The sequence below is a fragment of the Phaseolus vulgaris genome, chromosome 9 (genome assembly GCF_051622355.1).
Source record: "Phaseolus vulgaris cultivar YP4 chromosome 9, ASM5162235v1, whole genome shotgun sequence".
NCBI lineage: Eukaryota > Viridiplantae > Streptophyta > Magnoliopsida > Fabales > Fabaceae > Phaseolus > Phaseolus vulgaris.
In genome coordinates this window covers 25,291,809-25,410,955 of record NC_143506.1, presented here as the reverse complement: position 1 = coordinate 25,410,955, position 119,147 = coordinate 25,291,809, and the positions used below count along the sequence as shown (strand labels likewise).

Genomic DNA, 119,147 nt, shown 5'->3' with positions numbered 1-119,147 from the left:
CAATTCAACCAATACAAATATTCCATATCACAATGAATTAAACATCAAATCAAGATAATCTCATTTAAATCAAAATTAATCAAAATATTAATTTATGAAAAGCTTGTTTAAATTTATGTGAACAAGTCACCATCACATCCAGATTGTTTAACCTAAAGTTCTATTGAAAACTAAACTAGTTTCCCGTATTTGTTTATATTACTCAACATCAAACCAAAATTCTAAACTCAAGGATAAATCTTTGTTTGGAGCTGACCCAAACATTGACATAGTCTATAAGGAGTTCAATGAAAAAAATATTTTGTCTGGAACTGAATCGGACTTTGTTCAAATAACTTGTGAAGACTTGCAATAAAACAAGAAGATCAAAAGTTTAAACAACTTCATGAGGTAGAAAAATTGAAAATAAAAATAACAGTACTCCTTAGGTTTATTTTGTCAAAATATCATGTAAGGGGTACATTGACCTTAACACAAATGTCCTTTCTTCCATTTTTCTTCATATATTTTGTTGTACGTGTTTCATTCATTTTATTTTTTGATTTTTTTTTCATAGGATAGCTCAAAAGGATATTAGTATATTAAAAACATAAATTTTTGAAGAAAACCTTAATCTTTAAAAACATAATAAAATGACCATATTACATCGACAAAGAAAATATTTTGCATGCTTATATCACTTGATCGAGGTAATTTGTCTTCCTATTCCTATTCCTGTTCTATTTCTTCTACATTGTGTTCTCCATTTTATGTGGTGTCTAACTTACCTACATTAGGTAATAAGATCCACCATAATGGTACCACACAACCCAATTCTTTTGTTTTTTCACCATGTTTACATATCCTTTAGATTTTATTCTTTTGCATTGTCCTTATGTTTTGTACTTTTTACAAGTGGATACATGACCCAGGTGGAACATGCTCACCTTGTTCCATTCATAAGGTGGCACCCTATTTTGGATTTGAGGTCATATCCTTTTGAATAGGGGGAACCTGATGGAGGATCATCCCCACTCCCCAAGCCATCATACACTAAGTTAAGAGTGGATAACAACCTCGAGATATATAGAATATATATTTGTCTTCGCTTGTATTAAACTTGTAAAAAGTATAGTAGATAATTCTCTAAATCCTGTATTTTTAAACCATTTTTTGAGTAGGTTGTTAAATAATTTCACTTGTCATACAAGCAAGGCTTTCTAAGAGCATCTTAAGAAGTTCGGGCGACATCTTATTAGACTATTATAACTGACTGTGGTTAAGCTTGCTTAACTAGAGTTATGGTATATTAAGTAGCAAGCTACCTCCATCTTCTTTTCACCTTTTGTATTTAAATTTGCAATTAATTGAATGAAGTGTTATGAATTTCAAACTCCTTCTCTTCCAAATCTCCATTTGTTAGAGAGCCTCCAAAGCCTAGTGAATCCCTAAAAAGTTGATCAAACCTCTTTCTAGTCCTAAGCACCAAGAATACTCCAACTCCTTAGTAAACCCTCTCACCTTTGTTGCATGATTCATTCATTTCGCTACCATTCCAATCATCTTCCATAATTCATAGTCTTGGACTCCATCACACTGTAATTTTTTGTTTTCAATTACACGAATTGAGTTCATGTTCAATTCCATCCCTCTTTTATAACCAATTGTCGCTACATCTATCTTTTCCTAATCATATTTGTTCAAATTAAGTATTGCAAATATCCTTTGAATATATTGTGAATATATCTAAATCTTTTCTAAATATAAACAATTTGAAAAAAAATAAAAATCTCAAATACTTTTGTTTTAGGTATCACATATTATTTGAAATAAACAAATTTTCTGATTATGTTTTGATTTGATTTTATTGACACATATTGAACATACTTTTGAATTAGTTTCTTAAACAAATTTGAAGCAAAGACAAATTGAAAGATTACAAATTTAAGCTTTCTATTTTTGAGCGTTCAGCACAAAAAGATGAAGATATGAATATATTGCAATATCCAAACTTAACCAATTTAAGTGTCAAAGGACAATTTCAAAAAGTTATATAAGGGGATTGAAGGTGAAGAATGATAAGTGCCAATGTGTAGTTTTTATGATTGAGAAAATTGAACACTTTGGAACTTAATTGTTGCTTAATGTAAGAAAATTACCCTAATCTAAGAATTATTGAATCTGATTATATATTTTGAACCAAGAAACAAATGAAGAAATTTAATCTCAATTTTTGTGTAAATTGCAGATGAATATGAAGCATTGAAAGTATGTATTCAAACTGGCATTGAAAGAAAAAAAAACTGAATTGGATCACAAGAAGATTTAGCTCAAGCTAAAATTGTCCAGAGTTGATTAAAAGTGCAGTACAATTTTAGCCCAGGCTAGAATTGTTAACTCAAGCTAAAATTGTCCAGAGTTGATTAAAGGTGCAGTACTGATCTAGCTCAGGCTAGAATCGCTAGCTCAAGCTAAAAATGCACCGAAAGATCTAGCTTAAGCTAAAACAGGCTAGCTTGAGCTAAAGTTGATTATATAAATTCTGAAACATAACTCAAAACCAGCAATGGAAAACAGATTGGGTTTTTTAGAGAGAGACTAGTGAGAGAAAGAGAAGAAACCTCTGTTCTTAGGAGAAGAACTTGCTCAAATCAGCCCTTCTTATGCAATCCAGATCAAGAATGAAGATCGGAGGAGCTGTCATGAGTGGCTAAGTTCTTTCTAACTTGGGATTGAATGTAATTTATCTTGATCAAATGTATTCTTGGTGATATATATATAAAATTCTCTTTTCTACTTGTTCTTGGTATTTTCGTTTTATGCTTATTGCTTGATTCTGTCTGATCAATAGAGTCTTTTTTATCCTTAAATTTAACTGGAAAGTACCTTTAAGGATCTGAAATAAACGAAAATACTTGATAACTTGTAATGTTAGGAATAGATTTCAGGTTATTGATTGCATTGTAATTTTGTTCCTAAAGCTGGATGATTTGTTAAATATCTGAGGAATCAGTGTTTGAGAAATTATCTTATGAATTTCATATGTGAGGAATCAAGATGAATGACTTTAAATTAAGCATAAAGAATAAGTAGTTTTGAGTATTATATATTGTATTATTCAAAATACAGATGATTGAGATAAACGCAATTCAATCCCAAGTATCTTTCTCTACATTTGATAAGTTGGTTTTGTTACGCCTTAAATCAAACCCTAACTCTCCGAGTTATTTGTGAAATCTTTAATTTGGTTATGAACAAAGTCTCAAAATTATTTTTTATATTCAATGAGTTTTAAAACAGAACATCTTAATTAGAATTGTTCCTTGTGGGTTCGGCATTCGTACTTTAAAGAGTACTATATTACAGTTGATTCGGTACACTTGCCGAGAAAAATCAACAAAGAACAAAAGCAAGGCAAGTTGAGCAATTTAAATTATTAAAGCAATCTTATTGAAAATACAAGAGTTATAATGATCGTCTAATCTAACTATTAAAGTGTCTAGTCTTTTGGGTTGTGTGGAAAACCATTGTAATTCTTCACTTTGTGAAGTTATACCTATGTGAGCTTCTTTATGCTATATCTGAAATTGTTCTTTATTTTCTTGAGAGTGATATTTATTTTATTTTGAGATTTCTTAATCTTAGGAGAAGGTTAAGAAGGTATAATCTAGAAATGTATAAATAGTCATTGTAACTTAAGATATATGAATACTTGTTGTAATCTAAAGATGTGAGAATACTTATTATTACTAAGTGTGTTCGTAGTGGAAACTCTTAAGCAGTTTCTTAAAGGGACCAAATGCAACATGAGTTTAGGTCAACCAAAATAAGTTTTTGTGTGCTGATTTCTCATTATTTTTGTTGTTGTTTATCGTCTTATTCTTTATTAGACAACTAGTTAGAAGATGGAAGAAAATATTTTTCTAGACAATCTAATTTGTTTATCTGTTGTGAAAAAAAATCTAAATCTCCATTCAACATTTCTTTTTGAAACCAACCACACCTAAAAACGTGCTTCCAAGTATGAATTACCTATTTTCAAAAAAAGTAAATAGTTCATTATGATGAAAGCGAAACAAAATTGCACAATTTACTTAAAAAAAGAAAGAACGTAAACAACACTCCTTTCAAATCATTAAATCTGCAATACCTTTTTTAAAATTAATCATAAAATCTTATAAACTAATTGTTTCAATTAAACAATAGAGGTTTTCATAAAAATATACTTTTAAATAATAATAATAATAATTATTCATATTTTAGATTATTATAAATAATTTATTATTTTAAATAATTCGTTATATTAAAATGAACATAATTTTGTTTAGTAATGGCTTGTGTTATGAGGAAACCAGCTTATACACGGCATAACAGTTGACACTTAAGTTTGCATCATCAATTAAAAATAAATAAAAAACACTTTCTCTCTCTGTTTCTCCCTCCTCCCAAAATGCGTTCAAAATCAAAACCACCCGTCAATTCCACCTCATTGACCAAAGAGGACAGTAAAATAACACAGCGCGTCCCGCCAGAAAACCAAAACGCGAATTTCATCTTCTCTCACTCTCGTTCTTGCATTCTTGTAATTTAAACTCTTATCTAGGGTTTCAAATCACTGTTCATTTTGTTGTCATTTCAATGCACAGAAACCATGTTCTCCACTAATCTCACTGGTTTCGTCTTAGCTATCGTTTCCAGCGCTTTCATCGGCTCCAGCTTCATCATCAAGAAGAAAGGCCTCCAACGTGCCACTCTCAACGGCTCACGTGCCAGTTACCTCTCTCTCTCTCTCACGCACTCGTTTATTGCGCTTTCAGTGCCATTTTCCTCTTCCTAATTCCTCATTTTCAGGTGGCGGCGGCTACGGTTACTTGCTACAACCTCTTTGGTGGCTCGGAATGGTTACCAGTCAGTACCTAGCTAATTTTGTTTACGCTTAATTACATTTTTAGTCACCTAATTGCCTAAATCGTGTGAGTTTGGTATCTCAGGTTTTAATTGTGTCAATCGAGTTCTTCGACATTTTTATCGTTTACAGTTCCATTGGATATTTAACGAAATTAGCTAACGTCACTAATTGGATGAAAAAAGGATGAAGAGAATTGAGAAAACTGGAAGGAGCAATTGACACAGTTAGAAAATTGAGACCGAAATTGTTTGTGATGGACACAAATGTAATTAAGGCTTTTATTTATTTATTTATTTATTTTTTCACTTTCTTTTCTATTCTTCCTGGTTTCAGCTTCGTTTTTGTTTTTTAGTGATTGTAGGAGAGATAGCGAACTTTGTGGCATACGTGTATGCCCCTGCTGTGCTTGTCACACCGCTTGGTGCTTTGAGTATTATTGTTAGGTAAGATAAAATTCTTGCAGATTTTTTATTCTTTTTCTAAATAAACTGGTTAATTTTATTGTTTTGTGTGGGAATGTGTAGTGCTGTCTTGGCGCATTGCATGTTGAACGAGAAGCTGCAGAAAATGGGCATGCTTGGATGTCTTCTGTGCATTGTGGGGTCCACTGAGATTGTGCTCCATGCGCCTCAAGAGAAGTCCCTTACTTCTGTAGATGAAATATGGCAGTTGGCACTTCAACCCGGTATGCAGTTGCCTGTCCAGGTTTTATTGTTTGTATCTGCGATGAAATGCAGATTGTGTGAGGTATAGCGACAGCTAACAATATCATAGCTGGATTTGTTTTCTTACTTGAATAAATGAGGTGGAGAAAGTACCGTGTATTCAACTTACTCTGTTTTTACCTTTTATTGATGTATGTATGTGTGTGTGACACTTACTTGAAACCCTAACCTTAAAGCTTGGTACATACAAAAGAAATAATAATAAAATAACATTACATTTCAATACTCCCTCCAGCTGAAGCATATAGATGATATACACCAAGCTTGGAACATATAAACTGAATCTTAGGTTCTCCTATAGATTTAACTAGAATGTGTGCGAGTTGTTCATTAGAGCTGACAAACTTAGTAATAAGACAATTAATCTCTATATGTTTAGTTCTCTCATGAAACACCGGATTACAGGCAATATGAAGAACTGCCTAATTGAGATAATATAACTTCATATGCTCATTTTCACAAAATTTGAACTCTTGAAGGAGTTGTTTAATCCACACAAGTTTACATATACCTAGGGCCATAGATCTATATTCAGCATATGCACTAATTCAAGCAACAACACTTTGCTTCTTACTTTTCCAAGATATAACTTTCCCTCGAAGGAATACACAATATCTTGTGCTAGATCTCCTCTCAATGGGACAACCAGCCCAATTGGCATCACAATACCCTAAGACTTGAGTATTTACCTTGTTCTCATACAACAATCCTAGTCCTGGATTCCATTTTACTTATTTGAGAACGCGAATCACAACATTTCAATGACCAATATGTGGGTTCTGCATAAATTGACTCACAACTCCCATTGGACAAGAAAGATCATGTCTTTTATAGTGAGATAAATGAGTTTTCCCACCAACTTTCTATATTTCTCAGGGTTTGAGAAAAATTCACCTTGGTCTCATTAACTTTTTGATTTGAGTCCATAAGACTATCGATGAGCTTGCAATTTGTCAGGCCTATCTCCTCCAAAATATCAAGAACATATTTTCTTTGTGAAATAATGACACTTTTTGATTGCGCCACTTCAATACCAAGAAAAAGTTTTTAGATAACTTAGATCGTTGGTCTACAGGCGGTTGAATAAATACTTTTTTTATTGAGCAATTCCAGTGATATCATTTTTTGTAATAACAATATCATCAACATAGACTATAAGAAAAACACACTTCCCAAAAGAAGTATGACAATTAAACATTGAATGATATCTTAAAAAATTTTATAAACAAAATATGGATTATGAATGGATCAAATACCTTTTCCAAGAGCAATAGGTCAAGCATAATTAGAGTCAGGAGAAGGTGAGGAGGATGAAAGATCCATGGTATGAAAATCTGGTGGTGGAGGAATTGTGTCATGAGGATCTTCAGGCAATGGTGAAGGAGTTATTTGTGCCCGATGCTGATAAGTGAGAAGAGGTGGTGGAATAATGTCATCTCATATGCACTTTGAGTTTGAGTTTGAGAGGAAGTAGGAATAATCAACGGATCATAGCATTGTACATGAAGGACATGTTGAATAGATGAACAATGTTCCATGGAGGACAAGAAAAAAGTGTATTCTCAAAGAAGGTAACATCAATAGACATATAATACCTTTTTGTTAAGGGAGAATAACATTTATACTTGAAGATGAGAGTATCCCAAAAAGACACACTTAATATCCTTTGCAGAAAGCTTGTCAAAACCTGGAGAGACATTATGAACAAAACAAGTACACCCAAACACACGAGGAGAGACATGATATAGAGGGTCATTTGGAAAAATTATAGAGTGAGGAACTTTATTTTCAAGAGAGGAAGAAGACATCCTATTGATTAGGAAACAAACAATGAGAAATGTATCTCCCTAATGATGAACAAGAACATTAGTATTCAACATTAGAGAGCGCGCAGTTTCAATAAAATGTCTATTCTTCCTCTATGCTATACCATTTTGTTGTGGAGTGTGAGGACATGTTGACTTATGTAAAGCTCCCTAGGAAGATAAGAATGAAGAAGAATGAAAAAAACGCAATAGAAAAATATTCCTTAGCATTATCACTTATGAGAATTTTAATCATCTTTCAAAATTGGTTCTTAATTTCATTGAAGAAAGACATAAATAAGGATAAAAGTTCATATCTATCTTTCATTAAATAAATTGAAGTACATCGATATAATTAAGGTTACACAATAATTAAAGCTAAAAGAAGTGACACAAATTGGTCCTCAAATATCATAATGAATATTAGAAAGATAGAATTACACCGTGTTTTAGACTTTTTAGGAAAAGAATATCTAATATGTTTTTCTAATTGACAAGATTCACAATTTAAAACTTGAATGTGTTTAAGACTAGGAACCTTCGTCTTCAACTTAGATAAACTTGGGTGGCCCAAATGACCATGCAAAATTTTTAGGGTTGAAGGTGCAAAACTAGATATTGAGGGGCATGGTTTTAGATAATAAAGACCTCGTGACTCGTGTCCTTCTCCAATCAGACGATGGTACCATGTTCCTTTATAGCAAAGGAATTAGCAGTAAATGTTACAATAGTTTAAAGAATGAGTCAATTGACTTAGAGAGATTAAATTGTAAGGATAATGAGGAATGAACAAGACAAAATTTAAATTTAGTAGATGGGTTAAAGAAACTTGGCCAACTCCTTGAGATGCCACTGTGGATCCATTGGCAACAATAACAAGATGAGGAATTTTTGGGGAAGAAATTGAGCTATTAAGAAGTGGACTTTAAGCTTAACTTAACCTTATAAAATCGGCTTATAAGGTGAGGTTTGCACTCACTTATATCCTAAGAAATGATCTTATCTTTAGTTAATGTGAGATTTTCAACACCCTCTCTCACGTCGAGGCTACCAACTCGTGCGTGAGATTATATATTATGGGTGATCTAATAGCGGTCCGATATCAGGTGACCTGACTTTGATATTATATTAAAAAGTGGACTTTAAGTCTAACTCAACCTTATAAAAATCGACTTATAAGATGAGATTTGCAACCACTTATATCCAAAGAAATGTCCTTATCTCTAGTTGACGTGGAATCTCCAACAGGAGGAGAATGAAGTAATATTACTAAAGATATGGTTTAGGGCACCTGAATCAAGAATCTGTTGACTTTGACCTTCCACATATTGAAAAATTGCATGCTGTTGACACACTTGACATTAAGAGGATTGACCAAGATTGATGGATTTCCCAGACTTGTACTTCAAAAATTCTTGGACTCTTCAACAAACGTTTGGATTCTAAATTTTCATATTTAGACATATGAACAACTTTTTTTTGGAGAACAATGCAAGGAATAATAGTTCTCTTGGGTATGACCCATTTTCTTGCAATATGAGCATTGAGGATGCCCATTCTGGCCACCACGTCCTCATTGGTTGTCACGACCTACTCCTCTTCCTTGTGGTTCTACCATTGTTGTTGCTTCAATAACATCAGCTGAGTTTTCATCTTTTAACAAGGTAGGCACTCGAAGAAGTCTAGCAACTAAGTTGTCTGTCGAAGGAATCTGATCACCAACTAAAATTTGGTTATGTATATGATCAAAATCCAAGTGTAGGCTTCTCAGAATTAAGACCATGTAGCTTATCGAGTATTTTTTGTTGATATCCTCCACTGAATCAACCAAAACAAATCTCTTCAATTCTTCTACTGCAGCTACGGGTGACAATGGTCGGGGTGGGTTTGAGTTTGACTATTCCATCTCCATCCCCAAAGAAAAATTTTATTCCCATCCCCATCCTCATCCTCATACCCAACGCGTATGATTTTTTTGTCCCATCCCTTCCATTTGGGAACAGATATACCTGTACCCAACCCCTGACTATTCCAAATATTAATTAAATATTTTTTTATAAAAAATAAAAATCACAACAAATGAAACATGTTATTATCAAATATTCAATATTAAAAAGATACCCATTTTCTTTTCCGCAATGTCAAATATCAAGAAAGAAATTATAATTGTTTAAATATCAAATGAGAGTATCAAATAATAATTAGATAAAGGTCAAACAAGTATAAAAAAAAAGTAAAAATATCAAATGTATAACCTAAAAATAAGTTATGAAACTAAGGACCAAAGAAAAGTTAACACAAGTTTTAGGTTACGTAATAAATTAAAGTTGTATTAGTAATTTAAAACGGAGATGAGTATGAGGACGAAAATGGGTATTGGAACAGGGTGAATATGTACATACCCATACCCATACTCAGTCAATGCTGGGATTTCTCATCAAATTCGGGACGAGTTCAGACAATACCCACGGAACAAGTTCATTTGCCATCTCTAACTACAACTCGAGCCTTTTCTACATGTGAGATAATGTCATGATTGGTCTGTCTGAGAGAAACTACTCTTTGAGTTGCATCAAAGAGACGTTGAATGTCATTAGCAAAAATACTTGCGCTTTTTCCTAAAAGGAAGAACATGTATGAAATGATCTCAGAATTTCTAAGATATTATGTTCAACTGATTGCCTTAAAACTGTGCATAATTGGAAGTCCAGTTTCTGCCACTGAGGTTTTTCTTCATCCGAAATAGCGGTGACATCCTTCTCCAAATGGTCATGGTATCTTTGACCAAGGAACCATAACTCTACGGATGCAGACCAAGATAAATAGTTTTTTCAGTTGAACTTTGTTGTGGTAATAGTAGGAGAGATACTTACTTGAAACCTTAACCCTAACGCTGGGTATATACAAAAGAAATAATGACAAAATAACATTACATTTCAACAGTTATGTATGGCTGATGTTTCTGTTTTCTGTTTTTTCAAAAGAAATAATAATAAAATAACATTACATTACATTTCAACAGTTATGTGTGGATGATGTTTCTGCTTTCTTTTTTTCATCCAGAATTCCTGATGTACACAGCTTCGGTGATTGCTGTTGCGTTCTTTTTGATTTTGTATTGTGCTCCCCGCTATGGCCAGACTAATATCTTAGTTTATGTTGGAATATGCTCCATAATTGGATCCTTAACTGTAAGTCACTCTTTGCACCCTTATCTTTGAAGTTCTAATATAACAGTCGAAAAAATTCAATGCAAGGGTTCACCTTTTCTTTTGCACTTCTGATAGAATGTATTGTTTCTCAGGTCATGAGCATAAAAGCTATTGGCATTGCTATAAGACTTACGATTGAGGGTGCAGACCAGTTTGCTCACGTTCAAACATGGATATTTACGATGGTTGCTATTTCCTGCATCGTTACTCAGTTAAATTATCTTAATATGGTATGTGTCGCTCTTAACATTTGTGTGAACATAATTTTGGAACTTGAACTATAAAGTTAAAGCCTAAGTTTATCCTTTCTCTAGAAGAAATTACATTAATCTCCTGTGTTGGATTTCTCTAGAAGAAATTTATGTTAGAAAGCATTTTAGTTTGTACAAGAAAGGGAATCATACTTTTAAAGGCTTTGTGGCATCTGTTTTCTTCTTCAGCTGCTGCCTATTGTCAACATTCTTGTTTTAAAGTTTTCATCCAAAATATTTGCATATTATTATATCAATTAAAGAAGCATTTTGTTAGTTATGAGCTGATTTAGAAGTTTAAGAAACTTGAACTAGGTCACCATAACTGATAGTATTAAATTCCTGATTCCTAGTTACAAGATTGTTGTTTCCGTGGCATTCAGTGACCATTTTCTTGCTGGTCAGTCTTCAAACTGGGCTTTTGTGTTCACGAACTCTTGCATGACTGCAGGCATTAGATACTTTTAACACAGCAGTTGTTTCTCCGATCTACTATGCCTTGTTCACATCTTTTACAATATTAGCTAGTGCAATCATGTTTAAGGTAGGTATTTCGTTGAAACAAAATGAAAAATGCATTTAAAGAGACATCGTAATGATCAAGTTATTAATTATCTCTTGTATCCTGCTTCTTCTGCTTTTATAATTTAGGACTATTCTGGTCAAAGTGTAAGCAGTATCGCATCAGAGCTATGTGGTTTCATTACTGTTTTATCTGGAACAACTGTATTACACAGCACAAGAGAGCCAGATCCTCCAGTTAACACAGGTAAATCATTGTATTGAGCTGCAATAAAAGATTTTATCAATATTTGGTAGCTGGGCCCGTAATAAAGTCTGATCTGAGGCTAAATTTTATATCATATAAAAAAATGCTCATATGTCATGTTGACTTCTTACTCTATTCTGCCATGAGTAGTTGTTGCCACGGAATAGATACTTTAGTTTTTGTATAAATTATTAGAGTAACTAGCAAGGTTGCCAAATGAAGCTCTTATTTGGGATTGGAAAGGGAGGTGAAAGACATAAATTGCCGGGTAGTAAGATCTTACCTAAAATACAAATCTGTTTCATGAAAAAAATAGTATTTAATGAATATTGATATTGTATTTAAGAAAAACTTTATTTCCACCTTTCTCTCTCTCTCTCTTTTCTTTAGTATTACTTAAATGTAAGAATATATTTGAAATCTTAATTTGAAATCAATAAAAAAGGAGAAAAGTGGAAATGAAAAAGGGAGCACAATATTACATGTCAAAAGGGAAAAGAAAATAGAGAAGAAGAAAAAAAGTTGTAACCCAAAAGAACCCTTTTGAGAAGAAGAACTTGTTTCATTATTTTGAGCATTAAGTAGAGTTGCTCAAATGGAAATTGAGCTAGTTCAATAGAAGTGAAAAAGTGGAGCGAAGAACAAATCTGTTAAGGAACACCTAGAGGGGAAATACTAGTGTAGTAGATGTGAAGCTCACTAAAGTCTCAACAGAGACTGATCCTACGGGAGTCAAAATATGTTTTGTTAAAGAACAAAGAACTCAAAGAACAAGTTGCAAGTCTTGAGGTGAATTCAAAGAGTTCGAGCAGAGGTGGTCGAAAAATGTCACTTAGTGCAAATGGGAGAGAAGAAGGGTTAAGGGGAAAAGCCTAATAAAATGTATTCCCTTCCAAGTTACACAACTTGACTTGTGAATTCACCGACCTAAAACACAAAGAAGCTCAACAATCCTGCTATCGAGCAACTTGGTGATTTTGCTTTGATCCTACGTAGAACAATGATGTATAGAGTTTTTGTTACAGTCATGTAAATTTAGTAGCGGTGGATGTTAGGTTTAATTAGATTGATTATATATGTATGTTATTAGCCTAAAATATGGTAACTTAATTTTTAATTATGTCCTCAATATTTGTAATTATGTTTTGTGCCTTATAGCTTCGCTATAGTCTAAACACACGAAATTCATCTAATGCTCTCTTGTTTCTTGCTCTCTCTCAACATGGTATTAGAGCCTAACAAGAGGTTGATTTTGGGATATCCCAATGATTACACTATTCATCGGAATCTATTTTTTTCCTGTCACTGTTTCTTTACCAGCTGAGAAGTCAATTGTTGGTTGTCGATGGGTGTATATGGTCAAGGTTGGTCCAGACAACAATGTTAATTGACTTAAGGCTTGTCTTGTCGCAAGCTATACTTAAACCTTTGTTAGATTATGGGAGTAATTTTTCTCTTGTTGCCAAAATGTCTTTTATGTGATTATTCCTACCTATTGTTGCCATTCATCATGGCCTCTCACCAATTGGATATCAAGAATATATTTTTACTTAGTGATTAACTCGAGCAAGTCTACATGCAACAACCTTCTTTCTTTGTTGTTTAGGAGGAGTTTTCTAGTCTTGTATATCAATTGTTTATACAACCTCAAACAACAACCTAAAACATGATTCAATTGATTTAGTACTATATTCAACAATTTGGTGTGATTCAGAGCGAGACTACCATGTTATCTTCTATTGCCACCAAGGTTGTCAAACTCGAAAGTCTATATAAACTTGTGGGAGCTCTGTAAACTCGTAAACTCGTAAGAGTTTATTTCATATGAAAAAAAAATCAATAATATAATTAATCAAAATAATTGAAACAAATAAGTGTTTTAAGTGAAGTCCTAATAATAGTAGCAATATTTGTTATTTCATGCTTAAGATGCTCAAGTTTGAATTTAGTTGCCTTAAAATGAACTAAAAGTCTGTTATTTTCTGGGATAAAAGTATACTCTTAGTATTGATATTTAGTGTTGAATGCTTTTATGTACATCTGATTCCATTATTTCCCAATTAAAGACTTTTTTTTTTCATTCTATGATTCACTTTCAGCCTTAGATTAAACTAAGGTCGACCATCAACTGAACGGGTCTAGTTCGGCTAGATTCCAACCTTAGAATAAACTAAGGTTGACTGTTGAATGAACGGGTCTAGCTCGGCTAGATTTCAGCCTTAGATTAAACTAAGGTTGACCATCGACTGAATAGGTTTAGCTCGGCTAGATTCCAGCCTTAGATTAATTGACTAAATGGGTCTAGCTCAACTAGATTCCAACCTTAGAATAAACTAAGATTGACCATCGACTGATCGGGTCTAGCTCGATTAGATTCCAGCCTTATATTAAACTAAGGTTGACCGTCAATGGAGTAAATCAGTTAATATCTGACCATGGAAGCAACAAAACAACGAACATCAAGCAATTGAATGATTAAAATGAACTACATGAGAGTTGAAGGTTGATCTGTTAAGGTATTTAATATTTTCCTACACTTGATATTTTTATGCCTCAAAAATCAATATTTTCGTACGCTCATAGAATGCTTAGGATTTTTCAGACTTTATTTAATGTTTTTTCAAATATTCTGCCTTTAGACGTGCATACTTAATGTTTTCATCTTCTAAGTAAAGATATTGTGATACTTTAAATGATAGAACAAAAACATGGTAATAACACAACATAGAGTATAAGCTTGAAACAAATACTATTAAGCTAAAGACTTAGAAGCTCAGAATGTAACTTGCGGAAAGAAGAAAAGAACACTATTCTTCTTCCACCAGTTGTCCATTTACAACAACCTTACAAGGGTCCATGGCAGAAAGATCCAAATCAGGGCAAAACGATAATAAAGAATATGACCTTAAATTGATCAACACAACTTACATCGTAATTTATTTCTTGTTTTTTTGCTAAATAAACCTCTTTGCCTCGTCTCGACTTGAGGCTGGGGGTTGTGTACCGGTAGTTGGTATGATCTCCTATTAATAAGGAATGTAACTTATCTAAAGTCGGTTATAGGGCCTATTAATTATTAACAAAAGAGATTCAATAAAACTACCCAAAATCTTAGCCAAGAATAAAAGAATATCTACTAGTGGTACTTGAAATAAGTTGAGAAAACACAAACTTTAAAAATTACATAATGTAAGTTAAGATTCAGAAGATAACAGACAACTAACTAGGGCCTATGAAATGCATCTCTCACTATGAGGGGACTCAACTTGAATGCTTTGGTTTGAAGCCATTTAAACTTTGAACCTGGACAGTAGTAAATCAGTTCCTCAAATCTCCATGTAAGGAACATTAGGACATAATGACTTGCATTGTTCAATACATCGAAGGAGTTCCAAGAAAAGGTCTTTTGTACGAAGACAAAGGACACATTTGAGTTGTGGGATATTCTGATTCAAATTGGACAAACTCCCCCATTGATAGAAGGTCCACTTTTGGCTTTTTTATATTTGGCAAAGATAACATTTGCCTCCGGGAAAAATAGAAAGTGAGTGTTGTAGCCTGAGGTTCAAACACTCCTCTTAAATGGCGTGTCCGTGTCGGACACGTATCTGTGAAATGTCTAATTCAAAAAATATTTGTTAGATTTTTTATAATTCTTATACGGTTCTAACACAATTTTAAAAAAGAGAAATACATTCATTTTCTAAAAACTCAAACTTATTGTATAAATTTTTATTACGATTATAAAAATAAGGAACAAATCTTTCGAACCAGCCATGAAAAACATTTTTCTGCTCAAAAAAAAATCTGAAGTATACTTGTGTAGATAAATCCTTATTGTCAATTTATATAATTCATAATTATATAAAATATAGATCTATGTTCTCGTGTCCTACATTTTAGAAATTATACATATCTTCGTGTTCGTGTCCATGTTGTATCAGTGTCTTACTACATAGGTTGTAACTAGGTAGGCAAAGTATCAAGTTATGGCTATATAGCCACTTAGAAGCTTATATGGCTCAAAAATGGAAAGAAAAAGAAATAGATGGAATATATTTCTGAGTTCACTTACAAATGTGATTACAGTCTCTATTTATAGACTGTTTTACAACCTAATTAAAGAAAGAAATAATAGGCAATGAAAGCCAGAAATAATGAGTGTTTAAAGCTTTACAAATCAAATAAAATCAAATCACTAACAAATCTGTCCTAATAAATATAAAATGGAATCTGCACTTAATTATAACATAATTCTCCTGATTATGCAACACTCCCCCTCAAGTTGGTGAATGTATATCTATCATTCCCAACTTGCAAGTAAGATCTTCGAATTGTTTTGTGGGAAGTCCCTTAGTAAACATATCTGCCAATTGGAGTCTTGAAGGGATGTACTCAGTGGCTATAAGACCATCATCCAACTTCTCTTTAATAAAATGTCGGTCTATCTCTACGTGCTTTGTTCGATCATGTTGAACCGGATTGTGTGCAATACTGATAGCGGACTTATTATCACATGCCAAACCCATAGGAGCTTCATATTTTATTTTTAGGTCATCAAGTATGATCTTCATCCATAAGAGTTCACACACCCCTTGAGCCATGGCTCTAAATTCTGCCTCTGCACTTGATCTTGCAACTACATTTTGCTTCTTGCTCCTCCATGTCACCAGATTTCCACCCAAGAACATGCAGTAGCCTGTGGTGGATCTCCTATCAACAATCGATCCTGCATAGTCAGCATCAGTATATACTTTCATGGATAAGTTTTCCCCCTTTTTGAATAGCAATCCTTTTCCTGGAGAGGCTTTTAAGTATTGAATAATTTTATCTACTGCCTGCAAGTGTCTTTCTCTTGGATCATGCATAAATTGACTAACCACACTAACTGCATAGGCTATATCTGGCCTAGTGTGTGAAAGATAAATGAGTTTTCCCACAAGTCTTTGATATTGTGTCTTCTCCACTTTTGGGTTTTCCTCATCATTCCCAATCCTATGATTTTGCTCTATTGGCACTCCAGTGGGCTTACAACCCAACTTACCAATCTCTTTGAGAAGATCAAGGATGTATTTCCTTTGAGAAATAAAGATGCCCTGTCTCGAGTAAGCAACCTCTATCCCAAGGAAGTACTTCAACTTCCCAAGATCCTTCATTTCAAATTGAGCAGCTAGTCTCTCCCTCAAATTTTGTTTTTCAATCTCATCATCACCTGTAATAATCATATCATCTACATAGACCAAAAGTAGAGTGAGTTTACCATTCTGAGAATGTTTTATAAACAGAGTATGGTCACCTTGGCTTTGTCGGTACCCTAAAGATACCATAGCTTGAGTAAACCTTCCAAACCAAGCACGAGGTGATTGTTTAAGACCATATAGGGCCTTCTTAAGTCTGCACGCCTTATTCCCTTCATTAACAATACCATAACCAGGTGGAATCTCCATGTATACTTCTTCCTCCAAGCTTCCATGCAAGAAGGCATTTTTAACATCAAATTGATGCATTGCCCAACCAAAGTGTGCTGCCAGGGAGAGAATAATCCTGACGGTATTCATTTTTGCCACTGGAGCAAAAGTCTCCTCATAATCGATCCCATAGGTTTGAGTGTACCCTTTTGCAACCAACCTTGCTTTATACCGATCCAGTGTGCCATCAGACTTATACTTAATTGTGTATATCCACCTACAACCCACTGCTTTCTTATCTTTTGGTCTCTCTACAATCTCCCAAGTCTCATTCCTTTCTAACGCGCTCATTTCTTCATTCATGGCTCGAATCCAGTTCTCATCTTTTAAGGCTTCTTGTACCGATGAAGGGATTTTGATAGAATCAATAGCTGAAAGAAAACTCTGGTGCTGCATAGAAAGTTTTTCTGTAGACACAAATTGGGATATAGGATATTTGGCACAAGATCTTTTTTCTTTTCTCAAGGCAATAGGTAAATCATTTAGGTTAGGTTCAAAAGCAGTATGTTCGACCAGGACGGGTTCTTGTTGCCTTCGCTGATATTGTTTTCCAAAATATTTGTCTTCATTATTCTTCTCTGGTAATGATGTTGGTGCAGGGTCTTTGTCATCCTCCCTAAGAACGAAATCCTGCAACAAAGGAAAAGGTGGCAACTCAAGGTCCTCAACTTCTTGAATACTCTCCCCCTGACGCTGAGAACTAGGAAAGAAAGACTCTGTTTCATGGAAGGTGACATCTTTAGAAATATACACTTTACGACTTTGAGGATGATAACATTTGTATCCCTTTTTGTTAGGGGCATAACCTAGGAAGACACATTTGATGGCACAAGGATCTAACTTACCCCGATAAGGACTATGAACATGGACAAAAGCAGGACAACCAAAGACACGATTCTGAAGACTATTCAACATGGGAATAGAAGGATAGAATGTGGTCATAACCTGAATAGGAGTAACACCCTCTAGAACCCGAGAGGGTAATCTATTAATCAAATAAGTGGCAGTCAAGACTGCTTCCCCCCAGTAAGATCTAGGAACAGATGTTTGGAAAAGTAAAGCTCGAGTAACCTCAAGGAGATGACGATTTTTCCTTTCAGCAACCCCATTTTGTTGAGGAGTGTCCACACAGGTTAATTCATGAACAACTCCATTTTCCTCAAGGAACTTGGAAAGGTTTTGGTTCACATATTCTCTTCCATTATCAGAACGCAATCTCTTAATTGGACTTTCAAATTGTGTTTGAATCATTCTGTAAAACTTTACAAACAAGTGAAAAACTTCAGACTTATCTTTCATGAGGAATATCCAAGTAACCCGAGTACAATCATCAATAAATGAAACAAACCATTTTGCACCTGAGATATTAGGAATAGATGAAGGTCCCCATACATCTGAATGAATAAGATCAAAAGGTTTAGAACTTTTATTACCATTGGGAGGAAAAGTTGTCTGATGGTGTTTAGCAAACTGACAAACATCACAATGAAATGACTCAGCAGACACTTTTGTAAATAAAACAGGAAATAAGGACTTTAGGGTACTAAATGGAGGATGACCAAGACGTCTGTGTTGAAGCCATATCTGAGAGGATGACCAAGATTCACGACCTTGCTGAAGATTAGAAGTGTGTGCCTGTAGTCTAACACCCTTTTTACTTTCTTCATGCTGTAAATAATATAACCCGCCCTGTTCTTTAGCAATTCCAATAGTCTTCCCCGTGGCAAGATCCTGAAAAACACAATGGGAAGGGAAAAATACCACTGCACAATTTAAATCTTGGGTAATTTTTTGAATAGACAAGAGGTTATTGGATAGTTTGGGAACATGAAGCACATTTTTTAAAGGAAATGAAGGTTGAAGGTGAATGTTACCACGACCATTAATGGGGGTAGTGGAACCATTAGCAACAGTAATATATGGCTTACCGGATAAAGTAGTGTAGGATGAAAAAAAAGAGGAATGAGGTGTCATATGATCAGTAGCACCAGAGTCTATAATCCAGATATTTTCAGTACTAGAAGCATTAAAGGATAAAAAACTAGAACTCTTACCACTCATAGTAAAGGAACAATAGCTAGATGGCTTACTAAGGGAGTCCATGAGAGTTCAAAACCAACTTTTTTCAGATTGGCAAAATTTGATCCTGTTCACGCACAAAAAAAAAAAAATCCGCCGGAAAAATTTTCCGGTGGCGGTTTCCGGCGGTCGGCGGCGGTTTCCGGCGAGCAGTGGCAGTTCCGGCGAGCGGTGCAGTTTCCGGCGAGCGACGGCAGTGGTGGTCGGTGGTGGTGGTCAGCGGTGGCCAATGGCGGTGGCAGTAACGGTCAATGGTGCAAGGTGGTGGTGGTGGTCAATGGAGAAAGGATAAGGAAAATAGAAAGTTGCAGCAATGAAGGCTGTCCAAAAAAAATAAAAAAAATAATTACAGCAATAAAGGCTGTCAAGGAAAATGATTACAGCAATGACGGCTGTCAAGGAAAATGATTACAGCAATGAAGGCTAAAAAAATTGCGGAAGCAGAGTCTCCTAGATCAGGAGCTCTGATACCAAGTGGAAAGAAAAAGAAATAGATGAAATATATTTCTGAGTTCACTTACAAATGTGATTACAGTCTCTATTTATAGACTGTTTTACAACCTAATTAAAGAAAGAAATAATAGGCAATGAAAGCCAGAAATAATGAGTGTTTAAAGCTTTACAAATCAAATAAAATCAAAAATCACTAACAAATCTGTCCTAATAAATATAAAATGGAATCTGCACTTAATTATAACATAATTCTCCTGATTATGCAACAAAGTTGTTTCAAGAACTAAAGTTTGGGAGTTTTACACAATTGTAACTTATATGTGAAACATTGAAGTTGATTGTCATTGAGAAAGTGATATTCAAGGAAATATCTACTAGTTTTGTCAATTCTCATGATCAACTAGTATATATATTCACTAAGTCACTAGGAGTCGGCTGATCAATCATATGTGTAACAAACATGGTCCATATAACCTATATCTCTAGCTTGAGGGGAGTGTTGCAATCTAATTAACAGGGGAGATAACATAATTATAAAAGAGTCAATAGTCACTTTACTACAACAAATATTGACATATTTCATTTTTAGTACAATAAGAAAAAAAAACTACAATCTTAGTACAATAACTCTAATTCTGTTAGTTTTTGTATACTAAGACTATAAATTTTTTTTATTGTATTAAAAATGAAATTTGATAATACCTGTTGTACTGAAAGGACCATTTACCATTATAAAATATTCAGTTACCCTTATTTTGGACTTATAATATAAATATAGAATCAATCTAATTAATCCTAATATCATTAGTTATTATATCTATAAGATTCTAATAGCAAGTATCAAGTGGGGTGGCCGCATAAATTATGTATACACATGCAATGACAAACAAGTTCTGCTTTGAAAATAAAGGTGCATTCAAAGGAGGTTAAACCAGAAAATGTTTGTGTCGAGGGCACATAGACAGCATTGACAAACTAAGATTTGTTTACATTACTTTAACATGTTTTGACTATGAGATTGGAATTTGTTTACTAGTTTATAGGTTTATTTAAAGTTGAGTTTAGAAGCTAATGTTGTTTTTCAGAAATCCATATTCTATTAATTTCCCTCTCCCTTCTGAGCAACCTGGGAGATACTGCCTAATTATTCTACAACATGCAGATTTATATAGTCCCTTATCTCCGAAAGTATCGTGGTATTCCCAAGGCAATGGTGAACCTTGGAAACAGAAGGAGGAAGAGGAATCACCCTTTAATTTAATTACAGTTATCCGGCAAGATCATTTCAAGTAATGCAGAATTCTTAGACTGTTAGAAAGATGTTAGATCTGTCTGTCGTTATATTGCCATTAAGACAGGGACTCGCATTTTTCTCGTTCAGAGCTCTTGGGACTTACTCAGCAAACTTATGTAAATTAAGCAATTGAAATGTGGCAAAGTGTGCGGTTTGGCTCTAACCCCATCTATTTCATTTAGCAAGATTCAAAGACAATCACATTGTGCAGGCGAGACGGTATAGTGCTCTCTTCTTGAGTGTTGTTCATTAGTTAGTATCATATGAAATGAAATCTTGATTCCTATCTTATAGGACATGTATATTTGAGTTTGCCGCAGCGGCGACACCATGATTATCTAGTTTTGCATTGTTCCCCCCTCTTCTATTTATTTCCCCAATTCTATTACTTCTGGTCCCCTCCATTAATTTATCTTTACAATGTGAAACATAGTTATGTATATAGATTAGTGTAATATAATTTTCATTATTTAATTAGAAGACCTTATTGTAGGTATATGAGTATGGATATCTATAATGTCCTGCAGTTGGAAGTTCATCTTTGCTTGGAAATTGTTACTGTTCTGAGCCATAACAAAGATACTTCGGCTTAAATTGTTTGTCCAAATAGATAAAAAACGTATTTGTCAGATATGTTAGTGATAAGTTTAAGCTAATATGTTATTGAGTTTAAATAAAACTAAACAATACTAATTTTTGTTTTCATTATTGTCCAATCATGATTATTATAATACTCAATAGAAAATTGTTTAGTTTTATAATAGTCATTTTAAAAGTCACACTAAAATATTTTCTATTGATTTATGACGCAAAAGTTGATCTTGATAATATACGAAAATTAAATTATATATTTGTTTGAATCGTAATAAACATTTAAATCTTAATTAGGAAAATTGCTTATGTTTGTACTAATTATTTTAAAATCATATTTAAAATAGTTTTTAGTTGACCAAATTTGGTTATGTATGTCATGATATTACAAATAAAAAAGCTTAACATATAATTCGTAATTGTAGAGTAATCAAACCACCCATGGGCTAATATTACTCTAGCAAAAACTTAAAAAGGAATTTTAAAATAAAATGAAAACTTTGGTAGTTAGCTAAAAGTAATTTCGTACTAAGTTTTAATGTCAATAGTTCTCGAGCTTTGAACTAGACTTGTACCATTAAATATTGAATGGTTATTGTGAGATATAAATGAATTTTATAACAACAACCTATAATCATTAGTAACTTATAATCTATTTAAGGTCTGGTTTATATGTTTTAAATATAATATTAAACAAATAATTATTGTCTGATTTATGAGCCTTAAATATTATATTAAATGAACCGTTATTGGTCTAAATGTATCCTGTTGTAATTGACTACAAGCTTCTAGAAATTAGGTCAAATGTAAGCACATGGGGGAGTTTTTTAGAATCTAGGTCAAAGGTGAACACATGGGTGATCTTCTAGAAACTAGGGTTTCTAAAAGCTTAAGCTAGCTTATTATTATTTTATCTTGGCCAATGTGAGCCCAATTGATTACAAATTAAACTTGTCTTAAAAAAATTAGAAGAAAAAATAATTAAGATGCTTGACCTAGTCTTGAATAGTCGTTTGTACTTGTGGCCAACTTTTTGTAAAGTTGGGTCATATCACTAAGAGAGAAACTACTAAGTTGTAGTATGTGTTATAGTGAATTATCTTGTAGACGTAAGTTGAAGTTCATTAATACTTCAACTAAATCATGTTAAGTTTTTGTGTGTGATTCTCTCTTCCTCCTGTTTTATTGTTTACGTTATATTATCTAACACTTGTAAATATTTGTAATCGATTGTGTTTGTGTGATAGATGTTATGAATGAATTTGTTGATTTAACTTCCTGAGTACATGATTGCAAAGCAAATATGTATATCTTGGTGCAACAAGAAACCAATAATGAAAAGAACAAAGAAAATATCTCCCATTTGGAAAATAAAAAAGAAATATCAATTTCAAAAACTAATTAGTAAATTTAACCAATAATATGTATATTATAAATACGAGAAAAAAACTCAAAATCATGATTAATTTCAAATTCAAAACGGATAATTTGACTTTAGTTTAAGCTTATATGGTTTCAACATCCAATGCATTTTATTAGCTTTTTATATCAATTCATCAAATTTATCTATTTTATTAATTCTCAGTTGATTCATGGAGTAAGAGTGGGTTTTATAGTTACAAAATTAAATAATAAGTAATTTTTCTTATCACTTTTAAGGAAGAAAGTTAAGAAATTTATTATAGATTGAATTTTACATAAATAGTACACAATTTTCTCTTAAATGGTTTTTCTATCTAACTGTTTGTTGTGCATGGGTTTAAGGGGTTGAAAATATTAAATAAAGATGTTTTTGTTTGGAAAATCAATTAAGTTTCAATCTAGCAAACAAAATTATGTTCTCAAAAGGTAAAAACAGCATTTATGATCTAAAAATTAAACTAAAAGGAAAATAAAATTAAAGTATCATGAGGAACAATCAGAACTCTCATAACAAACATGTGGCTGTAGTTTAGTGGTAAGAATTCCACGTTGTGGCCGTGGAGACCTGGGCTCGAATCCCAGCAGCCACACATGATTTTTGTTGTTCTAAACAACAGACCTATATTTTTTATTTATTTATTTGTTGATTTTACAAATTCAAAATGCAATTTGGAATAATATAAAATTATTTTAGAATGAAGGGATTCCTTGATACATTTCAGCTGTAATTTGTTGAGACACTAATATATGAGAATCGCCATTACCAAAGTGAGTGGAAACTGTTTATATATGAGAATGTATTTTTCAATCAATTCTTATTAAGCATTTTATCCAATTGAATACTTAAAATATTTTATTTTATTTTCATCTAATTATTCTACCTATTTGATTTTATTATCAAATAACATGATATGGTCATTATTTTTATCTTTTTAGTCCATTAAATAAAAAAATTTAGTATTATAGACTATTCAATTTTTATGAATAAATTATATATTATTTATATTTTGGAATGATAATTTTGAAAACATTTCAGAATATCCAATTCTGAAATCACACTAATTTGCATAAGAATAATGAATTTTCAAATATAAAAAAAAATAGAGAGACAAGTGAGGATAAATTTGGAAATAAATTTTTTCAAAATAAATAAAAAAGTTTAGGAAGATATTTTTTGTGAGAAATTAGAAGAATGAGCCCAATACTAGAAAAGAGTAATCTTAAAATCGATTTTTTACCCCAATAGTGTAATTTCATTTCATATTTCTCGAAATGGGTAAAAAAAATAAAAGATTGGACAAGTTCATGTATAACTACTACATGTAGGACTTGTTCAATTTTAGCATATTTTTTTTTTCATTTCAAAAAATAACAAATGTAATTACTCTATATATAGGGAAAAAAACCCTTAAAATCACTCTATTAATTAAGAACCCAAACATTACACAAAGGATCCAGAAAAAAAGTTTTTGTTTTAAATTTTTTCCCAGAGATTGAAGAGATTATTTCTTTAAACCTAGCTATCACTGAATCATGTCTCAAATTCGATCATGAGAGACTATGGTATGTCAAAAATTTGCTACTCTTGATAATCGTGATCAGGTTAAGGAAAATAAGACGAGTTAAATACAAAGGAAAGAAAATATGAAGGAAAAGAGACACCAAAAACACAAACTTGTTTCCTTCTAAGTGTCTGTTCTGTCAAGTTTGAATTAATTGCTTCCTTCCAACTGTTGTGGCAGTGCATCCAAACACGACGGATCTCTCCATGGCATGAATGCCCCATCATGTGCTAAATTCTGCCACCACACAACATATAAATCAGAAAGGGGGCATTCAAATAGAGCCTCTAACTCCCTTGAACTAAAAAGGGGATGTAAATTTTTTAAGGCTAACTTTGATTTTGTGATACAATTCACACACACACACTAAAAAATGATACAAAATTTTATAGGTGTCACTTTTGTGGACTAATGCAAGATTGATGAAGTTTAAGATACAGGTGAGTGAGTTGCAAAATAGGGTAATGTGGACAAATATACAAAAGCATAATGATGATTATTTTACACAATGAAAATATTCAGTCACAAAGAGACTTAGAATTTTTTTGATTCAATGTGCATCTTCAAAGCATAATAATTACCCGCATCATATTATTTGAGAACTAAACTGAGGGCAGGGCATAGTGTGATGCAACAGAAGAAAATCAAAATTAATAACAAATGACATACCAACTATTAACATACTTTGAGACTTTTGTTCATTACACCTAAATCGTGTTACGTTGGTACAACTTCATAAAACTTTAAAAAAAGTGACCCATTCTAGTAATAAGGGAATTTTCTTAAAAAATCCACATATTTTGTTAGTTGGATAGATGTGTTATTAGTTACTCTTTCTACCTTCACTCAGTTGTCTCTAGCTCTAGTCATATTTCTCAACACATATTTTGAGATGACTTGAGAGTTAAATATTTTAAGGTGAATTGAGAAGTGCATGAAATACTATACAAAATAAAATGTGTATTCGGATGTGAAATATCATAAGATACTTACTTTCAACCAATAGAAAAATCCACGCAAGAGATTCAGAACTCTGGGATGATCACCATGAGCTGTGTTTATTCTCTCGGCAAGATCTGCAGAACAAGCACACATCTCACACTCATAGTTTGTCTTGCAACATAACATTTATAAATTAATTAGAATGCACTGGAAATGTAAAGGCTTTTTACTTTGCTATATTGTTATAAATACTAAATTATTGACTTCCATATTAATTACTTTGAATTTCATATTTAAGATGGTTTCTAATTTATTAACATTGTAAAAATCTTAACATCGACGGTCCACAAAATCTATGTTTGCATTCTGTCATATGATATCCACCTGTAACCGTGTGTCAGAAGAATTCTACTAGTTTGGTTTGATAATAATGTAGGTAGGATTTTTGTGAGAATTTCTATTCAAATTCCTTTAGAATGTCTTAATTATTTCGAACATTATATGCAGCTTCCTCCATATTTTCCTTGCCAAAGAAAGCAACTAATTTGCTGTTTGCTAAAGTACTTTCTCAACATGCTCTGCTTCTAAAATCTAAATATGCACAAGTGACAAAATGGACACTAATACAACTATGACTGATAATAAAACCACAAAATGCTCTTATGTAGCCAACAAGATGGATTTGCATCTTCTGTTATTGTTAAGGTCAATGTTTGCATCAATAAGGAAAACATGCAGCAAAAAGAAGTCCCAAGAATGAATTATTTTAAGAATAGTTAACTTAAAAGAAAACTGTATTGAGATGCATAAACAAGAAATGGATAGAAATATATGAAATTTTCCATCCCAATTGGGTAAGCACATGAACTCCAATAACATCATGCAAACACAGAAAGTGGAATGTAAAAGAGAAGGGTCATATCTTACTTACCACAATTAAAATCAAGATAAGACTTTCCAAGATAATTTTCATCATAGATTTTGATACGTCCACGCAGGTCTCTATGGTGTTGGACTGGCTTTCGAACAGTAATGTTGTGTAAAAGCCTCTTGTACTCTTCCTCACAGAAAGGAGCCTTTAGTTCTTCCATGAGCTTTTCTTTGAAAGATGTAGTTGCCTTGCCTTTATCATATTCTTGCCAACAATGTTCCACCTTCAACAGGGAAGTAACAGATAACATATATAGCTAACAAAAACTAAGTGAAGAACATTGAACATAAAGGAAGAACTCATGATTTTGGATGCATACAATCTGGCCTTGCACAGACCATGTTATATCTTCTGCTGCATCATCACTATCTTTAATCACCAATATTTGTGAGCTAGGTGTGGTTTTCATCTTCTCACTCCTATGCTTACCCTTCCTGTTACTTACACATTTCTGTGCCTCAGAAGTCACAGTCTCAGAAGTCACATCACTGCTCTTAGCAACACTGAGTTTTGTACTTTTTGGCGTCCTACCCCTAAGCTTCACAAGATTGCTAATAACATTAGGACTCTTACAGTCTACAAGAGAATTCACATGCATATCTGTGTCTAAGCACACATTGACCTCTTCATAATCAGACTCATACTTTACATAGACACCATCCTCAGGGATATCTAGTACATAAGATTTTCCACGAGGCCTCACATGATCCATGAAATACTTATGCTGGGGATCCACTATCACACAGTTATCCTTGTTGTCATGGTCATCATCATTCGTTCCCTTTTCCTCAGCAGCGTTCTCTATGTTAGGGTACTCAAGATGAAGCATCTGAGACTTTACAATGCTGTGTAAACCATCCATGAACTGTACCAATTCTTGGTCAGCCTTTGGATCCTCTACAACGAAGTGCTGCAAAAGGGTATTGAAATAGTTGAACTTTTTAGTTCCACAGTTAAGGACCTTATTCTGCTCTTGCAAGTGGCTATATATATCATATTCACAGTCCCAGGTTCTGTTTCTCGGTAGCATCTGCAGTGCCAATGCCTTTTGCTTTTTCGGAGTAGGTACCATTCTTGTTGCTCAAATGCTTCTGAAATGAAGAATATACATTACTTAGTTTAGTATATGGTCAGAAAAATTCTTTTCTTTTATTACCAAAAAATGTTCATTTTTTATTTTGGGTGAAGTTATGATGATACCTTTTTATTTATTGATAATCCATTGTACATTCTCTTCTAAAGAGAATCTCAATGATAATCTTAGAAGTAGAAAAAGTTACTATAAACTACTAACTGGCAAAGAATAAAGTTATTTGAGCTAGAGAAATTCTGGGTGTTGGTGCTACATCTCATGGAATGGAAAAGAACAAATAAAAGAGAAGAACAAAAATGGCTTTCTTTGCACACCACATAGAAAAAGAAGAAGAGAAAGCATGCATGCAAGGCTAACCTGTGGAACAGAAGCAGATTGCAGCAAACTCAGCTCAGGTCCTGTTGGTTTAGAAGAAAGTGACAACTATGGAAATGACCAAACTCTACAATGGTCATAAATATAAAATGGTTTTTTTACATTGTTTCACTAAATATTAATATTTTAATTATTTTTAATTTAAAAAATTATTAATTTTTTTTATTTTTTTTTATTATAAATAATTTTTTTATTATAAATATTAATATTTTGTTATGGACTTAGAGTAGAATATCAAAATATCATTACCCATAAACTAAATATCTAAATTAACAAATTTAAATGTTATATTGTTATATTATTATAGTAACAAGCAGTTCTATATAAAATAAAAATTATTAAAATATTATTGTTCAAAAAGTTATTAAAAAAAATGGTGAAACATATTAACATATTTAATTAAAATTTCAACAATTATATATAAAAAAAATCCAGATTATGTAAATTTGTTAGAAAATAAAAAATTATCATAAAATAATTGTGTTTGCAGTATTAAATTTTGATAATTATAAAATTTTAGATGGAAAATTATCCATATATGTAAAAATTTAAAATTGTTAGATAAAAAATGATAATTTAAATATTCATAATTTTATAAAATATAATTATAAAATAATTTTATATTGAATTTAAATAATATTATTAATTATAAAATAATTTTAAACCTATTAGGAATAAGGGTAGGGTTCAGGTTGAGACTAGGTTTATAGACATGGTTAAGGTTAATGTGGTAATGTTAGAATTATGATTATGATTAGGGATAAGATTAGTGTTACATTTACAGTCAGAAAATGTTAGAGGTATGATAAAGTTAAAGTTAGGTTATGTTTATGGGTTAGGATTACCATCAGAACTAATTATATTAATATGCAAAAATAAATTTATAACCAAGTATGTTCATATCAACATAATTATAATACACGAAAATATATTTATATAAACATAACAACAAATTCAATATAAACATAACAATATTTTATTAAATATTAAATATATATTATAAAATTTTAAATAAAATTAATATGAATAACACAAAATAGAAAATACATTTTTTTTTTCATTATTAAAAAGAGTTGCAGTATCGGAAAATCAAAACATACTACTCCAACAAAAATTTAATCATCATAACTAATTAAAAAAAAAAATCAATATTAATAACATAAATAGAAAACATAATTTTTTTCATTATTGAAAAAGGTTGCCAACAAAATCAAAACATACTACTTGTCAACACAAAAAGCAAAAAAAAAGTTATCTTTTAAATAAAAACATAAAATAATTGAATAAAAAATTAAAATAAAATATAAAAAAATGGTACAAAAAAAATCAAACAAAAAATAATAAAAATAAACTTTCTTATTCTATTTTTAATTAAAGAATCTTTTGATGTTACTTTTCACACCCCCAGTTTCCATTTTTCTCACCTCTATGTTTCTTCCATTTTTCTTTTTATCCCTAGTCTCCTTCACTATTTTCCCTTTCACATTCCCACTCTTACTCAGTGCACCTGTCATCCCACTTTCACTGTTTTCCTGCTCATACCCCCTATTTCACTTAGCACACCTCCTAGCCCATCTCATTTATTACTCTCCACATGTCCTACTTCTCTTTCACTACACTCCAAAAAATTATAAGATATCTTGCATTGTTGCCTCAATTCAAGGGGTTTAGTTGTTGTGTGTTTTCATTTTGAGATGCCCAAGAATAGGTTGTGTTTGCATTGAGGTTATTTATGTGTTTACACCTGGACAAGTGAAAAATATGTTGTGTTTGCACTGCTGTTTTTGCATTTCCATCACTTGCTAAAAGTTTCTAATGTTTTTTTCTTCTTATAGAAAAGCATTACCAAATATTACTGCAGCATGTTTTCTTTGTTTTTTTAAGTATTTTAATAGTTTCACCACCACTTTGATTTCTAAACAAGAAGAGAAAAAACTGGACCTGCCCAGCATTTCAATGGCAATTTCTTCCTACACCCAATCCATTGTGATTGTCACTCGACGAACATTCTAAAATTCAATTGTACCCTTGTCATGTTTATTTTGAAAAAGCTTGTAGGGTGCGCTGATGCCCTCATACCTTTGCGCAACAATGGAGGACCTTCGCGTTCCTGGCTTCATCTTTGTTCAAGGGGTCCTTCCACTTAACACTACGTTGCCGGAGAAATGTCAACCAAGATATGAGGATGCGAACGCTCGTGCGAGAGATGGTGTTGGGTGCGAGAATGGCAGAAACAAACTTGAATGTGTGATTGGGTGCAGAAATCACTAAACCCTAATTTCATTTTCATTAAGAGTAATTCGGTACTTTCACAAATGCAATTGGGTGCAGGTCCAATTTGATTGGGTGTAGGGAGAATCAACCCATTTCAATTGTTTATCGCTTGCGCTTTCCTTACACACACTCCACCAACCTTTTAAAGCCTATACACACCACTTCTGCCAAATAAGTTTGAGCCCATTCACTGGCCCAAAAATGTTGCTATCTGTCATCCTTTTTTACTTTATACACCCACCAACTTTTAAATTTTTTCTAAATAATTATTTGAGTAATTGTACAATTGTAGGTATCACCTTTACCTTTTAGTTATTTTTCGATTAAAAATAAAAAAACATAAAAAAAGATAAAATTTTAAAATTAAAAATATTAACAATCAAACAAAATCTTTTTTCAAAGCCAGTTCCAACTCACATAACTATGTAATTCCTGATTTATTTTGTTCTTAACTAGAAGCAAGGTTCTTCATTATCGTACTAACACAAACATTTTTTAAATAGTTAAATCTTATAATTATGTAATCTTTGAATTTTCGTTATAAACGAAAATACGTAGTACTAAGGTCCATCCTTATCGGACTTAAATAAAAAATTTCAAAAATATTTTCTCGTTCTTCTGTTACAACTTAAATAATTACTTTTGCTTATTGTCATTTTTCAAAAGCTTTTCTAACATGCTATGTAACTAGATTTTGTTTTTCTTTCAAAATATGCTAGTTCAAAGTATAGGTAAGCATCAATCCATAACAGTAATCAAAGTCAGACTTGAACATAGCCAACTCTAATTCTATTTTTGAAAGAAAATAAAATAAAAAACACAATTAAAGGCTTAGATCAACCAATTTGAAAAATTTATTAATTCGGATAAACTTTTATGACAACTTTTAAAAATGGACTATTTTCAGTTGAACCTGCAAATCACAAATTAAAAGTGACCACGGATTAAAAGTGACCACGGTTCACTTTGTGTTAAAAGAATGTGAATATAAACATTAAATAACAAAACAATTGAAAATTAAAATTTACCTTTAAGGATTATCAGACTATCAAAAAATTATTGATTCGGGATTTCCATATGTCTTGACATTTTAGTCATCTACTTTAAAGTTTGAAAAATCAACTTTAAACCATTCTTCCAATCCTATGTTTGAAAATTCTTGGTATGTCCAATTGGTTATATCCTTATCAGACTCAGATGTAGGAATCTCATTTGTCTATATCTCTCTTAGTTGTCTCATTTGTATTCTCCTTATTTGTTTTATCAATATGTGTCTCAATAGGAGAAATATCATGAATGTCTTCTTTCCAGACTATTTGTTTTACTTTACAGGTTCAACCATAACTCTATTGGTTGAAATCTCAGTAGGCGGGGATACATTAGAACACTGAAATGAATTAGTTGAAATATGTGATTTCCTGAGTGCATAGTTCCCGACCAATTGAGTTGTTGCAAAATTGGATCAAAAATCTACTTTGTTATTTGGAGATGGTAATAGTGTATTTATACCTGTAAATGAGGATAAAGTAAAAAAAATATAATTGATAACATATAAAAATGCACTTTACATAAATATAAACAATTTTATACCTTGGATTTTATTTTTCTTGCAACTATAGATTCATATGCTATTAGAGTATCTTTTCTCTTTTTGTCAAACACTCTAATCATAGGTGATGACAAGCTTACGTTGTCCAGAGGTATGGGTGACAACACCATTGTGTTTTGCATAGGAAAAATGGTACTAATAGATGCAACTAACAAAAATGAAAAAAATAAATCCACATGTTAAAAATGAAAAGAACTAAAAAATGAAAAAATCAACATTAACAATATTTGAATTCATTAAGAACTAGAAAAATAGTGTACCAACCTGGAAGATTTCTATTAGAATTTTGTATTGGAGGAACAATTGCAGAATTTGTAATAATGGTTGCAGCATTGGACAAGGGTGATCTTGCATAGAAGAAACTATTGAGAGCATTCTGCATGTCTTGCAACAACATTTGGATTCTATTTTTCTCTTGCATCACCATCACCTTTTCTATATCCAACACAACATTTGTTGCTTCATAAATACATATTGATTCAGCATCTCCTCCAAACTCAACACATTATGTGACACCACGAAAACAAAAATTGACGAGAAGGTGAAGAAATAACACCAACTTATTCGTAAAAGAATGAAAGAGAAAAGAAAAGAAGAAAAAATGTTGAAAAAGTAGAAAGAGTAACCTCATCTAATAAGGAATTGACAAGGAGTGGTGAAGCTTTGCTGCGAAAAATGGTTCGAGTTTTGGAAAATTGGTTGTGAGAGAGATATTGATCCACAATGAAGGCAACTAGAGTCTCGAAAACGTTATTCCTTTCATAAGTCATTGAGAAACCACACACCTTTGAATTTGTTCAACAAAATCATTTAACCAAAACATAGTGAAACAAATCAAAATCACTACAAGAAAAATACCTACGGATTATCCACGAAAAAAAAAATCGTATGTAATGTGGGCGTCGGTAACGAAAACAGTAGTTACCTACCAACTGCAGTCCGTAGGTAATACCCACGGACTCCAAGTCCGTAGATAATGTTAATATACTTTATTTTTAAAATTTTAATTATTATTTGAATTTTTTTTTCAGTTATTATTTACATATATTATGTTTTGCCAATTTTTATGATTATTTTTGTCAATTATTATATATGATATGAGAATTATAATTAATGTTAGAACTAAACTGCAACAGGTGATACTCGAAGTCAAGTCCTTGAGGAATGTCCATAGAAGCTTTAATCATTACAGCAGTCAACTTTTGTTGTCATGTTACGATTATTATTATACTTATGAGTATAATTATCAATATTAAAATAATTAATAAAATAAAAATTAATAATATTATTCATATATTTAATATCATTATTATTATTAATATTGTTAAATATTCTTAAAATTATTATATATTCTTAGTAGTATTAACTACTATTAAATATTATTAATATTATTAATATTATTAATATTATTAATATTATTAATATTATTAATATTATTAATATTATTAATATTATTAATATTATTAATATTTTTAATATTATGTATATAATTATTATGATAATAGGTGGTAGGTAATAGAAATTTGTGGGTGATAGTTGGTAGATAATAAAGATCCGTATGTAAAAGTTGGTAGGTAATAAGATTCGTGAGTAATAGTTGGTAGGTAATAGAGATTCGTAGGTAAAAATTGGTAGGTAATAAGATTCGTGGATAATAGTTGGTAGGTAATGCTGAATTTACCTACGGATTCAGAATTTGTGGGTAATGTCTGTAAGGAATGTTGTTCATAGGTAATATCCGTAGGTAATGTTGAATTTACCTACGGACTCAGATCCGTGGGTAAAAATCCGTAAATAATATGAATTTTTTTTTTTGTAGTGAATACACAACTCAAAATCTTTTACAATTTGAAATCAAACTTTAAGAAGAGAAAAAAAAATAAAAATATTATGCAATAGTGTGAGAGGGTCTGAAATAAATTAATTATAAATAGTTTTTAATTTATTTAGAAGATTAAAAATGAAGATAATATGTTATTTATTTTAATTATCTTTTGTTATAGTTTTTAAGATGGAAATTATGTAATTTTGTGTTAAAAAGGTTACACTATTTTTATTGAATATTTTTTCTTTTATCAACATATTATTATTATTATTATTTTATAAATATAAATAACTAAAATTTCAAATCATATTACCTTATTAATATTTTATATTAATTTGAGACTAACAAATATTATTGAAATTTTAAACAGAATAACATCGTAAACAGTACACTACTTCCGTTATTCACGCATTAAAAATAATATAATTTCAAAAATACAGTTTTATAAAAATAGTATTAAAAACATTAAAAGAATATAATTTAAAAAAATATAATTTTTTTAAATAAAGATAGTATTAAAAATTATTTGGTGGTTACTTTTAAATAGAGCAATTATGGACTTATTTATTAGTAAAAAGATGCTCAATTATTTTTATTTATTAAAAGTTAAAATGATCTAATTAAAAAGACGAAAAAAATAATAATTGGTCCAATTTGAAATGCGTTGGGTATAATTTGAAAACTAGAATTATAGGTATTTTAATTTCTAAAAATAAAATGAAACTACTAAATAAAAAGATTAAGAAAGTGTCATTAAAGATTTGTTAAGTGATTTAATTCATTTGGATATAATTAAGATAAATACACAATTTAGTATTATTACTAGTTAAATTTGTTGTTATTATATTAATAAATGTGTTCAGAAAAAAATTAACTCAAACTTCATTGATAGTTATTCTTTTTATCAAACTAATGTGCGATGACACATGGGTGTACCTCAACCGAAAGTACAATACATATAAACTGAAACGTTAGTGACCAAACACAAATACCAAAATAACAACAAAACAAATAAGTACAAAAATAATTAAATCAAATCAAATCAAATCAAATCAAATGAAATAAATAATCAAAACAAAATCAAAAGCCATAAAATCAAAGCAAATAAAATAAAAATAATATAGGAACTATCTAGACCCTAAAATATTATAGATTGCAACAACTCCCATTTGATATTTAGGTTGTATTATACATAAATAATTAATATTGATTAGAATTCATTTAATCCTAGGATTAATTTGATAGAATCAATAGACCATTAAAAATTTATTAAACACATCTCGTGTGTCTCAAACAATTTAAAAAAATAGGACAATTTGTTTTAAGAAAATAACATTAAGGATGCATAGACTAAAACAGAATTATAAACAATAAAATTAGGAATAAGAATAGAACAGATTAACTACTTACTTTGATTAAACTATTAATTATCACCATTTAAATTGATTTTAAATTAATTAACATCACACTAATCAATATAAGTAAAATTCATACCATCGCTGCTGGCTCATTGATTAAAGATTAGAGTTTAGTCAAATACTTTTTCTACACTCTAATCATTCTTAAATTGAAATTTTATTATTAAAGAAATAATTATCAAATTATACACGATTATTGTATTTGAAGTGAGAAAGTCTTAGAGAAAGAGAATATATAGATTTTCATTTTTCTTACCATCTTCTTATGTAATTTTCTTATATTCATCATTTGTAAAACAAATTCATTCAAAATCTATCACAAATAGATTACGAATTCATTGAAAACAAAAAATAATAATCTTCAAACATTCAAGCTTTCATGTGAGACTCATTAAATAGTGTGTGATGTAGATAGTAAAAAGGAGAGTAGAAGATATAGAAAAAAAATACTAACCTTATAGTGCGTTTAGATTAGGAAGAGGATGTGTGAAGATTTTATAAAGTGAATTTGGAGTAATTTGAGAGAAAAATGTGAAGAAAATAAGGTTGTTTGAATTAAGGTAGGTAAAATGAATTTCTAGAGAAAATTGATTGAAATTTGTAAGTGATGTAATAATTGTGAACTAATTTATAATATTTTAAAAATGTTTAAAATATAACTTCACAAATTTACCCATATCTTTAAAAATATTTGAATAATAAAATATGAGATACTTTTATAAAGATTTTAGTTAATTAAAACTTTATACATTATTTTCAATATCATTAAATAATTATTTTTGAAAAAAAATACGAATTATTTATCTTTATTATATAAACTCAATATAAAAATACAAGTCATATTTTCAAAGGAAATATTTTTAACTAAGAAATAACCATTTTCTCAATATTGAACTCACAAAGCAAGATAGAAAAGAAAATTATTTTGATTGAATTTAAAAACAATTAAATTAAATTAAAAAATAAAAGACGGTTAAATCTAGTTAAAATTTAAAAAAATAAATTATTTAGCCTAAATAAAGGAAACACATGTCATAAAAAAGGAATATACAGGAAGATACGCATACGTGTCCACTGTGAAACCAGAAAACGTGCATGTATTAAGGGTAATATGGTAATAAGATCTTCAAGCCATTATTTGGTTAATCTTCATTCAGACAATTTGCCCATCTAAGGTGGGTAACTTCATTTTTAAATGGGGAGAAGAAATAACATCTCCTAGCTTCAATGTTGGATCGTCCCAATAACAAATTATACATATTCATTATGATGTACTTTACTTGAACTTTTGTTAAAGGTTTCAGATTGTTCATCGTACATCTCAAGGTTATCGTTGGCCTTTAACCGTTCTTCGTAGGCCTTTATTGCGTCTTCCATCAACTGGCATAATGCTTCTGCTTCTTCACAAAGCTGTTCACACTCCACTCATGTTTCCTCTCGTAAACAATGGGTTTCTGCTTTGGCATTCTTAACTTGTGTTCATTATTTGTTGTAACGTAGTATCAGAGTTGCCATTTGCTAAGATGTGGCTCCATGTAGGTGGTCAAGGGTTGCTCATCTTGATAGTATTTTTTATAAATTTTCATGTGGGATTGGGGATACTTTTACCAGCCCACGGTGTCGCCAATTGTTCTCATCAAGAAAAACCATTTTCCAAAGCAATAAAGGAATTTCTAATTTACTGAATTTGTTCCCTTAATTTGCCTCAATAATCTTTGGGCCCGTAAAGTACGGGTTAGATTGGTTTCTCCTTGAATTCATTTTACTGATCCGTCTTGCATAAGAGATAACTTGTATAAGAAAAATAATTTTTTTAAAAATTAAAATTTTATTAATTATAAAAAATTTTATTCTTACTATTAAAAAATTAAAATTTTATCCGTGTTTCAATTCATTCAAGATAAAAATATAAATTCAAGTATTGATTAAAATCTTAAGATTTAGGGTTTATGATTGTTAGAAGGTTTGATTAAAAATAATTAAAATTTTGCTTTACATATATTTTTTCCTATATATGTATGTAAATGTATAAGAATATCTTATCAAAGTTTTGCTATGAAATATTTTAATAAGGATGACTAATTTTTTAACTATCCTATTAAAATCTCTACTTTATATTATTTTTTATTAACAAATTTTAAATATAAAATTTTAATTAAAAGTAAATCCATTGTCACCCTTAATACTAACTCATTTAGATTATTAAAATAAAACATTCATTTTTAGTATATTAAATTATTTTTTAAAAATAAAAGAAAATAAAGATTACAATACAATAATAGATGAATGAGATATGATTTTTTTTTTATTTATGCGGTCAACCATCCCAGTATTAATCCGTACGAACTATGTTAGTGAGCTCATTCCACATTTTTTGGTACTGGGCTATGGCCAACCCACATGCCCATCCCACGTTAACTCCTACCCAATCTATTCAGCAAAAGAAAAAAAACTTCAATTTCTCCATAACTAAGGGTTGAGAGATAGAGGTCGTTAAAATATATTTTCAGAGGTGCTCGTGGTCACTTAATCTTGGCGTCTCTCGATCACTCAGATATCCTATGTAACTTTTCAATAACTAAGATTTTGTTTAGATTGAGCTCAGTAAGACAATTTCTACTATTTTAAAATAAAATTATTTCATTAGAAATAGTACTTTAAAGCATGATTAATTTAGAATTCTTATTATTTTAAATGATTTCTCTAATAGAAATCATGTTTTAAGAATTGATAATATTTAAAAAAAATTAGCACAAAATGTAAAAGGGAATAGGATGGAAAAGTGCATGAAGAAGGAATTGGAAAAGAATATATAATATGGAGAAGGAATTGTTTAGAAATGTAATAAAGTTGGGAGTAAGTAGAATGATATATATCTCCTAAGTCTTGGGGCCTTTTACAAGGACAGGACAAGGGGAGAAGGAGATTCCACACAACCTATGTCCCATCAGCTCAATATTGATGCTGATGCCCATATGCATTGTTTTACACTTATATTCACACAACATGTTTTGTCAATTTCCTCAACATTTTCATTTGGTTCGGTCAAGGACATGTGCTTCTCATTCTTTCCCCAAAAGATGCACCACACTCTTCTGCCCACAACATTTTTTCCTGTTTCCTCTTTTTTTTTTGGTCAATATGCACCCATATTTATATCTTACCTGCCTCCTTGGAAAAACAGTGTTTGTTATGTTGGGTTAAATCAGCATGAGGGTGGAACATGGAATCCATTTTTGATGGGTGAAAAAAATAAGAAAAAGAAGCTAAAAGATCATAATCAAAGGGCAAAATAAAAGGTGGAAAGGGAATTTGTCTTTTGAAATCATTTTAGTTGGTGCCCCCAATTCATTCAACCTATATTCAAAAGGTGCATCATCACCTTCTACGTGCCTCCTATCATGGGGATGTGACTTCATTTTGTTCCTCAGATAATTAAAGTGTCTCCAATACTCTCAGGTTAAGACCCCTATCAATCAATAATCAGATTTTTCCTATCACATAATCCCCCACTACCTTTACTTCATTTATTTTAATTATGCTACAAAATATTAACCATTTTCAACTTTTTTCCCTTTTTTTTTATCAGATAACACCATTTTTATCTTTATTTCTCCAATTAGTATTATTTCGTTTTTATTTTTCTATCTAGCACTTTTTTTTATGGTTTCATTTTGTATTTTAAAAAAAAATCCCTCTTAGAATTTTGTTTATGGAGATGATGTTTTCAGAATTTGTATTTCTTTCTCTAGAGTGAATGGAAAAGAAAAAGAAAAAGAAAATAAAAATAAAAATAAATTTAAGAACCAATAAAATAAAATAAAATAATTTTTAAAAACTTTTTTAAGTAAAATATGTTTTGAAAATTTTAATTAAAAATGGAGAGAATAAATTTTAAATATTTATAAAATTGTAGTGAATTTAAACATTTATAAAATTGAAATACAAGAAAATTTGAAATTTGAAAATTAAAAATTAAATATATAAAAATTTATGAAGAAATATCAATACAAAGAGAGTGAATAAATATTTTATAGGTATTTTGATGTAAGTAAATATTATGAATAAAATAAATTTAAAATTGTAATATTATTTTGCTTTTTTTATTTTTATAGTAAATTTGAATTGTGGAGAATAAATTATAATACATTTGTAAATATATTTTTATAATAAAATTTTGGATGAAAAAATTATAATAAATTATAATGTTGGTACCAAATTAAATGTTGGTATTTTTTGTTTGTTAAAAAAATATCAAAACAAGTAATAGTAAAAATTAAATAAAATTGTTTGGATATTTTATAAAAAAAAATATTAACTGAATGGTTTAAAAAATTATAAATAAAGATTAAGTTATTCATTGATGATATGTATAATTTTTTATCATTACTATCATTGTGAATTGTTTTTAAATGTTTTCATATATTAGTTGTGATTTGTTAATTTCTCATTTCAATATTATTTGTATGTTCATTACTAATTAATACTAATTGACTTTGATTTTTTTATAATTTTGTACTGTCTTTTTTACTTAAAATTAACATGATTACATAATCAATAATAATAAAAATAAATATTAATTTATGTTTATAGATTCATTTTTTTATGTTGTTGTAGGGCTTAATTTTTTTAATTTTATAAAAATAAATTTTAAATTAAATATTTTAAATTTATTACTTTTTATTTTTATTTTGTAAAAACTCATTTCTTTCGTCAATAATTATATTTCCAACTATTTTAAACATTAAAAATATTTTTTTTACAACCAATACATTTATTTTTTTAATGCATCCAAAATTGAAATTATCAATTCTTTTTAATTTATTAATTCTTTTTTACTTTTTATTTTATTTTATTGGTTCTTAAATTTATTTTTATTCTATTTTATATATATATTTTTTCTTTTCCATTCACTCTAGACAAAGAAATAAAAATTTCTAAAAACACCTTTCCTAGAAACCAAATGCTAACAGGTTTTTTTTTACGAAAATACAAAATGAAACCATGGAAAGAAACTGATCCGATCGGTCATCGGTAGTCGATGACGTCAGCATCAGAGAACCACGTGGACCACTCGCCGGGTGACACGTGGACCAGGTGGCAGAGAGGTCAGAGGGATGATCGCCAAGAGAGGTGATCGGCGGTCAGTAATCAAGTGACCACCAACAGATCAGGCGGTAGAGAGGTCGGGGGACAGATCATCCGGGAAGGTGATCGGTGGTCAGTAGCCAAGTGGCCACCAACAGATCAGTTCTCAGACTAACGCCTGAAGGCAGAACGCGAGAAACAGATAAACACTGATCAGTCATCGGGGTATTGTCATCGGGGTCTCGTGTTACACGCAGTTAAACTGGGAATGAGGTTCCCAGCGAGAGCGTTACGCATGGATCTCGCATGTGCACACCTCAGGGAATCATGCACGAGAGTGGCTTGAGGGGACTAGTAAACCAGCCAGTGGTTGGTGATTCCCTCAACCCATGGCATCGTGAAGGGTAAGCTGTATACGCAGAGAGCAACGCTTGGTGAGTGTGCCTAGACCAGCCACACCCGACGTTCTCCCAAGAGTACGCGATCTGCCCAGATAAGAGAAACATCCTACGTTACTCCGTGAGGGCGTAACTTAGGCCCACAAAGAGAAGCGCTAGAGCCCTTCCAGTAAGTGACGCGCGTGTGGTTAGATGTGAGTTGCAGGCCTCCACGTGTCATCATCTGAGAGGGGTGCGGTCCAGACAAAAGAGCACTCCGTACCACTAAAGGTACAGACAGGCGCAGCCAAGCGCAGAGACGCGCAGACATGCGCAGACCCTCACGCTCCCCACTGCTGATTCTGAAGGTACGCTTTCTCTGAAAAGCATAACAGGGTTCTGACACATGCCAGAAAAGCATAACAGAATTCTGTTATGCCCAGAAGCAGGGAAAGAGAGATAAAAGAGAGAATCAGGGGAGAGTGGGGGAGAGAGAAAAAAAGGGAGACGAAAAACAGAGTGCAAGAGTTTTACACACACACATTACTAGTTTCCAGTTTCTGGTGGTTCTGTTGGACTAACTTGATCGTCGGAGTGCAAACGGCCGCTAGAGGCGCCGTCTGTGTGTTTTGCAGGTCACGACTGGAACACCAAGAGAAGGTCCTGAGGGTGATTCTGCGGAAGACGCAGTCGCGTAGATAGGGCAGAGAGTGCTACGAAGCGATTCCTCCCCGTTCGAGTTGCCGGCAGGATCAGAAACGGTGCTAGATAAAGAAATAAAAAAAAAGTGCTAGATAGAAAAATAAAAACAAAAAGGTGTTAGTTGTAAGGATCTAGAAAATAAACTTAGAGTAGAAGCGGTATATTTTAAATGATACCTGAATATTTTATTATTAAAATGAAAATGACATATAAATAGAAAATTCAGTTATTCAGGTTTCATTTTAAAATAACCACCATCTCTCTAAAAGTTTCCCTTTTCCTTTCTCTCCCTTCTCTCTAAGATTCTGACCTCCTCGTTCATCTGTTTGACGATCAGAGTACGCCATTAGACTCCTGGCAGCAAAGACTACAAGTCTACCGATCAGAAGTTCAGTTTTGTTCCTCTTTTTCCTTTCCTCTCCTTTTCTTTAAGATTTTGACTACCTCGCTTATCAGTTTGGCGATCGAAGTCTGCCGTTAGACTCTTGGTAATGAACCTTATAAGTTTGCCGGATCAAAATATCAGATAGAGTAAGTTCCTTCTTCGCTCCTTTTTCTTTTGATTAGATTTTGTACGGGTTAATCTCTGTTAACTCAAGGTCCTAGTTATATAGTTAGATTTTGATTAGGACTCTGTGGTGCAGGTTAATTACCTTTAGCTTTTGGGTAGATTTGGAGCTCTTAGTGAGCATAAGCTAAAGTTCAGGTAAGGGAAGCTAGTCTTATTATTTTCAATAAAACCCTAGGTTAGAAGATTCTGGATGTGGAGGTGACGTGGTCACCAATTCCAATTATTTTTGCTTGCAGGATTGTCTCTCTTAAAGAGTAAAGTAATATAGTGACTGGAATGGTTGATTTTGAATATGTTATGAGAATAATTTGTTGAAACTGTTTGTGATTGAGAATTGAAAGTGTTTGAATGATAATATAAATGAGTTGAACTATTCCTTTTGAATATTTTGGTTGAATTACTTAAGTGAGATGTTTGAATGAGAAGTGGTTGTGTGATTTCAGATGATGATTGATTTAAAGAGCATATATTTGGAATTAATTATGTGTTTTAAGTAAAGTTTGAGATATATTTGGATTGTTTAGAAAGTATATATATATATATATATATATATATATATATATATATATATATATATATATGAAGTGATTGAGTGGTGCATTGATATGTTAAATGATGTATGTAATGAGGTTAAAGTGTGATCAAGACGTAGTATTTTTAGGAAAGGAAATACCATGTTGAGATTGTTATTAGGGTGTATTGATTTGTGAGTGTCCTGTGAATGAGACGATCCTGACTCTACTGATATAATGGAATCAAATAGATGAAGTTATTCAGTTGGTGAGAGTCGAAGGAGGTCCATTTGGCTGATTCTGAGGTTTGAAAGAACTGATCAGAGCATATCAAATGGATTTACCTTGTCATATGAAGATGATGAGATATTGAGATAATTATGTGCATGGCTGTGTGGGTTTCACAGCAGTAGTATGACTCTCTGGATGCTAATTTCAATACACGAGTCTTCCGGAAGTAGAGTCAAGTGTCTATGTGTTGTGAGTCAGTAAAAGTCTGACATATGAAAAATGAATTTTTTGAATGTAATAGACACTTGATGGTTTGAGAAATCATATGAGAATTGATGAATTATGCTTATTAATTTGAAATTTAAATTATATCAAAACATTTTATATAGATAACTTACCCTGTTATTTGTTTGTGTTTGTTTCTCTAACTGTGATGATCGTGTATTTACACGGGAGCAGATGAGATTGCAGGTAATAGAGCTCCTCAATGAGCAGCAGAAGGATTAGATAGATTTAAATTGAATGCTTTGTTTTGTTTTTTTAAACTTTTTGGATGTATATATTAAATCCATGAAGAGGGATATATTTTGAGATACAAATATGAGAAAACAATATATGTTTATATGTTAATTAGATATTGTACGTTAGTTAGATATTGTACGCATATTTTTTTTATTTTTATTTTTTAAAAAAAGTAAAAGTTAGGGATGTTACATTATGGTGTCAGAGCTGTTCGAACCTTAGGAGACCTAAGGGTTATGGGATTGTTTATGTGTGCTTTAGTTAGGTTGTTAGTAAAACTACATAGTTATGATTTTTTAGATTCATCCTAAATCTTTCTTTTCTGTTGTATAGCATGTCTCCTAGACCTCCTACCCCTCCCCAACCTTCTTCTGAGATGAACCAGATTGCCAGGGCTATTGAGATGATGGCAAATGCTATTCAACAACAGAATATGGCAATGACTCAGAATCACCAGGCAGCAATGAATCATTGGGAGACTGCTAGATCTGGTGCAACAGCTTCCCATGTCAGTCAGTCTCAGGAGCAGATGGGACTGACAGAGTTCATGAGACACAACCCACCTAAGTTCACTGGGAATGCCACTCCTGACCAAGCAGATCAATGGATAAGAGATTTAGAGAAGATCTTTAGGGCAACCTCCTGCCCTGAGGATAAGAAATTGGTATTTGCTACATATTTATTGTCTGGAGAAGCAGAGTTCTGGTGGATGGGAGCTCAACAGATGATGGAAGCTAGAGATGAAGTATTAGACTGGGAGAGTTTCAGAGTGAAGTTTTTAGAGAAATATTTTCCAGATAGTGCAAGGTTTGCAAAGGAAGCTGAATTCCTCAGGTTGGAACAGGGAGAGATGTCAGTGAATGCATATGCTACTAGGTTTGAGTACCTAGCCAAATTCTACACCCAAGCTACCTCTGAGGCTTGGAGGTGTAGGAAGTTTGAAGAAGGTCTAAAACATGAGCTGAAGAAGACTATAGCTCCTATGTGCATTAGAGAGTTTCCTGCCTTGGTGGAGAAGACAAAGATGGTGGAGACCCTGGAAAATGGTGATTCCAGGGTGATCAGATCACACCAAGGAGGGTCTTCCAGTGGGAAGGCCAAGGTGCAGCATCAACAACATAAACCTTATGCTAGACCTCCACAACATAGGACAGGAACATCTCTACCACAGTTTCAACAACAACAACCATGGAGACCCACATGTTATCACTGTGCTGGATCCCATTTGAAGAAAGATTGTCCTCAACTTTCATCGGAGAGAAAGTGTTATACTTGTAAGAAAGAAGGACATCTATCAAAAGATTGCCCTAATAGGAGGAGGATAATTCCTGGAGGTAACTTGCAGTCAGGAAGAGGAGGAGGTGGTAGACCCCAAGCAACTGGAAGGGTGTTTGCTATGTCAGGAGCTGAAGCATCTCAGTCAGGTAACTTGGTACAAGGTGTATGTTATATAGCTGGTAGATATGTGAAAGTTTTATTTGATTCTGGAGCGACACACTATTTTGTGTCGAGTTTATGTGTAGCGGAGTTGGGTCTTCTAGTAAAGGAGTTGCCGTTTGAATTATTGGTCTCTACACCAACATCAGGAAAAGTTTTAACCTCTACAGTTTGCTCTGAATGTCCAGTAATAGTAGAGGGACGCAGGTTCAAAATAAATTTGATCTGTCTACCTCTTCAGGACTTAGATGTTATCTTAGGGATGGATTGGCTATCTGCCAATCACATTCTCATAGATTGTGGTCAACAGAAAAAAGTGTTTTCAGATTCCAAGAAGTCATATGGGATGTCTGCTCAGCAAGTGTGGTCAGAATTGAAAGAAGGATCAAAGTGTTTTGTAATCTTAACTCAGATGGAAGTTAAGAATGAAGAAGAAATGAGTAGTATACATGTGGTGAAGGATTTCATGGATGTATTTCCAGAAGAAATACCTGGATTACCTCCTAAGAGAGAAGTAGAATTCTCTATTGATTTGGTACCTGAAGCTGGGCCAGTGTCAATGGCACCTTACAGAATGGCTCCAGCAGAGTTGATTGAACTAAAGAAGCAAGTTGAAGATTTGTTGGAGAAACAATTCATCAGACCAAGTGTATCTCCATGGGGAGCTCCGGTGCTTCTAGTTAAGAAGAAAGATGGAGGGTCTCGGTTGTGTGTATATTACAGACAGTTGAATAAGTTGACCATCAAGAACAAATATCCTCTGCCCAGAATTGATGATTTGATGGCTCAGTTACATGGAGCCTCAGTATTCTCAAAGATTGATCTGAGATCTGGATACCACCAGATTTTGGTAAAGGCTGAAGATGTTCAGAAGACCGCCTTTAGGTCTCGTTATGGACACTATGAGTATGTGGTGATGCCGTTTGGAGTAACAAATGCTCCAGCTTTGTTCATGGATTACATGAATAGAATTTTTCGTCCTTTCTTGGATAAGTTTGTTATAGTCTTTATAGACGACATACTTATTTATTCAAGGACTAAGGGAGAACATGAAGAGCATCTGAAGACAGTGTTGGAGATTTTGAGGGAGAAGCAATTATATGCTAAATTCTCTAAGTGTGAGTTTTGGCTGAAGGAAGTCAACTTCTTAGGGCATGTAATATCAATTCAGGGGATCTCAGTGGATCCAACCAAAGTGGAGGCAGTGCTTCAATGGGAACGTCCAAAGACAGTGACTGAGATAAGGAGTTTTGTGGGTCTAGCTGGCTACTATCGGAGGTTCATTGAAGATTTTTCCAGGGTAGTAGCTCCTTTGACTCAGTTAACCCGCAAAGATCAACCTTTTGCTTGGACTGACAGATGTGAGCAGAGTTTCATAGAGTTGAGGAAAAGGTTAACTAGTGCTCCGGTGTTAGTGATTCCTGATACAGGAAAACCTTTTGAAGTTTACTGTGATGCTTCACATCAGGGTTTGGGTTGTGTCTTGATGCAAGAGAAAAGACCAGTTACATATGCTTCAAGGCAACTCAAAGTTCATGAGAGAAACTATCCAACTCATGACTTAGAATTGGCAGCTGTGGTGTTTGCTTTGAAGATTTGGAGGCATTATTTATATGGAGCTCAATTTCAGGTGTTCAGTGACCATAAAAGTTTGAAATACTTGTTTGATCAAAAAGAGTTGAATATGAGACAAAGAAGATGGATGGAGTTTTTGAAGGATTATGATTTCCAACTGATGTATCATCCAGGGAAGGCTAATGTAGTTGCAGATGCTTTGAGTAGAAAGTCAGTACAGGTGTCAACCATGATGATTGAAGAACAAAAGTTGATTGAGCAATTCAGAGATCTAAATTTAGGAGTGAAATTTCATGTTGATCATATTAGTTGTAGTAAGTTAACTATAACTAATGATTTTCTTGGAATGATAAAGGAAAAGCAGTTAGAGGATCCTACTCTGAAGCGTACTATGGATTTACTAGGTACAGATCAGGCTAAAGACTTTGTGATGGGAGAAGATGAGATCTTAAGATTTAATGGCAGAATTTGCATACCTGCAAATGAAGAACTGAAGAGAATGATCCTAGAAGAGGGTCACAAGAGTTATCTTAGTCTACATCCCGGTATGAATAAGATGTACCAAGATTTGAAGGAGTCATTTTGGTGGTCAGGCATGAAGAAAGAAATAGCTCTGTATGTTGCTACATGTTTAACATGTCAGAAGGCAAAGGTAGAACATCAGAGACCTGGTGGTTTGTTACAACAGTTAGATGTTCCTGAGTGGAAATGGGATAACATTGTTATGGATTTCGTTACTCATTTACCAAGATCAGTAAGGGGTCATGATGCAGTCTGGGTAATAGTTGATCGACTGACGAAGAGCGCTCATTTTCTTCCAGTTAATTTGAGAATATCTATGACTAAGTTGGCACAATTGTACATCAAAGAGATTGTAAGATTGCATGGGGTGCCTTCTAGTATTGTTTCAGATAGAGATCCTAGGTTTACTTCACAGTTTTGGCAGAGTTTACAAGATTCTTTGGGAACTAGATTGAGAATGAGCTCTGCATATCATCCTCAAACAGATGGACAATCTGAGAGGACGATCCAATCCTTAGAAGATCTGTTGAGGACATGTATCTTGGATCATCTGGGAAGTTGGGATGAGATGTTGCCTCTGGTGGAGTTTACTTATAATAATAGTTATCATGCCAGTATTGGGATAGCACCATATGCAGCTTTGTATGGGAGGAAATGCAGAACTCCTTTATGTTGGTATAAGGACGGTGAAACAGTTTTGGTTGGGCCAGAGTTAATTCAACAGACCACTGAGAAGGTGAAGCAGATACAAGACAAAATGAAAGCTTCTCAAAGTAGGCAGAAATCATATGCAGATCAGAGGAGAAAGCCTTTGGAGTTTGCAGCTGGAGATCATGTGTTCATGAGAGTGACACCAACCAAAGGTGTAGGACGAGCTATCAAATCAAGGAAGTTATCTCCTAAGTTTGTTGGACCATATCAGATCCTAAAGAAGATAGGTCCAGTGGCTTATGAGATTGCTCTACCTCCTCAATTAGCAAACCTGCATAATGTCTTTCACGTATCACAGCTAAGGAAGTACATCCCAGACCCTAGTCATGTGTTGGAAATGGATAATGTGCAAATCAAGGATAACTTGTCTTTTGAAGCAAAACCAGTCAGGATTGAAGACCATCAGAGTAAACAGCTCAGAGGCAAGACCATATAAATAATTTGAATAATTTGAATATAGTGACTGGAATGGTTGATTTTGAATATGTTATGAGAATAATTTGTTGAAACTGTTTGTGATTGAGAATTGAAAGTGTTTGAATGATAATATAAATGAGTTGAACTATTCCTTTTGAATATTTTGGTTGAATTACTTAAGTAAGATGTTTGAATGAGAAGTGGTTGTGTGATTTCAGATGATGATTGATTTAAAGAGCATATATTTGGAATTAATTATGTGTTTTAAGTAAAGTTTGAGATATATTTGGATTGTTTAGAAAGTATATATATAGCATATATTTGGAATTAATTATGTGTTTTAAGTAAAGTTTGAGATATATTTGGATTGTTTAGAAAGTATATATATATATATATATATATATATATATATGAAGTGATTGAGTGGTGCATTGATATGTTAAATGATGTATGTAATGAGGTTAAAGTGTGATCAAGACGTAGTATTTTCAGGAAAGGAAATACCATGTTGAGATTGTTATTATGGTGTATTGATTTGTGAGTGTCCTGTGAATGAGACGATCCTGACTCTACTGATATAATGGAATCAAATAGATGAAGTTATTCAGTTGGTGAGAGTCGAAGGAGGTCCATTTGGCTGATTCTGAGATTTGAAAGAACTGATCAGAGCATATCAAATGGATTTACCCTGTCATATGAAGATGATGAGATATTGAGATAATTATGTGCATGGCTGTGTGGGTTTCACAGCAGTAGTATGACAGGTGCAGGTCTCTGGATGCTAATTTCAATACACGAGTCTTCTGGAAGTAGAGTCAAGTGTCTATGTGTTGTGAGTCAGTAAAAGTCTGACATATGAAAAATGAATTTTTTGAATGTAATAGACACTTGATGGTTTGAGAAATCATATGAGAATTGATGAATTATGCTTATTAATTTGAAATTTAAATTATATCAAAACATTTTATATAGATAGCTTACCCTGTTATTTGTTTGTGTTTGTTTCTCTAACTGTGATCGTGTATTTACACGGGAGCAGATGAGATTGCAGGTAATAGAGCTCGAGCAGCAGAAGGATTAGATAGATTTAAATTGAATGCTTTGTTTTGTTTTGTTTTTTTAAACTTTTTGGATGTATATATTAAATCCTTATGAAGAGGGATATATTTTGAGATACAAATATGAGAAAACAATATATGTTTATATGTTAATTAGATATTGTACGTTAGTTAGATATTGTACGCATATTTTTTTTATTTTTATTTTTTTAAAAAAGTAAAAGTTAGGATGTTACATTAGTTGGAGAAACAAAAATAAAAATAGTAAAGAAAAAAGTTACCATTTTCATCATCATCATCCATATATATTTTTATTAAATTCAATATATTAATTAAGGAGATTTCAGCTGTATAAATATGATAATTTTAATATAGTTCATATATATATATATAAATGGTGTTGATGTGTTATGAAATATGTATATATGTAAAAATATATTGACATAATTAATTAAGTTAAAACGTCATTTTACCCAAGTAGAATGTAAGTAACTCGTGTGGTTAATTAACCAGCTACTTCATTATATTATTCATTTGGTCAAATAATTGAGGAAGTGGGCTCTTGTCACAATAGATTGATCGAAAAAATAAATCTCACCCTTCTCCTATTTTCTTTTTCAGTTTATATAAAATCATTACTTGCACCAATATAGTCAAAAAGTGACTCTATTCTTGTCAAATCAAACGCAAATTTTTAACATTTTTATGCAGTCTAGTTAGTTTGTATTACAACTACTTTGAATCTATAATGTATTTTAATCATATAGTCATATGTGTCTTTGCTATTTTAGTTTTACCTAAGGCTGTCTCTGTCATATTAATGTGTTTATTATTTATGTTGATGGAAATCATTTTTTATATGTTGTGCTCCCGTATCTTGAATGATAATATATCATATATTTTGCAATTTTATTAGGTTATTGCTGTAGATGAGTATCTAAAATAATAATTTTTGCATTTATATTTGAACAAAAATATCTGGTAATAATAAGAATAATTTGTATTCGTGATGTCAGTTGTAATTGTGAAATTGAGAAAACTAAAGGAACTCAAATTTGTATGACATGTTACATCAAGGACAAGCACCTCTGGACCAAAAGATCACAGTGCAACTAATATTTTTATATGATAGATATTCTTGATTCCTATAAAGTTGTAGTAAAAAAAAACACTTGCACTGGTAGAAAGAAAAAGTATATCCAAAGGAAAATCACTGTGGTAATGGTAAGTGTACTTTTGACCATGGTGGAGTTTGCAGAATCAATTCCACCAAACTAGGCCAAACATCGCATCATTGAGAATGGAGTCGTATGATGCACAATTGCATCCACTTGCAGGATTTTTCACTGAAATGCTAATCATGTACTTCATGTTCACTCTCTCTCTCTTAATCCTAGACTGTGGTTAGGTGTTCTATCTTACATTTCAGCTTCAGGTGTTCATGATGAGAAAAGTTCTTCAAATCTATTTAAGTTTATGTTAACAAGAGAACATTGAAAGCCAAAAAGCTGTTAGTTGGTACCTTAGCTGAAATTCTTTCATCGTCTCCATCAAATGTAAGGTTGATAGGTTGCAATCAAACTTACCAAACATATTTTGAGAGGTGAATACCAGAGATAATATTGAGGCCAAAACGTTTTTAATTTGCTGATAATATCAAAGATTACAAAGTATATGGGTACAAATACTGCTGCACACAGAAAACAAGACCTCCCAGAGCCATCAAATACTGATCATTATTATTAACATTTATCATTCACATTTCACAATCTACACCTGTTTTGGTTCCTCAATCCACTTTGATCTTAGCAACTTGAGCAGCATTCTTGCTTTTGTTTTAGTTTTGGGGTCACACTGACTCTGGAGAAGAAACAGCAACTGAGTCAAAACTCCAGCACCGATTGCTTCCTCTCTTGCTCGCCCAAAATCACGGCAAACGATTGCAAGTATCCCAACAGCACTCTCACTACACTCTTGATTACACACTTTGAAAACCAACTTCACCAAAGTTGCAACCCCATAAGGGTGATTCACCAGTGCCTCTTTAGCACTCTCTAGCACCAGAAGGTTCTTTATTATTGCCATCGCAAATGGAGCCAAGTTCTTCTGCCTTGTTTCACAACCTGAAATGTATATTATGACCCCATCAATTGCTCCTGCCCTCACCAAATTGTCTCGGTTAGATTGCAAGGAACATAATGATAACATGGCCTTAATTGCAACCTTAGAAACCTCAGAACCTTGACGAACAAGTACGACAATTTCACGCAGTAAATTTTGAGAGTGTCCAAGCATGTGACATACCTCTTCTGTTTGGGGTGATGCTGTAGAATCTATAAGATGACAAAGACTGGTCTTAACCGAGCTAGTTCCCTTTTCAAATAGTAGTAAGAACGTTGCTAACTTAGACTCATCTTTGATCATATTTAGAGCCTCCAAACTCACAAGAGGTAACAACTTTATAATGCAACAAAGTGCTAGCTCCGTGAACTTGGTGTGACATTTTGTGAACTCAGTTCCAAAAACAAGTTCCAAAAGTAGGGGCAAGAAACTCAGTTGATGGAAAAAAGATTTTCTGAAGGAGCAATACTCATCAGAGAGAACTCTAATTTTCTCAAGTGCTTGGAGCTTGTTTTCCAATTCGGGAGATTCAAGGGAATGCTTTAGTGCGGCTAGATGATCAATAGTAGCACAGTTACCAAATTGGGGACCCAATTGGAGCCACTGATCGATCAAGTGGCGAAGAGTGTGGTTGGGAACAATGGATGCATCATGAAGCTTCTGCATTGTTACAGGGCATGTGAGATTTCCAGCAGAGAACCATTTCTCTATGCTCGATCTGTCATAGGTTTGGCCGGTGGACAAAGTTACTGGATCTTCGAACAAGTCCAAACTGATGGGGCATCTGAACAGGTGAGGAATGGTAATTTCAATTTGGGCTTCCTTCATGGAAAGAAGCTGAATATTGTTTCCACAGACCAACGAAAGAAGCAAACAGTTGCAATTACCAAATGGAACCTATATTGAAGAAAGTGACAGAAAATCAAAGTGGTTTGGTTGTTCTGGAGATATGATCTTGGGCAAGCTTAAAGTTTGAGCCTTTAGGCGTGGCCAATACAAGACAAGCATTTTGAGGCACTACCTAAAACACTAATGCCATAAAGACGGTGTCAGAAAGTAGTATACTTTTTTTCCTCCTTTGCCTGTTAAAGCCTTGAGACAGCAAAAGTTAATGACAAGAGGTAGAAACTAGAAACTAAACTAGAAACTAGAAAGTGGTGTGGTGTGGTGGTGACTGTGTGAGAGAAGAGTGAGAAATGGAGCATTATGAATAGCAAGATATGGGGTAAAGAAAAATGAAAAAAAGTTGAGTACTTGCATTCCAAACTGGAGTCAGAAGGGAAAGAAGGAGTTGAGTGTGAGGAAGTTTATTTAAGCCCTGCAGTTTGTGCCTGACAGAAAAGACAGTGGAGAAAGAGAAAGAGAAAAAGTGCAATCTTACTTGGAAAAAACAGGAAAGAACACCACAAACTCAGGTCCAAGGAACAGACCTTATCACAACTAATAATATAGAATAATTGTGGTAATGGTCCCCACCTTGCTCCCACCAATCCAGTCAAACTCACCCACCAAAAGGGAAAATTATTGTTAATGTCTTTCAAGTTTGAATAACCTGTTAGGACCCTGCCTACCATGGGAGCCAACTCTCCACTATGAACAACACTTTTTTATATTTGAATGTAAGAAAAAATTACACATTTTCATATTTCATAAGATTTTTTAACAACCAACAGTACTCTTGTACTTATATCACAAGAAATTGAGTGTGGTGTTGTGTGGTTGGCACTTATTTGATTGATTTATAGGTACATTTTTTATTTGCTTTTCACTGTGTTTAATAGTGGAAGGCACTGTATTTAATGCTAGTCATAAGGGTCATGAGAAGAGCAATAATATGCAAAACCACTGGATGAGCAGACACCCTATGATATTTATTACAACCTCAAATCAAATCGCATGAATGAAAGGAATATTCCATCTTCCATTTTCTCAGCCTTCCATTTCACAGTAGTAAAAAACAGAAGCAGGTGAACCGTCAATTTGGGGAGGGATAAATATACAATACAGTGAGTGGCATGGTATGTTGGTGGACCCTCCTATCATAATTCCCAAATAGATCTTCAATTAGGGTTATTGCACGTTCTCAAATCATGAACTCAAATCACAGTTTCAACTCACCTCAAGTTGTTGTCCCCCTTACCCATTATACTTTATTACAAAAATTCAAAAAGATGAAAAAGGGTTAAAGAGGTAGCTTCTCACAGAATCATTTCCTTTTTCTTTTTATTTCTCTTCTCAGTGGAGATTCAAAAAGTCTTCACTTTTAATTAAATAGTCAAAAGACTTTTCTTCAAAATAAATTATAGTTTTGCAAAATAATTATATATGTCTACATCTATTTATTTGGAAAAACACCTCCACATAATCAAATCAATTATATTCTTATAAAATATTTTTTTTATCACGTGACAACATTAGTGAATTCTTTTTTTACTAAGACGCCGTTCATTTTTATATTATTTTCTAATTCATAATTTTTTTTATCAATTAAGTCCTTAAATATCAATTATATGGATTTGATTTTATATAATATAATACGTCAATCAATTTATTAAATTTCACTAATTTTTATAATACAATAATTGTTTTATAGTTATGGCGGTATTTTTTTAATAATTGTAGTGATATGATATGATTTTTTATTATTAAAGTATTTCTTTTATAATCATGGTAATATTTTTTTATAGTTACAGTAATCTTGTATGATTTTTTATAATCAATTTGTGACATTATATATGTACAAGACTTAGAACATAACAAGGAAAAAGGTTGCACGAATAATTTGAACACAGAATAAAATAAGAAGATCCATGACCTATGTGAGTAGAGAATAAACTAAAACAATTGAATTATATATATATATATTATATTATATGGTCGAAATGATTCAGATAATATATCACTTACAACAACTACTGAGTAATCTATCGACAAATAAGATAAAACACATCTCGGTAATACAAAATAAGACACATTTTAAATATGGACTTAATATAGATAATTTTTTACTAATATAGGGATGACAAATTCTTTTTCCAACTCCATACCTTCCCAACACCTTCATACTAATTGAGAAAAATTTGTGTTAATCTTTTAAATATTTTAAATAATTTTAAATGAAACATAATTTTACATTTTTAAATAACCTCAGTTGCACTCAATATATTTTTCGAGCCGCAACATTTTTATTCTTCTTCAGTTGCAGTGTTTGAGAAAACAATTTCATCATTTGAACATGTGTGAGAGGGTTGGTAAAATGATTCGTTGTATTCGACATTTTTCAGTGCAAAGATAAATTATTTTTGTAATTTTGTACTTCATTTTTGCACCTCGCTAATATTTTTTCTAGGTTTTGTGGTTTAAAAATAAAATAAAATTAGTGAACGAAAACAGACCCACCACTACCGATTAAAATACCACAAAATTTACCTCAATCACCAGTGTTTACCACCAGCCACCATCACAAACAACCATCACCTACCACCATAAACAACCACCACCACTTGAAAATGAAGAAGACATCAAACTTCCACCATACTGAGAAGATTATTGTTGAAATTTACAATCTTAATAAAATGATACATTTTTTATTAAAATAATAATAATTTAAAAATAAAAAAAAATTACAATAACTAAATTCTTTTATTTATAACTTTTTAATTTAACTAATACAGTATATTTTATCTTAATATAGTTACATTCACTCTTAAACACGTTTTTCTAGGTCTAAGGGTTAGTTTATGACATGAATTGTGTTTTATCATTGGTACATTGAAATCATTCCAAAAAATGTTTTATTTAATTCAGTACTTGATGTTGCTATATTAAATAGTGGCAAATTTTATGAATTTTATTGTTTCATTTTGAATAATTTGTATACATCTTAGGTGCAAGATATCGAGGCAATAAACAACTGCAGAGGTGTTGTTGCGAGACATTATGTTTCATGATATAAATTGTGTTATAGTTACTACTAACATATTACGTTATGCATAGTTTAATTCAGAACACAATTTAAAAATGAGGAGTGTGGTTAGCCATAATATGAGAATTGTGAAAACAAAGAAATATAATTATCTTCCAAAAAATATTATCACAATTTTCTCTGATGGTATTTTAATACAGTAGATTGTGTTAAGAAGCTGGGGTAGAAAAAATAGAAGCAAGATTTTATTATTATTTGTCCACGATATCAAACTAGTGTGTGGAACGACAAGTCAGTGAAAAAAAAATTCTTTATTTATTACATTTTTTATAAAAGAATTTTTTTTTCATATCATTATTATTTTTAATTTTTTTTTTATGAAACATCATTAAATATTTAAAACATTAAAAAATATGAAAATAAAATGTGAAAATTTTTAGATGATAATGTCTCTCTCTGTATATATATTTTAATCACACGGATTACTCAAATCGGTGAGAATTTTTGGTTCTCAATTCTCAAATGCTGTAAGGGAAAAAAAGTATTAAAGGAGAAATTTCATGGTTCCTAAACACGTGATTTATGATTACAGTTGAAAAAACCACCACTAAAGTGGACCATTCACGGGGAATGCAACCACTGCCAAAAGCAACGATGGTGGCCCTATTAAATAAAACTTGAGGAGCAGAGGAAAAATCTTGCAGACATGCAATGATTGAGTTTCTTGAAAACTCAAAGATATCATATCCAAAGCTTCATAATGTGATTCTTGATATGCTTCAAATCACAATTTTTTTATATATAAATTGGTTAATTCCATCATTCGCGCATAAAGCTTTTGGCTAACCAAATGTTGGAGTCGGACCATGTACATGTTTTCATCCAAATTTGTATAGAAATTTCATGTTTTTTTTCTTTCTGTTATGTTGAAGAATCCAACTTATTTACGAATGTTGTCGTTTTCACGTATTCAAACGTTGAACATGTGTTCTATCCAATTCTTCTTCTTTATGATTCTAGTTCTAGAACTCTTAAAAGACCACAGCTCTTAGAAGTTGAAAATTGATATTTCTTAAAATACAATTTAGAAAACCACATAACTAGGTATCGTTTGTGGCCTTTTGGGCTAGTGGATAAAATATAGTATAATGCAAAAAAAAGTTATGCTATAACTTTTTAATATATATATATATAAGTATTTTAGTATGTTCTTATCAATTAATGTAATAGTTAGGAAGAGATTTATCAATAATAAAAAACATTAATCACAATAATATATGATATTACAATATTTGACCTTATGGATTATGATATTCATCTACGTCACAATGCGGGTAAACTGGAGGCATAGGAAGAAAAGAAAAAAAAAAGAATAATTAAGTGATGTGATGAAAAAAAAGAAAATAGGATGAGCTAAAAATAAAACGAAGAAAAAAAATGTATATATATAATTATTTTTCAAGAATTTTGAGTTAAGAAATTCATGAATCTTGTACTTGCTAACCCCTCCTAAATCAAAGTGAAATCTTTTGAATTTCTTGCTCAAAATTTAAACAAGTTTAACTTTTTGTTACTATTTATGTAAACTGTTGTAAAGCTGTATGAACTTATGAACAAATATTGCAAAATAAAAATAGAGTGTGTGGAGAATTTTTTTAGTGATTTTCAGTGTTATTGGAGGAGATCTCAGAAGTGTAGTGGAGATTGATTTCGAATTTGACGCACAACGTTGCTCTCTCTCTATCCAAGATCATGGTCACATGATTGAGAAGGTTCACACCACCACTGTTGGTCTTTCAGAAGTTGAAGAACGTTGTCTTGCTTCCACTTCCGCACTGGAGAACTTGTAGAATATATCGCGAATAATTTTTTACGAATAGTGATCACTGACTCCTAAGAAAATCAATTTTGTTCGTGTTTTAAAGCCCATTTACCATCTTAATTAAAAATAAGAATGATTTGGTAGTTATAATTATTGCATTGAGGATTTCCAATAAAAAAAAATTGATTTTTCATTGAAAGAGGAAGAGAGACAAAATAAGGTTGAAAGGCTAAAACGTGTTTGAAGTTTTATTGGTGTGAATTGTTGTTTGGTCTCTTTCTTTGTCGAACTTACCTGCGTTTCAAGGGAACATTTATTTAAATTGGTTTTCTTGCCTACTCAATTGTCAGAGATGTTGGGTACAAATCAAATGTGAGAAAGAGAGGTTAGAACCCAAAATAAATGCCACCAACAATCCCCAACTTTCTCATAAAACGAATACGCAATTGTGTGATTACAAACCAGGTAGACTCTGCAAATTATTATACAGATTAAAATAGGTTTTCATCCACTAGTTTGCAAGACTTTCTTTCACACTATCATTTTCGCCAATTCTATTTACAGTTTTTTAATAACTCCTGTTAAATGAATTTTCCACTTGTTGAAAATGCCATTCTAACTTTGATTAAATATTAATATAAAATATAAATAATTACTTTCATGTTCTAATTTCAACTAAAAAATCTTTAATAAAATAACTTCAATTTCTAGTTATATATGGATTAACAAAACGGGTATTAATATATTTTAAATTTCTAGTTCAGTCTATTTTAAATTTTTGATGCTAAGAAATGAGGTGAATAGACTAGTTTGTTGCCGTTAGGCAGACGCAAAATATTGGCCTGAGCTAACTTTTTTTTCAATTTAATATATATATATATATATATATATATATATATATTAAAGATATATTTAATTATGTAAATATGTTTTAAATATATGTAATGAAATAAATTAAAATAATTATTACTTTCATATATAAAATTATTTATTTATAATTAATAAATAGACTTTAATTTGTAAGTATAAATTATTTAACTTACTATATTATTGTATATTCGAATCATATTAAACTAGATACGGATGAAAGCGGCTTAGTGATTTAAAACTATTATCGACCAATTTTCACCCAAATCCATTTCTATTTTTTTTTTCTCATTCTCTCAGCATAGTTATATTAAATAGTTTAAGAAGATTCACTTAGATTCAACATCTACAATATACGAGTCTTTCTACCATTTTCTTTCTAAGTTCACTTACTCTTTAGTTAGCCAAAGAATTCTTCTTAATAGTTTTTAAGACATATTTTAATACCATTTTACAATTTGAGTTTTTCATCTTGATTCAACTCTCATAAACATATTTATAAAATAGAAGAGTAGCCCATTTATATGATATTTTAATTGTTTGGGAATGTGGAATGTGCATGCGCATAAGGTTATAGAAATGTGAAAACAATGAGTTGAGTTGTGATGTAGAAAGTGAAGTGGAAGATTGACAAAAATGGTATAATTATGATTATGGAAGAAAAGTTTGGCCAGTCAAAAAATGGAAACAAGCATAAGTCAGTGCAATGCATGATAAAACAAAGAATGCGTTGGCATGAAGATTCTTTCTGACTCATGTACATGCTTCTTCTCCACCAAGTGCCATATATTCAAATTTAGGTAACTTCTAGGTCTACAAAGTTGAAAACTCTTATATTTTACAACATGTTCTAATATATAACTTGTGATTAATATATATAAAAACATTATTTTTATCATTTGAAGCAAAACTGAAATTTTAGATATATAAAAAAAAAATTATATTAAGTTGTTAATATATCATTTTTCAAACTTTTATTTCAATAAATCATTGTAAGCGTTACTATAGTACTTGTAAAACGTTTTTCTCTTCAGATATAGAATAATGTTACAATTTAATACTTAAGGTGTTATAATCCATTGTCCAACTTTGTGAATATATTACTTTTTTTTTATTGAGATCCTGTTATTAATTAATTTATAAATAGTTAAAAACAAGTTAATATTATTATATTCCGTGTTTATAAAAAAAAATATTAAAACATTGAGTACACCTACTACAAGCAAAACATGAAATAAAAACTAGTTTTAAAAACAAAAAATAATTAGTTGTTATAGTAACTAAATTAGAGACCATTAATAAACTAAAAAAAATGGTTTCTAAATTAATTTCTATTATTGGTAAATGATTTCTAAATTGGTATCTAATTAGCTACCAATTATTTAGTTTCTAAAGTTGGTAGCAAAAACCTTGGTTGCTAATTAAATACCAATTTAGAAACCATTTAACAATAATATAAACTAATTTAGTAACCAAAATTTTTTTAGTCTCTAAAATGATATCTAATTTAGTTATTTAACAATTAATTATTTTTTGTCTCTAAAATTAGTTTGTATTTCATGATTTTCTTGTAGTGATAATAAGAAAATCGATATATAAAGAAAAAAAATCATAAATATAAATTTTAAAATTTTGAATATCTCTAATTAACTATTAGTGATAAACCTTTTCGATAATATACCATAAAAAAAATTCCTAACAATGAATCATAAGGGTCATTTAAGAATATTGTAATCAAAATGATCCAATTTAACAGGAAATAAAGCTTCAATCAAATATGGATGATGGGAAGAGTGTGCGGTAAAATAACAATAGTAATAGTTTTGATTAATTGAATTATCAGAAGTTGTAAGTTTAACTTTTTCATTATGTATTTTCTTAATTTTAGTAGGAGGTGATGATAATTAACTTTTGAAGGGTGTTTTAATTATATATTAAAAAATAAAATTTAATTATGTTTGAACTTTTAAGTGAGTAATAAATATAAATTTTTAAATAATATATTCTTATAGTATATCTTTATATATTTAAATGAGTGATTTGCAATTATAATTAAAATATTAAATTAGTATAAGAGGCATTAAAATAACTAAAAACCTCTAACATTTTATGATGTACGTAAAGATGATAAATTAATAACAAAAGTAAAACCTTTGTAACACTTTTGTTGTTGCTGTTATCCATCACAGTGAAAAAAGAAAGAGAGAATATTAAATACAATAGCAGAAACATACTCTTGTCAAATTCAGTATTGAAAGGGCAAAGAGTTATGAAAAGTTGATTGTAATATGTACATTAATTCTCGTAAGAGTTGAAGAAGGTACATTACAAACAAAAATAAGTACTCCACGAGACATAATACAAAAATGGATGGTACATAGGAAAAAGAAAAGAGAATAAATGTTATGTACTTTGTATGCTTTAGGTATAAAATGGTCTAACTGTATGCTTTAGCTGCAGGTGATGTAGAACAATAGCTAAAATCAGTGATATAATCTTCACCATTATTAGGTGTTTCCATCCCTTCATATAGTGTACCTTGGCCAACATATTGTTGTACCACCAAAACTGAAGCAGTGGCTGCAAAATCTGAAGATGCTAACAAATCTCCAATGGCCCCTATTTCAGGACATTCACTCCAATCAGTGAGTCCTGCAGTGAGAGGTGATATCATCCCTTGACCTCTTCCAACAACAAAAAGGTCATGAACATCATCCATGGTCCTTATTGCAGCCACTGTGTCTTCCCCATTGTTAACTACCTTCTCAATAAAACCAACTGAATTATCCTCCCCACATCTCATCCTAAATTCATTTAGGAGTTTTTCATCAAGTTGCTTCTGTATATCCCTATCTGTTTGCACTGTCAGCTCCCTTGGTCCATCCATATGCTTGTTCTCTTGTTGTTGGAACGATGGCTCTACTTGTTCACCTGGGACAAAACGCATTATGGTGAGGGTAATGGCTTGATGTTCCACCATTCTCCATGCATAGCACAATGCTTCTCTATCATCTGGTCCTCCAAAAAACAATACTGCTATGTGATGAGATACTTGACTTCCAGCCAAACGGTTAGAGCCACTTAAGCCTCTATCTACTAGAATTCCTACTGAGCAAGGTGCATGAGCTAGCACATTCTGGTTGATGGCTCTATAGGACATGTTTGTAGCTTCCATGCCACCATCAACTGTTTGTTGTTTATGAAAAGGAACAATAATGAGGGACACACGTTTGTCTGCAGCCAAATTGCATATGTCTTCATGCATGGTGGAATAGGGAGAGATAGCTGTCAAGGGCTGCACTGAGATGTATGAAACATGTTGCTCGTAGTTTTCAAAGGCTTTGATTATGTGGTCAGATTGAGCTTCGGTTCTGTTAAGGGCAGGGAGGTCTGGTTTTCCCGTGTTGTGAACAATGAGCATGGCTGATGTGCGACCACTGAGTTCCACCAAATGGAGCACATACACACATATTGGAGAGTTCTTCGTTGGGTTAGTGGCTTCAAGAAGGTTGATCATTGTTGGAACGTTTCGAGGGGTGTGGATACACACTAGGAGTCTCAACTCAGTATCTGTTTTTGATATCTCAATTGTTCTTCTTTTGTAGTATATGCTGCTTCTTGAGGGCCTATAAATGATTGATACGGCAGGTACAATAATGGCAGTCATTATCACTGTTATAACGACCATAACTGCAAATGATTCTTCATCAAAAACCTGCACACAGTTGTAAATGATCAACATCACTTATCAAGAGAGGAATTAAGAGAACCAGCTAGTAGTATAATTGTCCTATTTGTTAAATGTTTTTATGCGTTCAAGATGTTAAGCATGTTTAACTTTTCATCCAATAATTTTGTTATAAAATATTATGAGGATTATTTGAAGGATATAACATTATCATTATAGTATAGTATCAGTACCTTCTGGTCCTTCCCAACATTAAGCACGACCATTTCAACAAGACCTTTTGTGTTCATGAGTAAACCAAGGGCAGCTCCTTCACGTATTGGCATTTTATAAAATAATGCAATCATTAGTGTTCCAAGAACTTTACCAATGCAGGCCAGAAAAATGACTAGAATAAGAATCGCCCAGGTGTATGAGCCATTGATGAGTGCTAGGTTGGTTTTTAGCCCACTTATGGCAAAAAAGAGAGGTAGCAGAAGTCCAGAAACAAAGTCCTCAAGCTTTTCCACAAGAGTAAAACTGAGTGGTCCATTTGGGATTGCCAACCCAAACACAAAAGCTCCAAAAACAGAATGAGTTCCAATGGCATCAGTGATGAAGCCTGATACCATGACCCCAGCCAGAATAAGAGATATATAAAACTCACTGAAAGATTCTCCTTCAGGGGTTTTCTTAACTAGCCATGCAACTGCTGGTCGAACAGCAAAAACACAAAAGGCCACAAATCCTGCACCAGATAGCAGAACCCAGAGAGAGGCCAAGGAAGTGGCATTATTCTCAGCTAGTGCAATGGCTAAAGCTAAGAGAATCCAAGCACACACATCATTGATGAGTGCTGCTGAAAGAGCAAGCCTCCCCAACTCTGTGTTAATGAGTTTAAGCTCAGCCAGGATCCTAGCAAGGACAGGAAATGCGGTGACAGAGAGAGCAACACCAAGGAATAAGATGTATGTGGCTTGGTTTATGTGACTGTCAGTTTTTTTTGCCAAAAGGTAGGAGAAGGCCACTCCAACGAGGAATGGTAAAACCATGCCAGCCATTGCTGAAGCCACAGCTTTTCTACGAACACTTCGCATCACTGTTATGTCCATCTCCACCCCTACCAAGAAGAGGAAATAGAGCAGACCAATATTTGCCATTGTTTCAATCACCATAACACTTCTTAGAGGAAACACTGCATTAGCAAATGTTTTGTTTTGTCCAAGCACCGACGGACCCAACATTACTCCACCCTGAACTCATGCAAAATGATAACATCTGTCAGCAAAGAACCAATCAAAGTGTGATTATGTTTTAATCTTCTAGCCCTTCTCACTCTTGCTTTTAAAAATGATTCTTTAAAACAATTTCATGGTACCATCAACTTTTGAGCATGCTTTCTAAAACAAATATTTTAAAAACCATGATACAGAAAAAGTTGGGAGATTTTTTCTCATTCTCTCATGTTTTTAGCCAAAATAGTTTTGATAGTGAAATTTGAGATGATGGTGAAGAAATAAACTAACCAAAACTTCAGCTATTACGCGTGGCTGGCGAAAGGGTTTGAGAATGAACACGAATATGCGGGTGGCAATCACAACTAAAGTCAATTGCAAGATGAAAAGAGGGAGAGAATAATCCAAAGGGTTGTCTCCTTGCCACACCCCATTTGTTGTTATCATGGTAGGTGCATAACATACTATATAGTCATCCGTTTTATTGGTTGGTTCTTCCATTTTTCTCCTATCTCCTTTATTGTTACAACAACCTTCACTTCCTCTTACGTTCAACCCTTTGTAGATGACTCTTTCAAGTGTCAAATAAGCATCATATATATATACTATATGTTTCAAAATCGTTAGCTACTGAAGTTTTACATGCAAATGCTTCATGAAAAGGAACGTGGTTCAAGTCATGTTGCGTTAAGCAGATGAATTGACTAGAAGTGCAAAAGGGTTACGAAGATGGACCAAAAAGTTGGAAAAAATGTAAGGAGGATAATTGTGTTTTGTGTTGTTTGATGAAAGGATATGAGAAGAATTGAAGGCAGAGAGAAAAGAAGTGGGGTTCCTTTGGTTTTGGTGGCTGTCCACTTCAAGTGGGAACTCTAGTCAATTCTAGGGTTTGTATTGTTTTGAAGAGAAGGGTTTCTATTTTAAGAAAGCTCATGATTCGATTTTACGTTAGTGAATAATTATTGGATAACAGAGAATATAGCTTTGAGGATGAATTTGTGCGATCTGCAACTATACTACAATGATATATACAATTTGTTTTTGCCTATTATCACTTTAACGAAAAGCAATCATTGTTGAGAAAAAAAAATATAGGTTAACAACTGTGATTAAATACATAACTAGTATTTTAGTTGCATTATATTTCATATTGAAGTTATAATAAAGGAATTATATTATATATACTTAGAATCGTAAGATATACATATCTTTAAATATAATATGGATTTGTAATATTCACAATTTCTTTAACAAAACTATTGCATTTTATTTTCAACATAAAAATGAAACACAGTACATTAATATATATATATATATATATATATATATATATATATAAAAGAAACTTGAAACCAATTTTAAAATATAATTTGTAATCTCATTTTGGTAAACAAATTTAGATTATTTTTATTAATTTAATATGCTGATTAATATTAATTAAATTGCTTATTTTTCGTTTTTCATAATTTTATTTATATTATTAATTGTATTAGAGCACATAAAAATATAACATGTTCAATTATATTATATTCTTGTCTTTTAAATTTTATTTTATTGCATTAATTGTAGTAAAGCACATAAAACATATTTATTTAAGTGTATTATGATAGAATGATTTGGTATTCAGGGAAGAGTACCATGGGATACAGAGAGAACGGTCATTGATATGATGATGAAGAGGATTGATATGATGATGAAGAGGAGGTGAAGGAAAATGTTAGAGATTTCTTTGAGGAAAAGTTCATAAAAGGTGTTTAGCAATAGGTCAGGTTTGATAAGGTTGATTTCAATAAAATCACATATGAACACAATGATATATTAGTTGGAGATATAACCGAAGAGGAAATAAAGTGTGTTGTGTGGAGCTGTGATAGTACAAAAAGTAAATAAAGTGTGTTGTGTGGAGCTGTGATAGTACAAAAAGTCTGGAACCTGATGACTTCAACTTTTAGTTCATTAAGTTTTGTTGGAAAGAGATTAAAATGGATGTTATATATAAGGGTAGTGCATAACTTTGAGGTTAGCGAAAGATGGCTAATGGGGACAAATAAGTCTTTTATGTCTTTGATACCTAAAGTCGATAACCCTCAGCATTTGAACGAGTTTAGACCAATATCTTTGGTTGAGTGCTAGTACAAAATAGTGGCTAAAATTATGTCCTTGAGGTTGAAGAAGGTATTGCATAAAGTCATTGATGTTCGACAGTCTGGGTTCTTGGAGGGTGGGGACAACTTTTAGTAGTCAATGAAGTTTTAAATGAAGTGAAGAAGAGAAAAAGTTGTTGTGTTTTTTTCAAGGTTGACTATGAGAAGACGTATAACTCAGTTAATTGAGAATTTATTTACTATATGCTAGAAAGGCTCGATTTTTGTGGGAAATGAATTGATTGAATTAGAGCTTGCCTTGAATCTTCATTGATATCTGTGTTAGTCAACGAGAGTCCTACTTAGGAATTCAAACCAACGAGAGGATTGGGACAAGGAGATCCTCTAGTGCCGTTCCTTTTCCTTATTGTGGTAAAGGGTTTAACAAGGGTGGTAAGGAAAGTGATGGAGAAAGAGTTACTAGAGAGCCTGATCATTAATGACAAGTTGATAAAGATGAATATGCTTCAATAAACGAATGATACTTTTTTTCTTCTTCTGTAAAACGACCACTCAAAGCGTGTTTGCTATCAAGGCTCTTGTAAATTGCTTTGAATTGACATCAGGATTAAAGGTTAATTTTCAGAAGAGTAATATTGAAAGGATGGGGAATAGTCCACAATGATACAACGTTTTGCAACTATTTTGAATTGTGAGATGATGAAGACTCAATTTAAATATTTGAGGCTGCTAGCAGGGGGTGTCACAAAAGAATCAAGTTCTAGGAGGGAGTGGTGGAAAGAGTGAGAAACAGGTTAGGGAGATGGAAAGACAAATTGATTTCAATGGCAGGTCATTTGTGTCTGATTAAATTTGTGCTATCCTCTCTTCCTCTTTTTTACATGTCGTTATTAAGAATGTCAACGATGATGGCGAAGGATATAATGAAGCTGCAGAGGAACTTCTTGTGGGGATGAGACTCAGAAGGCAGGAAAATAGCGTGAGCTTCGTGGATAAAGGTATGCAAATCAAAAGAATTCGGAGGGCTAGGAATGATAGAGTTGAGACGGTTCAACATGGCTTTTTTAGAAAAGTGGATTTGGTGCTTGGGCTCTGCTAGGACTCGAAGTAAGGAAGGTGGATGAATTTAAGGTCTCAAAGAAATGTTAGGTCAAATTTGTTGTGGTGGAGGGATTTGTAGGAGGTATGAAATTTTGAGTGTTGGAAAGGTAAGTTTAAGGATAACCTCATTTGGGACGTAGGGAATGAGAGGGAAATTTGTTTGCGGGAGGATAAATGGTTGGGCAAGGAGGTTCTTAAGGACAAATTATTGATGCTCTTCTCCGTCTGCTATTCTAGGGACTCCAAGCTCTAGCAAGGAGGGGAGTGGTACAATAATCTTGAGTGGTCTTGGAAGATAGGATGGATAAGACATTTGTTTGAATGGGAAAGGAATTAGGAACAACTAGTTTTGCTCATGGGAGGGAAGTGCAAAAATGTAGTAAAAGAGGATCAGTGGGTTTGGAAAAAAAGTGATTCAACAGAGTTTATAGGCAGATCCAGCTAATGCAGCAGGACCATCTACGACTGGTGTAGATGATGAATTTAACACAGAGTTGAATGATTTTCTAAGGGACGACTAATATGGTTATTTCTTTTCAATTTTTTGTTTTATTTTCATTTTTTCTTATTTCTTTTGTTAGCATTTGTTGGTTTAGTTATCTAATTGTATTAGGTTGGAATATTTTCCTGTTATTGTTTTCTTGAATTATTGTTATTTTTAATTTCTAGTTTATTTTTTCGCAAATAAAAAAGAGCTGGAATATTAATTTGTGGAAAAAAAAGATTTTGTGTTTAAATATTAAATAGTAAGATGAATTAGACACGAGTTAGAAAAGAAAATTTGATTGAATCCCTATTCAAATGTAGTTGAAATTGTGATACATGAAAATTTAACAAGATGATTGATTAGGACAGAGAATGACAAAACAAAAAGTAATGAGACCAATTAAACTAAGTGAGTGTGTGAACAATTTTGAAAGTTTTACTGATGAATTGACAGTTGTGGTTGCTTAATTTTTATTTTTTGTTACATCATAAAATAACATGAAAATGATTGAGGCATTTTTTTTTGTGTAAATTAGGAACCTAGGGCCAAATAACCAAACTTTATCTTATTAGAATTCCATTTTTTATATATATCCCCTTTGGGCCAATAATTTTTCTTATTATTGCACCCTAACCTTTGATGATATATTTTCCTACCCTTTAGCATATTTAAGGAAGGAGATCATAGATGCAATAAATATAGAAAAGGGAATGGTTGGTTTTGTATTTTGAAAGCTCAAAAAGTTTAAAATAGGAAGAATCTATTCCTATTAACGAGAAAATGAAAAGGAAAGAGAAAAAAAAATTCATGTTGAAAATCAGAAAAAAGTAAAAAGAAAAATGAGGAAAAGTGGGAAGTCAAAAGAAAATGGTGATTAGATAATAGGTTCTATAATTGGATTGTAAGTATGTTCTTTTTCTTTAAGATATGCATTTTGTTATCTAAAAAACCAATATTTTTTGGAAGCCCAACCTCATTACAATCCTGGAAAAGACCTCAAGATTCATGTTTCTAAGATGTTTGTGATTTGAAGATGAAATGAAAATAACTGCGAATTGTTATGATTAAGTGAAAATAGAGAGAAAACTTACTTGTGAGCATATGAGAAGAAATTCCTTAATAAATTGTCATTTATTTGTTTTGTTTTGATCCTGGAAGTTGATTGTGTCTATATTTTTTTATATTTGAATTTGGAACCATTTTAAATTTCTAATTTAATATGTTGTTCAGTAAATTAAGGTGTTTTGATATTTAAATTCAAATATATTCATTGACTTTGCTTGAGGACAAACAAGATTCTAAGTTGGGGAGAGTGATAAGTGCCTAATTTTAGTAATATTTCATATTAAAATGTAGGCACTTATGAGTATTAATTGCTAAAATATATGTAAAATAATCCATAATTTATGAATTTATACCCTTTTACATTTTTTATGATCTTTATTTGAATAAGAACATTTTATTCCCATATTTGGTGTTAATTTCATGTTTCTAGGGAAAAATGGAGATTTTGACTAAAAAAGAATGATATAAGCTAAAAGGAGAAAGCTGGAAGGCACAAAAAATGCACGAAAAGAGAAAAAAAAAGTCCAACTCAGCACTGGAGCATCTCGCTCAAGCGAGCTCATTCTCGCTTGAGTGAGAATACTCTTGTGAAGTTTTGGGAAAATAACGCTTTTCTCGCTTGAGCGAGAATGCGTCAGATTAATTGGGTTTATTTTATGTTTTATGAACTAGCCCATCAGTGTGATGCTAGACGTCACCTAACCTTATTAAATTAGGTTAAATAGGGGGCTAGAGGCTCAACCCTAGTGTGCCACATAGAGAGGAAAACACCATTTAGTGATTTGTAACCAATTGGGAGAATGGAAGGTGCTAGAAGTATGTGTGGCTAATTCTACCCTTTGAGATTGTTGAGGTGATATTTATATATGATATAATATTTTGTACTTGATTGATTATTGGTATTGTTGTTTTGTTTATAACTCTTGATCTAAAATCTTAAATCTGATTGGAAAGTATTTTTAGGGTTCTAACTTACACAACAATACTTAACATATTTGAGTGTTATGAATAAACTTAAAATGTTAATTGCTATTAATGTTTTTGCTTGATTATAAGTTGTTTTTATAAATATGGGAGGAATCGATATTTAAGAAACATTCTTAATAATTTTATATTCGAGGAATCGATAAATGAATTTTATACGGGCATCAATTCCAATAAAAAAGTCAGCACTTGTGCTAATTTATATTCAGTTCAATTGTTCTTGAACCATCCATTTGAATTTTTAGGTGTTCAATTTGAGTATACTGTTTGCTTTTACTTTTATTTGAGTCTTATTGCAATTTCATTCAGTGAATTTCAATTTTAGGTGAGTCATTTTAATTTTTGAATCAAGTTCAAGTAATGCCTAGTCATGTTCTTCCTAAAATGTCACTAAATCTGTGTGGTGCCTTTTTCATTTGATTTTGGTTGTTTGCTTTATTTTGAGTCTTAACAGTAATATGAATTTGAACTTTGGTTTAGGGTTTAGGGTTTGAGCTTTGGTGCATTTTATTTTTACAAGTTTGAGTTCTATACTTATTGTTAGATCCATACAAGTTCAATTTTCTATAAATTATATTTTGTCTTTGAGATTTCAATTATGTTTTTAAATTCAATTAGGTTTTCTCTATTTTCCAGATTTTCGTGCTGACCGAAAAAGTTTATCATAATTTGATTTGTTGGTGAAAAAATATGAAACTCTGGATTTGAGTACTAAGGTGTTGAGAAAGTGAAAAAAATAATTACATAAAAATTTAAAATATAATAAATTTGACAAATGAAAAACATACAAAGTGTAAAAAAAAATTGGCTTTGAAAATTTGAATTGAGCAGCGAATTTGAAAATATTATTGCAACTAATTGACGCACTGTTGCTATGGATTTCCAGTGCCAATATTCAACTTATACATTGAAGTTTTAAGTTAAAATTTCAAAGTCTAATTTCAAATATTATGTTCAGAATAAAGTCAGCAAGTTGTGAAAATTTTCGTAAAAAAATTATGTAATGCATTTTGGTTTATTTCATCTATTCTAGACCCTTTCTTTAGGATTCTATTTGTGTGCTATCCTTTTTTTTTAACCTTAATTTTTTTCTTGTCAATTTCTTGTCTACTAAGTTGAAGTCATGTCTATTATAAACTTTCTTTGAAGTTGACCTTATTTTTAAATTGAGCTTTTGTTGCTTTAAATTTGTTTGACCTTTGTTTGTGAAAGTGATTGAATTATCTTTAATGAGTTGTGGAGCTGAAAATTGTGGTGCAAGCTACATCATTAAAGAGGTAAAAAATGGACACCATAGGTTGAATATCCTAAGGAGGTAAAGCAAGGGAGAAGCAACCTAAAAGTTACACAAACACAAGGCAATAGGAGCAACAATTTTTAGAGTGCATAAAAAAGTTGTTGAGCTAATTTCATTGTATTTATTTTTGAGTTGTAATTGCTTCATAACTTTTACTTATCGGATTAATTGTCTTTTTAGTTCGGTGAGTGTGTCTTCAAGGTCCAAGGTGCTAAAAAGCCTTACCTAGTAAATCGTCTAGTTTAAAGTTGTCTTGTTAGAATTTTCAATTGTTTTATTGCTTTTCATATTTTTTTTTTCTAAGGGTTTTCATCTTTGGTTGTGCTTTTAGTAATTTGCTTAGAGAAAGGTTTGTGAAGTGTTGTGAGATAGTCTCAATTTAGGAAAGGTGATTAGTGCCAAATTTCTGTAATATTTCACATTAAAATATAGGCACTTATGAATATTAATTAATAAAATAAATGTAAAATAACCCTTAATTTATGAAATTATACCTTTTTACATATTTTGCAATTTTAATTTAAATAAGAACGATTTATTCCAATTTTTTTTATTAATTTCAGGATTGTAGGGAAGAATGAAGATGACTGGGCAAAAGGAGAATATACAAAGCTAAAAAGGGAAAGTTGGAACGCACCAGCACTCACCAAAGCTCGCCCAAACTCGCTCAAGCCAGACACCACTAGTGGATCTCACTCAAGCGAGATTGCTCAAGAAGCGTTGGGCCTTTTTACGTGAAACTCGCCCAAGCGAGCCCATTAACACCCAAATGAGAATTCACTTAAGTCCAAGCAAATTAGGTTAAATAAGAGGCTTGAGGCACAACCCTAATCATCAGTGATCGAGAGGAAAACACCATTGAGGGAATTGTAATCCAATTGGGGGAATAAGAGGTGTTAGAAACCCTATAGGAGGTAGCCGTCATCATGTGTGGCTAATTCTACCATTTGAGATTGAGAGAAATCTTTTCAAACTCTTATGTATTGAGGTGATATATAAACATAATATTTTGTTCTTGATTGATGATTGATATTATTGTTTTGTTTGTAATGCTTGGTTTTCCATGATATCGAAACTTAGATTTGACTAGAAAGTACTTCTAAGGTTCTGACCCAAACGATAATGCTTAACATATTTAAATGCTATGAATATATTTGAAATGTTAATTGCTATCAACGTATAATCTTAATGATAAGTTGTTTTGATAAATATGCGAGGAATCGATATTTAGGAAGCATCTTAATAATTTTATATGCGAGGAATTGATATAAATAATTTTCATACGGGCATCAATATCAATATATCAAAGGACACAATATTGTCATGCTAATCAAAATACAAAAGAGTGAGAAAAATGAACTCCAGTCTCTACTTTTCCAATTGAAGCAACAAATTATTTGACTTGTTTTCTTATTAATCATTGTCATCATAACAAATCTCAACAAACTTTTATTATTTTGTTTTATATTTAGTAAATATTTTACTTGATTATTAAATTGTTCATTGTGGGTTCGATATCCGTCCTTAGGGACAAATTATTACTTTTGACAACGCGATGCACTTTTCGTAGAAAAGTCATCAAAAGGCTTGGTACTTAAGCCATCATAGTGATCCACCTCCCTTTCCTGGGAAACTACCTATTTCACTAAGCCTATTTTTCTCTTTGGGAATTGCTTCTATAGCAAAGTTCTTTTAACATGTCTAAACATACATGTAATCTTAGTGAAAGTGATTTGAGCTCTACTAAATTTATTTTGAAACAAATAGCTAGAGATATTCAATCACTTACACTAAGATAATTAAAACATGAGAATCAAATCATTAAAGAAAAGAAAGAAAGGGATTCCCATCTTGGAATTCTTGGGGAAGAGTTAAAACTTGTTAAAGAAAGAGATGAATACACAAAAAACATTCTCACCCATCTAGTTCTAGGTTTAGTGACTCTCATGCTAAGGAAGAGAGTCTTAGAATCAATGACTAATATCAACCTACACCTAGGAGAACTAGAAGAGAAAGTCAACCAATTGAGACTAGGGTTGACCTACCTTATTTTTAAGGTAGATAAAGACATAATTGAAATGTGCTAGAATTTTAAAGCAGAAAATCAACTAAAACAAAAATTAAGTAAAAGATAACCATGCTCTGAATACCACATGATGTGAGTTGATTTTAGATTGACACATTTTAGATGTTTCACTTTTGTTTATGCCTTTTGGATTAGCAGAATATGGTGAGAACCCAAAGAAGATTGTCACTGGACATGAACTTAGTGGTTAAGTAAGTGTGAAGGTTCTCTTCTAGAGAGAAAAAAAATATACAGGTGAAGATGATCATGGAGAAATGGAAACAAAAATAAGATAGTAAATAACAAAATGATGATCGAATACTAAAAGAAGAGAAGATAAAGAATACAAGTGAAAAGGAGCAATGGAAGAGCGTAAAGGAAGAAAGCAAAAGAGAAAGATGAGAAAAGCTTATGGAAGATGGTGGATGATCACGCCACTTGGAAGCATGGAGAATTCCAAGATGAGTGGTGAAGAGTCGCCACTTGGAGTATGCTCTCACAAGATAAGACCTAAAATTTAGGAGAAACACTCACTCAAGCATAGTTTTCTTATTATGTTCATTCCAATGTGTCAATACAAGAGGCAAGACACTTTATTTATAGGAGAGAATGCCTTGGAAAACAAGAGAGGGAGAGGGGGTAGGGGGCGGCTAGGTTTAATTCCTAGGTAAAATTTTGCACCTTTTAGGAAGCTTCTAGAAGGTAGGTTAATGAGTGCTAACCTAGGAGGCACATGGAGAGAAGGTGGGTTTGACATAAACCCAAATTATACTAAATACACCCTACTTTAATGAAATTAAAAATAAAGAAAATAGTTGGTGCTCAACTCCAATTATGTGGGCTCTGCTCTTGGTAATTCTCTAAAATAATAGCCTCTGAAGCACTGGCTATGGATTGATCTTGACCTAGCCCTGAGTCCTGTGTCATGCTCATGGTCATCCTACTAGAAGGTTGGGTTAGCTCATTGGTTGCTCTATCTCTCAGGGTTCCATCACCTAGCCACCTTAAGCTTTCAATCAAATGTTATGTATTGGTGGACTGCCCTAAAGAGAGAGAGACGTCTCCACAAGGACCCTCCTCTTGCCTATTGGAATGATATTAAGGGAGCCTTGAGATGCCGTCATATTCCTTCATACTACAATAGGGAGTTGATGGACAAGCTCCAAAGACTGCAACAAAAGAATATGAGTGTAGAGGAGTATAGGAAGAAAATGGAGTTTTACATGATGAGAGCCTCTATTAGGGAGGAAGAAACCACTACCATCTCTAGGTTTCTAAGTGGACTTAGTCTTGAGATAAGAGACAAAGTATAACTTTTGCCTTACAGGGACTTGAATGACTTGATCCAACTTTGCATAAAAGTTGAGAAACAAAATTTGAGAAAAGGGTCAAGTCGCAAGGAAAGTTCTTACTCTAGCTCTTATCCCAAGAAGGAGTATAAGAAAGAGAGGGATGAAAGTTTTTCTAAAGATATATCTAAGTTAGAAACTCCCAAAAACATAGAGAGAGAGAGAGAAAAAGATATGCAAACCTCACATTTCGCACTAGAGATATCCAATGTTTTAAATGTCTTGGTAGAGGCTACATAGCATCTCAATGTCTCAATAGGAGAACCATGATCCTACGGGGAAAAGATGAGTATAGTAGCCAAGATGATGAGTTTAGTGAGGAGGAGGAGAAAGAAAAGAGTGAGGGGCATATCCTTGTGAGGGGAGATTATTGATTAATAAAATAACCTTCAACAATCAAACTAGTGTGAAGCTTGAAACACAAAGAGAGAACATCTTTCATACAAAATGTAAAATTTTAGAAAATACTTGTTCTCTCATTATGGATAGTGGCTCTTGTTACAATTTTTGTAGCATTATGTTGGTTGAAAAACTTGATATGCAAGTTATACCCCACCCAAACCCTATAAGTTACAATGGCTGAATGAAGATGGGGACTTAACTATAATAGGTAAAAGTTAGTCTTTCTGTGAGAACTACAAAGACAATGTTTTATGTGATGCAGTACCCATGGAAGCTTGACATATCTTGTTGGGAAGGCCATGACAATTTGATAAGAAAATCATCCATAATGGTCTTACCGACAAGATCACTTTTACCCATAAAGTTAAAAAGTGTGTACTTTATCCTTTAATACCTACACAAGTGGTTGAAGACCAAGTACAAATGAAAATAAAAAGATAAAATGAGAAGAAAAAATATTGAAAATCAAAGGATAGTCCTTAGGGACAATGCTGAGGCTTGGGAGAAGAGTGCTCCTTCCCACAAGGTCATTCAGATAGAATAAAATTTGCAAAAAAATGATGTTAAAAAAATTCTTCTATTTGAATAATTTGATGTAATGCCACACTTTCAAAACCCAGTGTTCTACCTCCTAGTGCCTGCAGCTAGTCTACCAAATAGAACAATATACAAAAATAATTCGGAAGAGACTAAGGAGGTAGAATACCATGTTCAAGAATTGTTGGAGAAGGGCTGGGTCCATAAAAGCCTAAGTCCTTGTGTTATACCTGTTTTGTTGGTGCCTAAGAAAGATGGCAAGTAGAGAATGTGTTGTGATTGTAGAGCCATCAACAATATCACCATCAAATATAGGCATCCAATTCCTAGACTTGATGATATGCTTGATGAATTCCATGGGTCAACAATATTTTACGAGATTGATCTCAAAATTGGTTATCACCAAATTAGAATCAAAGAGGGTGATGAGTGAAAAATTGTTTTTAAGACAACGTTTGGACTATATGAGTGGTTAGTGATGCCTTTTGGTCTCACTAACGCACCTAGCACTTTCATGAGGCTTATATTGTTGAATCAAGCGTGTTCAAGCTTTGAAGAATCCAAATCCTTTTTGTTTGATGAAAGGCTGGAGGTGCTTGCTGTTGCTGATGTGCTTTAGATTATATTTGTAATCCACGTTTTGTTGAATCAAAAGCTTAAGTGTTTTCAAATCTTTTAAGATTAAAGTGTTTTTCAAACTAAGTGAAAAACAACCTGTTGTTTTGTCGAAAGAACCGATTGTTTTATACTTAGGTGTTTTTGAAAAAGTTTGAAAACTGTTTTGGATGGTTGACTTGCTGCCAAAACCAAACAACCGATTGATTCGCTATTTCAACCGATTGTTTGTTTAGAATCTTAACAGAAACAATTTTGGTTGTTAAAAGAGCTTTAATTGATTTCATAACTGAATACGCTCCTGCTTTAAATTCTTTGACCAAGATTTGAATACTATAAATAGTTTGTTAATGTTTTATAACAAACAACAAGAAAGAAAAACATATTTGAGTTTTTCAAAGAGATTTTGAAGCATTTGAGTTTGAACTTTGAGCTTTGGTTATTCAAGAGAGAAGTGGAATAGGATTACTCTGTATTGATTTCAGTTGATTCTGTAAATAGTGTAATTCGTTCTGTGATTTGTGTACATTCTGGTGTTGTAAAGCCAAGAAGGGTTGTGTGCTCTTGAGGTTGTCAAGATCAACATTCTTGGTGGTGTATCTGCTGAGCCAAAGGAAGTGTGTGTCTTGAGGGGATCAAGGTCACTTCTTTGGTGGTGTGTGTATGTAATCTGGATTTGATTACCTAGTAGATTCCCCAGTGGTTTCTGGGAAACTGGATGTAGCTCTTGGGTTAAGAGTGAACCAGTATAAACTGTTCATGCATTTCTCTCTTCCTTAAACTCTTTAATTTCAATTGTTGTTATATAATGGTATAAACAACCGATTGTTTTTCTATTGCTTTTCTGTTTTGAGCTTTGTTCTTGGCAAACTGAATTCCTAAATCTGGTTTCTTGCAAAGAATTTCATTCTATCTTAAAAAGTTTGCGAAAATCTTCTTTAAACCATTCACCCCCCTCTAGTTTAAAGCCATACATTCTAACATATATGTCCTTAGGGATTGTATAGGTAAATATGTAGTAGTTTACTTTGATGATATTTTAGTGTATAGTCAGAGTCTAGAGTCTCATTTAAGTCATCTTAGTGAAGTCTTGTTAGTTCTTAGGAATAACAATTTGTTTGCTAATGTAGATAAGTGCACTTTTTGTGTTGATAGTGTGGTATTTTTAGGTTTTATAGTCAACAAAAATGGGGTTCATGTTAACCCCGAGAAAATCAAAGTCATTCAAGAATGGCCAACACCGCAGAATGTAGGAGATGTTAGGAACTTTTGTGGGTTAGCAAGTTTTTATAGAAGATTTGTTCCCAACTTATCAAGTCTAGCTTTACCACTCAATGAGTTAGTGAAGAAAGACACTCCATTTTGTTGGACAGAGAAACATGAGCAAGTATTTCAAAGGTTGAAAGCTCAACTCACTTTGTAAAACTTTTCAAAAACTTTTGAGCTAGAGTGTGATGCATTAGGAGTAGGTATAAGTGTAGTGTTATTGCAGGGTGGACACCCAATTGCATATTTTAATGAAAAATTACATGGTGCAACCCTCAATTACCCCACCTACGATAAAGAGCTATATGCATTTGTAAAGGCCCTGTAGACTTGGGAACAATATTTGGTTTCAAAAGAATTTGTCATTCATAGTGATCATGAGTCTTTAAAATATCTTAACGGTCAACATAAGTTGAACAAAAGACATGTAAAATGGATGGAATTTCTAGAGCAATTTCCATGTTATCAAATACAAGAAAAGCAGTACAAATATTGTGGCAAATGCTCTATCTCAGAGACATGCCATCTTTTCTAAACTTGGAGCCCAAATTCTTGGATTTGAAAACATACCTAAGCTTTATGAAAATGATCAAGATTTTGCATCCACCTTTTCTAGTTGTCAACATAATAAAGGAGGATTTTATGTTTTTGAGGGGTATTTATTTAAAGAAGGAAAACTTTTGACACAACCCAATTAGTCAAGGAATAACCAAGGACACAACAGACATTTCACAATTAAATCAGTCATCTCAACATCCAAGACAAGGTCCCACCAAACTTCAGAAGGACCTCAGCAGAAGAAGAACTGAACATAGGCTAGAGCATCAAATGTTCTTTCTTCTAGTCTTTTTAAAGGACAAGTTTATGTAAATAAATTGGGCTCACTTTGGGGTCCAAATAGAATAATAAGCTAGAGTTGTGTTCACTTGGCATAAATTGGGGTGTACTTAGCATAAATTGGGCTTGTGCCAAACCCACCTTTCATGACAAGTGCTTCTAGGTTTAGGGTTTCTTTGACCTACCTTCTAGAAGGTTTCTCACAAATGACACCCCTACCCCTCTATCTTGTTCTCTATGACACTCTCTCATAAATAGAGTGTCTTGCCTCATGTATTGGACACATTGAATTTTGAAAGTAAAGAAACTCTGTCATAGTTTTTAGTGAGTTGAGTCTTCTATTATCCTTGGGTCTTATCTTGAGTGCACTACACTTCAAGTGGCAGCTCTACACCACTCATCTTGGAGTATCTCATCCTCCAAGTGGCGTGACAACATCTCATCTCCATAAGCTTCTTTCATCTTTCATTTTTTTCCTTCCTTTTCTTTACACCACTTTTCTTCCATTCTTTATGCTATTGTGTCTTTTCCTTTTAGGTTTTCATTGTATTCTCTTTACCTTATATGCTTTTCATTTCCACCCATCATCATCTAAATCACCATATAATTGTGTTTTTCTCTTTTCCCACTAGAAGTGAACCTTCACACTTAACCACTTGGTTAAGTTCGTATCCAATGAGAATTTTCTTTGGATTTTTCACCATATTCTTCTTAAAAAAAATCATAAACAAAGTGCAATCCATAAAATGTGCAAATTTAAAATAAACTCACATCAACTTTGTATACCTCAAGGAACACATAGAAAACACTTTGTTAAAGAGTCACATGAAGGAGGTCTCATGGGTCATTTTGGAGTTGAAAAAACTCTTGAGCTTTTAAAAGGAAAACTCTTTTGACCCCATATGAGAAAAGAATTCAAAGACATTGTCATAGATGCATCTCATGTTTAAAAGCAAAATCTAAGACAATGCCTCATGGACTTTATACTCTTTTGCCTCTTGTTTATGCTCCATGGGAAGACATTAGCATGGATTTCATTTTAGGGCTTCCTAGGACACAAAGATTTCGATTCCATCTTTGTGGTAGTGGATAGGTTTAGCTAGATGACTCATTTCATACCCAGCCATAAATTGGATGATGCAACCCATAAAATGTGCAACATTAAAATCAACTCACATAAAATTTGTATACCTCAAGGAACACATAGAAAACAATTTGTTAAAGAGTCACATGAAGGAGGTCTCATGGGTAATTTTGGAGTTGATAAATCTCTTGAGCTTTTAAAAGAAAAATTCTTTTGACCCCATACGAGGAAAGAATTCAAAGACATTGTCATAGATGTATCTCATGTTTAAAACCAAAATCTAAGACAATGCCTCATGGACTTTATACTCTTTTGTCTCTTGCTTATTCTCCATGGGAAGACATTAACATGGATTTCATTTTAGGGCTTCCTAGGACACAAAGAGGTTTTGATTCCATCTTTGTGGTAGTGAATAGGTTTAGCAAGATGGCTCATTTCACATTCTGTCATAAATTGGATGATGTTAACAATATTCCATAGTTTTTGGATAGAGATCCAAAATTTGTTTGCCATTTTTGGAGAACTCTTTCGGAAAGGCTAGGACGACTCAGCTCGAAGTGGACTTTGGCCGACTTTGCTCAACCTAGGCCTGATTTTCTTGGCTCAACCTGGATCGGCCGAGTCAAAATCCAACCCAAAATGCAATTTGGATAATCCAAAAATGTATCTAATCTTATATTTAATCCATATCCAATTAAATGGGTTGGATTTAAAATCCAAAAATATGGATTTGGATTTGAAATAAATCCATTTAAATGGATTAAAACTAATATGGATTTGGATAATTATGGATAGGAAATTTTGTAATTTGGATTTTTTTTTTTGCTAAAGAGTAAACTACATGTTAGTAAGCTAATTTTTATTTTTACTTTTAATATATATATATATATATATATATATATATATATTAAAACTAATTAAATCATGTAAATATTTAATGAATTAATAATCTCAAATAGATGAATGGAAAAAATTAATAATATTAAATTATTCAATCAATTATTAAAATTTAATTTGTAATGGTTCATAATTTAATTAAGATCCTATTATATATTTATATAATTATATTTTTTATAAATCAATTTTAATATTTTACGCATAATATAAAAATTAAAAAAAAAACTGAAAATAGTCTAGTGGAAAATCAGGACATGTAAATTATTAGCAGCAGTGAAATTTGCTTTAGCATATTGAAGTCTACCCAGAAATATTTCCTGGATACTCTTCGGGCTGTTCTTTTACAATCTTCTTCAGCCATTGCTCCTGCTCACGGAGATTGGATGGAGGAACATCATAAACATCACGAAAAGCTTCTGCAAGTGGAGGTTTCTCTACACTCTCTGCAACTTGAATTGTGTGCAGAAGCTGTAGTAGGAAAAATTATTAGTAAGAACAACAATTGAATAATGTTTGTGAGAGCCGCCTAAATCAAATTCAAAACAGTAATACAACTTCAATTGTGATCATAAACGAAGTTGTCATATTTCCCTTGGTTCCAGGAATTGTCACCAAGGAAGAAATTTTTTAAGAGGTGCCTACAGTATTCACGATTTTGAAAATAGAAGTACAAGATCCTGGGTACAATTTTTTGTAGTTCCAACGAACTAAGTTTATCAAATGCACTATGCTCCATACCTTTGGCATGTGTAATTATTCAAGGAATAATTTCTAAAAGCTATCATCATATTGAAATCCAATGAATATAGTTTCAGTATTCATTATTATGATGATGACAAAACTACAACCCACAACAAACTGAGTTCTTATACCACAGACATGGGGTATCAAGGTAAATTTGTTAAAACAGGTCCACCAACAAAATACTTGTGTAAAAATAAACACAGAAGTCTACCGAACCAAGCCAAGAATCATGCTCCATGTTCAGGACACTGATAGGGAAATGATTACAGTTAAAGATAAGGACAATTAAGTAACACATATTGAAAAGTTATTTAAGATTCCATCTATTAATATGTTATATAACTCTTTTAAAATAGAGTTAGTAGTTAGTTTTGTAAAGAAAAGGGTTATATAACTCTTTTAAAACAGAGTTACTAGTTAGTTTTGTAATAGAAAGGGGTTTATAAGTCCTTCTAAGGTGCTTTGAATGAAAGAATAACAGTTTTACTTCAATCCTATCAATAATTGTGTTGTGAGAGCATACCTTTGTGTGTGTCAGTGAACACCAAAGTGAGAACAGTGTGAGTTGTGTTGTCCAGAGGGAAAAGGGAGATTATTACTGGAAACTACTTTAACAGTGGTATCAACTTTCTAGGTGAGATGGTGACCAATAAAAAATTAGAATCAAGGGTGGATTTTTTGGAGAAACTGGTGGCAGATTCCCAAGCAGCAACCCAGAAATCTTTACAAGGTTTACAACAAGCTATTGAAGGTTTAATTTCTTCCATGTTTGTTGGGAGCAGTTTACAGCAGATTCCATCTTCTTCTTTCACAAATCAAGAACTTGTGAAGAACTCTTCTCGGTGCTTAATCGAACCCAATTGCCTTTTCCATCATTCGATGGATCCAATTTCCGGGATTGGAAGGCCAAAGTGGAGCAATTTTTCGAATTAGAGGACACCCAATACAACAAAGAGCAAGATTACTGTTGCTTTAAATGGAGGGCAAGGCTTTTGCGTGGCAGAGTCACTACATTAAGACTTTTGATTTCCAACATCAATCTTGGACACAAATCTTGAAGGATGCGGCTCAAAGATTTGATGATGGTACCTTTGATAATCCTATGGCTGAATTAACTCAATTAAAACAGGGAAGTTCTTTAGTTGATTATTTGGAAAAATTTGACAATCTGTTGGCCAGAGTTATGGTTTCGGACGAAAAGACTTTGAGTTTCTTTTTTTGTCAGGTTTAACGGTAAGATTGGAGAAATCAGTCTGTTTACACAGTCCAACTACTCTTCAAGAAGCAGTGCAGTTAGCCCGTCTCCCGAAAGATCTATTGCAGGAATTGACCAAGGAAATTCATGGGGTTTCAATGGGAAGTTCAGAGGAGCAACACAAAAATTTTAAAACTGGGAATTAGTCCCAGTTTTACCATAAATCTGCACCTATTACTACATTACAATCTCATGCTGCACCAAGTTCCTTTAAGCCACTCTTAGGATTGGACAGCAAGACTATTACTACAGGTTCAATTTCCAGAAAAGAGATAAGTGATCGTATCTCTAAAGGGTTGTGCAGATTTTGTGGTGAAAAATGGGATAAGAACCATAGAAATAAATGTAAGGTTTGGGGCAAATTACATGTTATTTTTGTTTCCCAAGATCAAATGAAGGAAAAGGATGCTTCAGACAAAGATGCGGAGATGAATTTAATTACACAGAGTCTAGAATTGTTGCATGAATCGTCAGTACATGTTTCTTTACATGCACTTCAAGGAGTGGCTGGTGGGAGTACTCTACAACTAACTGGTATGATTAAAAAACAGAGCATTCCATTTAATGGACATAGGTAGTACCCACAACTTTATTAATGAGAAGTGGATGAAATCATTGGGTTTAAAGACAATTTTCATAAATGATTTTTTAGTAATTGTGATTTCGGATAGACAACTCATAATCATTGTTAGATATAATTAGATATTATGTGATATTATGAGATATTATAGATATTATTAGATATCTCATATTTATGTAATGGGCTTAGCCCATATGTTTCTTTTCCTATATAAACATAACCCTATGTGTTCAATATACACAAGGAATTTACTCTATTCATTCTTTTCCTTTAATATGGTATCAGAGCATAAGGTTAGGGTTTAGGGTTCAATTTTTATTAGTGAACCCACTATTCATTGGAATTTTCCAACCACCGCCCCACTGTTTCGCCGGAGCTACCACTACCTCGTCGGAGTCGTCGTCGGAGTCGTCGAACCCGTCGCTGGAATCTCGTTGGACCTGTCGCCGGAACCGTCATCGGAATCTCGCCGGATTCGTCACCGGAAACTCAGTGGAATCTCGTCGGAGCCTTCGCTGGAGACGCTGCCGGAATCGCTGTCGGAGCCTTCATCTTTGTTGCTGCCGCCAATTAACCGGTGACTGGATTTGTCCTTATCTTCTATGGCTTTTTCCGCTGCCGCTTGGCTTCTTTCGTTGCCGCTACCGCTATGGCTTCTTCCGCAGTCATTATGCCGGATTCATCTATTTATACTAATTACGTCAATGATCATCTTTCCATTGACAAATTGGATGGAACCAATTATGACACTTGGGCATCAGATATTAAATTATGGCTTAAGTGTCAAGGTTATGTTGATCATCTTACTCATCCTACTGTTGCTGAAAATTGATGCTCAATTATGCATTGTTATCAAATCGACCATTCACTCATCTTTAAAACAAATTTTCCGTACCTATGAGACATGTTCAGAAGTTTGGGAACAAGCAAAATTATTATACACCAATGATACTCAACGTCTTTATGGTGTGTGTCAAAATCTTCTCACAATTGTTGCTCCCAAACGTCTTGATGGTATAATGGCAGAATATCTAGGTAAACACACCACTGATATAACGTCTCATGCTGATGACTCTTCTGCTTTAGTCTCCCAACATAATGATCGTACTCGCCCTCACAAGCCGGGCAAAGTGCGTCACAAGTGTGACCATTGTGGCAAACTTGGCCACAAAATTGACAGATGTTATGCCTTACATGGTCGTCCTCCTAGATCTATTGTAGTTGCTCAAATTGCCCATGTGCAACCTTCTACCATGGACCATACTTCAATTGATACCCCAGGCCAGCCTGCTATTTTCAATGAATTTCTTAAATGGTATGAGGATCGTCAGAACCCTAGTTCCACGGCTTCTGTTGCACATTCAGGTACATCTTTTGTTAGCCTCACTCACTCCACTTCCCATGGGCCTTGGGTTCTAGATTCAGGTGCCACTGATCACATTACTGGTAATAAATCTTTTTTCTCTTCGCTATCTACTACGGGTTATTTACCTTCGGTTACCATGGCCAATGGATATAAGGTACCATCACATGGTGTTGGTACTATTAATCTTTTTTCTTCTTTATCTATTGATAATGTTCTTTATGTCCCTGGGTCTCCATTTAACTTATTATCCATTAGTCGTCTCACCCGTTCCCTTGATTGTGTTATTTCTTTTACCAAAGATTCTGTTACTTTACAGAACAGGAGTTCGGGATGGATGATTGGCACCGGATGTGAGTCTTATGGACTTTATCAACTACAGATCTCTGCACATGTTGGCGCGATTATGGATTCTCCATCTCTCATTCATGCTCAGTTGGGTCATCCTAGTCTTGCCAAGATGCAATAGCTTGTTCCAAGTTTGTCTAATATGTCTACTTTATCGTGTGAGTCGTGTCAGTTAGGGAAGCACATTCGTAGTTCTTTTCCTAGTAGTGTCTCACAACGTGCTTCATCTCCTTTTGCCTTAGTTCACTCTGACATTTGGGGACCAAGTCGTATTAAGTCTAATTTAGGATTTCAGTATTTTGTTACTTTTATTGATGATTATTCAAGATGTACTTGGGTATTTTTATTGAAAAACCGTTCTGAGTTGTTTTCTATATTTCAAATATTTTACAATGAAATTAAAAATCAATTTGGAATTTCCATCCGAACTTTGCGCAGTGATAATGGACGTGAGTATCTTTCTCATTCTTTTAAAAAATTTATGGCTTCTCATGGTATTCTTCATCAAACTTCATGTGCTTATACACCTCAACAAAATGGGGTAGCTGAGCGTAAGAATAGACATCTTATTGAAACAACTCGTACTATTTTAATCCATGGTGATGTTTCTCAGCGTTTTTGGGGTGATGCTGTTCTTTGTGCATGTTATCTCATTAATCGCATGCCATCTTCAGTTTTAGATAACAAAATTCCTCATTCTATTTTATTTCCACATGACCCTCTCCACTCTTTACCTCCCAAAGTTTTTGGGTCCACATGTTTTGTTCATAATTTTAATCCTGGTCTTAATAAATTATCTCCTAAGTCACACAAATGTGTCTTTTTAGGGTTCACTAGATCACAAAAAGGATATAAATGTTTCTCACCGTCTTTAAACCGTTATTTTATTTCAGCAGATGTCACCTTCAGTGAATCTTCCCTTTACTTTAAGTCTTGTCCTTCTCTTTCAATTTTTTCATCTAATCAAGTTAATATTCCTCTTGTTGTGCCTAGTGCACCTAACGATTCACCACCGCCACCAACTCTTCAGGTGTATAGTCGTCGTCAAACGTCTCATCGTCCATCAGCAGACTCTATTCTGGTGCCAACACCTCATCCCCCTCCGACTGTTGAACCTGATCTGCCTATTGCTATCCGTAAAGGTATACGTTCTACTCGTAATCCCTCTCCACATTATACTGCTTTGAGTTACCATAGACTAACTCAACCCTTTTATACCTGCCTTTCGTCTATTTCTTCTGTATCCATTCCAAAATCTGTAGGTGATGCCTTAGCTCATCTTGGTTGGCATCAGGCCATGCTTGATGAAATGAATGAGCTTCAGAATAATGGAACTTGGGAACTTGTTCCTTTACCATCTAGGAAATCTGTTGTTGGTTGCAGGTGGATTTTTGCTATCAAAGTTTGTCCTGATGGTACTATTGATCGTCTCAAAGCTCGTCTTGTGGCTAAGGGTTATACCCAAATTTTTGGTTTAGACTATGGTGATATTTTTTCTCCAGTAGCAAAGATGGTCTTTGTTCGCTTATTCATAGCTATGGATGCTCTTCAACAATGGCCTCTTTATCAACTGGATGTCAAAAATGCTTTTCTTAATGGGGATTTGCAGGAAGAAATTTATATGGAGCAACCTCCCAGTTTTGTTGCTCAGGGGGAGTCTTCTGGATTGGTATGTCGTCTTCGCAAATCCTTATATGGCCTCAAACAGTCATCTAGGGCTTGTTTGGAAAATTTAGCAATGTTGTTCAACAATTTGGTATGACTCGCAGTGAAGGAGATCATTTAGTTTTTTATCGTCACTCGAGTGTTGGGTGTATCTATCTCGTAGTATATGTTGATGACATTTTTCTTACAGGCAGTGATCACCATGGCATCTCACAAGTAAAACAACACCTTTGTCAACACTTTCAGACAAAAGATCTTGGCAAACTTAGATATTTCTTGGGGATTGAGGTAGCACAATCCAATACTGGTATTGTTATCTCTCAAAGAAAATATGCATTAGATATTTTGGAGGAAATTGGGTTGATGAATTCAAAATCTGTTGATACTCCCATGGATCTCAATTTCAAGCTTTTACCCAATTAGGGGGAGCCTCTTTCAGATCCTGAGAAGTACAGGAGATTAGTTGGAAAATTGAACTATCTCACTGTTACTCGTCTTGATATTTCCTTTGCAGTCAGTGTAGTGAGTCAATTTCTTAATTCTCCATGTGAAGATCATTGGAATGCATTCATTCGTATAGTGAAGTACATTAAAGGCTCTCTTGGAAAAGGTTTGTTATATGGTCATAATAACCATACTAAAATCGTTTGTTATTCAGATGCTGATTGGGCAGGATCTCCATTTGATAGAAGATCAACTTCTGGTTATTGTGTCTCCATTGGTGATAACTTGATCTCTTGGAAGAGCAAGAAACAAAGTGTTGTGGCAAGATTTAGTGCAGAAACAGAATATAGAGTTATGGCCTCGGCTACTTGTGAGCTTATTTGGCTTAAACAGTTACTTAAAGAATTGCAATTTGGAGAGGTTACTCAAATGACACTTATATGTGATAATCAGACTGCTCTTCATATTAGCTCAAATCCAGTTTTTCATGAAAGGACAAAACATGTTGATATTGATTGTCATTTCATTCGAGAAAAGATTATATCGGGAGATATCAAGACTGAGTTTGTTAATTCAAATAATCAATTAGCAGATATTTTTACTAAACCCTTACGAGGGCCTAGGATTGATTTCATTTGTAACAAGCTGGGCACATATGATCTATATGCACCAGCTTGAGGGGGAGTGTTAGATATTATTAGATATTATTAGATATAATTAGATATTATGTGATATTATGAGATATTATAGATATTGTTAAATATCTCATATTTATGTAATGGGCTTAGCCCATATGTTTCTTTTCCTATATAAACATAACCCTATGTGTTCAATATACACAAGGGATTTGCTCTATTCATTCTTTTCCTTTAATAATCACTAAACAGTGTTTGGGGATTGACTAGTAGTTTCATAATCAGAGTTTTCAGACTGACTTTTTGGTATTTATCTAGTACTAATTTTAGAGTTATTTTGGGCATGCAATGGTTTCAAACATTAGGAGAGCTTGTATGGAATTGTGCACAACTAACTATGTCTTTCAACCATAAGGGAGATAAGGGGTGACTTTAGTAGGAGAAAAACAACAAAATAATAATATTCAAATTTCCAATAAAGTTAAGCTTGCAGAGGGTCAACCTATGTTATTAGCCATACAAGGTGCAACTACTTTTCATATTGCATCCCATTCTCAGTTTATGCATTTCGAGTGCACAACAACAACAACTGGATGAATTATTAACTCAATTTGAAGATGTTTTTCAAGAACCTACCCAACTTCCACCACCTAAAAGGTATGACCATAGAATCATTTTAAATAGTGATGTTCCTGTTTCTTTGAAACCTTATAGGTATCCTCACAACCAGAAAAATGAAATTAAAAGACATAAAACAATTGTTATCAACTGGATTTATTAGAGAGAGTTCTAGTTGTTATGCTTCTCCCTTGGTTTTGGTTAAAAAGATTGGCGTTGTTGCACTGATTTCAGAAAGTTGAAAGCTATGACTATTAAAAAAAAATTCATATACCCTTGATTGAGGATCTTTTGGATGAATTGTATGGGCCTACTTATTTTTCAAAATTAGACCTAAGAAGTGGATATAATCAGGTTAGAATGCATCCATCGGATATTTATAAAACAACTTTTAGGACTCATAGTGGGCTGTATGAGTGGGTAGTTTTGCCTTTTGGTCTTAGCAATGCCCCTGCTACATTTCAAAATCTTATGAATGATTCTTATTTAAGGAAATTCATATTGGTTTTCTTTGATGATATATTAATCTATACTAAGACTTGGGTAGACCATATTAGGTGCATTGACATAACGTTGACCTTATTACGCAATCATAATTTATTTTAGAATAAAAAGAAATGTAGCTTTGGAAAGACACAGGTAAATTATTTGGGACATCAAATTTCTATGCAAGGAGTCCAACCTGATCTAGAAAAAATATTGGTTGTTCAAGAATGGTCACAACCTACCAATTTAAAGGAGTTGCGTGGATTCTTGGGACTGTCTGGCTACTATAGACGTTTTATTCAGGGGTATGGTAAGATTGCAACACCTTTGACAGCTTTACTGCAAAAAGATATTCCTTATGTGTGGGGTTCCACAGGTTAAAAAAAGGCAATAACCACTGCTCCAGTTTTAATATTACCAAATTTTTTGCAATCTTTTACTATTGAAACTTATGCTTCAAGAATAGGGATTGGAACGGTGCTCATGCAATCTAATCACCCTATTGCACACTTAAGTAAGGCAATGAGACCTAAATATCAATTGTTATCTGCATATGAGAAAGAATTTTTTGCTATTCTATTTGCAGTAAAAAAGTGGCAGCATTATTTTTAGATCAATACGTGGTAATAAAAACAGATCAAAAGGCTTTGAAGTATTTGCTGGAGCAACCCCCTACAACAATGTTACAGAATTGGGGTTTGGACAAGCTCATGGGTTTGGATTTCCACATTGAATACAAAAAAGGTAAAACAATGTAGTAGTTGATGTGCTGTCACGAAACCCTACCTAAGGTAAGTTAGCTTCAATGTTTGTAATAACTTCTGAATTAATTCAGAGAGTTAAGGATTCTTGGCCAGTAGATCAAAATTTCAAAATGTTATTGATAGTATTCGCTTGACTAAAAATCCCCATAAACATTATACTTTTGAGAATGATTTATGGAGGAGAAAAGGTAAGTTAGTGGTGGGAGACAATGCAGAATTGCGTCAACAGATTCTCCAACACTTTCATGATTCAGCGATTGGAGGCCATTCAAGATATGAGATGACTTATAGAAGGATTAAAGATCACTTCTATTGGAAGGGTATGCAGAAGGAGGTAAAAAAATGGGTCCAGCATTGTCATCTATGTAAAAAATGTAAGCCTTTACTTCAATTTCCTGTGGGTATATTACAACCATTATCTATTCCTGATAGACCTTGGAAATCTATATCCATGGAATTTATTGTTGGTCTCCCTAAATCTTGTTTTATGACTGTGATTTTTGTTGTTATAGACTGTTTAACTAAGTATGCTCATTTTTTGCCACTTGCACATCCTTTTGGAGGCTAAGGTGGCATCCCTTTTCATGGACAATATTATCAAGCTTCATGGCTGGCCACAGGACATTATATCGGATGTTCATGAGTCATTTTTGGATTGAGTTGATGCACAAGAATGGTGTCAAGCTGCTGCGCTCAACGACTTTTCATCCACAGATAAATGGTCAAACAGAGGCTGTAAACAAATCCATTGAGGCTTATCTTCGATGTGTTTCCTAGGACACTCCTTCCAAGTGGACTGAGTACTTACCTCTTGCGAAATTGTGGTACAACACCAAATTTCATACAGCTATACAGTTGACTCCATTTGAAGCTCTTTATGGCTATCCTTCCTCTATTTCCACAAGTTAGTTGCCCGATATTATGGTCCCTACAAGGTTTTAGAAAGGATTGGCAATGTGGCTTATAAACTGGAATTACCTACTGACTCTAAGATTCATAATCTTTTGCATGTTTCCTTACTCAAACCATCGCATGGAAATAAACCAGTATCTACAACTTTACCTTTTGCTGACAGTGATGGTCATTTCATTCCACAACCATTGGCTATTCTAGCTCGTAGAATGAAGAAACAAAACAATAAATCTGTAACTGAAGTTTTGGTGCAATGGACTGAGACAAATCCAGAAGATGCAGTTAGGAGAAACCTCTATAAAATGCAACAAAAATTTCCAGACTTTAAATGGGTGTAGGGGTCGGGCCTTGTGGTCAAGTCCTTGTTCATGGAGGGGACATTTGTTATATAACTCTTTTAAAACAGAGTTAGTAGTTAGTTTTGTAACAGAAAGGGGTTATATAACTCTTTTAAAATAGAGTTAGTAGTTAGTTTTGTAACAGAAAGGGGGTTTATAAGTCATTCTAAGGTGCTTTGAATGAAAGAATAACAGTTTTACTTCTATCCTACCAACAACTGTGTTGTGAGAGCATACCTTTGTGTGTGTGAGTGAACACTAAAGTGAGAACAGTGAGTTGTGTGGTCCAGAGGGAAAAGGGAGATTATTACTGGAAACTACTTCAACATAATAGGACTAGCAATTAGAGTAAGATGAATTTGTTAGACACTGTGATGTATTAGTATGGATTCTAGTATCAACATTATGTCTATAACCTGCTGTCTCAAATTGTTTATAAGCTCTGACTCTGCCCGATCATTCCACCAACCATTATTTTCTAGCCACTTTCTAAATCTAGCCACAGGATCACGTGCCACTCTCCACCATTCAATCTCATTTGCGGGACGATACTTGGTGGAGTCATCTGATGTGCTATGGTGTCCCACTCTGTACGTAAGAGCCTGAAAAAAGAATCAAATAAAACATTGGTCTGCCATTAAAATGCTTTGATATTGGACCACACTACCAAATTTCTTTTAACCAAGCCCAAATTGTCACTTTACTTCTATTAGAATTGGTCTCTCTTCAGTAATTGCCATTTGACGAGCAGTTTGAACAGCACTGTAGATGGCCAGGGCATCATTGCCATCTACGCGGATGCTACGGACTCCATATGATTGTCCTTTCACGACTACACCATCACCTATGCATAACAATAAACACATAACCTGGTACACAATACGCCTATAGATACTGCAAGACAACGCTAAACCTGACCAAATGGAAGAAATTTCCATAGAGAGAAAAGAAAATTACTTCGAAACTGATCTGAAATGGGGGTACTAATAGCCCATCCATTGTTCCGGCATATAAAAATAACTGGGGCCTCTGTAACCGCTGCAAAATTTAAAGCAGCATGGAAATCTCCCTGTCATTAAACAATGCGTAAGAATATGACAAGAGAAATGTTCTCAAGTTACTAAAGATCATTTGCTAATGAAAACAAAAAGCATTGCACTGCATCCATTTACATGAATGAGATAACTGGAAAATAAAATAAAATACGCACATTCCAAAACTAGAAATAGGTATTTGAGTACGAAAAAACTGTATCCTAAAGTGATAATATATTGCCTAGAGTTTATGTTCTAGATCTATGTTTGGTTGATTTAATTTCCAACAAAATTTATTTTTCGATAAAGGGAGAAATGGATCTTCTATTATGGTAAAGTTACCTCACTAGATCCACCATCACCAAAGTAAGTTACAGCGCATGCATCCTTCTTATCCATCTTTAAGGAATAAGCAGCTCCAACAGCATGGGGAATTTGTGTACTATAGACCAAGGTAAATTTTTCATTCTGTAATTTTCATATTCATGATGCAAAGAGGCATAGATGGATAAATATATAGAGAAATAAACATCAAAGCCTTGTATATCAAAGCTTTTAATACTCACGCAATAGTTGATGCTATTGTAAAGTAATTATGTTTGTTGGAACCATAATGAGCTGGCATCTGCCTTCCTTTCCCATTATCATATTTATTGGAAAATAACTGGTTTGCAAATTCTTGCAGAGTAAAACCACGCCATAACAAGACTCCCGCTTCCCTATACTGCATGCAACCAAATTTGTTATTTTTGTTAAATCATTTTCCAACCTTAATCAAACAAACCAAAGAAGCAAAACATATGATAAACTACGAGGAAATTTTATAACTACGAAAATCATTTTATAGGTTTCTGAATATAAATTCAAAAGTTTAAAAACACTAATTTCTTTGTGTCATGCATTTGAAACCTGAGGGAAAACAACATCGTCCATGGAAAGAGCAGCAGCTGAAGCAACATTAATAGCCTCCTCTCCTATTGCCGTCACATAAAACGATATTCTACCTTGTCTTTGTGCTTCATAGAAGATAGTATCCATAGATCGGAGAGTAACCATGTCAGTGTACATCTTAACAGCAACTTCCTCGCTGACCTAATATTATTGATATCCATCAGTTTCATTTCCATATACTTTCCCTCTGGACAAGCAAAAATTGTGAAATGGTAGGTCGAAGATGTGAAAACCTGCACAAAATTATGACCCATGATCGCCTGCCCATTATCATCAAGGACACGGTAGCAGGGTATTCTCTCTTTAACTGATTCTGATATAAACTTCATTTCAGGGATGAGTTCTACTGTTCCTCCAGGAAAATCAATGCCCTGCAATATCCAGTTAGATGCAAACGTTCATATACATAGCTCAGTATGACGCTTCCTACAATTCAAGAATGTATTGCTTTCTAATTATAGGAGGAAAAACAAATAAATTTACATTGATGATATAGTGGTATTTAATAATTCATATAGTATCCAAACTGAAATTATTCCAACTCTTCATTTTTCATAAATATTCGCTCCTTTAGACAGCATCAGAATTTAACATTCTGAATAAAAAATTCATGGTTCTATTGCATTTTGGATCATGAACTCTCAATCCATATACTATCATCACAATTTTAGATTATGAATCAAGTCATACCACGGGAAGTTAGGGTCACCAAGGAACAAATTTAGTCCTCCTGAATTACTTTATTAATACAGAATTCAGGGGAATTTAGAGAATCTAGCTCAAATTCAAATTGCAGTTATATTCAGGATCATCAAGGCTATATGACATACCATCCCAACATCTTTCCGATATGATTAGTGTTCACACTGCAGGTCAACTGAAGGTATGTAGACACATACAATATCAATTTTACATTATGAATAAAGAAATTTTCCATTTAGAGCCACGAAGGGTCAAGCTTACCGTCCACGTTTTAGATCATGAATAAAGAGTTCATACTCAAGGTATCCCCATCTCGATTTAGAATCATTGAACAAAACATTCATCTAGCAATCGGTAAAGGGCCATTTTAGGTTACACCATTCTGAATTTACACTACAAATAAAGAATTCTTTCAACAGTTTTATTTTGGGGCATACCATCCCGATTTTACATTACCAATAAAAAATTCTTTAAGCGTACCATTCAACTTTTGCATCACGAATGAAGAGTTCATACCGAGTTTCCTTCAAGGATCGAAGTTATCCAAACCCCGTTTGATATCTTGGTACAAAGAATTCATCTAGATTAAGGGTCATTAAGGCTCATACATACCATCCTGACACTATGAATAAAAAAATGTTATGTTTCAAAAATTGGTATGACTTATTCCCTATACACTCACTCTCAATCTTTAAGAAATTGTAGAGTGTACAGAAAACTAGAGAACTTATTATTCTCCAAAAAAATAGAACAAAGAACTTATATATAATTTTGACTTATAATTTTTCTGAAATCTATACAACACCGCCACGAACCATCTTTCTTTCTCACCAACACCAAAGGAAAAGCATAAGAACTAGTGATTTCTCTTATAAATCATGTCGACAATAAGTGTTGCACCTGTCTCTCAATTTCTTCTTTTTGAGAATGGGGATATCTATATGCCCACGGTGGGTTCAAAAGGCAGATTTATGGATATCCTCATCAGTTTGGTAAAATAACATGCCTCATGTAGTTCATCCAAAAAACCCTCTATCAAAGGAATAAGAAACTTTTGAGTAGAGAAGATAGCATTGAGTTTCCCCAAATTTTACATTTCATCCTATGATTTTTATCCCACTTCTCACCACAGAATCTACACAAGCCTTTAGCAATCCTGTCACTAACTTCCTTTCGAGATATAGAGGTTGAAGTGTTTACCTTTAGAATCCGCAGTAGCTGGTGTAGACACAGAGGGTGTGTACTGATTCTGACTTAAATTGGTTATAGAAGGAATCCTAAGAGAAATAATTGGAGCTGACCATGTTCTTGTAGATCTTGGTTGAGTGTCAGTACTGGCCGCACTTCTTTGCAACATTTTCTTTTCTAAATCTTTTAAAATGTCTTCCCTGAAGTCTTGCAAGATGCACAGCTTCTTGCAGCGACTGAGGTTTGTGAATTCTCACAGATTTCTCTAATTTAGTCTTTAATACCGACAAAAAAAAAACTTAAGGCCATCGATACTAAGACTGCTACACGAGCCAAAGAGAATCAAAAGCTTCCAAATATTCTCCCGATTCTTCTTGTTGTTGCAATCTTGATTATTCAGCCACCGTATCTTCAAAAGCACTATCAACAAATCTACCTGCCACATCCTCTAAAATTTGTTCCCAAGACTTGTTCTTGAGAAACTAGGCTGATGCATGTAATGTCGCTGCCAAGAGAAAGCTTTTCCATCCATGGATAACAGCAACAACTTCCCACGTTGTGCTTCCGGGGTAGACTCCAATTCAAATAATTGTTCGGCCTTTGCTCTCCAATCATGAAATTAGTACCATCAAACATAGGAAATTGTATATGTGCACGTTCAAGAACCGAAGGACTCATATCAGATGAAACAGAAATCAACATTATTCAAAATGGCATTGCCTCCATTCAAAGCTGTGATTGAAGAAACTAAATTCTTGAAGCATATGCTGCATCGACTCCAAAGATCTCTTTAGTGGCTTCTTGCGCATCTTGGAATGTAGTCCAATGATTACATACGGATTTCTAAATCCTTGGTGGTCACCATCCTTCCTCTTAAAAATTAGTATGGCTTACTCCATAAACACTCACTCTCAATTCTTCAAGAAACTGATTGTAGAGGATACAGGAAACTAGAGAACTTCTCATTATTCTTAAAAAAAAAACAAAACAAAGAACCTATATATAGTTTTGGCTTACAACAAAAACTGTTTTCCTAAGAGAGAATTAGCTAAACAACAAAATTTGAATTCTGTTTGGCAATTTGGCAAATTCCACTTAGGGTGTACACCATCTAAATTTCCTATTATGAATAAAAATCCATATTGAAAAATTGCATCATAGTCGTCGTTCGTATCATCCAAGTTTTAATTATGCATAGAGTTCATTAAATAGTTTTCACTTCGTTTGTTAGAGAGAAAAGAAAGAAAGAGAAAGGATGAGTGGAAATGGAGATAGTTTTAATGAAAGAAAATATTTTTATTTACAATATTATTTTATTTGACTGTTTTCTAATTTATATATTTTTATTTTTATTTTATTCATTTATTAAATTTTTAAAAAAGATAAAAAAAATAGATCTCAACTATATTAGAATTGTTTTTAGTATGAGTTATGACAAAAAAATATTTTTATTACAATATTATTTTATTTGACTTTTTTTATAGTTTATATATTATTATTATTTTATTCATTTATTAAATTTTAAAAAAATTGAAAAGATAAAAAATAGATCTCAACTATATTAGAATTGTTTTAGTATGAATTGTGACAAACAAAAAAAAAGCACAACGTATGTTTATGTTTTGTTATTCGCACATTCCACTCCTTTCCTCTTACATTTGCACGAAAAATTATCAAAACGATACACTTCCTTCCTTGATTTAATTTTCCACTTTTTTTCATCCAACCAAACCCAACAAACAGTAGTAGTTAAATGAAATCGAACAATCAAATTAGCAAACCAACATAGACAATAATACTTCGTATTCGAAACCCATTTTTGCAAACCATGTTTTCTTTTTACATTTCGAAGAAATGTTAAAAAAATCTAAATTTTATATACTTTAGATCTTTTGATTATAAAAAAATTACATAATGTAAAAAATAAGTTTTGATATAGAAATACATTTCAGACATTGTAATTCAAAAATATATTCTTTAAGATACATTTCTAGATTTTTTATAAGATAAGATGAATTGTATTTCTAAATTATATAATTCATAAATGTATTTTAAATTATACAAATCTCATAAATACCTTTTCAACCATATATATTTTGAATTATATAATTTAAAATACGTTTTAGAGTAAATAATTTAAAATATATTTTTAAACTCACAAATATATTATGAATTATATAATTTATAATATTTTTTTAATTTTAAATTACAAAATTTAAAATAAATTTTTAATTATATAATCGGAATATAATTAGAGTGTTTTCACATTTACGTAGAGACAAAAATAATACATTTTTTTTATTTTATTTTTGGATATTGGACCCAGCCAAGATCCAAATCCGGATTAGAAAAACTTTTAAATAAAATTTATGGACCAAACTAAAAGCTAAAAGAAAAAATAAATATATAGTCATTTTGATTCTGAAAATGTAAATAAGGAAAACGAATTTTTTTATTTAATCTTTAAATAAAAATAATTACCTCTTATTATTAATTTCCGTATAATCATTTTATCATTAACACTAGTGAGAATATTCCTTTAATGTGTATTCTCAGTTTTATTATATTAAAATGATATAATTTTAAATATATATATATATTATTTATTATTTTTATGAGTAATTATGTTTTTTTTTTCAAAATAGCCATGAAGTTACAAATTTGATGGACGAAATTATAATTTTTCTACATAAAAAATAGTTATTTCATCTATCAAATACTAATTAATTATCAAATAACGCACACATCAGTTAACTTAATTATTTTTTAGTTTAATAAGCTCTTGTTGAACTCCTAATTGTTTTGTTTTCTTATATTCCATAAAAATAGTAAGGTAGCGCAGAAAGAGAAATCGAATCAGAAAATGCAACAAAAAGCCATGGAATGGTGGAAAAGTGAAAAAGCAGGAGATGAAGGAAAAAGTACCTGGTCCTGATGAACATTCCTATTCAATGTGGAAGGATTCTCCGCGGTAGTGGAGACAAATCGATGCGAAGAGAGAGGTGAGAGTGATAAATCGCAAATCTGCGTGAGGTTTCTGAAATTAGGGTGGAGTTGATTGGAACAGCGTGGAGAATTTGGAATTAGCGAAACGGAGAAGTTCTTAGATTTGAAAAGGGAGAAGATGGTGACAAACTTCCTCATCGTGTGAAACGCGAAACGCATATACAAAACGTCGTTACGAGACTCAGCAAATGAATCTTTCTATGATTTATAAACAGTTATCATTTGATTTTGGTAACTGCATTAGTGCCTTTCGAGGCCAAGTTAGGTCACATGTTGAATTTAGTCTAAAATTGGTGTTAAAACAATTTTTTATTTCAGAATTTCTTAAATTAATTTTAATTTATACTTATTCTTCCTAGAGTTGTATGAAATATGTATTATTTTATTTTTAAATATCATTTAAAATTTTTGAAATATTATCTTATTATGTAGGTATGGTTTTATTGATACTTTTACAGCACTATTTATTTATGGACTGCCACGTCAGCCTAACGTGAAAGCAATATCGCTAATATAGTAAATTAATAATGAATAACTAATAATAATAATAATAAATTGCTTATTCTATAAATTAGGTTGACGGCTGTGTACATCAATGTTGCGTGGGTGCTGACTGCTGATTCAGTCTTATCCTCGTTAACTCAATTGCATCACGCAATTAATAAATTTTCACAAATTTTATTTAGAAAAAAAAATTGTAATTATGATTTATTTATTTTTTAATTATAATTTTATATAATTAAAAAAAATTATTATATTGGAACATATTATTTTCGATACTCTATTAGTGTTACAATTTGATAAAGAAAAAATATTTATAAAATAAATTATAATTTAATAAATTATAATTTAATAAATTATAATTTAATAAATTATAATTTAAAGTAAAATTTATGGATAAAGTTAATGTATAATAAATATTATAAATGTGCATAGTGTCATAGTTAAGATTACAAATTTGAAAAAGAAATCACATGCGTAATAAAAGACAATCAAATTTTTATATAATTTAGGGATTTGTAGTCATTATCTTCACAAGCTTTCTCATTTATCGCTTAAGAGGCAGGTCAAAGAGTTATTTCACCGCATTAGGATGACTACATAGAAAGTTGTAACACTTATCCAACATATCTTCATCCTGCATGTTCATCTTCACTAACATTTCCCATAAATTAGATTCAAAGTACTGGAAAGTCGATGTACGACAAAGTGTGTGCATGTGTTCACGAAATATGGAGTTTCGTTCTTCTTCAGCAACAACACGACATCTGTTATGTTACAGATTTTCTTCTATAGCATTAGTCACTCGCTGTGATGACAAAGCGACAACCTTAGATGAAATGGTTTGTCGCTCAGCAATATGACACAACCATCTGACTGATCGCTACCCTTCCCAAAGATATCAATTAATCCTTCAAACCTTGTATTAAGTCTTTCCAATTTAATATCAATGGCATCCACCATGAGGGCTTTTCTTTTTGATCCCCTAGAAGAAGAAGTACCACCTGATGGTTGGGATGACTGAGGTGTCAGATTAGGGCCAGGACTATAAGAATCGACATTAGGGCCAGTTGAGCGAGGAGTTTCACATTGCGTCGCATATATCTGGCTCCTCCGGGATGTACTCCATATTGTGATCGTTAAGATCTACATTAAAATGATGAAACTGAGTTCGAGTTGATGATTGTAGTGTTGTTCTCCCACCGTGGCCTCTAGCACGATCAAGCCCCCATAAGTTTTCCATCAAGTAGTAGTGCCTCATGGGTTTAACGCGCCACTTTGCGGTTGTGGGTTTTGCTTGTTCATTAATGAAAAGAAATGCATTGATATTCATAATTAATGGTTAATGTATACGATAAGTCAACAAAAGGTTGAATACGTTACCTTTATCAACACATTCCACATTTCATCCTCAGGCTAAAAAAATTTCGAGCTTTGATTCCAAGTGAAACCACTCAGTCCTCTAAATAGATCATGGATCTCATGCCATTTGCTCTTAAGGCTTTTCTGCCTGTTCTTCACATGATTTTTTGTAATCCCTACCAATCCACTCTAATGTAGGGATTTAACGATGTTTGTGTAATCCTGGGTCGTCCAACTACCGTCAATGCGATTACCCATAAATGCCTCATCGATCATGGCATTCAGCAATCGAAAATCCATGTCAGAAGTCCAATTTTTGTGTTCATGGATACCTGCAGATGACTCCAGAGCAATACCCTTTCAGTGATCCATGATAAAACCTAAAAAAATAAACTTTTGCTATAAAAAATTGAATGTCAACATTCACTACAAGAAAAATTGGAATTACATACAGCCAAAATCCGTATATAAAACAGGTTTATATACGGATTACATACGAGCAAAAATCCGTATATAAAACTGTCGTAGGTAAGCGTTACATACGGAGAATCCGTATGTAATGCAAAAAAAAAAATCTTTATTATTATTATCTTTTTTAATTATTATTATTAATATAATTTATACATATTATTATTAATATAATTTTACATATTATTATTAATATAATTTTACATATTATTATTAATATAATTTATACTTATTATTATTAATACAACTTATACTTATTATTATTAATATAACTTATACATATTATTATTAATATAATTTATACTTATTATTATTAATATAATTTATACATATTATTAATATAATTTATACATATTATTATTAATATAATTTATACTTATTATTATAAATATAATTTAAACTTATTATTATTAATATAATTTATACAATTTACAATAATAATAATATAAATTATATTCATATTATTAATATAATATTCAATATTCATATTTTTAATATTATATTCATATTATTAACATTATTCATATTATTAATAATATTTTTAATGTTATTAATAATATTGTTAATATTATATTCATATTATTAATATTATATTTCATATTATTATGATATTCATATTATTAATATTATATTCATTTTATTTATATTATTAATATTATTAATATTATATTCATATTATTAATATTATTAGTATTATTAATTTTATTAGTATTATTAATATTATAAAAGATTATTAGTATTATTAATATTATTTGTATTATTAATATTATTAGTATTATTAATGTTATTAGTATTATAAAATATTTTTAGTATTATTAATATTATTAGTATTATTAGTATTATAAAATATTATTAGTATTATTAGTTTTATTACTATTATTAGTATTATTAATATTATTAGTATTATTAGTATTATTATTAATAATAAGTATAATAAAAATCATAATAATATAAAAGAAGTTGACTGTTGTAGTGGTTAAAGGAACCTGTGTTCGAATTCCATCCGTTGCAGATTTTTGTTTTATGGTGTCAAAGTTACATACGGATGTAATCCGTATTATCCGTATCTAATGTTGATTTTACATACAGATTTTGATCCGTATGTAATAATCCGTATATAATTCGCGTTTTTCTTGTACTGATTAAACCATGACATTTTGTTGGGTTACTATGACGAGGAAGACATGGAAAAAGGAACGGTGGAGGCAGCGATGGTAGCAATGATGACAGTAGCAATGGAGACTACAAGACAAAGAGAAATTTGTTTTAGCGCAAAGTGAGCAGTGAGAGAGCAAGACACAAAAATAGGATAAATAAACATATTACACTGGTTTTGAATAACAACAGATGTAATATAACTATTATTTTGTTAAAACTTTTTGTTTTACTTTGAAAGACATATTACATTGATTGGATGGACCAACCGGTGTAATATGTCTAAAGTCAAACCTAATTAATTTTAAATTGCTGGTTTTTACTCTATAAGACATATTACACTGGTTGGATGGACCAATTGGTGTAATATGTCTAACGCCAAAATTAAGTTTTTTTTTACTCTGAAAAGAACATATTACACTGGTTGGTCCTTACAACCGGTGTAATATATGCAAATATTTTATTTGCACCGGTTCTCAATTAACTGACCTATATGTCGTTGTAGAATGTGTTTTGTGCACTAATGTGGTCCATAGAAGGGGTAGGGAATAAGTTGTCATTGTCATTGATGCAGATGTGTTGCTATCAACTACTTTAGGACACAATGAGCAAGTAGGATTTGTTGGAGGGACATGCTCATACGCCGTTGTTATTAGCTTACGTTGATCATCTGGCCTGTAGAATGTGAGAGGGTGAGCGTCGAAGGAATTGAAGTTGGTCTCCCACGAACGTAAGTTAAGTAAGCTTGGAATCCTTATCCCCAAATTGAGGTTGTGGTGCTTAACATTGGGTTGTTGTCACTGAGCAACATTCGCTATGAGACTGCTGATAAAGGTCTCATATAAGCCTTTGTGAAAATGTGGCACCGCAACACCAACAGTTTCCACCTCCCTATTTGTGAGATACCATCACTTTGGATGATGTGTCAATATTGTTGTGTCTCTCCATTGTGAGATAGTTTTATTTGTATGTGATGCTAGATTTAACATCAACGTAATTATTTTTAAAAAATAACATATTACATATTATCCATTTTACATTGGTTAAAGAATGAAATGATGTAAAAGGGTACATATTACATCGATTATGGTCATAACCGATAATCAATGTAATACGGGCCTTTACTAAAGTCATATGTAACCTTATAATGCTATTACATTGGTTTTGGGAATAATCCATGTAAAAAAGGAATATAACATTGGTTCCGAGAACAACCATGTAAAAAGATGGGATATTACTTTGGTTATGGAATAATTTATGTAATAAGTGTCGTATTTACTTTTTTTTATTTAATTCTTTTAAATACGCTTTTATATATCGATTAATTTTTAAAATCGATATAAAATATGTTTCACTTTCTACAATGGTGACATCTACATCGACGTAAAATCTAATAAATAACTTTTGGTATAATTACATTGGTCTTTACATTTAGGGTCAATATTCAATTTACTACAATGATTTTTTAAAAAATCAATTTGGTTCCAAGTTTTTTTAAAAAGTATGCAATTTGGTCCCTTTTGTTAGATTGACATGAACGACATTAAGTGGTGAAGAGGTGGTGCATAATGTGGACATTTATGCATAAATTGAGTCCACGCATTATTCCATGTTTATAATTAATTATTAATTATATTTATTTTTAACTTTTGAATATTATCTCTCCATCTGCATAAACTCTAATCCCAAACTCATAAGCAAATATCACCTCTCCATTTGCACAAACCCTAATCCAAAACTCATAAGTGAAATCACAACTCGTGCAGGTTCAATTTCTCGTGGTTACCGTCTTTTGGTTCGTCAAGCAATACAATGTTGATGTCCAAGACCTATTTATTGTTGTCGTTTTGGGTTTTAGAGGCAAATTTGGAGAAGAGGTTGGCAAAGGAGAGTGTGTAAGCGGAGTGGGCGTGGATGGCGAGGCGGAGGGCGTAGTGGATAGAGTTTCAAAATTTGGGGGAGCTAGCTTTAGCGGTGGGGAATTGGAGGGGAGGTTTTGAGAGAGGAAGCGGTGGACTCGCTTCTTCACTAAATCTGGAAGATCTTGTTGGTCTTCTTCTTCCTCCATTGTTCTGTTTCTTCACCAACAAAGCTTTGGAGGCCCTTTTATTTTTTGAAAAGGCTGAAATTTCAATATCTTAACTCAACAACATTCTCTTAAGCAACAATATCAAATGTGGAATTGCAAATCTTCAATTCAATTTCCTCTTTACATCAATTTTCTCTTTTTTTTTTCTTTAGTGGGTGGATCCTTATGTTTTAATTTTTTTTTCTCAGATTCATCAATTGACTAGGTTTCACATTTTCTCTTGTATTCAACACTACTACAAAGAAACTTAGGATTCAATTTTGATTGGTTCAGATAAAGCTCTTTTTTCTTCTTCTTGTCGTTTGGTTTGGGTTATGAATGAATTTAATTCAGTTAAATAATTTAATTTAAATGAAATCATAATGGAGAAGAGTGTTAGAATACTAGATTACACCTGAAGACACCTGTAAATAAAACTGTCACTTTGTATGTCACACACTCTGCCACGTACTCACCAGTTATCGCCGTTCATGCCAATCTAACAAAAGGGACCAAATTTTATACTTTTTAAAAAAACTTAGGACCAAATTGATTTTTTTAAAAACCACTGTAGTAAATTGAATATTGACCTTAAATGTAGGGACCAAAGAGGTAATTATACCATAACTTTATATAAAATGTATTTTTTTAGCAGTCACCCTTTGCCAATGTTACTTCTAGCTTCAATCATTTCTAAAGAAAAAATAGATAAGATGAAAAGGAAAAATCATAAATATTAGGGATGATAATGCAGGATCAGTCATGTGGATCGGCCCGCAACCTGTATCAACCTGTATCAAAAAGCGCAGAACAAGCTTACTAATCTAACCTACTAACCTGCTAAATTAATTGACTAATAAGTTAACATAAAAAAAAATCTAAAAGGTGAAAATATACCTCGGTGGAAACAAGAATTAGTTATATAGTTGCTTTATATTAGAAAAGCCTATTTTTAATTAAGTTTTTTAATTAAATTTAACTAATACTGATAATTAGCACAACCCAAATATAAAATTATAATTCTAAACAAATCAAATTTTATATGGTTTAGAAATTAAAGCCAAAATTTCAATTTCATGAACAAAACACATCCTGAGATATTGGCATTGTTCTACTACATACTCGATTTGAACCTTACTCTGCCATTAATTTGCATGTAAAAAAGGCCATCATTGAACCCCCTTCATTTCAAACAATTCAAAATTATAATTAAGAACAAGTCTTTATATATAAGTATACAATATTCAATCTAATTAGGCATGACAATTTCTTCCAGATCATCATCCAAGGACAGATAAACTTCATCTAGCCATGAAAGCTCTGATCCACTCTCATCGTCATCATCGCTATAGCTGTTTACACCTTGTTCAGACCTCATCTTCTCGTAAACTCTGCACAAAACCCACTTGCTCCAACTTTGATCCTGTGTTAGGACAACAACATTACTTAAATGAAAAATTAATATTCTTTAACTCACTCCCTTTTTCAGCTCAAATTTAATAATTAACGAGCATAAAACTTTGACTCACATCTTATTTAATTAACTTCTCTCACGATTAATACAAAAAGTATGTTCTTAATTCTCCTCTAATTAGCTTAAACAAATGAATAAAACAAAGTCACTTACATGTTTTCTTCTTCTCCTAGAACTTCTATAGGACGCAGTGTCAAACCCAGAGGAACATATATGATATTCTTGCATTACCCAATTGGTTTCAGTACCATGTGGAGCTTCTTCACCAATGTGGAATACCAAGTATTTCTTCGTTCCCACTTTCTCGTCAAAAGTTGAAAATATAGGTTCAGTGACACCTATTTCCTTCCAACACCCATTTTCCATTGTTCTGTTTTCATTCACTTTGGTAAAGAAATAGTACTGATTCCCACTTAACAAAGCCTTACCTGTATAGAGTATAAACATATGCATGCATGAATAACACACAAGAAATGGTCATGCCATTGTTATATATCATCATAACATATATATAATGTATATATATATATAGTTTTGAAAACTTGAACAGAAGTTAACATACCATTTAGTTCCCAAGGATGAAGCCGAGAGAAATCGAGGTCTGGGATTATGTTGGGATGACATGGAATAAGAGAAGCCTTGCAATAGAGAAAGTGAAGAACGAGTTCTTCATCAGTTGGAGAGAAGAAAAACCCAGGAGGAAGGTTGAAACTTGCATCTTCCATCTTCTATGTTCTTGAATTTGATAATTCAGTTTTAATTTGTGAATATATATAATGAAAAATAGCAAGAGATAGAGAAAGAGAAAGAGAAAGTTTTTTGTTAGTATTATTATTATTATTCAAAACTTGAGTGAGTTGCTGTAAGAAAGGCGGCGCTACGTGTAAAAGCATGATAAGAAAGTGGGACCTATTAAGAAGGGCAATGCCGGCCAAGGAAGCTATCAAAAGAAGCCAGCGAAAATTACAACTTAAGTTAACATTAAATCATTAAATTAGTGTATGGTTAGTTAATTAGGAAGGATAAGGATTAAGGAACATGAGACCCACATCTGGTTTTGTGCATGGTGCATTAAAAATTTTCACGTTTGTTTAATTATCTGTTGCTTTAACCTAACGGCCATAAACCATGACAATACGCTTTCCCACCCACTAATCATTGCAGTTGCATGCAGATTTCACACACAAGGGTTATGATGAGATATTTCTCACCAATGTTCTATACATAAACTAATGATATCTATAGGTGGATCTTACTTTACAACAGTTTGAATATAGTCTGAATTTTGTTTGCAACTTTAGCAAAATTGTCTAAACAGATTGTTTAATAAGAAAAATAGAGCAAACCATAAAATATGAGCAATGACAAGAATAATAAAAGATTATTACATAAATTATTTTGATTAACTCAAATTCAGATTATATGTAGTCTATTTAAGAAATTATCTGGATTACAACGAGTATTTTTATCTTTTCAGGTTATAATGAGTATTTTTATCTCTCTAGGTTACAACGGATATTCTCACCTCTCCATATTATAAAGAGTGTTCACACATTCATAGGTTACACATTCTTAACCTCCTCCAGATATTAAAAACTGTCCAAATAAATAAATAAAAAACACTCTTAAAGAGAGTACAAAGAATATTCACACTAGTATAACTTCATAAAGTAAAGAATTACAATTGTTTTACACTCAACCCAAAAGATTAGACACTCTAATGACTAAATTAGACACTACTGCAAATCTTGTATTTTCAGCAAGATTACTAGTGTAGTTTTTATTACTTGGTTTGCCTACCTTTCATTTTCACCTCTAGTACCTATATATAGCTTTTCAAATCTATTATTTGATACTTTAATTAATTAATTTTGGGTAATTACAATATCTTCATATCTTTATCTATTTGATGATAGATCCTCAAAACAAAAAGTTTGGATTTCTAATCTTTTAATTTGATCTTGCTTTAAATTTGTTTAAGAAACTAATTTAAAAATATTTGAAATATGTGTACAAAATTAAAACATGATTAGAAAATATTTTCATTCCATATAAATATGTGGTAAAGAAACATAGTAGTTCATATTTTCAAATTGTTTATGTTTAAAAAAGATTACATACATTCACAATATATTAAAAAAATATTTGGAAGATTTAATTTGAGCAAATATATTTAGGAAAACATAGATTTTAGACATATGCAACAAAATATATGGTCAACATTTTATATATTGAAATATTTTCGTTTCTAGATATAATATTTCGATTAAACGTGTTTTTAGTAAAAATATATATTAAAAAAAATCATTTAATAAAAAATATGTTAGTCATGCAACACAATTATAAAACCTTCAAACATAAAGAAAATTACAAACACTCGTAAGTATAAGTATCAACATATATTGTAACTTTCACTAACCACTTTTATATTATTAAGTCACATATAAACTACATATATTTAATCTAAATTTTTTTATTCAACCAATCAATCAATACCATTTATCATAAATATATGCTCATGCATATTGGAAACCCTGAAAATTTACTAAAAACTACGGTTATACAAAACATTCTTAGAAGAATCAAATATAAATAAATTGTTCAATTACTTTTTATTATCATCAAAATATACAAATATAAATTTCACATTTTCTATTTATCAAACCTAGTGTCGTTTAATATCTGAACAATCTAACAAATCATTTAAATGGATAGTCTAATATCCAATATAACTAAATCCATGGCAACTAATTTTCTACGATCCTTTCTTCAATGATGAGACACCAATACATTACCTACAATCGACTGCGATCTTTCATAAAAGAAAATTGCCATCTGTAAGGAAAACACAAGTAGAAAAAGTAATCATAGAAAAATAGATAGCAGTGTAGAGACATCTGATATCTGATGTGGTCAGAATAATTTCACCAGTGTGTGAACGACGTGCCACTGACACGTGAAAAAGGGTTCCTTTAAGCCACACGCGTCAAAATGAAACCTTCATTGCTCATCCTTGCGCCATATGTTCTCACGTACCTTTCATTATAGTTAGCTTCTGCAAAAAGTTACAACAACGTACAATTGACACCCTAAAATATCACTAATTCTAAACCCAAATCCATTTCTGATTTACTTCAATCATTTGCTACACTCGAAGAGTTCCACCGTACCCATAATTGGGCTTCTAGTGAATCCTATGCATGGGTCAACTTAAGACACAACAACTTTTCTAAAATGGTCTTTTGTTCTCAATGTCTTATTTTTTTTTCTCTGTTTTCACATGTTTCTTTTATAATCAAAGCCAGAATTTCATATTTACAATGTTATAATTACCTTGATCTGACAAATTTGTGATTCCTCATGATCACTTAAATTGTTTTCACATCTGTGTAAGCATAAGATTTTAATCACTTGGGTAAATTCATCATAGTCTTCTGCTTAATTATGACTAAAAAAAGAAGCATATTATTCCAAGAATGTGGACAACTTCATCTCTTACAAAACTGTCTTATTCTAGCAAAACCAAAATATAGTTTCTATAATAAAGCTATTGCGGTACTCAATAAGGACAATATAAGAAAAGAATATAATGAGTCTTAGTGGGAACTTGGTTGTATTTACGTAAAGAAGAAACCAATAATAGTCGACAAATAACTTGGTGGCTTAGTATCATAAGCCATCATTAAGGCTTAAAAAAAAGATAAAGTTATATATGTGCTTCCTGGTCGATCTTGAAGTGGTTGGAAGGTCACTTTAAGGAAGCACTAGGTTTGATCCAAGACAAGTGTTTTACTGTGTGTGTTAGCTTTTTTATTATCATTGGGATACTGCCACTTCAACCTTATCCTCCAATGCCTTCGTGGCCCTTCAAAACCATGCATGAAAACAATAGAAAGTGGAGAATATCAGTGGAGTTTTGTTTGGTAGTGCCAAAGAACCTTTCATCGTGGGAGCAAAAACATGTCTACAGTAACCTTTTACATACCTCTGTGTCCGCTTTTGACATGCCAGTTGCCAGATACGTGCTTTTTCTTCCACGCAATGAAGATTTCATGTTGTCCTTTTACTGTGGATAATGTTGCCATGAAAATTATAATCAAAGACAAAGTATAAAACAAGAAATATATATCAAATGTTTAAAATAAATAAAGTGATAAATTAAGAATAAAAAATATATTATACTAACATGGATGGACATGATCTTGTAAACAAAATCAGTTTTGCAAAATAAAAAACTGAAAAACAGATATGAGCATAAATCCTAATCTTTCGATGCTTATGTTGGAGGAAATTTCGAAAGCAGGGTGAAGCGGAGAATGACTCCAAGTTTGAAAAGCAGACGTTGGCTTCCCCACCTTGAATTGTGCTGCACAACTTGGAAGTTCTACGCCTCCACATTGTTGGATTTTCGGAGGTTGAAGAAGTTGTGCAGTTGGAACCTGAAATAGTGTCACCAATGGCTGCTGGAACGTGGGTTGTGGCCGTTTGGGCTGTTACTTTTTTCCCTATATAAACAAGGGTTCCCCTCCTTCAGAAAACGCAGCTCACACTCACCTCTTCATCTTCTTCAAACCCTCCGTTCACCATTTTCTTCCTTCTCCATTTTTCCTTTTTAATTTCTCTCTCCTCATTTTTTATAATTATAATATTTCTGGGTTCTATTTGAGTATTGCTCTTTTAAAGAGAAACTTGCTAGTTCTGATCCTCGAAAATTACCAGGAAGGTCATGTTGTATTCTGGGGGACTTGCGCAATACACTGCGGATAAGTCCTTACGGACAGTGATTACTCACGTCTCGGGAAACCAATTTTTGTTCGAGTTTTAAAGCCTATTTTACTACAATCGTAAGGACTTGTGGCTGAAAATACGGACAACAACAACGTTGCTCCGGGAACATCAAATGTTGTTTCCGCAACGCAAACCATTTTTGCGAAATCATTTCCAGATGTCTCCAAAATTGAAGTCTTCACTGGTCAGAATTTTTGACGTTGGCAAGAACGCGTGTCCACCCTATTGGACATGTACGGAATTGCTCTTGCACTTACAACTTCCAAACCCGACTCAACCACAGTTACGAAGCAAGTTGATGATTGGATCCATGCAAATAAGGTATGTCGTCACACTTTACTCAGTGTTTTATCTAATGATCTGTTCGATGTCTATGCTTCTTATAAGAATGTGAAAGATATTTGGGATTCTCTTATCCTCAAATATACTGCCGAAGACATCGTCAGAAAAAGGTTCATAATTGCAAATTACTACCGCTGGGAGATGATCGAAGGCAAAGACATCAAAATCCAAATAAACGAATATCACAAGCTGATTAAAGATATCAAAACTAAAAGCATAACCTTGCCGGATGAATTCGTGTCTGAACTCTTGATCAAAAAGCTTCCGCAATCTTGGACGGATTACAAACAACAACTGAAGCACAGACAGAAACAGATGTCACTATCAGATCTGATCACCCACATCATCATCGAAGACACAAACAGAAAGGAGTATGCTGCTGCGAAGGCCAAAACTTTGTCTGCCAAAGCAAAAGTGGTAGAAGACAAACTAGCTCCAAAAAGGTATGAGAAAAAATTTGATCATAAAAAGAAATACAATAAATTCTCTCGCTCCAGTGGAACTAACCCCACTTTCAAGAAAAAGAATAATTGCTTTGTCTGTGGAAAACCAGGTCATCATGCACCTCAATGCAGACATAGGGCTAAAAACGACTATCCTCCTAAGGCAAATCTAGTCGAAGGGGAAGATACAATTGTGACAGTCGTTTCACAAGTAAATCTTGTGACAAATGTGAGCAAATGGGTGGTAGACTCTGTGGCTACCAGACACATTTGTGCAAGCAGAAATGTGTTTACCTCCTACACAAGTGTTGGGGATGGAGAAGAACAAGTATATCTTAGTGATTCCAGGACAACTCCTGTCCTAGGAAAATGAAAAGTTCTTCTGAAGCTCACATCTGGTAAAACTCTGGCTTTGAGTGATGTGCTACATGTGCCATCAATTAGAGTTAATTTGATCTCTGTGGCATTGCTAAGCAAAGTTGGGGTTAAAGTGTCATTTGAATCTGACAAGATTGTTATGACAAAAAACAATGTTTTTGTGGAAAAGGGATATTGTGATCAAGGCCTTTTTGTATTAAACATTTATGAAATTATGAATGAATATGAATCTTCTGCTTATGTTGTTGACTCGTATGATATATGACATGCTAGATTAGGACATGTGAATTCTTCGTATGTTATGAAATTGCAACGACTAGGATTAATCAACATGCATGACAAACAAAGTAGTAAATGTGATGAATGCGTAGAATCTAAAATAACAAAGAAAACATGTCACTCTGTAGAACATCAAACTGAAATTCTTGGTTTAATACATACCGACCTTGCTGATTTAAAACAAACCATGTCTAGAGGTGGTAAAAATTATTTTGTAACTTTTATAGATGATTTTTTTAGATACACCAAAGTGTATTTAATTAAACATAAGGATGAAGCTTTTGACAAGTTTTTAACTTATAAAGCGGAAGTAGAAAATCAATTGAATAAGAAAATTAAAAGAATTAGATCAGATAGAGGTGGTGAATATGTTTTATTCAATGACTATTTTGTAAAAGAAGGTATTATTCATGAAGTAACCCCACCATATTCACCTGAGTCTTAAAAATAGGACTCTTAAAGAAATGATGAATGTCATGCTTATTAGTTTTAATGTTCCTGATAATTTATGGGGTGAATCTCTACTTACTGCGTGTTTTTTTTACAAAATAGAATACCACATAGGAAAGGTTATCAACCTAATCTGAAATACCTAAAAGTGTGGGGGTGTTTAACTAAAGTGATGTTACCTGATCCTAAAAAAAGAAATACACCGCGGATAAATCTTTACAGACAGTGATTACTCACATCTCGGGAAACAAATTTTTTGTTCGTGTTTTAAAGCCTATTTTACTACACATGACTTATAAAATATAAAATATGTTAATTAGAACTTGTATATTACATTATTATAAATTATATAAATTGATAATTAAAATTTATGTGAATAAGTGATTTTTTTTTTAAAAAAAATATTTTTTATGGTTGATTTAAAATATTTATTTTTTATTTGTATAATTATAATACAATAAATTTGAATTTTTAAAAAATTATTTATTTATTTTATTTAAAATTATGTTGAAGTCATACTAAAATTTTTAAAAATTCAAAAAATAATTTTTGAATTGAATATTTCAACAATGTATGTTATAGTAAAGTATATTAACACTATTTATTGAAAGATGTGTCTGAATTTTATAAATAAATAACTAATCTAGACCATGAAAATACTAGATGTTACAGAATTAAGAAAACTATTAAAACTTTTCTGAAAGTGAAAAACATGTCCTATTTTAATTTCCTTACAAAAAGGTGTACACGTGTATAGTAACCTAAAAATTCATCAGTCATTAAAAAAGTTATATTATTATAGAATGAAATGAAACATTTTGACAGGAAACAAATCACTGGTTACAATAATAACTAAATTAAAGATTATTTTAAAATTTTAAAAAATGATTTTTAAATTAATTTTTATTATTGTTAAATAGTTTCTAAATTGGTATTTAATTAGCAATCAAGGTTTTAACTACTAATTATTTAGTTTTTAAATTTGGTAGAAAAAACTTTAGTTGCTTATTAGATACTAATTTAAAAACTATTTAACAATAATATAAATTAATTTATAAATATTTTTTTTATTTTCTAAAATGGTCTCTAATTTAGTTACTATTTAGTTACAATTGTAACTAACTATTTTGATTTCTAAAAATTGATTTATATTTCATGATTTTCTTGGAGCGATGTTAGACGATCTAATTTAATTTCCTTTTATATGTAATTAAAATATTATAATTATAAGTCGTGAAAATTATTTTCTAACAGTTAAACTTAATAAATTTTATTCCCTATATAATATATATGCATTTTTCACACTTTGATTCTATACTTTTTTTTTATGTCTATTAATTATTTTTATTTTAATCTTTCATTTTATTTGTTCAAATCTTATAAAATATGAACTAAATGTTTTTAAGAAAAAATATTATTTAAGATATCATATTAAAAGAGCTTTTTTTTTATAGTAAAAGAGCTTTTTTTTTAATATCTATTATTCAAGAAATATCTTATTAATTATCTAAATCCTAAACTTTAAATTTTAAATTATTTAAATTTTCTTTGAAACAAAACAAAACAAATAATAGAAACACAAATAAAGAAAACAAATCTAAGGCCCACAATAAAGCAATTATCCATATGAGAAAAAAATGTTCACTTTTTTCATATTATAACATAAGAATAATATACTATTTTTGTTTTAATAATACTTAATTTATTATTTTGAACTTTTGGACTATTATTGGATCAAAATATTTCCAATGGTTTTTTTTGGGATGATTCTGGGATGATAAAGTGGGTGAGTACTGTATGACTGTGGGATGATAAAGTGGGACAAGTCTGCAAGCCAGTACATCTTGATAAGAAAAATGTGGGGTTGGTCGTTCGAGTTGGTCCATGTCTTGATAAAAAACAATGTGGGGGTGAACTGTTTATTTTAATTTGCTGAACCATTTAGTTTTGTTTTGCATAACTCGCAGTCCGTGTAGGACGGGTCATAACCCGCATATATTAATATTCTGAAAATTTCTTTCAATACTCTCATAATTTCTTCTTGCACCTTCATACTCTACAATCAAAAATACAAATTTGTATTCTAGATTGTACAATCCATAATACAAAATTCGTATTCTGAAATGTACAATTTGAAACACAAATTTTAACTTCTAGATTCTATAGCCTTGGAAATCTTGGGATTTCACATTTCAAAATTAAAGAAAACACGTTCAATGAAAAATGTCAAAAGATAATTTGAGTATTTTTTGAAGTAGAGGTGTAGGAAAAAAAATTTCTCAATCCCTAATTCATAACACTTATACGAAATTCGGTAAGACTTGATGACTTTTTTTATATTTAATAGTGTTTTTGTCTCACATGCAGGATGGATCGGTAAAATTGACTCACATTTCCTATGCGAGACAGACCAACCCAACTTGCATTTCATTTGCGGGGCAGACAAACCTAACTCGTATTTTGCAAGCAAAAAATGCAGACTAATATGTGAGGGTATATTACTTATTTAGATTCATGGTTTTGTGGAAAGGATAAGGAGAGGATATAAATGTGAATAATAAATCTCTTCTCCTCATGAAATGAAGAGAACAAAAGGGAAAACGCATTGAGTTTTTTTAAAATTTACCTTTTTTTATTTTAGGTTTCATGTTTTTTTTTCATTTTTCAAGAATAAAAAGTAGAATTCATTTCAAATATCAGTTATTAAATAAATTTAACTAAAACAAATATTTTAATAAAATAAAATAATACAAAAATATATAATTATTTATAATAAACCAATTATATAAAAATTATTATTATTATAAATATAATAATACTATAAGCTTCAATAAATTTTCCTCACAAATCTACTATAAAATATCTCAATGAAAACACACTCACTTTCTTTACAGTTTTCTCTCAAATCCTCACACATCCATTTCTTCAAATTTTTACACTTTCACTTTTCAATTCAAATAGAACCTAAAAGATTAAGTGAGAGTAGGGGTGACAATGTGGGGTGGGTCATGCGGGCCGGCTCGCAGTCCGCTACCAAAAAGTGCGGGGTGGGCTTACTAATTTAGCCTCTTAACCCACTTTGGCCCACTGACCCGCGTAAATAAAAAATTAATTATTTTTTTTTGTAAAAAAAAATCATACCCCCTTCATCCATTATTGCAGTGTGACCTTTATTTTATTTTATTTTAAAAAAAGTGAATTTAATATAAGAAAAAATGAATGTTTTATTTTAATCATAAAGAAGTTAGTATTAAGAGTGACATTGGATTTAGTTTTAAGTAAAGTTTAATATTTAAATTTTGTTAATAAAAAAATAATATAAAAAAGAAAATTTAATAGGAAGGTTAAAAAATTAGTCCTCTTCATTAAAATATTTTGTAGCAAAATTTTGATACGATACTCTTATACATTTACATACATACATAGAAAAAAAATAGATACAAAGTAAAACTTTAATTATTTTTAGTTAATAACAACCCTCATACTTGAATTTATATATTTTTTTAATTAAATAAATTGAAACATAAATAAAATTTTAAATTTTCAGTAGTAAAAATAAATTTTTTTATAATTAATAAAATTTTAATTTTTGAAAAAAAATTATGTAGACTGGTCCACGAACGTGGATTACTTTTTATGCGATACGGATTAGTAAAATGAGTCAGCACTCTTAACACAAGCGGACGAAAAGCGACTAGTCCGGCCATCCTAAGGAAGATGCCTAAGTGAGGCTCATTAAATTTTTTACTTCTACTTCATAACGACATTACTTTTTTATTAAAAAATATAATTTGTTTCAATTAAGTACTATATTTTAATATTTTATTATTAAAAGCAGTTTCTAATGGATTTTTTTTAAAAGAGGAGTGTCAAAATACTTTTTCTTTCTTTGCTTTTACGGTTCCTGTCAACATGTCCTTATGGGGGTGACGATGATCGATGCAGACGTTGAAAATTTGTGAAAAAGTATGCTCGCAATTAATATACATTGACTTTTATATAATATTTTGAATTGTGGAAATAATTTATAGTTGCACTGTTTGTTTTTAAAAAATCTCTATAAACTTTTTACGAAATTAAAATAAACTCAAGCGACTTTATTAATTTTTTAAAATTTAACATATTCATAAGTTAATTTAGTATCAAGAAGTAGATTTATTTTTTAAATTATTCATGGATAGATTTATTAAATTGCATTATAAAAATAATAACATGAAAATTGATGATATAAAAGTTATACCTACTTACCTCTAATATATTTGATATATGAGTGAGATATCTTGTAAATAATTTCTCAACAAAATCAATTGATTATCACTTCAAAGATAAAGTCTAATTACTCTATTATCTATTATTATATTTTTTTTAATATAATATAAATTATAACAAATACTCAAAGATAACTATTATGCTATTGCTGATGATAGACAAACACCCCATTTTTTAGTAAACACTCATCCAACATTAATGATATAATAATTTAATTTTAAGACATAAACTAATTTTTGAAGAATTAACTATAAATTTAAAAATATTTTTTATTAGGTGTTGTATAGGTGTAGGAAAAGGGTGTTCATGTAAAACTTTCCTATGCTATTTTAAAAAGTAATAATATCATCTAGTAACAATTAAAGTTTTTATAATTTTAATGCTTTTAATATAATGTCAGGTCAAATCAAATAAAGCACATTAAAAAGAAATATTTTTGTATGAAACTTGGGAAAGTTTTTTATTCATAGCGTTAGTACATGAAAAAGAATAATGTTGATTTTTTTTATAACGTCTGTATGTACTCTTAAAAATACCTAGTTAACCGTCATTTCTTGTTTTTTACATTGCTTTAGAAAGAAATATTTTAGGGTTAAAGAAAGCAACTTGATTCATGGGATTTTTTATTTTTTATTTTTTCTTCATATATATCTATCAATTCCTTTTTGGCCTTTTGGAGCTTGCCCTTCAAATTATTTGGCGCCTTTGTTGAAGTTTCAAAAAGTGACGCAAATAGAAAATATTCAATGCTAACTTTTAATCTTGTATTAGTAAAAAAACTAACTTATGGATGTTATAAGTTTTGTGTAAACTCCTGACAGTTAACGTTATTAACGTTGATTAAACTTATGCTAAGATGAACATGGTATATTAAGCATGAATTAATTATGAAAATGTAGTGTCAACTTAATTTATTCAAATTTTATAGTTCATATAATTCATTTGGTTGAGAGGTTGAGATATGAGAACAAAGTCAATCCCATTTGAATGAGACATGAAAAAGGAGTTAGTTGGATTTTGACTTAAATCTTTAGGTTGATCTACCATTGTGATACACAAGAAGAAAATAATGACAAAAACGTGATAAAAAACTATATGTTTTCTAATATCATATTGAAACTATAATATTATTGATGATAAAAAAAACTACAAAATCTAAGAAAGCGTTAGATATTATTCTTACAAGGAGTAGATCTCATCTCCTTGTGTTGTTAAGTAGTCTTTGGGGTATCACTGTCCAGGGTGTGATGAGTAATGTCTCAGGTCCAAGAGAAATGTGGTGTGCCTGCAAAAGGTACTTTGACTCTAAATTTTAGGATAATTTTGAAAATTAAAAAACTATTGAATATCCTTTTACCTATCCCAACATCAACCTATTTATAGGGCTGAGATGAGTCTCTATGTGGATGAGCTTGGATCGGTACAAACAAGATCCTTAATCTCGTGTTAACCAAGATGTACGATTGATTTATCATATTTTCTTAGGTTTAAGGCTATTACTTAATTAGGTGTTAATCTTGCACTTGATTTCAGAGTTGCTCTAGGTTTCTAATAGGTCATCGATTTCATGTGAGACCAAGATCGTCTTGGCCATATAGGATAGTTGCGTATGAGTCCTAGATGATGTTGGTCATATATAATACACTAGCCACCAGAGCTCGAGAATCTAAGTTGGAGAGCTTAGCAATTTTTTGCAAGATTTTTTTTGTAATCTTGTTTGGGCAAGATGACCTCAGCTAGGTATCCATATCCAACCCACAAGCTTAAAAGACATGTTGTGAAAAGGCTAGAAATTTCCTGGTACGAGTGTGAGGGGCATTGAAATGTCTCATCGAAATGTGCATGTAATAATGACCGTTGGATGTTAATTGATCTAATGGTTGGCAAATGGTTACGTCACTTGGGTTACCTTGTTTCAATATCTATAAATAGGCGTGAGTTATTACTTTGGTGACCATTTGTTTTTTACTATAAGTCCGAGTAGTGGCTAGGTATAGAGAATTTGTTGTGGTCCTTGGTTAGTGATATCTTCTTCCTCAAGTGTGTCGACTTATTTGGGTGGGTATTTGTTTGGAGATGTCAGCGAGTCAATGGTGTCGTGTTGTGCAAGCTTCTACAACAAGTTAGGTTAGAGTTAACAAACCCTAAGCAAGTTGTGCAGTGCTTATAGAAATTCCTTGCAAGTGAGGGTTTCTATAAGTGTCTCATACATTTTCTAACTTATGTTTATTCTACTCTAGGTATGGTCCAAAATACAAGGCCTAGAAATCAAACTATTATACTTTTTACAAATTTATACAAGGCTAAGAGATAAAATATATGTTGTAGAGCTTCATAATTTTCTTTGCTCTTAGCCTGAGTTGTGGTGTTTAGATATGTTGGGATGGTCCTCCATCAGTTTGATTAAGGTGACGTTGGCTCATGATGAAGGAAACACAAGTAAAGTCAAAACCGAAAAGAAGTTGATGAGGTTCAAACAATATGTCCTTGGTGTGCATGAAAATAGCTTTGATTAAGCTATTTGACATACTGCCTTTCTCTACAATGTGCCGGTAAAATAAGAACAATTTGATATCAACAAGGATGTGTATAATAGGGCGATGGTGTTGGTTTAGCAGAGGAAGCAAAAGAAAGTGCCAACAGGGATCGAGATTATGCTGATTCAGATGGGATTGTTGGCTAAGGGTTTTAGTTTTTAGCTTTTTCTTGTAATATTTTGTATAACCTCTTTTGATATCAAACGACTATAGGTATATTTTTTGTAAGTCATTGTCAAGATTTCCTCAGTTTTTTAATGATAATATCTCTTTTAATTTGTTTGTTATTGTCTTTACTCTTCGATATTTTAATTTTAATCGTTTTTGTTTTAAGTATAGTTCTATTATCTTTACTTGTTGCTTTATCTTGACTCGTTGTATATTGACAGGGATCACATGTTTGCAAAACTTCCTCAGTCGATTCTTATTCGGGAGGGATCATTGTTAATCATCCTTTGTCGACTTGGTAGTTGGGAAGGGTCACATTAAATCTTCCTTAGTCGAAATATATAAATGTTCAAGTATGAAATGAAATTTTATTAAAAAGCATTGTTAAAACCTTCCCCGTCAAAACCCTCCTTAGGGAAAAAGTCTGAGTACGAAAAAAAGTACATGTTTAAGTGTTAGCTAAAATAAAATTTTAAATGAGAAACATTATATGTTCTTGGTATTGGTTTGTCCGAGAGATGTTCAAGATGATACACTTCGTTCTCAACTTCCATGAGAATATGAAATGGTCCTTCCCAATTTGCCTTGAATTTGCCCTCATTTTTCCCTACTTCACTTCTTAATCGCCATACGACATCTCGGTGGAACATTCTTCGCTTGACCTAGGAGTTATACCTTCTCGATGCTCAAACTTTTTAGGCCTCCTCCCTTATCCAGGCTTTATCCTTCAATTCACTAATCATATCTAGGTTTTTCGTGAGGCTTTCATTGTTGATGTCTAGGTCAAAAAGTTGTCTTCTAAGTGAGTGCTCTCCTATCTCTATCCTGGTCATGGCATATGTGTTATAAGTTAGACTATATGGTGTTTCTTTCATTGTCAACTATGGTGTGCACCGATATTCCTATAAGACATTGATAAGTGCCATTGTTTAGTCAAATTTTATGCAAACAATTAGACATTTATTGATTTTAATTGTTGATTAAGTTATGACTCAACCCTAATTTGAAAAATTAGAATTCAATAATATATTTTGGAGTTATGAAATTAATAGAACTATTAATCTCAATTTTGTGTTATTTTCAGGAATTTAAGGAGAGATGAAGCAAAGGGATATATTATGAATAGAGATGTCACTTATCCCAAGCCTAATTAGGTTAAAAATGGGCGTAAGACAGAGAGAAAAGAGAGGAAGGAACCCTAGAGAGCAGCCGTCAAGGAGAAACCGTTTGAATCTTCTTGTTTTGCTTTTCCATCATCTTTTGATGCATGTAATGACTACCATGAGTGACTAATTCCTTTCCTTTGGGATTGAATATAATTGTCTCAAACTCCTATGTATTGAGGTGATATTAATCTATAATATTGTTTTATTTGATATTGTTATTTTCATTTTATGCTTAAAGCTTGAATTTTTATTCTTGATTTAGATCTTTGAAATTGACTAGGAAGTATTTATGATTATTTGGCCTAAACAAAAATACTTAAAGTGTTTTTAATACTAGGAATATATTATAATATATCAAATGTTTTATAACATTTTTTCTTAATGATAAGAACTTTTGCTAAATAGTTGAGGAATCAATGTTTAGGAGATGATCTTAATAATTTTATATTTGAGGAATCAATATGAATGACTCTTTTTGTTGTCAGAGCATAAGGAAGGATGTAAAATATAAAATAAAGTAGAATGTAAAATAGTAAAAAAGAGGTGCAAATAGAAATGTAGACAAGGAAGACATGAGACTCCACATATCTTCTCCGGAGAGGATTTCCACCAATATGGTGGTGACATTTGTCACACTCCCATTTGAGATGTACCTTTTAAAAGACTTTCTCGAGTATCTTGTACATGATTTTTAATCTATTTTTTTTTATTATTTTTTTTAGGATATGTTGTTATATAACTACGAGAATATTTGTCTATTCTTTTGTGGAACTATATGTACCAGAAAAAAAAATTCAAATTTCTTCATAGAATGGATCTGTTGAGTGTTTTTTATTTTCATTTTTGAGTTCATAAATTGCTACGATATCATTAGCAGTTTTCTTCAAACTTTTTTTCGAAAAGTCTTCTATTTTCAAAATTTCACGAAAATCTGTTGCGCCTTTGTTCACGTTCATATGCGTTTTCAATCCGTTCATCTTCTTGGAGTGATTTTGAAAACGTGTGACCTGAGTTTGGTGCGAAACTGGAAAACGGAAGACGAAAAACGAGTTTGATCGAAGAACGGTGACGGTGCAAATCGGTTGTGAAATTCTTGTGCGTTTCTTATTTCCGTGATCATCTTGTGTTCTTTTTTTGCTGCGATTTATGAAAACTAAATTACACAAGAATCAAATCATTGCACGGTAAGGAGACTGAAATTCGATTTGTGATTCTGCATTTCTCTTCCATTCTTGTTTCTGGTACTGGTTCTGCGTTTTCCGGCGACCTAAATCGGTGAACGGAGGTTTGCGATTTCCGGCAACCTAAATCGGTGTTCAAAAGCGGTGTTTTCTGGTGAACAAAATTGGTGAACGGTTTGCGTTTTTCTTCATCTTTAAAAAGTGTGCGAGTTTGATTGGAGAATTGTTGAAACGGTGCATTTCCTGTTTTGTGAGTTTCCGGTGACCTAAAGCTGATGGACGGAAATTGTTTCGAATTCTTGAAATAGAAAACACTGAACGGTGAAGATAATTTGCTTGAAAATACCGATCGAACATTGATGTTGAAAATTGTTTCTGGAGAATTGGAGATTGAACGAACATGAACCAAAGATGAATTAGTTTGAATTGATTCTCGTTCTGCGTTTGGTATTTTACTGTTCTTCGCAAGTTTTGACAAATTCTGAATCGCTATTTCAATGCTTCATGTATTCTGCCTTGACATTAGTGTGTATAACTGAATTGGTGGATCTTTGTTGTTGTTGAATTGCGGTGACTGAGTTTTTGGTGTTGCAGCAGAGAATTTTAAAAAAAAGAGTCAAATCTGTTGATTTTTTTCTTTTTGGTGCA

At 32.1% G+C, this 119,147-nt stretch overlaps 7 protein-coding genes, 1 non-coding gene and 1 pseudogene across 16 annotated transcripts; 3 read left to right on the top strand and 6 right to left on the bottom strand.

Moving 5' to 3' along the window:
• The first annotated feature begins 4,428 nt into the window (after nt 1–4,428).
• LOC137821220 (putative magnesium transporter NIPA6) lies at nt 4,429–21,440 on the top strand. Of its 5 annotated transcripts, none has more exons than XM_090295326.1 (11): nt 4,429–4,561; nt 4,665–4,751; nt 4,831–4,887; nt 5,071–5,153; nt 5,241–5,331; nt 5,413–5,573; nt 10,482–10,609; nt 10,723–10,860; nt 11,333–11,425; nt 11,533–11,650; nt 20,813–21,440. In XM_090295326.1, the coding sequence occupies exons 6-11, from the start codon at nt 5,432–5,434 to the stop codon at nt 20,941–20,943; spliced, it is 750 nt and encodes a 249-aa protein (XP_090151452.1). In that variant the 5' UTR covers nt 4,429–4,561; nt 4,665–4,751; nt 4,831–4,887; nt 5,071–5,153; nt 5,241–5,331; nt 5,413–5,431; the 3' UTR covers nt 20,944–21,440. The 5 variants fall into 5 exon arrangements, with proteins under 5 accessions (XP_090151452.1, XP_090151451.1, XP_068481808.1 ...); XM_090295325.1 differs by having other exon boundaries at nt 4,971–5,153; XM_068625707.2 differs by lacking the exon at nt 5,071–5,153.
• On the bottom strand, nt 8,710–9,907 carry LOC150025223 (uncharacterized; annotated as a pseudogene).
• Nucleotides 21,441–23,475: 2,035 nt separating the features above from the next.
• TRNAH-GUG (transfer RNA histidin (anticodon GUG)) lies at nt 23,476–23,547 on the top strand. The gene has a single exon. It is a non-coding gene; the product is annotated as a tRNA-His (tRNA).
• Nucleotides 23,548–24,669: 1,122 nt separating this feature from the next.
• Nucleotides 24,670–27,465, bottom strand: LOC150025222 (uncharacterized). Its single transcript, XM_090295675.1, has 4 exons — nt 26,712–27,465; nt 26,393–26,615; nt 25,513–25,595; nt 24,670–24,756 (listed from the first exon to the last, which is right to left on the bottom strand). The coding sequence occupies exons 1-4, from the start codon at nt 27,462–27,464 to the stop codon at nt 24,670–24,672; spliced, it is 1,146 nt and encodes a 381-aa protein (XP_090151801.1). The 5' UTR covers nt 27,465.
• Nucleotides 27,466–50,331: 22,866 nt separating this feature from the next.
• Nucleotides 50,332–52,249, bottom strand: LOC137822479 (U-box domain-containing protein 26). Of its 2 annotated transcripts, XM_090295879.1 has the most exons (2): nt 51,014–52,249; nt 50,332–50,832 (listed from the first exon to the last, which is right to left on the bottom strand). In XM_090295879.1, the coding sequence occupies exons 1-2, from the start codon at nt 51,656–51,658 to the stop codon at nt 50,785–50,787; spliced, it is 693 nt and encodes a 230-aa protein (XP_090152005.1). In that variant the 5' UTR covers nt 51,659–52,249; the 3' UTR covers nt 50,332–50,784. The 2 variants fall into 2 exon arrangements, with proteins under 2 accessions (XP_090152005.1, XP_068483470.1); XM_068627369.2 differs by having other exon boundaries at nt 50,332–52,243.
• A 7,529-nt stretch (nt 52,250–59,778) lies between these two features.
• Nucleotides 59,779–63,065, bottom strand: LOC137820835 (cation/H(+) antiporter 15). Its single transcript, XM_068625105.2, has 3 exons — nt 62,638–63,065; nt 61,366–62,364; nt 59,779–61,159 (listed from the first exon to the last, which is right to left on the bottom strand). Exons 1-3 carry the CDS (start codon nt 62,845–62,847, stop codon nt 59,882–59,884), a joined length of 2,487 nt encoding a protein of 828 aa, XP_068481206.1. The 5' UTR covers nt 62,848–63,065; the 3' UTR covers nt 59,779–59,881.
• A 15,609-nt stretch (nt 63,066–78,674) lies between these two features.
• On the bottom strand, nt 78,675–95,740 carry LOC137820834 (2-oxoisovalerate dehydrogenase subunit alpha 2, mitochondrial). Of its 4 annotated transcripts, none has more exons than XR_016515450.1 (9): nt 95,390–95,735; nt 90,808–90,945; nt 90,533–90,715; nt 90,190–90,347; nt 89,966–90,091; nt 89,547–89,658; nt 89,294–89,433; nt 89,006–89,191; nt 78,675–78,905 (listed from the first exon to the last, which is right to left on the bottom strand). XR_016515450.1 is itself a non-coding variant. In XM_068625103.1 (9 exons), exons 1-9 carry the CDS (start codon nt 95,627–95,629, stop codon nt 78,738–78,740), a joined length of 1,425 nt encoding a protein of 474 aa, XP_068481204.1. In that variant the 5' UTR covers nt 95,630–95,740; the 3' UTR covers nt 78,675–78,737. The 4 variants fall into 4 exon arrangements, 3 of the variants coding, with proteins under 3 accessions (XP_068481204.1, XP_068481205.1, XP_090151129.1); XM_068625103.1 differs by having other exon boundaries at nt 89,966–90,065; nt 95,390–95,740; XM_068625104.1 differs by lacking the exon at nt 95,390–95,735 and adding an exon at nt 92,477–93,414 and having other exon boundaries at nt 89,966–90,065.
• Nucleotides 95,741–102,060: 6,320 nt separating this feature from the next.
• LOC137822890 (NAC domain-containing protein 104) lies at nt 102,061–103,255 on the bottom strand. Its single transcript, XM_068627907.2, has 3 exons — nt 103,061–103,255; nt 102,652–102,926; nt 102,061–102,447 (listed from the first exon to the last, which is right to left on the bottom strand). Exons 1-3 carry the CDS (start codon nt 103,221–103,223, stop codon nt 102,274–102,276), a joined length of 612 nt encoding a protein of 203 aa, XP_068484008.1. The 5' UTR covers nt 103,224–103,255; the 3' UTR covers nt 102,061–102,273.
• Nucleotides 103,256–107,517: 4,262 nt separating this feature from the next.
• LOC137821752 (uncharacterized) lies at nt 107,518–108,444 on the top strand. The gene is made up of 2 exons (XM_090295674.1): nt 107,518–107,738; nt 107,844–108,444. The coding sequence occupies exons 1-2, from the start codon at nt 107,518–107,520 to the stop codon at nt 108,442–108,444; spliced, it is 822 nt and encodes a 273-aa protein (XP_090151800.1).
• The last annotated feature ends 10,703 nt before the right edge of the window (nt 108,445–119,147 follow it).

Excerpts from the sequence above, each read along its gene's own strand:
- LOC137822479 (XM_068627369.2), bottom strand. The coding sequence starts at position 51,658 with ATGAAGGAAGCCCAAATTGAAATTACCATTCCTCACCTGTTCAGATGC.
- LOC137822890 (XM_068627907.2), bottom strand. The coding sequence starts at position 103,223 with ATGGAAGATGCAAGTTTCAACCTTCCTCCTGGGTTTTTCTTCTCTCCA. Across the intron at positions 102,927-103,060 it reads TCATCCTTGGGAACTAAATG|GTAAGGCTTTGTTAAGTGGG; the intron begins GTATGTTAACTT and ends TACTCTATACAG. Across the intron at positions 102,448-102,651 it reads CTAGGAGAAGAAGAAAACAT|GATCAAAGTTGGAGCAAGTG; the intron begins GTAAGTGACTTT and ends GTCCTAACACAG.
- LOC137821752 (XM_090295674.1), top strand. The coding sequence starts at position 107,518 with ATGTACGGAATTGCTCTTGCACTTACAACTTCCAAACCCGACTCAACC. Across the intron at positions 107,739-107,843 it reads GAAGACATCGTCAGAAAAAG|CATAACCTTGCCGGATGAAT; the intron begins GTTCATAATTGC and ends CAAAACTAAAAG.
- LOC137820835 (XM_068625105.2), bottom strand. The coding sequence starts at position 62,847 with ATGGAAGAACCAACCAATAAAACGGATGACTATATAGTATGTTATGCA. Across the intron at positions 62,365-62,637 it reads GCGTAATAGCTGAAGTTTTG|GGTGGAGTAATGTTGGGTCC; the intron begins GTTAGTTTATTT and ends GCATGAGTTCAG. Across the intron at positions 61,160-61,365 it reads ATGTTGGGAAGGACCAGAAG|GTTTTTGATGAAGAATCATT; the intron begins GTACTGATACTA and ends AACTGTGTGCAG.
- LOC137820834 (XM_068625103.1), bottom strand. The coding sequence starts at position 95,629 with ATGCGTTTCGCGTTTCACACGATGAGGAAGTTTGTCACCATCTTCTCC. Across the intron at positions 90,716-90,807 it reads TGGGTCATAATTTTGTGCAG|GTCAGCGAGGAAGTTGCTGT; the intron begins GTTTTCACATCT and ends CAATAATATTAG. Across the intron at positions 90,066-90,189 it reads ACAATAGCATCAACTATTGC|TACACAAATTCCCCATGCTG; the intron begins GTGAGTATTAAA and ends CTTGGTCTATAG.
- LOC137821220 (XM_068625704.2), top strand. The coding sequence starts at position 4,631 with ATGTTCTCCACTAATCTCACTGGTTTCGTCTTAGCTATCGTTTCCAGC. Across the intron at positions 10,610-10,722 it reads CCATAATTGGATCCTTAACT|GTCATGAGCATAAAAGCTAT; the intron begins GTAAGTCACTCT and ends ATTGTTTCTCAG. Across the intron at positions 11,651-20,812 it reads AGATCCTCCAGTTAACACAG|ATTTATATAGTCCCTTATCT; the intron begins GTAAATCATTGT and ends TACAACATGCAG.
- LOC150025222 (XM_090295675.1), bottom strand. The coding sequence starts at position 27,464 with ATGGTACCTACTCCGAAAAAGCAAAAGGCATTGGCACTGCAGATGCTA. Across the intron at positions 26,616-26,711 it reads GGTCTGTGCAAGGCCAGATT|GTGGAACATTGTTGGCAAGA; the intron begins GTATGCATCCAA and ends TCCCTGTTGAAG. Across the intron at positions 24,757-25,512 it reads GATTTTTCTATTGGTTGAAA|AATTTAGCACATGATGGGGC; the intron begins GTAAGTATCTTA and ends GTGTGGTGGCAG.